At 41.6% G+C, this 144,179-nt stretch overlaps 7 protein-coding genes across 17 annotated transcripts; 6 read left to right on the top strand and 1 right to left on the bottom strand.

The window, feature by feature from the left end:
- Window positions 1-13,099: 13,099 nt before the first annotated feature.
- On the top strand, window positions 13,100-16,775 carry psma5 (proteasome 20S subunit alpha 5). Of its 2 annotated transcripts, none has more exons than XM_053435830.1 (10): window positions 13,100-13,206; window positions 13,495-13,545; window positions 13,996-14,062; window positions 14,163-14,289; window positions 15,000-15,067; window positions 15,153-15,260; window positions 15,381-15,439; window positions 15,545-15,647; window positions 15,829-15,915; window positions 16,074-16,775. In XM_053435830.1, the coding sequence occupies exons 2-10, from the start codon at window positions 13,517-13,519 to the stop codon at window positions 16,149-16,151; spliced, it is 726 nt and encodes a 241-aa protein (XP_053291805.1). In that variant the 5' UTR covers window positions 13,100-13,206; window positions 13,495-13,516; the 3' UTR covers window positions 16,152-16,775. The 2 variants fall into 2 exon arrangements, with proteins under 2 accessions (XP_053291805.1, XP_053291814.1); XM_053435839.1 differs by having other exon boundaries at window positions 13,141-13,249.
- Window positions 16,776-18,026: 1,251 nt separating this feature from the next.
- Window positions 18,027-29,754, top strand: LOC128457502 (sortilin). Of its 3 annotated transcripts, XM_053442227.1 has the most exons (20): window positions 18,027-18,334; window positions 21,219-21,281; window positions 21,370-21,443; window positions 21,531-21,633; window positions 21,721-21,882; window positions 22,054-22,127; window positions 23,411-23,460; window positions 23,535-23,662; window positions 24,226-24,370; window positions 24,491-24,646; window positions 25,094-25,206; window positions 25,847-25,949; window positions 26,047-26,215; window positions 26,612-26,796; window positions 26,886-27,075; window positions 27,686-27,802; window positions 28,015-28,123; window positions 28,826-28,938; window positions 29,079-29,205; window positions 29,292-29,754. In XM_053442227.1, exons 1-20 carry the CDS (start codon window positions 18,092-18,094, stop codon window positions 29,304-29,306), a joined length of 2,439 nt encoding a protein of 812 aa, XP_053298202.1. In that variant the 5' UTR covers window positions 18,027-18,091; the 3' UTR covers window positions 29,307-29,754. The 3 variants fall into 3 exon arrangements, with proteins under 3 accessions (XP_053298202.1, XP_053298194.1, XP_053298211.1); XM_053442219.1 differs by having other exon boundaries at window positions 29,079-29,754; XM_053442236.1 differs by lacking the exon at window positions 18,027-18,334 and adding an exon at window positions 18,382-18,401 and having other exon boundaries at window positions 29,079-29,754.
- Window positions 29,755-31,622: 1,868 nt separating this feature from the next.
- Window positions 31,623-38,404, top strand: mdm4 (MDM4 regulator of p53). 2 transcript variants are annotated; one of them, XM_053435571.1, is made up of 11 exons: window positions 31,623-31,829; window positions 32,314-32,401; window positions 32,511-32,585; window positions 32,707-32,840; window positions 32,943-32,992; window positions 33,450-33,514; window positions 34,925-35,021; window positions 35,107-35,267; window positions 35,455-35,637; window positions 35,786-35,854; window positions 35,939-38,404. In XM_053435571.1, the coding sequence occupies exons 2-11, from the start codon at window positions 32,330-32,332 to the stop codon at window positions 36,506-36,508; spliced, it is 1,476 nt and encodes a 491-aa protein (XP_053291546.1). In that variant the 5' UTR covers window positions 31,623-31,829; window positions 32,314-32,329; the 3' UTR covers window positions 36,509-38,404. The 2 variants fall into 2 exon arrangements, with proteins under 2 accessions (XP_053291546.1, XP_053291545.1); XM_053435570.1 differs by having other exon boundaries at window positions 35,440-35,637.
- A 50-nt stretch (window positions 38,405-38,454) lies between these two features.
- Window positions 38,455-57,761, top strand: LOC128460698 (uncharacterized). Of its 7 annotated transcripts, none has more exons than XM_053445968.1 (19): window positions 38,455-38,936; window positions 41,024-41,135; window positions 41,229-41,391; window positions 41,565-41,757; window positions 41,931-42,080; window positions 43,317-43,391; window positions 43,546-43,635; window positions 44,467-44,556; window positions 44,905-44,979; window positions 45,135-45,224; window positions 46,068-46,157; window positions 46,999-47,088; window positions 47,940-48,029; window positions 50,239-50,341; window positions 51,369-51,436; window positions 51,768-53,784; window positions 54,388-54,546; window positions 54,635-54,682; window positions 57,171-57,761. In XM_053445968.1, exons 2-19 carry the CDS (start codon window positions 41,030-41,032, stop codon window positions 57,419-57,421), a joined length of 3,948 nt encoding a protein of 1,315 aa, XP_053301943.1. In that variant the 5' UTR covers window positions 38,455-38,936; window positions 41,024-41,029; the 3' UTR covers window positions 57,422-57,761. The 7 variants fall into 7 exon arrangements, with proteins under 7 accessions (XP_053301943.1, XP_053301945.1, XP_053301944.1 ...); XM_053445967.1 differs by lacking the exon at window positions 38,455-38,936 and adding an exon at window positions 38,984-39,516; XM_053445970.1 differs by lacking the exon at window positions 38,455-38,936 and having other exon boundaries at window positions 38,982-41,135; window positions 41,229-41,288; window positions 41,576-41,757.
- Window positions 57,762-69,416: 11,655 nt separating this feature from the next.
- On the top strand, window positions 69,417-71,500 carry myog (myogenin). The gene is made up of 3 exons (XM_053441186.1): window positions 69,417-69,965; window positions 70,585-70,684; window positions 70,796-71,500. Exons 1-3 carry the CDS (start codon window positions 69,432-69,434, stop codon window positions 70,912-70,914), a joined length of 753 nt encoding a protein of 250 aa, XP_053297161.1. The 5' UTR covers window positions 69,417-69,431; the 3' UTR covers window positions 70,915-71,500.
- A 2,112-nt stretch (window positions 71,501-73,612) lies between these two features.
- ppfia4 (PTPRF interacting protein alpha 4) lies at window positions 73,613-124,776 on the bottom strand. Its single transcript, XM_053439786.1, has 29 exons — window positions 124,519-124,776; window positions 89,063-89,164; window positions 88,753-88,917; window positions 88,172-88,246; window positions 87,525-87,596; window positions 85,459-85,680; window positions 84,933-85,067; window positions 84,205-84,339; window positions 83,971-84,054; window positions 83,130-83,261; window positions 82,920-82,982; window positions 82,524-82,615; window positions 82,287-82,416; window positions 81,694-81,890; window positions 80,997-81,225; window positions 80,854-80,889; window positions 80,640-80,761; window positions 79,749-79,861; window positions 79,578-79,659; window positions 79,374-79,455; window positions 78,997-79,197; window positions 78,466-78,528; window positions 77,460-77,486; window positions 75,966-76,141; window positions 75,603-75,700; window positions 74,746-74,921; window positions 74,137-74,205; window positions 73,862-74,048; window positions 73,613-73,671 (listed from the first exon to the last, which is right to left on the bottom strand). The coding sequence occupies exons 1-29, from the start codon at window positions 124,774-124,776 to the stop codon at window positions 73,613-73,615; spliced, it is 3,582 nt and encodes a 1,193-aa protein (XP_053295761.1).
- Window positions 124,777-128,507: 3,731 nt separating this feature from the next.
- Window positions 128,508-133,170, top strand: tmem183a (transmembrane protein 183A). Its single transcript, XM_053434916.1, has 8 exons — window positions 128,508-128,721; window positions 128,856-128,945; window positions 129,371-129,541; window positions 129,633-129,792; window positions 130,039-130,219; window positions 130,499-130,579; window positions 130,712-130,867; window positions 131,664-133,170. Exons 1-8 carry the CDS (start codon window positions 128,658-128,660, stop codon window positions 131,847-131,849), a joined length of 1,089 nt encoding a protein of 362 aa, XP_053290891.1. The 5' UTR covers window positions 128,508-128,657; the 3' UTR covers window positions 131,850-133,170.
- Window positions 133,171-144,179: the final 11,009 nt, after the last annotated feature.

The following is a 144,179-nucleotide window of genomic DNA, read 5'->3' as shown; positions in this document are numbered from 1 at the left end:
CCAGCAGATAACCTCTATCTTCCAAATATATCAAATCGTCGCTGCATGCCAAACACACACACACACACACACACACACACACAGACACACACACACACACACACACACACACACACACACACACAGACCTCAATTGACACAAAATAGACAAAAAGGAACTCAAGGTTTAATATTTAGTGTTTTACCTTCTCTGCGTCTTGTCCTTTTTACATTCTGGCTTCACAGTGTTAATTTATTTATTTATACCCAGAGACAGATCATCTGTTCAAGATGCAGATTCAAGCTCCATGTGTTCACAGCCAGATGAAGTGTTACTCTCCGAATATATGGAGAGCACAGGAGAGTGGTTGTATTGGCGGTATAAATGGTGACATACAGTATAGGTATGAGTATGGAGTAGTGTTTGAGCGCTCTTACATTTGTGTTTGTGGGCTGAGTGGTTATCTTTGTTTGGTTTGTTCGCACAGAAAACCGCGGCCACTCCAGTTTGATATCCTCTCTGTCACGTTGAAATGAGTCCTTATGTGGCAACACAAAGTCCTTCTCTCTGTTTCTTCCAAATTCTCTGGAGACCTCAAACCTTACTTTTACTCCTTCAGTTGCCATGGATACCTCCAGCAGGGCAGCTGATTGGAGGCAACAATAAACTCAACTCTTCTTCCAGATTTTGACAAACTTGTCTCCAAATTGACGACCTGTACCTTCTCTCAAATAATGACACACGTCTGGTGATGCGAGCACGCACATACACCCACACACGCACACAAACACACACACACACACACACACACACACACACACGCACACACACACACACACACACAGCGGCAGTGAACGTTGACAGCAGAACGGAGATCAATGTAATCTCCTTCAGCACAATCCAAAGCCACTGTCATCATCTATCTATCTATCCCAGTGGAACAGTCGAAATGTGTGAAATCAATTCTGCATTCAATTAAGGAGCAGCCAGCCACAGCAGTCTAGCTCCAGAGGTGACCCCGAGTGCTCCTGCTTGCTCCGTGATGAAGGCCTGCTCCGGTTAATAGCCTGGTCTCCACCGCAGCACCATGGAGGGCTTGTTGCACCACTGCACCTACAGGGGCCGACACAGGAGGGAACACGTGACTGAAAACCTTGGTCCGATCAACTGTTTCAGATGAAGAATGTTTGTGCTGCACTGTTAAAGACATAGGTTGTCATTCTGGGCAATGAAACTCTTCATAATGTAGATGGGAGCATTGATGCCACTCTCATGTGTGAAGAGTTAAAGCCCATATGGTGTCTTAAGTTAAGAAAATCTACCAACCAGCATCTCTACAATTCTCTTATAAACATGATGTGTCTCATTAGTTTTATCCTCACAGTAGCCAGAGTGTGAGAACCACAAGCGGTGGTCTTAAACAGGGTTTTCTGTGGGTGATTTCTTGGCCATGGACCAGTGATTCAAATGAAGAAATAGGACATACTCATTATACACCCACAGATTGTCGTTTTAGAAAGACTCTTTAAATGTCTAATCTCAGCATTTCAAAGTCCTCTGAAAGATTTTTAGAAACAATCCGGTTTATATGGTTCAGGGAGACCCGGTTTAGTGACTTTTATTAACTTGTATGTAGTTGAAGTAATGTAGTAATGTAGTAATGTGCAAATTTTTCGGGTCAAAGATATACATGCGGCTCGAAAAACTGCAATAATTTAAAGTGTCAAATGCATTTTTTTAAACGTGGGATCAAACTTATCTCACTCTGTACTTTTTAAAAACTTTATTAACTAACAATGTTAGGAACAAACCAGCCGTGATAACAACAACGGAAATCTGAATATGAAAAAATAAATACATAAAGCATACAAATAATGACATGTACCAAGAAAAATGAATATACAAAATATGTTGAAAAAATTAAAGGAAATAAATAACATAACCTAAAATCCAAACAATTTGACTCTCACTCATTACTGGTTGTAACTGTTTAAACACGAGTATCATCACATAAGGTCATTCATGATTCTGCGTTTCAGTCGTTTTCATTCAAGGCTATACAAAAGATTTCACTTCATGTTTACAACAAATTAAGCATGGTCTAACAGAGAAAAAGTTGGATATGACTCTGTTTGATGCAATGAGGTGAAATAATGAGACATTTCTTAAACCAGGTCTTTTCTACTCGCAGAGGTCTGGTGCTATTTCTTTTTTCTACTCTGATGTTTGACTAAATCATGTGTTTTTTTTAACACAAGGCCATATTGTCGTTACTGAGTGTTGCTCAATACAGCACTGTATCTGCAAAAAAAAATGAAGAAGATTTTGAATCTTCTGTCATGTTTCAACCTGCCTGTGTTGTGCTGTGGTGGCATTCATACAGGTGACTCTGAAGCAGTGACTGTGTAAGTCCATGTTACTGGTAAGTTTCTGACAATCTACTTTACAGGACTTTTATCTACACAATCAAATATCTTCAAGTAACCATCTGTAACATTTCTTACAGGCGAGCAATATGAAAAGCAACAATGGTAGAAGACACTGGACACTGGGCCGAACCTGGGCCGACGGTACCGAGCACTGAAGAAATGAAGACGATTTTAAGTTGAAGAAGAAAAAATTGCTTTGTCCAACCACAGACTAAATTTATGTGAAGATATATACATTTTTAACCAACAACATATTTAAAGTAATACTGTGAGCTGATGTAAAGGGATTAATTACTAAGCTGTCTATGATACCACAGGGGCCATAAAAAGAAACTCATGACTTTCTTCTTCTTCATTTTGATCCTTTTTACATGAGTTGTGTCGCCTGTGTACGACAACAGTATTCATACACGGCGGCAAAAATTCTAATTCTCATGTTTCTGAGTTTGACACGAAACAAAACAGGATTAAAGGTTTTGTTCGTCAGCTGCTTTGTGCTTGAAACTTGAGATTACGTTGGAGATGAGGTTATTGACGACACAATTTGCAATCTTTTGTAAATCTATAATTCTGGCCTGGTTTCACTGAAGATATTTTATCACTATTCCATAGATTTCATACTGTTGCTGTCAAATTTCTTTTTTGTACTTTTTTTGTTTGTGTTTTGAGGCAGGCCGACTGCTATTGATCAGATAGGCTTGTTTTATTTGACACATCTGTGATAATAATGCAAACTGCCTTAGCTGATTGGATGATCTCACTGAGGAGTTCGTTCAAACGGTCGATGTAGCATGTAGCTAACAACACGACCTGTTTTGCAGCGATACGACGTGTGTCCACTGGGAAAAATTAGGTTAAAGTCATTTAATCTGACACTTGGAAAGGGTTTTTGGTAGCCTGGATGCCAGATGAATTTAGCCCCGCCCACAACATTTTAGGTTGGGCGGTTCGGTCTGGAGTCGCTCCGTTGGGAAAAAATTATGCCCGACCGGGCCAATCAGATTGTTAGGGCGGGCTTTATACGATGATTGACAGATGATCAACGGTAACGTAATCAACCACGTCATCAAAGTGCCCTTGGGTAGAATTCGTTTTCAACAAACATGCCTGCCGCTGGCGAGCTGAGATGTGTAGATGCTGCCATTGAGTCTGTTTTAGAAGACATCGACAGCGCATTCATTTTGAAAGAGGAACACAGAACGGGGAGGCGACACCAAAGCACCGCGCTAATCCCTATCGCCCCGGCGCTTAGCTGTTCACAACGGACACTGAAGCGACGCTGAACCGCCGGGCAGCGCTAATAATATCACCCGTTGATCCAGTAGATCGCTGCACGGCTTTGTGCCAGTCACACCGGAGGCTGAAGCACCACGCTGCGCCAAGGCTGCCTCGCGCTGCTTCAGCCTCCGGTGTGACCGGCACAAAGTTTTAACATGGGAGTGGATGGGAGCCAGCTGTTATTTAAGGCTTGGCGCTGCGCTGAAGCGTCCGGTGTGAACCCGGCGTTAGTAAATAACTCACAATGCGTTGCTTAGCATACGTCACATACTACGTTGCTCTGATTGGTTGTAGGTCTATCCAATTGAGCGAAGAGGAATTTTACTTCCTGGTCAGTTGAAACACGCCCCATAATCACAGCCCAATGGAGCGGTCTCAGACTCACATTCTGACTAGAATTGTGAGTCTGACAACGTCAGGCTAGGTTTTTGGTTGAAAAAGATTTTAACTGAATATATGTACAATGTCTACATTTAAATGGCTGATTACATATAAGTTTTAGATAGATGAAAGTGTGTTAAAAGACAGGTACTTGGACGCTTCCAAATAGCTAAAATACAAAGGTTTACACTGGTAAGGGCATTGAACAAACTGTGTTTACTATCAATGGTTAATGAATTTAGGGTTCGATCATAGATCATTCGCCAGTCATGCTTCCTTTGTTAGTGTCAGTGCTCTCACGCAGACCTGGGCATGACTTGCACAGCAACCTACACACTCTTGATGTACTTTCTGAGTGTGTGAAAACTTTACTCAGTCACTTTGGAGGGCGAAAAAAAGTGGCAAGCCAATCGAAAATCATAAATGTGTGTAATATATCTAGTTAGAATTTTGAGCAAGTTCATAGTGGTGATTTTGCATGGTGGTGATGCATAATAAAGTGTTGATACAATATCACAATTTTTGCCTATGAATCACACAGAGCCACCATCTGAGGTAACATAAAAGCAGCCATCCAGCTCTGAATCTCACTTTCATGTGGGTATTAATTAGGAAGGAACATTTCACTCTCAGGCTCAAGGCTCAAGCATTATCAGCATATGATTTAACTGAGAAGAGATTTTATAATAATTATCATCAGTGCCTTTTAAAAACGTCAACACACATCCATCAATTTAAACATTCAAAGACAATATTTATAACATTGACCAACAACTTCCATCACCAGAGCTTTACATATGATCACAATCTAGCCTCCAACAATCTTCCTACAATATGTTCTTTATCGGCTTCTGTCTCCTCTCAGGACAGTTAGCAAGCGGCTCTCATGGTCCTGCATTTCATACAAAGCCTCATCGAGATGCCCTCTGTCTTTTATCAAGTGCATGACTGCTCCCTGGTGTTAACACAGGAGGAGTGCAGTTGTGTGAGCAGCTGAACGTAGAACTAAAAGTAAAAGCATTCTTTCGCAATAAATATTGCTTTTGCTGTTCGTTCAGGGATTTAAGAATCGGTAGCAGAACCTAAGAAGGGGACATCCAAAAGACACAGATATTCAATTTGAAATAATATGGAATAACCATTGATTTTATTTTTTGCCATTTTCCCCCAATTTAGACACCAATGAAAAAAAACATTGTAATTGTCGAGGTTTTATTTTGGATCAGTCAAGCTTTATTTTTTTTCAGCATCACTTTAACATTGAGGTGTTCTCTTATCATTTTGGTTTTCATTTACTAATAAGCATGACAGTGAGATTCCTTTTAAGTTTTATTAATCTTATTTTAAATAGATATTTATATTTATTTTTAAATCATTTGCATCGGGTTAGGGTTAGGGTTAGGTGATGTGAAACACCCCCTGTATCTAGGAAACGGAACACATTTGTGGTCATGTGACTATTATGTTTAAAAGCCCCTCCCATTCCCCCCTTGCCATGAAGGAGAAGTTGGTGCAGGTGCTGTGGAAAGTATGTTTTTTCACAAAAATGTGTTATTTGCATGTAAAAGTTAATTTTCTTGCTCTGAACTTAATCAACTGTTGTGTCAAAACAAATTGAATCAGGTAGAAAAACTTATATCATACATGTTGGTGAACTTCCAACATATAAAACCATGTGATTGATGCTAGCTGAAGATTAGCCTGAATTGATAAGAGATGTTGTTTTTCAAAAATTGTGGCTTCGGGGTAAAGGGGGACAAATGCTGTGGGGTAAAGTGGGACAGTGTCTCACTTTACCCCACCATGAAGCACAAGTTAAGTTTAGTCTTAAACATATTTTAGTGTTATATTACATTATATATGTTTTATTTTTAATGTCATAAACATTGTAGAAAAGCCATCATGCCAAGAAACTACACACCAGGAAGACAACCTGGGGCCAAACACCCCTCGCAGAGATGAAGAGTGCAGCCGCTGAGGTCATGCAAGGAAAGAAGTCCTTAAGAAAAGCTGGAAGGGATAGAAATATTGACAAGACAACCCTCAAAAGATTCATAAAGAAAAAAGAGAAAGAGAAAGTAAAATCAGTAGCCTGGGGTGCAGTAGCTGAGGTAAAGAGAATATTCACAGATGAGATGGAGGAGGAGCTTGCCAAACACTTGAAACAACTAGCTGACCATGGCCTTGCTCCAGTTAAGTGCCGTGAACTGGCATTTGAATACGCAGAGAAAAACAATATCCCTGTCCCTACCAATTGGACAGAGAAACAATGTGCAGGTAAGCTAGGGTGTGCAAGAGATCACATGAATCATAATAATCATAAATGTGCTTAATTGACCAATCCCCATGATTCTGTTACTAGTCCGATATTAGTGGTTGTCAATCTAGCTGTCGGGATTTTAACTATTACAACATGTGTTGCTATGGTAGTTTTAAAGGGGAAAAAGTAAGTGTCCCACTTTTTTAAAAACAATCATATTTTCACTGCCCTTTGTCCTGAAGACAGTATGATCATTTCAATTTCTAGAAAACATCCTGAATTAATGGGAAATGTGTAAATTTTACTGATATATCATTTTAGCTCGCCTAGAGGGGAGCAAATGTAAAAATTTCCCACATTACCCCGCTCTCCCCTACATTTGTATTATTCTAATATAAATCTTGATTGGTCTGTATTGAAAATTAACCAAGTACGCACCCTCAAATATTGTGCTCAACAATTCTGAGGTGTACTTTTTTTGAGTATTTCCATTTTCTGCTTCAGTTATTTATTCATTATGCTGTATTATATTACTTTTATTTATTCAAAAGGGGCAATGTACATTACAAACAAGGAGACAGAGAACAAACAACTGACAAATGGACAAGAAACTTACATAAATATTCTATTATAAATGTATTTCATAGCTTCAGTTAGGCCACTGCTAACTTTGCCAATTCAGCATTTGAAAACACATACAATACTAAATATGATGCATTGTTATAAAGTCAATAAAATCAGTAGTATAAGATTACAACATTAAGTAAAAGCTAATTTTCCCCTGCTAGTCTATAGGGTTTTTATATATATATTGTTTTATTTACATTGTATATATTGGTTTAGTTTTGTCGTTCACTGATTGCTGGTTGTTCATCAAATTGCCCTTGAAGGATAATAAAGATTTTCTTTTAGGGACAACTTTAGTTAATCACAAGCTGCAAAACCAAGCAAGAGCAGCAGAGGAACACAGCAGCCAGCAGGGGGCAGCCTCAGGACATCACATTGAAACAAGCAGCAGCAGACTGCTTGGAAATTAAGCAGCAAAGATCCAGGGATTTGTTGTTGTTGTAGATTCGTGAAGTAGTGAGGCCTCACCTGGTCTGTGCATGAAGTGGAAGTCAACCTGAGAAGCTAAACTTGAACGAGGACATCCAGAGGGGGACAGAGAGACAGCTCACCTTCAAAGTAAAAGTTCAGGAGGCCGGAGGTTTGATTTGATTAATGAGTAATGAGTGACCCATCATTAATATTGATGGGAACAATATGCCATTTATTGGATCACCGAATATAAACTAGAAGGTTTTGCATTAATTTTCTGAATCATATTAAATTAAATGTGTCCCACACTGTGTTTCTTGTAAGGCGTCAGAAGCCAAGGTTGGAAACTACTGGGTTACTCTCTAACAATAGGTTAAGCATGTTGAATCATCCAGTATCTAAAATCCCAAAATTTAAAAGTAACTTTTAAGTAAGGCTTTCAAATATATGTAGTAAAGTATTATTATTATTATTATTATTATTATTATTATTATTATTATTATTATTATTATTATTATTATTATTATTATATATATAAGGGCAGCATAGCCTAGTGGGAGGAGTCGTCGTTCTTCAACCGGTTGCCCGTTAAATCTCCATTCTTCCCCATCTGCATGCCGAAATGTCCTTGGCAAGATAATTAACCTCTAAAATTGGCAGGATTACAACCACCTCATAATTGCACAATATCTTACACTGTGTAAATGTAAAAACAAAAACAAATGAATAAACAAAAACATAACAAAAAATAAATGAAAAGTAAATTTTCTGCAAATTTTTGTAAGATTTTTAGCATGGTAAACTCCTCAAAAAGCCAATTCATTTGCATGAAAAAAAATGCTTATCATTTCAATAAATGTGTCTGTCAGTGGCTGTCAGTGCTTGGGCCCTAAAAAACATCTTTACAAACATGCACTGAGATGAGTCATTTGTGCATTAATGCTGCGTTTACTGCACAAGCATGAGGGCTGCTATGAAAACGCCTACTACTCCTACTTCAAGATGTTAGCCACCTCATTTGAATGCATCTAATCCAGTGCAGTAATGTTTCATTTCACCTGCACAAGTGATTTTTCTTATTAGAAAGAATATTCTTAATGCTGATTCAAGAGCTTCCTTCCTGAGACTTGAAGGGCTAGAGCGGGATCATAAGAGGAGAATGGGTCATCACCAGCAGACAGACCTTCATGACTCCTTGTCCAATAACATGTTGACACCCAACACTGGTTCGATCTTAGAGCTCCACTGTGTTCATTTCAGAACATCTGGCACCACCTGACAGCTAAGGCGGTCTCCCATTGCCTACCTTTGATTTTCAAGAACTGCACTGCATCGTGTTATTTGAAATGCCAAAGGTGTAACGATCAGATTTCGGCCTCTGGGAAAAATATAGAAGCCACATTCAATTACATATCGTCACCTAAGTAATTTTTTCAGGTTTTTCAGAAAATGCAACAAATTTACCAAATATTAAATATATGATATTTATTAATAGTCAAAAAGGTTACAACAATAGATGACTATTGACATACTAACAACAATGTTTGTCAATTGTGTAACATAATAGTGAGGAATAAATTAATGCATTTTTGAAAATGTCTTTGTAACTTAAGCAATTTTAAACCTTCAAATCTGTCAACAATAAGGCATAACTAACAAATTATCTAGACATAATGCTGAGGGGGCATGGGCATCTCCTCAGTTCTCCTTCCAGCTCTTCTTGGCTGGGTTCTTGACTGATACCTATTTATGTGGCAAATTGTCAAAGAAGTGATGACAATCAACGGGCATGACGTGTTTCATTGACTGGAGGTCCTGGAACCTTCTCTCTTTGATTGGCAGAGCACACGGAAACACTCTCATCCATGCTGTAGGCTCATTTTGCACCTGTGCTCTTTGTGGCGGTGCTTCCCATGCAGAGTCCTCCGAGAATGACAGCTTGAAATGGACCTTGCCTTCACTGCTAAACTAAAGAGCCCGCACATCGGATCTCCAGCTTTTTTGCCTGGTCTGATGCCAATGAAGTAAGATCCCTTCATTTTCAGGTACTCATCATGCTTGAGCACCTTCACGTGGTAAGGTGATGGCCTGATTCTTGCTGTCTGGAATATGATGACGTAGTCTCTCGGGGTGAAGATATCCGTAAATATTTTGCATTTCAATAGTACTATGCTGTCACACTCCATTTGTGTGTACCATGCAACAAGGTATTTCTGTATAGTACCCCATATTTCCTTGCAAGCTCAGAGCGGCTCTTATAAACGCAATGATATCTGATATATGATGGTGTTTGATATCACCTTCAGAGGACTCATCACAGGATGGGGTCGTAGTCTGGATCGCTTATGACTTAAACAACCTCAACGAGAGTTTTTAAGGTAAGGTCTGCTCCATCTGAAACAGAGTCTTGGCCTGAGACATGCTGCTTCATCTCTTCAACGACGGTCTCATTGTCATTTTCAGTGGATGAGAACTCATCAGTGTGTGTCAAGGGCATGTCCCACCAAAAGGGAAAGACATTTCATCCTCTTGAGGTGTACAGTCACAAATGTGTGATAATTCACAAAGAGGTCCAGCCGAGTATTGTTTCTTAATATTTAACCACCAATCTGCCGGATTGTAGTAAAATAATTGGAATCAAATTTATGTCTTTATATTAATTATTAAATGTAACTGATTCCAGTGTTGTGCATGAACGAACGCAAAAGAACGCGCTCATTGAAAACGTTAACTTTTATGAGAACGATTTTGAACGGTGAACACGTTCATATTGTAGCGTCCTCGCGTATAGACGACAGGAAACTTCTCTCTTTATGTGTAGCTTTATTAAAGTCCAGCGAACACGACACACTTCTTGTTCGTAACTCCGACACTCCTATCATCATCCACCACTGTTTTCTTCACTCCCCTTCCTCATTCACCCTTGATACGCCAACTCATCAGCCAATGAGAGCCTGGCATCCCACAAAACCCTACAGCCATTGGCCTAGACTGTCACCTGCCCCACCCCTACCTGTTCACTGACCCTCGGGACATTTCAATACTTTCTCCTCAGGAGAGACGCTGTCTATCGAATGCTTTCATCATGTCGTTGCTCAGTGCCCGTAAAATGTCCGCGATTTAGCCTAACCGAAACCAACTAACTAGACTTCGCACTACGATACCCATCACCCATGGCACACATATGCAGACCAAACAAGCAACGTATTCCAAGTGTTTTCTTCTCTGGCCAGTGTCTCGGCTCCGTACCACACAACTTGGTAGAAGGAAGCTTCATGGATCAGAGACTATACGGCTCTATTGTATGGAAGACCATACATGACTTCAGTAAAAATAAATAAATAAATGTATAAATAAATACAGAAATAAAGAAAGAAAGAAAAAAGGAAATTAATTAATTAATACAGAAATACATAACTAAATATGTTAATACCAAAATAAATGTCAAAATAAATGTCTTAAATATATTTGCACATTTATTTATTCCCCGATACATTTCCTTTTCATTTGCAGTGTACTTATGCTAATGAGAAAGGCGGGCCTAACCGCAGTCTCATGCAGGATTGGTCACAAGAGTGTAATGATCCATCCCTACTACTTATGCCTCTCAATGCTGGTGTCCAGTAGCTGTTTGCAGCGTTGAGCCAGTTCACACTAGTGATGGGAAGTTCGGATATTTTTACCGTGTCGGTTCTTTGAATCTCGTTCAGTAAAATGAACGAATCTCTTTTTGAGTCATTCGTTCGTTTCAAGGGGGGGGTGGGGGGGGGGGGGGGTGCAAACGATCCAAAGACTCGTACCCGGCAGATGAACGAATCGTTCACCTCCCGACCGTGTCTTCAGATCAGTGTTTCGTTCTTCTGCCAACAGAGTCTTCGGATCAGTGATTCGTTCATCTGCCGGATACGAGTCTTTGGATCCTTTTCACGTGACCTGCATCAGCCTATGCAACAGTCCCGATGCGCGGCCACGAGAAAATTAACGAATCTCTCTTTGAGAGGACTCGTTACTCCCGAGTCCTTGTAAGGATTCGTTCAAAACGAACGAATCGTTCACGACCGACACATCACTAGTGTCGACCCCCTTTTCTAAAATTTACGGCAAAGCTCCGCAAGCTCACTCAGCCCGCAATCATTCAAGAATGAATATGGACCAAATAGAAGAGCGTTTGGCAGAAGAGATCCGAAAGTATGTCCACTTGTATAACCCGTCACTGACTGGCGTATTTGTCCGCCTGAAAAAGGCTACAAGGAGCCGCAGTAGCTATGTAAATAAACAATCGATGAAGAAGAAAGAAGGGGTCTCTCAGGTCGTCTTCGACAAAAAGCATTACTCCGCCTAGTGTTCTGGCGCGGAATTGCTTTGTAAGACGCGCAACGGTTGGGGAAGCATGAATGACAACGAGTCTTGCGCCACAGCGGCGTGAAAAGACACAGACGCAGTCGCAGAAGCATGCGTCTTTTCCCACAATACCCAGGTGCACTACGTCACACACTACAAATTTCCCTTAAAGGGGCAGGCCATACCTGCAACACAACAGCTCTCGGTCTCATATACAGATGGCAAGAGAAAGCAGAGACGCAGACTCAGCAACTACATCCGTGATCCGATGCACCTTATTGTTATCTGAGGGATTTTTACACACTGTCTGATAAAGATTCCGACAGTAAAGGCAAGGGGTAGTGATGGATAAAGCCTGAAACATGCTTCTGCGTTTTCACGGGCCCGTAAGCGCAAGAGCCCTTCCGGGTCCCTTACGTGCTTATGTATCCCTCCTTACGTGCTGACGGGTGTCGACCCCCTTTTCTAAAATTTACGGCAAAGCTCCGCAAGCTCACTCAGCCCGCAAGGCTGTGATTGGTCTGCTCTACATCCCGTCCGGTGTCTAGTTTCCGGTTTCATGCCCCACAATACGCGGAAATCACGGAAGATTTAGAAGAACGAATATGGACCAAATAGAAGAGCACTTGGCAGAAGAGATCCGAAAGTATGACCACTTGTATAACCCGTCACTGACTGGCCGATTTGTCCGCCAGAAATAGGCTATGAGGAGCCGGAGTGGCGATGTAAATAAACAGTCTAATTATAAGAAGTTGCTCTTCAATGTCCAGCAGCTCCATCTCAATCAATTGTTGTTCGGTTGGAATCGTGAATACACTCTCTGCCATGGTTCACCGTGTGTTTGTAATGGAGAACACGACTGGTAGAAGGTAAATAAACAGTCAACAACGATTGCCACACCCACAAAGAAGGCGTCTCTCAGGTCGCCTTCGACAAAAAGCATTACTCCGCCTAGTGTTCTGGCGCGGAATTGCTTTGTAAGACGCGCAACGGTTGGGGAAGCATGAATGAAAACGAGTCTTGCGCCACAGCGGCGTGAAAAGACGCAGACGCAGTCGCAGAAGCCTACAAGTTAATTCTCACTTTCCACCTTAAAACTATGAAATGAACTGAACTATAAACTAGTTCAGAATTTAAATGGTGAACTATTAACGTGAACTATTCATGTTTACTTGTATGAACTGAACTTTGAACTAGTTCATGGGAGCTGTGAACTTGCACAACACTGTAAACTGTTAATTAGAAAAGAGGATGCAGGAGATTGTTGCTAATATAAAGTAAAAAAGAAGTCCTGAATAATTCATGCTATTAGTATTGTTATTATCACTAGTAGCTTTCTAACTCAACTGCTACTAATGATAACACTTTACAGGAGACTGTGGACGGAGCTGTCCCCCGGAACCTTTCTCCAGCTCTGTTGACAACCGGCGCGTTTAGACGTTACACCGTGTACATTTCCCCTCAAACAAGCGAACTCATTCAAGGGTCTGTAGCCGAAGGTAAACGAATCTAACTTGTGAAACTACTCAGGAGGACTTTGTGGTATTGACACTTTTCGTTCCTAAAAAGTATCTATAATGTCTGACTGCTGATGGTGGGCTTGTATAAGTCGTCTCTGTGCCGGAGGGTTTTTGTGTTAGCTTCAGTTAGCTCGCACGCTTCTTCTGCACTGCAGCTAACCCGAGCTAGCTTATCACCCGGTGTCACGGCGCACTTAAAACCAAACGCCCGTTCCTGCGCGTCTGAAACTGATTTGATCTCATGTGCTTCTTCTTCTCCGTCCGAAGGTCCTGTGTCTAACCGTCAAACATGTTTCTGACGAGATCGGAATATGACAGGTTGGTGCAACTCAAACTGCTTTGTCATTAGTTGAGCGCCTCTCGGTGGGAAGCAGCGAGCTGTGGAGAAGCCACTTGTGATATGCTGTTTGCTGTTGTGACTCTGAAATGATGAAGTGCTCTGGTATCAACCCTTTGTTTGATCTTGTAGTTGTGTGTTGCTAATAGTTGGCTAGAAGCAAATCGCTCCTCAGCGAGTTGGTTTGCTTTCACTTTCGGTACAACAGTTTTTTTTTAATTCTACATGGAAAGCTAACTGAGATTTAGCCTTTGTGGTGCTCCGGCCAATATAAACCATAAAAAGTGCTTAAATTGGGCGGGTTTAATGTTTCATTTAGCGGTGACTTAGCTTTAAAAGAGAACAAAGTGCCATCTGCATTGATTTTGTTTGTCTGGTTACATTATTGTGCAGTGTTGAAATAATAAATATAATCTGTTCCTGTTTTGCAGAGGTGTGAACACATTCTCTCCTGAAGGAAGATTGTTCCAGGTTGAATATGCCATCGAGGCCATTAAAGTAAGTATCATACCATGAGCGTCCACCTCTGTGTGGTGTTGTATACTGGCTCTTGTAAACAAATGGCCCGTCTGAAACTCATACGCCGCTGCTCCTCCAGTTGGGCTCCACAGCCATTGGTATCCAGACAACAGAGGGGGTGTGTCTGGCTGTGGAGAAGAGGATCACCTCTCCCCTGATGGAGCCCAACAGCATTGAGAAGATCGTGGAGATTGACACCCACATTGGTAAGTGGAACATAGAAGGAAATCCGGATGCACATAAAACATTAGTAATTGTATTCACACTGTGTACTAACTGATAAAGTATTTTGGCTGGTCGTAATCACAGATAAGTTTAATCAATAATCAATTCTACTCTAGTTGTATTATTTCATAAAACAGGAAATCTGAGCTGTATTAGAAACTTATTTAGCAGCCATTCCATGTTAATGTTTATTTCTAAGAATGAAATCATGAGGGCTATCCCTCATTTTTGGGAATTTGCCTTTAAGTGCTAATATAAGAGCAAACACAACCATCTAATTGATATATTTTTTTATTAAGAAATTTGCCGACCTTTGTCTTTGCTCCTATCAAACGTCATGAGCAGAATTCTGCTGCAGTTAAAAGTAGTTTTTAATAAAGTTTGAGAGCTCACTCATATCCAATACATGCAGAGCTTTCACTTCAGTGGCATTATAAAGAGAAGGCCTGACAATCATTACTAAAATTACATTGTTTAATTGAAAATATACTGTGACCTTCATATAACATTACACATGTATACAAACAGATCAGTGGCAAAGGTTGAATCCACATTCTTACTTGTTAATATTCCCTGACTAAATGAAGTATGATATTATACATGTCTCTGTATGGCAGTGCTCATTCATGTGCTAGACAGCAGCGTCTCAAGGTCATGCTGTATCTTAATTTTCTCTTTTTCCGACTCAAAGGTTGTGCCATGAGTGGCTTGATAGCTGATGCTAAGACTCTAATCGACAAAGCGAGAGTGGAAACACAGGTATGAAGTATGAGTCCACTGAAACATAACCAGTTCAATGACTTTGTGGTTAACCTAAAATTAACCAGCATCTATTCGTCCTCAGAACCACTGGTTCACTTATAATGAGACGATGACAGTGGAGAGTGTGACTCAGGCTGTGTCCAACCTGGCCCTGCAGTTTGGAGAGGAGGATGCTGACCCTGGTGCTATGGTCAGTCGCTCAGCTTGTCTCACTGACTCGTACTTCAAATTGAATGATGTTGGAGTCAGGTAACCTAACTTGTATATTTCTCTCTCCCCGCTGCGCTCCTTTGTGCTGGCACCTCTACAGAGTCGACCATTCGGTGTGGCACTTCTGTTTGGGGGAGTTGATGAAAAAGGGCCTCAGCTGTATGTAAAGATTTGTCCTCTTAAATATTCAAAACCAAAAAGAGTTGCACATTTAAAGTAAAGTCAGACCACTGAGAGTCTCTGATCTTATGTTTGTAAATGCAGGTACCACATGGACCCGTCAGGAACCTTTGTGCAGTGCGATGCACGGGCCATCGGCTCAGCGTCTGAGGGAGCACAGAGTTCTCTGCAAGAAGTCTACCACAAGGTATCAGCTCCAAGTTGTCACATTTCTAAGCTGCTGTCTTGCATGTCAATTTTGTATTTATTGACAGAGATCATGTAAAACTGAAATGTTAAGAATTTCCTCAAACTTTTAAAGAAGTAAATCACCAAAATTGACAAGTTTCATATTTTTCTGTGTCCCCCTCTCTCTTGCTAACTGACAGTCCATGACATTGAAAGATGCCATCAAGTCATCCCTTACCATTCTGAAGCAAGTGATGGAGGAGAAGCTCAATTCAACCAACATCGAGGTTTGCTCCTCTTTTCTCTCCCAGTCCCTGAACACTTTGTAGACATTAGAGCAGTGGAATTTGTGTATGTAAATGTCTTGTGCAGTTTGCAAAGGACGTAAGGACGTAAGAGTAATCATCTTTCATGAAGGATTTCTGTGTCTCTGTCTCTTCTGTAGCTGGCAACAGTTGAGCCCGGGAAGACTTTCCACATGTATTCCAAAGAGGAGCTGGAAGATGTAATCAAGGACATCTAGAGCAGAGAAGACTCTACAAGTCTCTGTTTGAGATCTAGACAGAGGAGGAGAGGATGTAAATTTACACCTGGGCTGAATGTCTCAACACAACCACAACTTCTCATCAGGACATTCTCCTCATCTTTTTCGATTGCATACGAGGGTTATCTTTGTAACGTGATAATTGAATTCTTTTTTCTCACTATCTGAACAGTCCTGTACAGAAGTCTGACCAACATAGAAAATGGGGGGGTGGGGCTGGGGCTATTTTTTTGTTATAAATCAGAACTACAATTAAACTGTTGTATTCAGAAAGTGATGTGATTGCTTTTTCTGTGTGTATTTCTTGTGTTTCAAGGATGCTAGTCCCCTGACGCCATTTTCATAGTTTTCACGTGACAGAAATCTATGAATATCCAGAGTTAGTCAATACAGTTCAAGTATTATACTTGTTAGATCACTATTTGTATCACTACACACAAGATTAAAAAGTCATGTGCAAGACGGTGCATACACGCTGTAAGATCTTTTGCCACAATTACAAGTTGCTCTCCACCTTTATTTTCCAGGTTATTAATGGCTTATTATTAACCTGTAAAGCATCAGTCGATTGTTTATAGATAATAAATATATGGCTTCACAGAAGGTAGAACCAGTTTTGTTTTAATCACCTTAACCTAAAAGGCTATACTTCTTTTAACCTTCAACATTTATTACCCTCAATAAATAATGAATTTCTCTTTGAGGTAATGAGTTATACTAAGAAGTAATGTGTGTACTTTTTTTTTTTACCTTTTTTACCTTAATTTAAAATATGAGCTCCACTTCAGTACAATTCAACAGCACCACAAGTTACAGCCTCCCAAATCACTGTAAAAATAGATGGAGCATGATAGTTGTTATTATGGGAGGTATGCGGCATTATACTGCTAGTTTTATCTAATAAATTGGCAAGTAATTAGAGTAATTTGATGACTGTTCAACCCTTTCCCTGAAGTACACAGTCAATATATTTACTGAAGACTACCAGTGGTATTTTTCCAAATAAACAGACAGTAAACAACTCTAACATCAGATTAGGTCTTCTTACTCATACATGGCAGCGAAACCATAACAACCAAAGCATTCTGGGATGTTTTTAAGTGGCCAAGCACAGCTGTTGTACTCCTGTGATAAGTCATTTCCCATTTATTAAGATGTGGTCTGTCTCTAAAATCCTCCTACACAACACATTACATTCAGAGTCAAGTAGATAAGCCAATGTCCAGTAAAGACAAAGTATTCTCATTCTTTTCTCGTAAGATTATGTTTTATGTATTCAGTTACATTTTAGATAATGTTTTCAATATTGGGGCTCCATACACAATAATTGTTTAAATAACTAACTTAATCTCAAATATTACAGAACTAGTAGTTTTGAAAACATTTATCAACACTTGACCCCTCATTAATCAGTCGGAGCTGGTATGTAAACTTTCTATCGATCTATCCATCAATCTATCTGTCTATCTATCTATCTATCTATCTATCTATATATATATATATATATATATATATATATATCTGTCTATCTATCTATATAGATATCTATCTATCTATCTAATCCTCTATCTATCTATCTAGCTATTACCAGTAAATAAATAATATCTTGCACAATGTTTGTTCTGTTTCTTGGAATAATAAACTCAAGAAATTCAAAGTTTCCTATAGTAAAACTTCTCGCTGTGCATCGCGCGGTCTTTCCACCAGGGGGCAGTAGAACACGGGACATATGACAAGTTAGCGTGAGGGCGATTCCTGCCGACCAATGAGCTCGCTGGCTTTTCTGGCGCTGACCAATCCGGCGTCGCGGTGGATGGGCCGTGATTGTATAGGCGTTTGGTGACGGGGGGGGCATGTGGAGCCAACTCCGGCCGCAGAGTCTGTCGCTTAGAGCGAAGTTGGTCGGCCTCGTTGTAAACATGAGCCCCGCGTGTTATGTCCTGAGGCTCGGGCTGTTGTTGTCGTGTGCAGCGGCTGCCAGAGGTTTCTCTCAGGCCGGAGGAGGAGCAGGAGGAGCAGGGCTGCACCGGGAGTTCGTCCGCAGGGATGTGGAGCCACAGAGTTTCCAGAGGTCCGAGCTTTCCAAACGCAGCGCGGGGCTGAATGAACAGACCTGCACAGCGCTGCCTGGAGACCCAACCCTGAGCAACAACACCCACACTGTAAGTCTCAACCAGGCGTCCGCCCATTACTAAACTGCCCGAGGACGTGAAGTTTGAGAGTCATCAGGTCTGGACCAAATAACAACATCAGTACATATCAATAATGATCACTCATTATGAGCCAACACTTTCTGAACAGCAAAGCAGAAGCAATATATTCATTTAATTATAACTTTTGTTATTGATGAACATTTTATATTGATGTATTGCCTCTCCAGATAATCCTCTCCAGGACAACACTGTCAGTTTCTGCCCTCGACAGCAGTCTGTGGTGTGACTCCTTACTGTCATTAAGAGTTAAAGGGAATAATCCAATTTAGAAACTATTTCCATCATCAACTAATTGAAAAAGTTAATGTTCATGCATTGGAAGATTTGATATTCTTAAATGTTATATATTATCAAAGGTTTATTTATTAATTAATATTTTCAGCATTTCCATGTCATTTTGATTAATTCACTCACTAGATGAGAACATGACGTTTTTTTCACAATTTCATAGAGAAAAAAATTACTGGATTAAACAAATGTTTTTAAAAGACAACTAAAATGACAAATTGGTTTTAGCCTTAATAAATACTCTGTTGAGCTACTAGTTATATGGGCTCCAAACAATGGCGTAGTTTCAATTATTGTCACAGCTGTTTTCTCTATTAATTGTCCGTCCATCCATTTGGAAGAACAATTCTATTAATTATTATTAAATTGCCGATACATTTGTCAGTTAAAACATATACATGTTGTTTATATCCGTCGTTAATGACTTCAGTTTGTTTGTTTTGTGTAAACAACAGTACAAAACCTAAAGAAGGTAAATTTATGGTCACAAGTGACCAGTCACAAAAACTGCAGATCCACAATCTGACACCACACAATGTCTCACAATTTACTGTGACAATAGTTGCTGATTTTCTATTGATTGACTTATTGTTTCAGCTCTGGCTGTTACACTCATTGAATTAAAGTGAGTGGTCAGTCCAGGTCAGATCCATGGAGCTGGGTGTGATTCTGCTCTGATGCACCAATGATACTGATAATGTTCCTCCAAAGTAGAAGCTCGTCCAAAATGACCCAAAAATCTTTGATGATTTAAACACAGGCCGAAGCAGAAAGGTTAAAACCCCCGAGTGGAGGGAATAAGGAGCTCATTGTGTTGGAGCCTGAGCTCAGAGAGAGGACTTCACTGAGCTCCCACCCCCTGTTAGCCTGTGCTATTCAGTCTGCATGCATGCATGTGTGTATCTGTGCATGTGCGACACTCTGCCGTGCAGCTTCGTTACTCAACTATTGAAAGTTGACTGCACCTTAAATTCCACAGCGGCATGCGTTGAGCTGCGGACAGAGATTACAGAGGCCTCGTCACAGCAGATGTGGACCCTTAAATTCAGCATGTGATATGAGGTCATGTCTGGTTTGTGAGGCTGCGTCTCTAACCCTGTCAGACATTTCTCTTTTATGATTTTCTGACTAACCTATCTTCTCTTTACAATCTCCTTGTATTCATCAGTCCTCTAGTTAGATAGAGGTTTCACTCCCTCACACGACTGTCTCAGCTTTGACTCAGTCAGCTGAGCTGCTTTATCAGGCAGATTGTTTGGGTTCCAGTGCCCCTGTAGCCAGTCCAGTCAGCATTTGTCCAGTGGGGGATGTGGGGGAGTACTTTTTATTTGTATGCCAATTGCCACTTTATCCATTTATTAGAATTTTTAATAAATTAGATTTACAGTATCACAAATTATTATTCAGAAAATAACCACTGACAACTAAATAAAACCAAACATTTAAAAGTAAGACACTTTTAATGAACATGAAAATACTTTATATTGGTGTATTGGAGTTTACATTGACTAACGTAAACACCAATACCTATTGAATTATTGGCCATCAATATATCAGTCTGGCTCCACCAAGAACACTGGTTTAACTGTGGGAGAGTGTTGCGCAGACAGGACTCTGTTTCGTGCTTATTAAAAAAAGAGTAAGAAGCTGTCAAACAGTGTGATTAAGATTCAAAACAACAGATGGATGCAGCACGGCTGTGATGAAATTATTCCTGTAGAGCAGGGATGGAAAGTTGTGTTCACTCTCTTTGGACATAAAGGAGTCAGCCACTTTTCCACTGGACCGTCTCTGCCTTCCAGAAGCCAGATCCGGGGCCTCTCCTGTGGCTTTATAGAGCGGTGCACAGACTCTCCAGGACCGGGCTCACCTTGTAAATATCTCTGCCCCGCCAGCTGAAGAAACGCGGGGGAGGAAATCTTCTTTTGACTCCAAAAAATGTTGGCTGTGGATGAATATGTTGCTCAAATGGCCAAACACTTGGACGTCACTCTTGATCAATAGACTGGAATGTTGTTTGCAGCCGGTGAAGTTGTGAAATCATTCAACTTTACCTCAAATACTGGTGGCACATTTAGTTTTGAAACTTTTTTGTGTTGTGTTTGTAGTCAGAATAGAAGAAGTGTGTGTGTGTGTGTGCGTGTGCGTGTGCGTGCGTGCGTTCTGGCTGTGCTCGGGACGTCATTAATTGTTCTCTGGCCCCAGCTTTGTCATTTAGGCAGGAATGTAGGTCACGGATTCAGAGTGCATCCAAATGGCCGAGTTACTTTGAACACTAAGGAAAATTCATTCTGTCTGCTCGGCTGCTGTCTCTCCTGCCCAATGAACGACAGAAACACACACAAGCTCTCTCGTGTTTCTTGGATGGCAGACTAAGCTCTGCACTCTTTAGTGTATTTTTGTTCCTCAGGCTACTGGGCGAGAGATACTGCAGCAAAACCCCAAATAATCCTCAGTCAGGCCACATGGGTGGTACTCAAATGTTTTGCTTGATTTTCTTTCTCTAAAAACCTCCACCTCTATTTGTTTTTTTGTCCCGTTTCAGTTCACCTTCAAAGTGAGAGCCATGGGCTCACTGTCGCTGGCCTGGGTGGGAGATGGATCAGGGGTGAGCTTGTTTCGATGTCTGATATTATGGAAACTAAACATTTCTCCGTGAATGTGAACAAATGATGTAACGCCTCCTCTGCCTTCAGGTGCTGCTGGTCCTGACAACCTTTCAGGTGCCGTTGTTCATGATGCGCTTCGGTCAGTCCAACCTCTACAGGAGGTGAGAAATGCCTGATGACACACTCAATGGCAATGGAGCTGTTCATTGATTTACTATGTACTCACTGTTACTTTGTGTCTGCGTCAGTGAAGACTATGGGAAAACCTTTGAAGATGTGACTCACCTGATCAACCACACCTTCATCCAGACTGAGTTTGGCATCGCCATCAGTCCCGACCACTCTGGGAAGGTGAGTTTTTCCCCATGTGAACACAATAAATCATAAAACTTGTTGGCAGAGCTCCTCCCTGATGGGTTCCTGTGTGCTTGGTTTCAGGTGATCCTGACTGGAGTCGTGTCAGAGATCGGCGGTTTTCGACTGTTCCGCTCGCAGGACTTTGGCCTCACCTTTGTCTCGACAGATCTGCCATTTGAGCCCCTCATCCAGATGCTGTACAACCCCGGAGACTGCAACGCACTTCTGACTCTCAGTATCACGGTAGCAGCCTTAATGACCATAACGTGTTTGCAGAGTTTTATTAGAGAAACGTTGATTCTTCCTCCGTGCAATAAGGACTTTTATTTCACTCTATAATATGATTAATGATAAATGAAAACTAAAAAGTTGCTAATATCGTGTTTTTTTACTGACTAAGCTGTTTCCCTCCAGCTGGACATGTGGCTGTCTGAGGACTTTGGCGCCACCTGGAGGAAAATCCATGACAGTGCTTGCTTGGTCAGATGGTGAGAATCATCAGTTTTGTATTGAAATTAAAAATGTCCTGAACTTGTGGGTTCTAGTTGTAATAAATATAAAATAAGATATTTGTAATGAAGAGTTAAGACAAATACTTGGAACAATAAGTTTATTAAAGGAACTGTAAGAATATTTAAAAAATCTTGCTAGAGCTCCAGAGTGTGAGGAAGGAGAAGTGTAACTATGATTACATTTTTTTTCATTATTTAAAAACACAAATATATCCTCTTATGGATTTCAAAACCTCACATAAAACAGTGGAAAATTGTTGAACCTTGATGAGAGGGGGGTGAACTTTATATTCTACCATTAAAATAATAGGAGTGGACCTCTTCTTTAGTATTGGGTCTCCACCCTCTAGTAGAAACTCGACATAATACAAAACATCCCTATCCCTATATTAACTCTGACCACCGACTTGTTGGCCCTGATACAGAGACATGCTTGTTGTTCTCTGCAGATGGAAAAAAACATCTTTATGATCCATGCAGAAAATCAGTAAATAATAAATCTCAATGGAAAACAATGAAATTAAATACACTTTATATCAGGGGAGCGGAACATTTTCAAAACCTGCTCCTCCTCTTTCCAAACAGATAAATCAGACTACGCTCCCTTTCACAAAAATAACAAACACATAACCTTCTACCCTCTCTGGTCCCATCGTCTGTTATGGTTTCATATTGAATATGAACATGTTGTACTAAATGTGTTTGTGATTGTTTGAAAGTGAGAAGAACATGAAACCTGTCCGTGCTTCCCACGTGCGCATCTTTGTTCCTGTCGTTTGTCGGTTGGTGTTATTCCAGCTGTCTCTCTCATCCCACTTCACGTCACTCTCCTGACTCTGGTCGCATTCGAGCATCGATGTTCACACAAGGTGGTGGTGTCAGCCTGAGGTTGTTAGCGCTGCATTGTTGGAACATTGTGATAGCTCCGCCTGACCACAGCTGTCATTAAGGCCCGGGCCTAAATTGACTGCAGAGCGAGGGAGCCGAGGCTGCCTTCAGCCCGGATCATGAGTCAGCAGCGACATTCTTGTTCAGCCCACAGCCGTTGAAGTAGCAGAATCTTTTGCAGTGTGAAAACCTTCGTCCCCTTTGGCAGCGAACAGAGCCAGAGGGAGGACTTGGAGCGCAGCCTGGGGGTCGACGTGAGCCCTGCTCGCACAGCACTCTGAAGAAACCGCAACTCTAATCTGTGATCGCAATAAAATCCACAAGCACATTTGAACTCAGCAAACTTCACGTTGTCCTTTTTTCACGTACAGGGGTCCAAAGAACAGCGTCTTTTTTACAACTAACTACAACGGATCATGCAGTAAGTGAGGATAAGTTTCCCCCACATGTACATGTAAGTTAACAAATCTAGTAACCCTGCCTTCTTTCTGTCAGATGAGAAAGGAATGCTGGAGTTAAGGAAGACATCAGACTACGGCCGAAGTTTCCAGACAATCGCAACAAGAGTTTACTCTTTTGTTCTGGGTGGAAAATTTGTTTTTGCTTCCATCATGACAGGCAAAGTATGTCTGCTTTCCACTCCTTTAATATTTTCTAAGAGAAGAATGTGCTTGTCTCTGTAAATCGGCCCCACGCTTCACACATCCTTGTATTTCTTTATTGACATTTATGGTAACCATACACATGTAGAGGAACATTCTTGCAGTATTCCTGCACTTCCACTTTAGTGTCAGCTCACCTAAATTAGAAAAACATGTATTTCCTCGCACGAAACCGCCATTCAAATAGTTAATGACCTGGTTTCCACCTGGCGTGAACATGATGCAAGGTGTTAATGCATTTAGTATGAAAATGCTTTGTGGTCAGTTTAGCCCGACCACATCTGGAGATGACTCAACTTGACATATCTGCACTTCCTGGCTGTATTAGCACAGTTAATGTATCCAATCTTTAACTTTAATGAGTTCCACTTGTTTCCCATTTTGGTGTGTTCCTCAAACCACATATATTTAACTAAATATAAACATTTTCTGCAATATTTCCATCCAAATTCTACAAAATTATAAAGGATCAGTGATTCAAATGTTGTCCCCTCTAAAATATGTCTGCGATGTGTGTGTGTCAGGGTACAGAGCGTATGATCCACGTGTCAGTGGACGGAGGGGAGGTGTGGAACATGGCTCAGCTTCCCACAGTCAACCACGAGCAGTTCTACTCCATCCTCTCAGCCAATCAGGACATGATCTTCATGCACGTGGACGACCCTGGAGGTCAGAAAAAGCAGATTGATGATGACAATAAAGATTCTGATAGTTACATCTGTTATTGATGATAACATAGTGTCACAAACTTATAATCCAAATATGTGTGTGTGTGTGTCTGTGTATCAGACTCCGGTGTTGGAACCATCTACGTGTCAGACGACAGAGGAACCGTGTTCTCGAAGTCTCTGGAGCGTCACCTCTACACAACCACAGGGAGTGACACTGACTTCACCGTGGTTACTTCACTCAGGGGCGTCTACATGACCAGTGCACTCACAGAGGGTGGGCAGACACACTCTACACTTCAATTTACATATTTAAGTGTTGACGCATTTCAAATTTTTAAGTTTTTTATTCAATGGCAACTAATTTCAAATGAAAAACTACTTGCAGAGTTGAAACACTTGGTTATTATTATTTTTAAGGTAACAGTGGAAAACTAGTTTACAAGTATGAAAATGTTTCAATTCAAGTCACATTATTATGTTATTATTCTTCCCTGTGTTTCATTGACTTGCACTATGTTGTTCCTATTTATCTTTTACATATCTTTTTCAGTAAATGGTAAAATCTCAAATAGAATCACCCTGCATCATCATGCATATAATATATGCAATGCTCTGGAAAATTCCTGTAATAAGTCTAAACTAGTGTTAGATTGCTAAGCAGCTAAACAATGTGAAAACCTAAACTCTTTTGGTTGTCATAGTAAGTGAAGCTGTTTTGCAGATGGTGCAGTGGAGACAGTGATCACCTTCGACCAAGGAGCAAGGTGGCAGGCGCTGCACAGACCTCAGAACAGCCACTGTGACTCAGAGACCAGCACTAACAGGCCAAACAGGGTAAGAAAAGTGGCTTATTGTTCAGATTGACATATTTGTCCACCAGTCTACACTTAGTAACACATAATGACAAATAGAGCAGATGTTTTTGGAAAGTTTTTAGTTTTTGAAATCTCCTGTCTAAATAAGTATTAAAGTGTAATACTTACACAACCATCTCAGCAGCACTCATATCAATCTGTCCGTTATCGTAGAGGAGACCTCATATATAAAGCTCATAGAACTTCTGTACCTGAAAACGGTAGAAACACTTTCCAGCCAATCTAACAGAGCTTGAGAGGATGTGTCAGGAGGGAAAGGATAAAAGATTCTCTAAATCCAGGTGTGCAAAGCTTTTAGAGACTTAAATGAAGACTAAAACATGTAACTGCTGCCAAATGGTCTTTCAAGAGTTATTTTTGTAAGGGAGATGTCTGCTTTTGATTTGTTTTTAATTAAAATCTCCAGCACAATAAAATTTGCAAAATGTGGACACCTCCCAATTCTTTCTGAGGCCACAGTATGTAGTTAAGTTGTGATGTGTAACACACACTAAGTCCCTGCATGGTAGGTTCCCAGGCCAGAGGCAGCTTTAATGCATCAACATGTCAACAGCCTCAGTCTCACAGTGATGTTCACTCTCATCGCTTTGACTTCACAGTGCAGACTTCACATCCATGCATCCTACAGCACCACCATGAAGATGAACGTCCCCATGCTGCCTCTCTCCCAGCCCAACGCTGTGGGCCTCATCCTGGCCCACGGTAGAAAATGCACAAACATTAAGATCTCTTGATACAGAATCCTTTTACCTCAGGGTCAAATGTCTCACAGCACTGTGCCCCGTCCCCTTTTCTCCAGGCAGTGTTGGAGATGCAGAGTCAGCTCTTTCACCCAACGTGTACGTGTCTGATGACGGGGGCTACTCGTGGCTGTTGGCCCTTGAGGGCCCTCATCACTACGCTATCCTGGACTCTGGAGGCCTGCTGGTGGCTGTGGAACACACCAACTCACCTGTCAACCAGATCAAGTGAGGATTTATTATCCTGTAAGAGCTTGGGCGGCAGCCAGTAGCCCCGAGGCGTTATATTTGTAGTCTGATATCTCTAGAAAAGGAATTTTACAAATTTGGTGCAAATGTTCACTTGGAGTCACAGATTAACTGATTAGATCTTACTGGACAAAGTTCACAGTGGCCTCCTCATAAGTCATATTTTTGGACTCTTGAATGATATCTCATGTCTGCCTTTTGGGAATATCTTCAAATTTTGGCTGGTTGTCACTCAGACTTAAAGACTCAAAGGTCACAAAGACCTCATACAAGCAGTATGAACATATTTTTGCTTATTTAGCGGGGTTTTTTCTGTGTTATTTTTCTGTACGTGCTCTCTCGCCTGCTTCACTCCAGGTGTTTACACCCCCTCAGGTTTTCGACAGATGAAGGGCAGTGCTGGCACACATACAACTTCACCAGCGACCCTCTTCACTTCAGCGGTATGGACAGTGAGCCCGGCTCTCGCACCATCAACGTCAGCCTGTGGGGCTACAGGAATGACTTCAGTAAATGGCTGGTGATCACCATAGACTTCAGGAAGCTCTTCACCAGAGACTGTGAGTGTGGGAGAAGACGGATGACAGTCGGGTTGGGTTTAGGGCCATGTTTGATCTCTTAGGCTCAATGTGAATGTTCATGTGTGCAGGTACTGAAGGGGACTATGTACAGTGGCTGGCTCACTCTGCAGACCCCAGTGGAGCTAATGATGGCTGCGTGCTGGGTTATAAAGAAACCCTCCTACGCCTGAGGAAAGACTCTGTGTGTTGGAACGGGAGGGACTATGCTATCGCTAAGAAGCTGTCCACCTGTCCATGCACAGCGGATGATTATCACTGGTACGTGACTGTTCCCTCCATGTCCTCTTTTGAATATTGTGCAAGGCGGTGAAAACACTGTGGTTTCATCCTGTATTTAGGGTGAATGAAGCGACACAGGGCACATTATATCTTGTGTGCAAAAGAAGCTTTTTAGTTATCATAAAAACTAGCCTGTGCTGTTTATTAAATAGATATTGGACATACTTTTAATGTCATTAAAACATTATTTAAAAAAAAAAGAAACATAGAGCAAAACAAATTTAGTTTCAAAGGTTATTAGTTACTTTTACTGAACAATAATGCCCTCCGCATCCGCATGTAATGTTTACGGCTGCTGGGACCTGTGCCAGAGCAATTAGGTGGTCTCACTGAATATTGGAGATAAAAGCTGGTTTTTAATTACCTTCAAGTCTTTTTAAGTATTCTCCAGCAATACCCCTCAACTTACACACTTCTAAGAGGCGAAATGAAGGGGATGAACGCGGTACTATTCTAAGTCACTGAACCATCAACTTCATTTCAAGCTGAAGTGAAGATGAAAAAAGTTTTTTGATTGAAATGTTTAGATTAGCAGTTTTTTTCTCTGTTAAAGATTTATGCCCTCAGTTGAACTAGCGTTGTCTTACAGTGACTTTGGGTATTACCGACCGGAGAACCGCTCGGAGTGTGTGGAGCAGGAGGAGATGACAGGCCGTCCCCTGGAGTTCTGTTTAAACAGGACCACCGAGCAGCTACAGACCAGTGGGTGAGGACGTCTAGGGTTTTTGGCTCGGATATTTCTAACACTGGCTGGAAACTGGCTGAAAAACGTCTAATTCAAAGCTGCAGTTCAGGAGCCAAAAAATTCTATCTTTTGTGTGTACTATAGTACTGTAGTGCTGTGTGTTCTCCGCTGTTCTTGTGCTTCTACATTTCCTTCCTTCTTGCCTTCAGTTATTTCTCTCTTCATACATTTAGCTACCGGAAGATTCCCGGAGACCAGTGTGAGGGCGGTTTCCAGCCGGACAGGAAGGAGACGGACCTGAGGAGGCTGTGCACCAGCAACGTCCTATATTCAGATTCTCTGGTCAGTTCTGCTCATGCGTTGGCTTTGCTATCTGCTTGACTCTATGCACTGCACGTGCCTGTTATTGGGGAAAACATCTGGCTCAGATCAGGTTGAACACAAAAAGCAGACTGCCTGTCGGGGTCGGGCTCATTTGGTTTTCTCTCAGTTCAATCAGATCTGCGCTCTACTGTGCAGAACCTGATGACAGTGATACAGAGTTAGAGGTGGAGCCCAATCGATTTATTTGACCGATAAAAATCAGCTGCTATGAGTCTTTTACAGACATATCGGTGTGGGTGTTCAAGTTGGGTGAGATGCACTGATATGAACATTTTATTTCACAGGAGAAACAATGCTGAAAAGATTTGCATTATATGTTACATAAAAAAGATAAATGTTAACTTTCTATATTCTTTTAAAGTTCTATATACTCGTTATTGTGTTATGTTTAACTGCTGATTTATTGTTGGATGTGTTTTTTTTTACTTCCTAGTATTAGCATCATCCCCCAAAATACCATATCCGGCTGTAGTTTGAGGGTTGAGCAGGATTATTTCAGTTACTGTATATTTTAAATAATGACCCACTCTTGCCTTATCCGTTATGAGTATCTTTACATATGAAGGGAAATAAAATGTAAAAAATGTAAATACTTTGTCATATCAGTGATGCTGTGCGTTTCTTCTTATTGGCTAACCGTATCTCTTTAACTCTAAACAGACTGAGACCAGTTCACCAAACGCTGCGGTCATCGTGATGGTTGTCTTATTGATCCTTCTGACCAGTGGTGTTGCTGGTGTTTGGCTGGTTAAGAAATATGTGTGTGGAGGACGGTGAGTTAACTTTGTTTCATCTTTCCTCAGACACACACACACACACACACACACACACACACACACACACACATACGGATAATGACTGCACATATTTCTCCCCCGTTTGTTTGTGATGTGAGCTCTCGTGTCCTCCTCAGGTTTCTTGTGCACCGATACTCTGTGATGAGGGACAATGTGGAAGCGAATAAGATTGAGGGAGTAGACGATGTCGACACTCACTACATGGAGACAGGAAAAGCACAGTACAATGAAGATTCAGATCAGGTTTCTGGTATTATCTAAAATGCCCCATTGTAAATAATGAGACCTTGTAATTATCTATTTACTGTATTGTTTGTGTCTCCTCACAGGACCTCTTAGAATAAGGCTCCAAAAGACTACACGTCACGCAGTCTTTCACGATGCCTGGGCATTCCCGATGCTCCCACATGCTGATTAACATCTGCTTCTCACTTCTCGCTATCCCCTGGTGGCTGGAGGACTCAGCATCAGCAGCGGGGGGGGCACTTTTGCAATCGCTTCCTTGTACAAGTTGAGGCTCCCACAAAACAACCTCCAACCGGTAGTTTGGGGAGGGGGTAAAACCCAGCACAGACCGGAAGAAAGCCTCTGGGTTCCCCGGGGAGCCTTTGTTGTCTCTGTCACAAAGAGTTGTGTAAAGACCGTTGAGTCTGAATATGTGCTCTATATGTTTCCTTTCACGCTGACCTGAGAAGAGGCGGCCTTTCATATTGTGATGCACTGCAGGAAGCACAATGCAGAGGCTCCGACTTAGATAAACAGTTGCAGAACGTGTTATGAAGAGTTGGGGAACAGCCAGTCAGTATTTTAGTTCTTACGTTTTTTCTACTGTCAGTGAAGTGTTTTTTTGTAAATCTAAGTTTATAAGATTCAGTCCTTTTGTGCGTGATGGGCCATTTTAACATTCATTTTGTCAGTTTCGCCAAGAAAACAACTCTATTCTCCGCAGTTTCTTTTCATGAATTAGTTGTTTAGAAATCACAAATTACAAGATGGAATTTGCCAATTAACAAAAAGGATAGTTACAGTCTCTAACCAATGTTACTCTTTAGTTTTTAGTGAAACTTTTCAAATAAATGTTAAAAGAGCCTAACTTTAATGCAAAGATATAACAAGTTTTTATACAGTGCAGCTCAACACAGCCAATATTTTCTCTTCCCCTGTATGTGTGTTGAAAGGAAAGACTTGAATTATTGCCAAAGCACTTTTATTGTTTAACTTTAAAAACTTTTGAGGGGAAACTTATCTTTATCTCAGCGTTGTGTGAGTATGATGGAAATGCTAATGCAAACCCTTTACTTGAACTCTGATATTTTTTGCTTAACTGGATGCGTCAACATGTTGCTGTTGTTTTTTTTATTATTATGCATCTGTCTAATAATTTTAAAGCAGGTAAAGGCATAGTTATCAAGTAAAAGTTACAAAATGCCAGTTCACAATCAGTTTAGTATTAGCAGTATAAACATCTCCAGAATCATAATGACTCTGATATTTAAAGCTAATATTTGCCAGTATTTTCAGTTTTTTGTTATAATGGTCAATCCAAAATAAAAAAATGTGTTATTGTGTGAGGTGGCCACGTCAAACTTATTCTGTTCATTAAATGAGTTTATTTCCCTTTAGATGAGAAAATTACAATTTGCTACCTTTTCTATTATAAATTGCTGTTATAGTAATTGCTGTAACTTCTGACACATGCAGGGCTTATGGCCGATGCTTGTATTCTCCAGCAGAGGCAATAGTATCCCAGCAAATAAGCTATTATAATAAGCCGGCCTGATTAGAGGCATATTCTCAAGGACTGTTGGGTGGACTCGCGTATGAAAGCTAACTCATATGCTTGATGCTTCTTTATTTACACAACTGTCAGTAAGAACCAACCCAGATACTAACTGGATCCGTATATTTGCACTGTAGCTACAGATCTGTGAAAAATGTTGCACCTGTTCCTCCTTGTACATCTTTTTTGTGCAAATGCTCGGGCCATGAGTTGTGATCTTTATTCAACCTTCTTTCTTCACTGTTTTCTATGATTATCAGAGATGAGTATCCCTTTACTATTCTGTAGCACATTTGTTTCATAACAATGTTTGCATTTATTGAATTAAATAACACTATCTCTTTTACATCATTTGTGTTTGGGTGTTTCTTCATTCAACTCACTGCATGAACTAAGTTTCTCAAAGAAATCTGTCCTGGTCCAGCAGGGAACTTAGTGCTGAGGGATGGAGGAGACATCTTGTATCCAGTAGTGAAACATTGGAAATCAAATCAAATTAATCTAGCCGGGTTATCAGACTTTTTGTTAAATAAAAAGACGACAAAAAACGATTGGGAGAATATTGAGTGATCGGACGTCATTAAGATTTATTTGTCATTTGCGGTTAATACAGGATCAACAGTACAATGAGAGACGTGGGACAAGCAGAAACAGCTCAGCAGTGCAATAGTTAGATTTAAATAAAAGGTAAAAAGAGTTGACTATAAAATAAAGTCCAATACAACACAAAACCAAGACTACATGAGAGACATTAAGGCACAACTATAACTTATTAATGCTATTGATCACTATTTGATAACTATATCTGTATTAATAGACAGTGTTGTATTTTGAAAATCCACTGTACCACCTTTCAGACAGTAGGGGGCGACACACTCCTGGGCCGTGCTGTACAGTTGTTCATCCGGAACTGTTGTGACCATACTCATCTTTTTGAATCTGTAGTCCAGCTAGCAGCTAACCAGCTAGTGACACGGAGCTAGCTTTGAAACGTCAGAATGTGTATCAACATGGTGTCGGGTCGCTGTTAACGCAGCGGTGCGTGCGGGACCATGTAGCAGCAGTGAAGTTATGTCAACTCGTCGCGGTGAGCTCATCTTCAACCCACGCATTGTTCAGGAATTAGCGGCAGCTAGCTAGCCGAGCTAACCTTAGCTACACGTTAGCTAGTAGCCGATGTAGATTTGCCTCAGAGCTGCTAAAGTTTCTCACATGCTCCACTTCACACGTCAGCAGCTGAGAACCGGGCGTGTGCACGGGGCTGTGTTTGTGTTTCCCCGTCTCTCTCTCACGCTAGCTCGGCTGCACCGGCCTTGTTTTGTTAGCACATTCATGCGGTGGGTAAAGGCAGAAGTTGTGGTGGTGTGTTGTAATGAGATGGTGCAGCTGTGCACCAGCTTGCTCTGTCGCAGCCTCGAACAACGTGGGCCCACCTCACTTAACACCGGGAGGGTTCGCTCCTGTTGATCGGTGTTGATTAACACAGGCCAACGTAACGCTGAACCCGTAGCGAGATCATGATAGACAGTTAGTTGGCGCATTGATCTAATTTCATCCTTTTCTCTGTGCAGACTTAGTTCGGTTACTATGAGCTCCCTATCAGCCCAGCTTCCGGCTTCAAGCTCATCATGCAGGACTCTACCAGGAGATGGAAATCAGGTACAAGAGATCCATAACTACATCAGCTACGTCTCAATAGCCTGAAATTACACCTATAATGTTGATTTGATACACATTTAACAGTGATGATGTTTAATATTCTCCTCAGGTGCAACCAAAGGCTCCTCTCCTGCAGATTCTGCGTGTGGCCGGAGCCCAGGAGGAAGTCTTCACTCTCAAAGAGGTGAGCTGCCGGCTGAAATGTCCCCTGCCCTTTGCATGCAGGTCACCTCAGGAGTTAGGGAACCTCCACACTGGGGTTGTGTTAGTGTCTTGTGATGCCTGATACCCAGTGTTTCATGTAGGTGATGCACTATCTGGGTCAATACATCATGGGGAGGCAACTGTACGACAAACAGAGGCAGCACATAGTCCACTGCCAGGATGACCCGCTGGGAGAGCTGCTGGAAGTGGACAGCTTCTCTGTGAAAAACCCGAGGTACACGCACACACCCCAATAAATGCATTTGCTCATTTTCAGTATTTCTTTATCCGTCTAAAATAATACAGTCCATTCTAAACTCATATCGTCTTTTTACAGCCCGGTGTATGAAATGCTCAAGAAATACTTGGTAGTGCTTGGTTCTTCTGGTAAGTGATGGTGACATTCAATTTTTTATTTATTCTTTATCTGGAATTGTTTTGTTCTTTGCATGGGGAATCATCCAAGATTACTCAGTATGTTAATTTTTTTTACTGTACATTGCATATTTCTGGTGACTTGAAATTCAACTGACATTCTCCTCTTTCCCACCGATAAATTCAGCAATTTCATTTCCAACGTTACCATGGTATGTTTTTAAAGGAAGAGTCCTGGGAATATAGTGATTAATGTACTGCTGTTTTCCGTTTGTATTGTCAAACGTCATCCTTTATTCTTTTGCATACATTGAGAATGTTTGTGACAGTCACCATCTGAATAGGGGATTCTGCTCTAGGCCAGAATCACACCATTTTCCAGCCACAAGGCCTGAGTGAGAGAGTGTCATGCTATTATTAAAGGGTGGGGTTGTCCTTTTTCTGTTACTGTGTCTTATCTGAAATGCAGACGCTGCAGAGAATCTTTCTGTGGGCCGTGAGTGTGTAGAGGGCGGAGTGGAAGATCGCGGTCAGGTAAAACCGAAGCATGGTGTCAGAAGAAACAGAGACCCCAGCTGCCTCTCTCACCTCACTACACACAACAGTTTGTTTATACCAAAGGACAGGTTCAGCAGCATCAGTGAGAAGCAAACCTGTGCAAATCTCATTGTTTTTCTGACATTAAAGACAACATGTACTGACCCTATAGTGCTTTGGTGTAACACCAGTTCACTAAGAGTTTGTCTTGAGAGAATAAAGTCAGCTCCTGTCTGCTTGTGTGTACTGAGGAGTGGGGGGTGCAAGGGGCTGCTGTCTTCGTTGGTGTCCATTTGTACAGAGTGGCACCGTCTCTGTACAACCCCATCCTTGGCCTGGTCTGGTGGGGTTTTTCCTGCAGTCACTTGCAACCCACCAGCTCCACCCAGTGGATGGGGGACAGAGTCAATGTCTCTGTTTGTCTCAGAGTTCTCTTCTCTGCACCGAACTGGAGGATCACAGCTTCCGATCAGCAACAAGGCCCTGTGGCAAACCTAAACCTCTCCACCCCTCCATGTGTTCCCACACCCTTCTTTCCGATTCCCTCCAAAATCCACCACGTAGCACTTAACTGTCAGGGAGCTGTACATTTTCAGCTGTGATTACACTTAAAATATTTCTCAAAAGTACCTATTTAATTTGATGGATTTGATTATCCATTAGGTAGATATCAGATGTAGAGATGTTCCAATACAATTTTCTCTTTCTGATACCTATTCTGATACCCGGACTTAGTGTATCTGCCGATAGAGTACCGAAAAACAACAATAAAACAAATTTAACAGCTGTATGCTACTAACACTGTATGGAAGTGATGATTGCAAACCGTACTTGCCAGTGGTAGAAGTAAATTTCAGTTTTTTTCGGGTGAAACTCAGATGAAACCTTGAAGACTCAGATTGGTACTAAGATTTACATGCAGGTCGATGCCTGGCCTGTTTTTTTTAGCAGGCATTTCGGATTCTTGTATTGCTATTGAAACATCTCTAATCAGATTTTCTCTTAATTTCTTTTTGCATCATTTTCCTTTCTTGTGTGAAAACCTCCCACATAAGACCATTTGTAAGATAATTTAATAGTTCTTGATGTTTTCTTATCATATCCTAGAAGAAGTCCTTAGTTGCTCCTAGCTTTTACATGCTACATCATTTTTTTAAAAGTTAGATCAATTATTTGACAGGCTTTCCTATCTATGCTTTCTCTGCCTTTTTAAGCCTTAATACTGGTGGCCTTAGCTAGTTGCTAACTCCCTCCCCACTGCCCTGTACCCTAATTGCCCAGCCCCTTACTCCTTCAACCACCACCCCATTCCCTGAGGGCATCTTGAGAAGGAGCTGTGAGTCCTCCCAAGTACCCAATCATGGCTCTGTGTTGTAATTGTTTGTCCTTCATCTCCTTCCTCTGCAGATTTGTGGAGGTGTGGTTAAGGCAGGACTGGAGGCTTGCCGTGATCTTCCTCTCTTGCCGACCCCCTCCCAGAGACGACCGCGCGAGCCAGACGATGGTAAAGAAAGGCGTTAAGGCTAAAAAATATCATCAGGACTGAACCTATTCAAAAGCTGAATTTAACTGTTTGCAAACCTCCTCAGACTCCCTTGAAGGCTTGCCACGGTCAGCCTGCAAACGCCCCAAACTGGATGTTACTCTGGACGACTGGGATCTCTCTGGCCTGCCCTGGTGGTTTCTTGGTAATCTTCGTAGTAACTACAGCCGTAGGAGCAATGGCTCCACTGACATCCACACAAACCAAGTAAGAACATTCATGTATTGTTAGAAAACTTAAAACATTTCAATATTTTCACATGAACAGAATCTGAGTCGGGGTTCATTTGGGAGTGTTTAACCTAAAAAACACAGATGATAACTTGTGGGAAAATGGTTTAAGCCAGAAAATAACGGTTGTGGTCTGACTGATGTGTCAGCTGTCTCCTGCACAGGGGGAAGACACAGCCATCGTGTCGGACACCACAGACGACCTCTGGTTCCTGACCGAGGGAGGAAGTGAACAGGTGAGCGTGGAGATGAAAGAGGCTGTGCTGGAGGAAGGGAGCGGAGGAGAAGGGGAGGCCCCACCCGAGGATGATGATGGAGGAGGGAAAGAGGAGAAGGAAGATGGAGAGGTTGGTTTCATGCATACTTGTAACAATAAGTAAAGATAAACAGACTTTTCAGCAGGATATTCTTCAATGCTTTTCTGTTTTGAGAAGTAAATGTTTACAACATTCGGACTGAGGATCATAGAGTCAGATATCCTGTGTATTTGTTTAGATGCAGGAGGAGCCAGATGAAGACTCCCAGTGTTTGAGTGATGACACAGACACAGAGATTTCCACCCAGGTTTGTGTTCCCTCACTTCACAGCTCTAATTTAAGATTAAAGCGATGCCAATGTGTGACTTTGTATCTACATGTTTTCATTCAGGATGCTTGGCAGTGCTCGGAGTGCAGGAAGTACAACACACCTCTACAGAGGTACTGTGTTCGCTGCTGGGCCCTGCGTAAGAACTGGTACAAAGATGTCCCTCGACTTGCCCATTCCCTCTCTGTCCCCGACATCCCAGCATGCAGCTCCCTCACCACCCACGATGATGATGATGACAGCGACACAGGCATTGATGTCCCAGACTGCAGCAGGACAGTGTCTGACCCCGTCATTCTGCCCTCTCACTCCACGGTGGATCGGCCACTGCCCACTATGGCTATGGGGAAAGGCAAGGGGCCTCTGCCTTCTGGCTTCCACAAGGATGAGATGCTGTCAGGAGGGGAGAGTCAGGAAAACCTGGGCATGGAGGTGGAGGAGGTCAGGCCTGAAGCACTGTTGGAGCCATGCAAGCTCTGTCGAGTGCGACCACGCAATGGAAATATTATTCACGGACGTACGGCTCACCTGCTAACCTGCTTCCCGTGTGCAAGGAGGCTGCATAAGTTCCAGGCTCCTTGTCCCGGGTGTGGGCAGAACATTCAAAAAGTTATTAAGATATTCATCCTCTAAAACACACACACACACACACACACACACACACACACACACACACACACACACACACACACACACACACACACACACACACACACACACAAGTTAAACAGAAAAATTCCATCACACATTTTCATACACATCTGGCCGTACAGGTGCATGCACTCACAAACTTCTTTTAGACACACAAGGAATGTGCACCTTAGGCCTACACAGATATACACAGAGATAGCACTTGGTGGAGCTTGTTCTTGGCTGCATGGTTTATTTCGCGCCATGCTGCCTCTGAAGTATTGTTAAATGATATCTTTGACGTCAGAGTTTGTCACACCAAATCCTTGTTTTGGTGCCATATTTAAATAAGGGACATGCAAAGGCAGAAATATTTATTTATTTATTAGATCACAGAAATGCACAGGTTGTGTAAATCATTCGTTTACGTCATGAAGGCTTGACTATGTGAAATGTTCTCATTGCATTCCTTGAATGGTGCCATTTAAAAAACTAGTACTGCTTGCCTTCCTTCTGTTAGTTTCTCCATAGATTCACTTCAATAGTCACCTGGACAAAGCTCAACAGGTATGTAACAATGAGATTTTTTTACTTAAAAAATTCTCATGGCTTTTCTTTGTAGATATTCTCATGCTGAGATTTGAGTTATGAAGATCAATCTGGCAAATCGAAATACAAAACATGATTTAGTTTTCAACAGTTGCATCTCCTTGGAAATATTCTGAAACTGCTTATTTTTAAATACATTCTAAAGAAAAAATGAATGTAATGTAAAATAAAAATGTGATTGTTAAAGTCCTGTTTCTCAACATACTATTTTAAATTGCATAATTGAATTTAACCTGGTTGAGAATGCACAGCTGAAGTATTAACAGTGGTTTTCTCAACGGGTATTAATTTGATGGTAAATATGTATTCAATGTGTAAAATTGCCAAGCCTCTAATGACAGTTATACCTGCAGTAATTAATGTCATAATTGTCGGTAAATGTCTAAATGGTATCAGTCAGAAAAGTGTCACGTAACTGCCCTTTTCCTGAGCTTAAAATTAATTAGATCTCTATATTTTGTATTTAATTTATTTATGATCCTGTTTTGTTTAGATTGTTACAAATAATGAAGCAGAAAAGTGCTGCACTCGTTACACAGATCTGATGTGAGTCCATAAGGAAAGTGACCAAATGTACCCTGTGTGGAATTAACTGTGCAGCACTTATTAGAGGAGCATGAGGGTTTGATTTAAGCGTTACACTGCCAATAACTTTTAACTATAATTTGTATATAATAGATTTTATTTTAATGGATTTGTATTATTTGAAGATGGTAGATGCCATTTACTTTGGGTGCACGTGTGAGCTTATATGCTCTTCAGCTTTCACAAATAAGATGTCAAGAGACATTCAACACTCTGCACCGCCTGACAGAGGAAATACCATCAATCTTTGTTCTGCTCTTTAATTGTAGTTAATCTTTCTGCCAGCAGGGGGGGAGAAGACTCAATATTGTAAAGGGTGCACACCGAAGCTTTATATTACCAGCAGAAACATGTAATGCATATATAGAGCATGCCTCCTGTCGTTACCAGCACCGGCATTGAGCTGGTGTGACAGCTATATCGGCTATATAAAAGCTATACAAAATTGAAGTAGCCTTGTTGTTATTTCTCATCATCATTGTGCGCCCTGAGAACCAGGCTTATTAGATAAAGAACTAATAATAATGATTTAGTGTGAATTATACCAGTAGTTCTGAACCAGAATGATAATGACAATGTTATTGCAAAATATTGACATTGAGACTAAAATGTGCTTAGTCATGGGACAGCTAATATAGTTGTTATTTTTTTTTTTTTTTTTTTTTTTACTGGTCATTGAATAAAATCGCTTGTTTTATAAAGCAATTAATTGTTTCATTTTGGCCACTTTCTCTACAGAGGGACAGTTGGTGTGTGTGTGTGTGTGTGTGTGTGTGTGTGTGTGTGTGTGTGTGTGTGTGTGTGTGTGTTGGTATAACCGGAATTCAGGGACAATTTGTCCGTCTACACACCGGCAATCCGCGAACCTTAGGGTAATTTGAGGACTATGCCAAGGTCCCCGGATTTCAAACAATTTATTTGCATTTGTGACTGTCAGAGGAACATCCTCTCTCATTTTCGTTCAAAGTCCTTTTTTACCACAAACCTGTTTTTAGGTGTATCCCAGTGTATAGAGTAGCGCATCCTATCGGTTGTGCTTATATTGCACTTTCATACACATTTCCTACACACACGGTTCGATTTTGCCGCCCTTTTCACTGATTGGTTGGTTCGAACAAGTGGGTGGCGTCTACAGGAAGTTCGCTCCAAGGACCGCCCCGACTGGGCTTTTAAACATTAAATCCCATTTGAAGCTGCTGGCGACCAATGGATGCACTATAGGATTTAAAACATACAGGTAAGCATTAAAACTTGTAAACAAAGTATATATTTGCATGTGGAAGTATTTTACACCATAACAATAACTTATTAAGTTTAATTTTTTTTTTTTTATTATTGATGCATATTTTAATGGAAATAAAGTTAGTTTAACTTCAATGCATATTGGCATTAGGTTGTTTTTACAGCATTGCTAATGCATGCTGTTGAGGCCGGTGTTACCTTCACAAGGCTGCACTAGTAGTAGAGCTAACAGCTACCAGCTCTCAGCTGCAGCAGCTTCAGAGCAGGCAGGAGAGGATCAGTCTTGTATTTTGGAGGAATGTGCTTCGTGCAGTGTCGTGTAACCAGCTGTTTTGTGGACTAGAGAAGGTGAGGATGTTTGATTCGTGTTCATTTTAAGCCACACAAGCCTATTTTCATGCACGTGGAAGCTCCGTGTCGGCAGCGGCCACGCCCCCTCGTTGAGCCGTGCGTGCATGCCTTCACACAGGTGATAGTACTGAGCACAGGTGGTGGGGATGAGGACAGCAGCTTTGAGCAGTTACAGAGTGGTCCGGTCAGTGTTTGGGAGCTGAAAACAGCTAAAAACAACTAAGGTAATGTGGAGTTGTTTGTTTAAACAAGCTAGTGGCTACACTGTTCTTGTTAACTTGTATTGTTAGGTCTGCTTGTTAAATCGTATGTGCTTAGCTGCAGCAGCTTCAGAGCAGGCAGGAGAGGATCAGTCTTGTATTTTGGAGGAATGTGCTTCGTGCAGTGTGGTGTAACCAGCTGTTTTGTGGACTAGAGAAGGTGAGGATGTTTGATTCGTGTTCATTTTAAGCCACACAAGCCGCAGTTTATTTTCATGCACGTGGAAGCTCCGTGTCGGCAGCGGCCACGCCCCCTCGTTGAGCCGTGCGTGCGTGCGTGCCTTGACACAGGTGATAGTAATGAGCACAGGTGGTGGGGGTGAGGACAGCAGCTTTGAGCAGTTACAGAGACAGCTAAAAACAACTAAGGTAATGTGGAGTTGTTTGTTTAAACAAGCTAGTGGCTACACAGTTCTTGTTAACTTGTATTGTTAGGTCTGCTTGTTAAATCTTATGTGCTTAAAACTGTAAGCTATCAGTGTTTCCACAGAGGTTTTTGGCTGTTATCGTTATTATGAAAGTGTAAAGTACAATAGTGAGGAGCAACAAAGCTGTGGTACAGTATCTGGTGCAGTGTGTGCCATTTAAAAATGCTGTTTAATATTCATGTTGATTATTGACTATTCCATAACTGAAAGCAAGGATGAAATGTCAACAGGCTTTATTTCTATTTCATTTTTTCCCCTGAGATAGAGACTCACAGCACTCATGTTGTCTTATATAGTATTTTTAAGTGAACATCTTGCATCTGGTAGATAACAGGTTGAGCTGTTTATTGTTTTGGGTTGTTATTTGAATTAAAACAAAATTATGACAAACTAATCACATGTCAGAAGCACTGATGTGAAAACCTCACAAACCATGGTCCGTGTAAATGTCATAAAGGACCTTGGATCGGAAATGTGAACCCAGCAGTGTGCTATCGCACAATAGTCAAGTCATCTGGATACTGCTGTAAATATAATTGAATGTTAATGTAAAATTGTATATGTAGGTTAAGTTCTTGTTTGAAGAAGCAGGACAAGGACAGTGAGTGAGGAAGAGATACAGAGACTGAGGATGATCATTCAAGCAGATGAAAGACTGCATTTATTTGCGTGTCTGTTCCTACTGGATGCTAATGATGGGACATCAATCCCACAAGAGGTTCAATGCAGCTGATGTAGTTATAGAATCTCTGTACACTGAGATTATGTTACATTAAATTGTAGAGAGTTGAGTTTGTGGTCCAACACAGCTCTACACTAGAACAGACATCATCCTACTGTTAATATTTAGTTAATGTGCAGCCTATTTCTGTTGTAGAAGCATTAAGTCCTTTGTATTAAATTTAAACTTGAATGTTGATTTATGAGCTCAGAATATAGCTTCTGCTCAGATGCCACATGTAAATTACTAGACTTCTAGTACATAATAATCCTAACAACAATCTTCTTTTAATTATGTTACTCTGGCTTTTGTCACTGGCCAGTGAATCATGCAGAGGCGAAGGCGCATAAATCCAATGGATGATGCAAAATTTTTTGCTCACACTGGAAGGGATAAACTTGGACTGGACATCAATTACATTAATGCTTTCAAAGGTAAGTTGAATCTTAAACTTAAATTGGTGTCCTAACTTTTTATCACTTATTTGGTAAAGATTTATTTATTGTTTGGTTTTGTGTATTAACTAGGTCGTGGTATCTTCACCTCTGCTCCTTTTGAAAAAGGCGACTTTCTCTGCGAATATCGAGGTGACCTAATAACAAACGAAGAATGTGAAAGGAGACAGAAAATATACCATGACGCCCTTAAGGTGTTCATGTTCGAGTTCCGTTTTAGTGGTAAACTGTGGTGGTAAGTATATTATTTCAGTGCTAACTGGTCTAAATCCAAATTCCATGACTCATTGCTTTTGGTGCTGAACATATACAAATTATTGATAGAAGGCTCTTGAGTCAGGTTAATAAATACTACTCTTGTTTGTGTATAAATTGAAAGATTTGTAATTAAGTGTTGTCTTTTTGTAGTGTTGATGCAGCAAAGGAAGATGGATCACTCGGAAGACTAGTAAATGACGACCATATCAGCCCTAATGCAAAGATGAAGTACCTGAATGTGCAGGGGAAACCCCATCTGTGTTTATTTGCCATACGGGACATAGTTGCAGGAGAGGAGATAACCTATAACTATGGTGACTCAGACTGGCCGTGGAGAAGCAAGGTAGTTTTTTACTTGATGACGTGACGTGATGTTGATCCCCTGAAACAAATGGTTTAGAAAACTTCAGTTCACAAACACTTTATATTTTCCGTATAGTTTTGGTTTGAACTAATATATTGCCACATACAGACACACAAGACACTGACAGAATTGTTTGTTATTAAAATCTCCAGAAATCTGGAGGGATGTCATCGGATGTCAAACATGGTGAGGCACCATGCACAGCAAAGCTTTCTACGAGAACTCAAAAGAGGTCAACACATGAAGCCCCAAAAATGATGCCTACAAGGACATCAGCTGGTCGTCCTGAATGCTTTAATAAGGTATATAACAATTTCAAGTTCATGATTTGTGTAAACAGTTTGAAGCTACTTTTGGATGGTATGTTTCTGCATATTAATTGATTGTGTGCGTAAACTTAAGGAGGCACACCAACAGACTGTCCTCTTCTTGCTCTCATCACACTCTTCATTAGTGTTATTTTCCTGACCATCTCTTACTGCTTCAGCTACACTTAAGCCACTTTCACACATGAAGTGCACTCTGGATTTTGTCCGGACATCAATTGGAGGAACTGTAAGTGTGACCGCAAATGTCCGATTCAGTCACACCGGAATTAACTGGTCTTTAACGTGCCAGCACCCTAATACAAAATCTGGGTAATGTCTGATATGCAACAGATAATAGTCTGCAGGATTCACAGAGTGCTAGTGGGTGTGTTCATGATGTTGATGCATAATATGTACTTTAACTGCTTCTTACTTTTTTCTGATGGCCTGTATGTTGTTTTGCACTCTTTTGTTGATATTTGATGAGTTCAAATACACGCAGTTTCGTTATTATTAACATTAGTGATGAGTCCTTCTGCTGCATGCGTTGATGGTGCTCCTCCTCTCACCTGATGCAATTTGACATTTGCAGTACTGAGATCGCGTCTGACAGTCTCTTTTGTGAGCTGCATATGTAAAAGGGCAACACCGGAAAATGATCATACTAGAGTTTCAAGATTTTTGTCCTAATCAATACAAATCTAGGAAGGTTAGAGGCAAGCAGTCAGACAGCAAAAAACTCACATCCACCGCTCACAGTTAGTGTGACCGTTGTATAAGATGGGTTGTCAGTGTATATAAAGAAGGAATCAAAAGTCATCAATTCATCCGTCACAACTAACTGAGATTATTATAGTTCTATTAGCTTGCATTCTGTATTCATCTGACACCTTAGGTGACTACAATCAATTCCAAAGTGCATTTTTCTCCCCACAAAGTTGTGTGTGTGTGCGCGCTGTCACCTGAGTGTATTGTGTATAACAACAATGGTATTTAAGGACAACCTCAGAGGATGTCTTTCAGAATGTAAGGCAGAATAACATTTGAGTGTGTGTGTATAAAGCTCTGACACCAATATGACTTGGGTGGACCATACGTTATTTGGGGTCCCTCCCGTAGGTGGGGTTGTTATTGGCATCACTTTGGTACTTCATAAAGACTTTCACATGATGTCACAGACAACATGCTGTCTTCAACATATTTATAATGTTGTTCTGTTTTCTTCGGCAGGGTATTGATGAGGATATGCCTCAGGGAAGTCCTAATACCACAAATTCCCAGACCCTAGATGAAGGTCATGTACAGGTATGCAGATGTAAAACTAGAGAGGTTCCTCTTGTGCTTTTTGTAAGCAGTATGTGTTCTTTTTTCATCCAGACCTCACATATCCCTTTTGATTAGTGCATTCACATTACATGACGTTTTATTCAACTTTTCTTCCATTCATTATCTGCTACAGATGACTATCGAAAGAAGCCAGATTGAGATGACTGCAAGCAACCTGAACCAGACAAGTCCAGTGCTTGATCCACTCACCAGGACTGGACAGGTAGGTGAAGTGGGCATGATGACATGAATTGTAGAAAAGGTTAGGGTTAGTGTGTGTGTGTGCTGTCACCTGAGTGTATTATGGTGTATAAGGACAATGGTATTTAAGGACAACCTCAGAGGATGTCTTTCAGAATGTAAGGCAGAATAACATTTGAGTGTGTGTGTATTAAGCTCTGACACCAATATGACTTGGGTGGACCATACGTTATTTGGGGTCCCTCCCGTAGGTGGGGTTGTTAGTGGCATTTCTTTGGTATTTAAGAGTACTTGTACAACCTGCATTTGATCTTATGTTAGTTTAATGGGAGTGGTAATTTTTTGTATTCATGTTGTATGTCACAGATGTGGACTCGGTCACCAGTAATGCATGAAATGCAAGACAAGATCATATATAAAATCAATCAAAACAAATCTAGGCATGTTAGAGGCCTAGAGTCAGACATTAAAAAGCTCATAGCCACCAATCACAGGTAGCGTGAGACCAAAATGGGTTGTCAGAAAATAAAGAAGGAATCAAAAATCAAATTCATCCGTTACAATTAACTGTGATTAGTATAGTTCTAACAGCTTGCAGGCTGCCGTAATCAGACATTTCAGGTGACTAGAAATACTTCCAAAGTGCATTATTCTCCCCACAAAACACTTGGGACCACAGTCATGATGACTGTCACATAATGTTACAGGTATGAAGATGTTGAACCATCTAGAGAGGCTCCTTTTTTTTTTAAGCAATACTTGTTTTTATCCAGACCTCAAATATCTCTTGACTGCTGCATTCTCACTATATTACTTTTTATTCAACTTTTCTTCCATTCATTATCTGCTACAGATGATGACCGAAAGAGGCCAGATTGAGATGAGTGCAAGCAACCTGAACCAGACAAGTCCAGTGCTTGATCCACTCACCGGGATTGGACAGGTAGGTGAAGTGTGCTTGGTGACATGAATTGTGGAAAAATGTAGGGTTAGGGTTAGTGTGTGTGTGTGTGCTGTTACCTGAGTGTATTATGGTGTGTAAGGACAATGGTATTTAAGGACAATCTCAGAGGATGTCTTTCAGAATTTAAGGCAGAATAACATTTGAGTGTGTGTGTATTAAGCTCTGACACCAATATGACTTGGGTGGACCATACGTTATTTGGGGTCCCTCACGTAGGTGGGGTTGTTATTGGCATCACTTTGGTACTGCATAATTACTTTCACATGATGTCACAGACAACATCCTATCTTCAACATATTTATAATGTTGTTTTGTTCTCTTCGGCAGGGTATTAATGAGGATATGCCTCAGGGAAGTCCTGAGACCACAAATTCCCAGACCCCAGATGAAGGTCATGTGCAGGTATGAAGATGTAAAACTCTAGAGAGGTTCCTCTTGTGCTTTTTGTAAGCAGTATGTGTTCTTTTTCATCCAGACCTCAAATATCCCTTTTGATTAGTGCATTCACATTATATGACTTTTTATTCAACTTTTCTTCCATTCATTATCCGCTACAGATGACGACCGAAAGAGGCCAGATTGAGATGAGTGCAAGCAACCTGAACCAGAGAAGTCCAGTTCTTGATCCGCTCACCAGAATTGGACAGGTAGGTGAAGTGAGCATGATGACATGAATTGTAGAAAAAGTTAGGGTTAGTGTGTGTGTGTGCTGTCACCTGAGTGTATTATGGTGTATAAGGACAATGGTATTTAAGGACAACCTCAGAGGATGTCTTTCAGAATGTAAGGCAGAATAACATTTGAGTGTGTGTGTATTAAGCTCTGACACCAATATGACTTGGGTGGACCATACGTTATTTGGGGTCCCTCCCGTAGGTGGGGTTGTTAGTGGCATTTCTTTGGTATTTAAGAGTACTTGTACAACCTGCATTTGATCTTATGTTAGTTTAATGGGAGTGGTAATTTTTTGTATTCATGTTGTATGTCACAGATGTGGACTCGGTCACCAGTAATGCATGAAATGCAAGACAAGATCATATATAAAATCAATCAAAACAAATCTAGGCATGTTAGAGGCCTAGAGTCAGACATTAAAAAGCTCACAGCCACCAATCACAGGTAGCGTGAGACCAAAATGGGTTGTCAGAAAATAAAGAAGGAATCAAAAATCCAATTCATCCGTTACAATTAACTGTGATTAGTATAGTTCTAACAGCTTGCAGGCTGCCGTAATCAGACATTTCAGGTGACTAGAAATACTTCCAAAGTGCATTATTCTCCCCACAAAACACTTGGGACCACAGTCATGATGACTGTCACATAATGTTACAGGTATGAAGATGTTGAACCATCTAGAGAGGCTCCTTTTTTATTTTGTATTTTTAAGCAATACTTGTTGTTTTTATCCAGACCTCAAATATCTCTTGACTGGTGCATTCTCACTCTATTACTTTTTATTCAACTTTTCTTCCATTCATTATCTGCTACAGATGACGACCGAAAGAGGCCAGATTGAGATGAGTGCAAGCAACCTGAACCAGAGAAGTCCAGTGCTTGATCCACTCACCAGGATTGCACAGGTAGGTGAAGTGTGCTTGGTGACATGAATTGTGGAAAAATGTAGGGTTAGGTTTTGTGTGTGTGTTAGCTGTCACCTGAGTGTATTATGGTGTGTAAGGACAATGGTATTTAAGGACAATCTCAGAAGATGTCTTTCAGAATGTAAGGCAGAATAACATTTGAGTGTGTGTGTATTAAGCTCTGACACCAATATGACTTGGGTGGACCATACGTTATTTGGGGTCCCTCCCGTAGGTGGGGTTGTTAGTGTTATTTCTTTGGTATTTAAGAGTACTTGTACAACCTGCATTTGATCTTATGTTAGTTTAATGGGAGTGGTAATTTTTTGTATTCATGTTGTATGTCACAGATGTGGACTCGGTCACCAGTAATGCATGAAATGCAAGACAAGATCATATATAAAATCAATCAAAACAAATCTAGGCATGTTAGAGGCCTAGAGTCAGACATTAAAAAGCTCACAGCCACCAATCACAGGTAGCGTGAGACCAAAATGGGTTGTCAGAAAATAAAGAAGGAATCAAAAATCAAATTCATCCGTCACAATTAACTGTGATTAGTATAATTCTAACAGCTTGCAGGCTGCCGTAATCAGACATTTCAGGTGACTAGAAATACTTCCAAAGTGCATTATTCTCCCCACAAAACACTTGGAACCACAGTCATGATGACTGTCACACAATGTTACAGGTATGAAGATGTTGAACAATCTAGAGAGGCTCCTTTTTTTCTTTTTTTAGCAATACTTGTTTTTATCCAGACCTCAAATATCTCTTGACTGGTGCATTCTCACTATATTACTTTTTATTCAACTTTTCTTCCATTCATTATCTGCTACAGATGACGACCGAAAGAGGCCAGATTGAGATGAGTGCAAGCAACCTGAACCAGAGAAGTCCAGTGCTTGATCCACTCACCGGGATTGCACAGGTAGGTGAAGTGTGCTTGGTGACATGAATTGTGGAAAAATGTAGGGTTAGGTTTTGTGTGTGTGTGTGTGCTGTCACCTGAGTGTATTATGGTGTGTAAGGACAATGGTATTTAAGGACAATCTCAGAAGATGTCTTTCAGAATGTAAGGCAGAATAACATTTGAGTGTGTGTGTATTAAGCTCTGACACCAATATGACTTGGGTGGACCATACGTTATTTGGGGTCCCTCCCGTAGGTGGGGTTGTTAGTGGCATTTCTTTGGTATTTAAGAGTACTTGTACAACCTGCATTTGATCTTATGTTAGTTTAATGGGAGTGGTAATTTTTTGTATTCATGTTGTATGTCACAGATGTGGACTCGGTCACCAGTAATGCATGAAATGCAAGACAAGATCATATATAAAATCAATCAAAACAAATCTAGGCATGTTAGAGGCCTAGAGTCAGACATTAAAAAGCTCACAGCCACCAATCACAGGTAGCGTGAGACCAAAATGGGTTGTCAGAAAATAAAGAAGGAATCAAAAATCAAATTCATCCGTCACAATTAACTGTGATTAGTATAGTTCTAACAGCTTGCAGGCTGCCGTAATCAGACATTTCAGGTGACTAGAAATACTTCCAAAGTGCATTATTCTCCCCACAAAACACTTGGAACCACAGTCATGATGACTGTCACACAATGTTACAGGTATGAAGATGTTGAACCATCTAGAGAGGCTCCTTTTTTTTCTTTTTTTTTAGCAATACTTGTTCTTTTTATCCAGACCTTAAATATCCCTTTTGATTGGTGCATTCTCACTATATTACTTTTTATTTAACTTTTCTTCCATTCAATATCTGCTACAGATGATGACCGAAAGAGGCTTGATTGAGATGAGTGCAAGCAACCTGAACCAGAGAAGTCCAGTGCTTGATCCACTCACCAGGATTGCACAGGTAGGTGAAGTGTGCTTGGTGACATGAATTGTGGAAAAATGTAGGGTTAGGTTTTGTGTGTGTGTGTGTGCTGTCACCTGAGTGTATTATGGTGTGTAAGGACAATGGTATTTAAGGACAATCTCAGAAGATGTCTTTCAGAATGTAAGGCAGAATAACATTTGAGTGTGTGTGTATTAAGCTCTGACACCAATATGACTTGGGTGGACCATACGTTATTTGGGGTCCCTCCCGTAGGTGGGGTTGTTAGTGGCATTTCTTTGGTATTTAAGAGTTCTTGTACAACCTGCATTTGATCTTATGTTAGTTTAATGGGAGTGGTAATTTTTTGTATTCATGTTGTATGTCACAGATGTGGACTCGGTCACCAGTAATGCATGAAATGCAAGACAAGATCATATATAAAATCAATCAAAACAAATCTAGGCATGTTAGAGGCCTAGAGTCAGACAGCAAAAAGCTCACAGCCACCAATCACAGGTAGCGTGAGACCAAAATGGGTTGTCAGAAAATAAAGAAGGAATCAAGAATCAAATTCATCCGTCACAATTAACTGTGATTAGTATAGTTCTAACAGCTTGCAGGCTGCCGTAATCAGACATTTCAGGTGACTAGAAATACTTCCAAAGTGCATTATTCTCCCCACAAAACACTTGGAACCACAGTCATGATGACTGTCACACAATGTTACAGGTATGAAGATGTTGAACCATCTAGAGAGGCTCCTTTTTTTTCTTTTTTTTTAGCAATACTTGTTCTTTTTATCCAGACCTTAAATATCCCTTTTGATTGGTGCATTCTCACTATATTACTTTTTATTTAACTTTTCTTCCATTCAATATCTGCTACAGATGATGACCGAAAGAGGCTTGATTGAGATGACAATCTTATCAATCAAGGGTGGGGTTGATAGTGGCCTTTCTTTAACATTCTGCGAGTCTGCCAACATCTTATCATGAGGGAAACGTTAAATACAAATTTACCTTTTTGGCAACGGTAGTAAGATGAGCTATTCAGACAGCTGAACAAATATTGGTGTCTCAAATGGGCTGTCTACAAAGTAACACTGTAAAGAGATACTGTACTACAAATATAATCAAAAATATTCCATTCACTTTACATTAGAAGTATTTAAACATATACTAATAAATATTATGAGTAAAAAAATGTGTTTCTGGTCAGGCAGAACACCAGAAACACCAGAAGAATCCAATCCACTTCAGTTGTGGTTTATTCCAGTCTTTGTGCAGAGCAGCGGCAGGTTATATGGCTGATACAGACAGGTGGTAGCTGGTCAAGGCAGCTGAGGCTGGTTTTATTTAAACAGAAAATATGTCATGCGTTATCACTACACATTAAACTTAATACATAGGAAGCTAATGTCTATGGCTACCATCTAACTATTAAGAGCTAATTCAGTGTAATCATTCTAACCAACAATTCAAGTATTAGAATACTGCAACATTTACTATGAACAGAGGAACTTACATTTCCAGTCAGACAGTTGTTGTATGTAGAGCACAGGGTTATTCTGCAGGTCAGGGCTTATACCTGAACGATGGTTCCTGTGCACTCTTTGCTTTAATTGAAATTAGGTGGTAGCTCATTGTCTACCTTTTCTACATTTGGGAAGGACTGTTTGTGTTTTGAGAACATTTCTCCAAGCTATTGATTCGACAGTTGAGGATATTTCCAACTGTACTGAAGAAGCATGTACAGTGCTCTGTTCTGTCGCTCTGCACATACATTAACTTATCCCGTGCTCAAAAAAGTAATGGATTAATCAAAACTTTTATCTCATGCAATAGCATATTGCGTCCTTAATCTAATAAAACATTGTCTCAATGCCCATCTCTAAGGTATCTAAACCTATTCAGAGCAATACAAATCCTGCAAACTAGTGTTTTTAATTGCTAATTGTAAATGGATTGCACCTTTTTAGTGGGATTTTTGTTGACCTGCTGCCCAACTTATATGCATGTGCATTGTCTATTTTAAAGGGTATGTCATTCATGATTACAGCACCTTATAAATATATAGTGTATTCAATCTGCTTTTTATTAATTCTGTTAATTGTTACTCATAAGTATCTTGAAAGATTTACCAATACATTTCTTTTTTTAAAGGAAACCAACTAAAACAAACAGATTGTGAAGTATCTTGCTTTTCAAATGTTAGACACAAACAAATGTTTCACTTTTGTTTTTAGTGTCCGAAACATCACCTAGTGTGCGCAACAATAGGCTCCTTGGACAAGTGTGTTCAGTGTGTGGGACCTGTATCCTCCAAGTGGCTTGGCTATCAATGCAAAGGTGAATTTTTAATGGAGTATGTGGTAAATGGTAGTAGGTGGATGAATGTGCATTGTTCTAATGTATGACTTACTACAATGTAAAGAAAAATGGGTAAAAGAGATTTCATGGTGAAATGAAACACTGCAACATCAATTTGGCAGCAAGTGAATAATTGTATTGTCTAAATATTATGATTACTTGAGGAGGTTAATTTTGTCCCTTTGTCACTGACAAGGACTGAGTTAAATGGATCTAAGTGATATTTTTAGATGTGTAGTCAAGCTTCCAGAGTGCAAGTGATTCCTTAAGATTTGCAAATCATTTAACTCTATCTAAAAACATGTAAAGAAAACGCATCAAATATTGAAACTGAGAAATGTTGTTTGGACAAGGCAGAAAAATAAAAACAGACTTGCTGCAATCTTCAGGTCCTCAGGCCGCACTGTATTAAAAACAGACATGATTCTGTAGTGGAAATCACTGCATGGGATGAGGAGCACTGCTGAAAACCATTGTCAGACAAGACCGTTCATCACTGCATCCCCAAATTAAGTTAAAACATACATAAACAAGATTCAGATACAGTGCCGCCTTCTCAGGGCCCAGCAGGCTCATTTAAGATGGACTGAGGTGAAGTACAAAACTGACCTATGGTCTGACCAATCAAAATAGGAAAATTCCTTCTTGACACTGCATCGTCCGGACAAAATAGGAGAGGGACGTATCAGTTATAAAGACACCATCTGTAATGGTATGGGGGGCATTAGTGCACATCTTTAAAGTTACAACTTTTATTGAAAAGTAATATTGACTTAAAAATGAGCAACTCAAAAGAAAATCTCAGGTTCAACAGTAAATATGTATGTCTTTGTATAATTTTCAATCAAGTAATGGGTTTAAATGATTTGCTAATTATGACATTTTACGCAGCATCCCAAGTTTCATTGAAACATTGTTGTATTCCAAACTACTGCAGTGTTATGATAGGATAACAACTTAAATAGACTGTCATAGTTTAAATTAATATATTCAAAATGTGTTGCAGTCTGTTCAGGAGTCTGGCATAAATCCTGCCTCAGACGAATAAATGATAACCTCCAACACCACTCAAAGGTGAGTACCCAATTAACTCCTACACTGTTGCACATAACCATCTGGTAAGTTCACCCTAGAAACTGTATAGAAAGGGCAGGCACATTAAAAAAAAATACTACCAATAAGTTTGCACCTCACTTTCTTCATCATGGACAGTCGTTACACCTTCAAACGCACCACACTGATTGGTCTTAACCACTGGGTTTCAGCCACTAACACATAGCTTGAAGACTGGCAAGATGGATTGTAGTGTGATCTCACTAATTTCCTGTGAATCAAGGTGCGATCTAAGGTAAACACTGTCTATAAAATGTAAATCACCACTCAAACTGTTTTCTCACCATTTCAGGGGCAGCAGTTTTCTGAATGTCCTGAGGGTGAGCTGTCGTCAGATCAGGAGAACATGTCTGATATGGAATACGTACCAGACTCTGAGTCACAAGAAGATGAAGAAGATGAAGATAATGAAGACTCAGATGCAAGAGTGCCCTTTATGTCTAATCATTCAAAACGAGAACAGATTCAAGTAAATCCAGCGATGCCCGATGTCAGAACATCTAAAGTGTCAGACACAAGCTTTCCAGTTGTACCCAGCACGTCAAAGTCTTGGCAACCTCTTGAAGATGACATGGGTGCCAATGCTGCTAAAATGTCGAATGATAAGCCAGAGGGTGAAGCTGAGATTCACAAACCAGAATCAACACATCTGACATTGAGCAAAAAAAATTTCTGTTATGTTTGTGGTAAACCACAAAGCAAAATTTCACGCCACTTGAAAACGCATAAGACACATGCTGAAATTGTACATGCATTTTCTCTCCCTGAGCACTCCAAAGAGCGCAAAAAACTGATAGAAAAAATGAGGAATAAAGGAAATTTTAGACATAACGCTACAGTTTTACAAGAAGGAACCGGACAACTGAAGGTGAAGAAAAAAACAAAAGCTAAAGTTGTAGCAGGAAACTTTATTCACTGTATGTACTGTCAAGGAATGTACATTCGTAAGGAGCTTTGGAGACATGTCCGCAGATGCCCCTGCAAGCCAGAAGATTTGGATGAAGAACCTGGAAGAACAAAAGTGCTGGGTTTGGCTGGAGCTCAACAGTCTATGTCCTGTCAGCAGATTCCAAGTGGAGTGTGGAAGCTGATTAGTGTAATGAGGCAGGATGAGGTTACCTCTGTTGTGCGGAATGACTTTTCAATTATTCAGTTTGCCCAGTCACTTTACAACAGGCACGGACACGACCCTACAAAATATGAATACATAAGACAGAAGCTTCGTGAAATCGGACGTCTGTTGTTATGTTTGCGCACGGACTTCTCAGTACATAACCTAGAGGACGCTGTTAAACCTGCAAACTTTAAGACAGTTGTGCAAGCAGTGAAAAAAGTTTCAGGTTTCGATGATGAAAAGCTGTCATACCGAACACCCAGCCTTGCACTTAAATTAGGACATGCTCTGAACAAAATCAATGACATCATTCATTGTCGGGCCCTCATGGCTGAAGATGATGAACTGGTCAAGTCCACTGGCTTTTTCAAAAAATTGTACACATCCAAGTGGGCTGAGTTGGTGTCTCACAGTGCACTGAACACGCTGAGTGATGCAAAGTACAACAAACCATCAACTCTACCCTTCACAGAAGATGTTCAGATGCTTCATCAGTTCCTCCAGAAATCTGCAGAAAGTGCCTTTAGCAAATTGAAGGAGGAGGCCACGGCTCAAAATTATGGTCGTCTTGCAAATGCTACACTTTCACAAATAATTGTTTTTAATCGTAGACGTGCTGGGGAGGTTTCGAAGATGCGCCTCAAAAGCTTTGAGCAGAGGGACTGCTCAAAGCTCCATGACGATGTTGCTATCGGACTATCACATGTTGAACAGAAGCTCTGCAACTTTTTTAGCAGAATAGAAATTATGGGAAAAAGAGGGAGAAAAGTTGCAGTTCTGCTCACCCCAAGTGTTTTAGATGCTCTGTCACTTTTGATTAGTAAACGGTCTGAGTGTGGTATTTGTGCCACAAATGTCTTCTTGTTTGCGAGACCCAAGTCAATGAGCCACTATAGAGGACAGGACTCTTTGCGTGTCCATGCAAGCCAGTGTGGAGCAAAGCACCCTGAGCACCTCAGGTCTACACAGCTCAGGAAGCATGTTGCCACACTTTCCCAAGTACTAAATTTAAAAAACAATGAACTTGATCAGGTTGCAGATTTTCTTGGTCATGACATTCGTGTTCACAGAGATTTTTATAGATTACCAGTTCCCACCACACAACTGGCCAAGATTTCAAAACTGCTTTTGACCATGGAAAAGGGACATCTCTCCAGCCTGCAAGGGAAATCTCTGGATGAGATTGAACTAGAAGGTGTGTATAGAAATTAGCACGTAAGGATGTCATTTTAGGGTTGTATGCTTTTTATTCTGAACATCAAATCAAAGACATCTGGACTAGCCTTAGTTCCCTGGTCACTAACTTTTTCTTTGCACAGATCACATTTCATGTCCAAATATATGGCATGTCTTCTGTTAAGAATCAAATACTCTACTGCTGACTACTGCAAAGCTAGGAAATAAATCAACATTGTGGTTTATCAACTTGCACTGCAATTGTATTAAGATAATGCTTTATGATCATATTGTGTGAACGTTTTACAAAACTTGGTTGTTCAAATCAGTATTATTAAATAGCCTCAGAAGTCCTTACATATATTTTTTGTGCACACAATTTATAATTAAATCCATTTTGAATGCACAATAGGAAGGCTTTCACGGCAATTGACCGTCTGCTTCAGATTTTGTAATTTTCGCATCTCAATCCAAAGGCTTTTTACTGTTTAACCTCACCTTTACCTTTGTGGATTTACCTAACGTTACTACTATAGTGAGCTAATATATAATTTCCAATTGTTAATTGATTATTTATAAGCTTTTCATGTAATGATGAGCTATTCATGTTACCTTTTCCCAGAGGAACTTGCACTGACTGACACTGAGGCCAAGGACAGTGAGGGTGAGTCGGATGAGAGTGACACAGCTGTCACAGCATCAGAAGGTGGAAATGCCGAGCCTGTTGGTGCTGCATTAGCTTCTACACTCACAGAACAGGTCCAGGAAACTGCAGATTTAGGCAAGTTACCACACCCTAAAGTTATGTTTCTATTGCTAAAATTGACCTTATCCTGTGTAAAAAACTACTTTTGTTGTATTGTGTGTAGCAGGAACTGTGTCGTCCACAGTAGATGAGACTGCTTCTCCGTCTGAAGGTAAGGCAAGTTTGAAGGCATTTAAGAATGGTATTAAAGAAAAAAAATGCAATTAATAAAGACATCATATAAATAGAATGATTGAATTTAATAGAAAAAATTATACAGTTGCTGGTTAAGAAGCATACTAGATAACTGCAAAGTTGGATTCTTGGTGAGGACCTCTGTTGCATGTCATACTCCTCTCTACCCCTGCATCTGTGCATCTCAATTTCTCTCTATTGCAAGTTCCGTTGCTTTTGTACAAAACTACTTAGTACCATCAGGCACGCCTCTGTCCCAAATTCATTCTGCACTAAAATAACTATCCTCTGCCATAAGACGTCTGCAACACATGGCCACACAGTCCCAGGGTCTCATTTATAACCGTTGCATATGCACAAAATGTCTCGCTTCTCGCACAAACGATGGGATTTATAAAAACTATATTGACGAGAGAATGCGCACTTCCAGGCTAACTCAGACCATGCGTACACACATTTTGGAGATGGTAAATGGTGATGCTGACGTGAGGAGGTGAACTACAGCCAGACTATTAAACCGCTTCATCGTTAACATTAAAACCAACAGCTTATTTGTGTTTGCGCGACATAACTGCTCCATAGGAGCCTTTTAATTGAAAAATATATAAAACAATTTACAGCAAATTACGTTCAGATTCCATTAAACAGATGAGAGAGAGCCGAGTAATTCATAGTTTTTAATTATATCTTCCAACATTGCATGTATCATTAAGGACGTGTGTGTAAAATCGCTGCAGTGAATGAGATCACTTACAAAAAATAAAGAAACTATTCACTTTCCAACTTCTTTTTACAAATAACACCTCAGAGGGGGAGGTTAGGATCCAATGATGTGTGAAGTAATAAGTCCGATTGCTCTAAATAAAATAAATACATCGATGACACTCGTGCGTGATGGATGCAGGAAATTAAGTTTCATTGATCAGAGTTTTTGTCCCATGATGATGACTCATCAGTTAATACAGATCCTACAGATCTGTAATCTTGGATTTTTGTGCTGAAGTATTAGATGGACCAATGGAACCGAACCATCCCAGTACACAAACAGTCATATCAAAATAATTCTGACATTTTTTTATAGCTTTGGGGCATCACAGCTGCTATGAATTTAATAATCCTGGAACTTTGGATGATTCAAATAATAACAGGCGATCCAACAAGTTCCCACAGTGTGAAGCGATACTTTTCTTTTTTTATTTCAGGCACTGTTCTTTCTACTATTCTCACTCTTACTCACTATATTATCTGCAGCAGCAGTGTATCTGTGTATTTTTTTCTATTAGGGACATCAATGCTGTCCCATAAAATCGCTCTTCAACTCCACCTCAGTAACAAACACCTTGATGTCAGTGTCAGAAAGTTTTGCTTCCTCTTGTCATTGCTTGACGCTGTGACTCATCGTGGAAACCCATTGGTCAGCAGGATAATTTGAAATTCATTATTTGCTTTGCATTGACCATTTATGGTTGAATGTCGGCTTGCAGAGGGCAAGATATGAGGCAGAGCCACGTACAAACGTTTCCAGGTGCACATATACACTTTTAGAGTGAATCCTATGCACTGGGTTATAAATGTGGCCCCTGATCGTGATTGCAGCGGGACTGCTTGGCATGTCATGTTGGGGTTGTCCTTCGGGATGTCTACCCTCATCAAATGCTGCTAGAGACTTTAATCTTGAAGACTTTAATCTTGATGATGTTTTCCTGCACGTGGCATCTATTGCACTTCTGTCCGTCCTGGGAGAGGGATCCCTCACATGTGGCTCTCTCTGAGGTTTCTATGTATTTTTACCCTGTTAAAAGGGTTTTTAGTAGTTTTTCCTTACTCTTGCTGAGGGTTAAGGACAGAGGATGTCACACCCTGTTAAAGCCCTATGAGATATGAGGTAATTTGTGAATACAAGCTATACAAATAAAATTTGATTGATTGATTGATCTTAACATCATGATGTCAATGTGGGATTATATGCAGAGCCAGAAGAGACATTGAGACAGTTCAAATGCACAGCAGAACAATGGGGACTTCCCCAGGATGCTGAACAACCTACCTGCCAAGTATACAGGAGAACGGGTGCTCATACCAAATATTGATTTGACTTCGTTTTTTTCTATTAACAGTTAATATATAAATCTCAAACTATTAATGGTATTACTCTTATAAGCATCCCAGATTTATCTGCCTAAAACTTGTGCAGAGTATTGTATATACAATATACACAAATCATCCACTACATAAAAACCTCTGAATGGTGAATTAATAACATTGATTGAATATTAACAACTGAGTTAGACCGATGTAGATGGGGAAAATCATATCAAGTGAACCGTCAACAGGTAACAAGTTATCAAGAATTTTCATCAAAGAGACAATTAGTTGGAAGTTTTGATGGATCCAAGTAGCCAACACAGTTTGTTTTCTGTTTGTGTGACAAATGTTTTCTACATATTTTCCTGTATATCTTCCAGGCAAAACTCATCAAGAACATCATTCCAGAAAAGTGAAAAAGAAGATCTGGTCCAAGGCTGAGGAGGCTGCAGTAATGCGGCACTTCAAAGCTTACATACTCAAAGGAAGACTAGCCACCAAACATGAATGCAGTCACTGCAAGATGGTCGAAGGCTCCGTGTTAGCACAACGAACAGTGCAAAATATAAGGGACTTTGTGAGAAACCGGGGAACAACTGCAAAGAGAAAGGCAGAGCAGCAAAAGCTGTAAATCCACTGACTTGTGTTCATTTGTTTTTGTTTGCATTGTGGTTTGGCTGATGCCTTAACGTTTTAAAAGGCAAAATGTTTCAAAAAATGTTATTTTAAAGTGGATAAAAGTAATACTTCAGCAGACAAGCTAATGGAAGTTCATAATGCCCATTTTTTTTTTGTTTTTAGCGTGTGTGGCTGCTAAGAAATTAGGTTTTGCTGTATGCAAATCCTGTTTACAATTGTAATAGGTATTTGAAGTTCGCTCCAAACAAATGCTAAAAAAAATCCAGTTCTGTTTTTCTTCATCTTGTGGTTAAGCTCAGAATTGGGATCACTTAAAAATAAGTGATCCCAATTCTGAGCTTAACCACAAGATGAAGAATAACAGAACTGGATTTTTTTTATATATATATATATATATATTTCTTATTTAAAAAAATATATAAGTTTGACCTAATTTTAGGGTAATAAAATAATGGTCCCCATTATGCTGTGTTCTGTCAGGTGTGTGTGTTTGTTAATGAGGAGCTATTTAAAAGGTGACGTCATTGTCCCTTTAAAGTCCCAACATTGTTTGTTGTGTCCTCAAATGCCACAAAAGATAGATGTCTGCGAAAACCACAACCCAGTCAGGGCCTTGTGTATAGAGTTCTGTAGCTTGTTTCTACATTCTAAAGTGAGCTGAATTTTTTTCAGATTTTTTAGAGTGTGTTGACCTTACTCCCATTGCTCTAGGACATCGGGAAAGGGTAGTCCCTGTTTACCACCACCGGGCCTGTTTGAGGAAAAAGTCTTTCTATACCCTCTTTACCTGTGTGTGTGTGTGTGTGTGTGTGTGTGTGTGTGTGTGTGTGTGTGTGTGTGTGTGTGTGTGTGTGTGTGTGTGTGTGTGTGTGTGTGTGTGTGTGTGTGTGTGTGTGTGTGTGTGTGTGTGTGTGTGTGTGTGTGTGTGTGTGTGTGTGTGTGTGTGTGTGTGTGTGTGTGTGTGTGTGTGTGTGTGTGTGTGTGTGTGTGTGTGTGTGTGTGTGTTCTGGTTAAAGAATAAGTCATTGTATGACAGGCCAGCTGTCATGTGTCCTCTCTGTCTTGACAGGGCCTCAGCACCTGTGACTCCTCTGCTTCTTCACTGTTCTAGTGCTGCTTGTTTGTATCTGCTAGCTTTTTGTCCACTTATTGAGAGGTGAAGAGACATATTGAAGAGACATATTGACCTTTAGGAAAAAGTTTTACCCCAACGTGATACTCAGATACCGACCATATAACTCCTCCATTTCAATTGTCATTTCTTCCCCCCCTTAATCTCTATCAGACATTTCCTTATCTATAAATATTTAAAACATTGACACATATTTACATTGTTAAAAACTCTCTTCTTATCAGTGTTAGAAATATTGTAATTTTGTTGAAGTGTTCAGCTTCACGCTGCATCTTTTTTCACTTCTGTCTGTCCTGAGAGACAGATCCCTCACATGTGGCTCTCTCTGAGGTCTCTATGCTTTTCCTTGCTCCTGTTGAGGGCTAAGGACACAGGATGTCACACCTTGTTAAGATTTCTGAATATGGGCTATACAAAATATATTTGATTGATTATTAGAGGATGTTACCTGAAGTCCCCTCCACCATCTGACACCTCAATAAGAGTTTCCAAAACACCCAATGTGCGTAAAATTCATTTTCATAAATACAAGTACTTTATTCAAATTGGAAAAAAAACTTTATTTGAGGCAGCAGCTTTACTCCAAGTTAATTCATGTTGAAAACCACAGGTGACAGAAGAATCATTCAGATCTAAACTCTTATGTAAAAGTTTCATTACCACATAAAAAAATATTCACATTCTGGTTAAAGCTCTGCATTGAAAATGTTTAATAAAAGTACTTAAAGAACTTTAAGCATTACATAAAAAGGTTCTAAACCAGACTGGTATATTATTATATGTAAATAGTTTCCTTCATAGCCTTTGATTTCATGTAGGGCTGCATCTCATGTCTTTTTTCAAAAGTAAACGTCACAACTGAAAACTGCTTGTTTTGTCCAAGCTGTCGTCCTAAATACTCACTTTGATGACAAAGAAAGAAAAGCAGCAAACTCTCACATTTGAGAAGCTCCAACTGTGAAAGAGTTTTCTCGTATTCTCAAAATATTTGAGTAAATCACATCAGCTGTTGAAATTGATAGACATTTAAATACTCGCAGCGAAGATTTTTTTAAATTTGTACTCTTGGGTTAGGAATGTAGTTAAATGTATTGTAGTTTCCACCTAATACCAGGGAGGAAGGTCGGTCATGTCCTCCCAGTGACACCACAGCTCTAAACGTTCCTAACGGTCATATCAAAACGTTTCCTCCTGTTGCGTCTAATTCGAGAATGGCACACTAGCTTTGTCAGTGGCGTCTGGCATATCACCGGGTGTAGAGAGGAAGAATGGCACAACACCCCTGGCAACATGGCAGCCCGAGCTTGGCAACTGTCGAATGGCACCACTCAGGGAGTGGTTCGGGGGGGATCTCCATGTTTCCATGGCGACCGTTCCTCCATCCCAACATCCCAGAATAACTTAACACATTCTCTCTTCATCCCTCATGGTGTATTCAATACTTCCTGGAGGGAAAATAGTTAGGACGGAGGCCCTTTACTGAGCATTGCTCCCATATTTGTCACCACTTTATTGTGCCCACTGCCTTCGATCAGTTCTGTGAAGCATCTTTATTCACGTTATATTTCTGTGTCCCTCTCATCCTTTGTCCTTCGTCTAGATTCCTCCAGGACGGCGAGCCTCGGCCTGTTTCCCCTCTCTTGCTTTCTTCAGCTTATGTGTCTGGGTATCTGTAACTGTATCCTCCTGACCTGGACCTGTCTTTTCTCACCTCCATGCAGACGCACATACACATCATTGCTGCTGTTGTGTCCAACTATTCGGTCGTTCAAGAAACCAGTCTGCTAAATTTGTCCCACTGCTGACATGGGAGAAGGTCAGTGGAGCCAGAGAAAAACAAAGATAGTATATGGAAAGAGTCATAAAGATGGGGGAGGATTTCAAAGTAAGAGTAGGACTAGCCGAGAGGGATCGAGATGTGACACTTAAGCTTGTCGTTCCTTGTAAGCACAGCAGGAAGCCAGATATGACATTGAAAAGCTGGACAGACTGGGATCAGGGTGTAGTTTTCACATGGTGATCCAATTAGACCTCACATATTCACTCGGCCTGCGTTCACACATTAATGGCCCCAGACAGAATTCAGCCAAGTCCCTCAAGAGGCGATTGTGGTTTACACATGGGCAACGTCAAGGTGTAAATTGACCACAAATTGAAATTTGATGATTTTATGAGGGTCTGGCTTTCCCCTGTCGGATACCTTTCTGATGAACGGAGGATAGACTGGCAGAGTCACATAGATGGATGTTTTCATTTGCATTTGTTTCTTCGTTATCTGGATTAGGTAAAACCTGCTGGTCAGATTATCACAAAACCTGGTGGTAGGATGGGTCAGGGAAGAACTCTTTAGATTTTGGTACAAATCCAGGAAAAACATTTTTGTGTCCTCCAAAAAATTGCGAGAGTGGGTGTTTTTCAACATTTTCATTGCTTGTTTGAGAACCATAATGACACTCAGTCGAGCGCTTACCTCTGCCAAGGCCCAAGAGCCCCTAATGAAATCATTAAAATTCAGTAAATCCGGATTTTCTACTTCAACCAAATTGTTCCAGAGGGGATTTTTTTGCATTATTTTGCAGCCAGACAGATACAATTCAGAGGAAACACTGGCACAGAATCGTGCAGAAGAATGAAAAACATTGAAATACATAAATACCTTAATACATCGAATAATAGAAAATCCGGAGCTAGTAAAACCGTCAATAACATTGGCATCGCATTAATTTATAACTAACTGTCATTGAAACCTAAAATAAGACCCTCATCAGTCATCAGGGCTGAACAAGAAATGTCTAATCATCTAGGTCATCATTAGAAAAATAGTTTGATGGCCAGAGTTATGAAATGATTTTCCACCTCTTGGACTTAGACTTTGGTCATTTGTATCTCCTGCCTGAGGTGAGAAGCTCAAATCAAACAAAGAGAGGATCTCAAGGACGCTGTAAGATGTCTCGAGCCTGAGCTCTCTTTCAAAAAGTGAGAGACCGATCAAGTAACTTAACGCCAATGATGTAACAGGGAACTTGAATGACGTGTTGCAACTTTCATTCAGATCTACACCGAGTTGCAGACACTCATAGAAATCTGTTCTGCTAACCTGCTGTTTTTTTTTTTCAATTAAAATCCTTGAATTATTGTCTGAAAGATAATATGATCCTAATTATATTGAAAAACACTTTATTTCGCTATGTTAATTATAATAATAATTCCTTAATCTTCCCTGATTCAAATCTCTACTGACATTTAAAGATGGTTCACCGAAAGATGAAAATTCACTCATCTACTAACCACTATGCCGATGACCAGTGTTGTGCATGAATGGTTCAATGAACGGCATTCATATTTTTGTAACCATTAAACTGAACTTATCAGTTTACATATGATGAACGTGAACGTAATCAACGTTCAATCTCGCTGGAGTCACCATTTTTTTAAAATCATCACCGTATTAGGCCATCATGTGAAATACCAGGAGCGGGTACACACCCAGGCCCCGGGGCCACGCCCCCACTCAGTCGCTCAGAGCGACACACGTAGTGAGATCAGAGCTCGTTCACGTGAAGCAGCCGCTCAGTGACCCTGTTGAAGAACAATGGAAACAGTGAAAACAGAGTTTATCTGTTCACAGCCGCTCAGTGATCAGAGCAGAAGCTGCGGTTGGTTTGTACCGAGCTGGAGTTTCTGTGTCCTCCTCCACTCAGACCTGCTCTCACTGGGACTACTAAACACTCATCACTAGTTATCAGGACCTGATCAGCACTTGAAGTAACTTAGTGTTTGTTTGATTCGCTCCAGAGTTTATGAGGCTGCATTTAAACATAATGAACAATGACTTGTCAATATTTTGTGTTCACTACAACATGAGATACAGTCAGAACTCAGTGTTAGAATGACCTGAGCGATCCGGATTCATGATCCGACACCATCGATTAATAACTAAATACATGATCGTAACAAAAAAAACGTAACAAACGTGAGCTAGTTCCTTTTCATCTGCATGAACTGAACTTTGAACTGGTTCATTTGAAGTGTGAACTGGCACAACACTGCCGATGGACGGGTGGGTGAAGTGTTTGAGTCCACAAAACACTATAGGATTCACAGGGTAAAAAGTGTTGCAGCCAAATCCAATCCAATTGTAGTAAATATGGACCAATTCTTCGAGTCCGTAAGCCACGACATTTATATTCGACCCGGAACAAGGTCATTTACATCATGTTTTTAGCCTAAGTGTCCTCTGTGATCCACGAACACGGTTTCAGGTGAGTAGATCATGAGTGAATTTTTGGGTGAACTATCCCTTTAATGGGTTCTTACTTGGGTCATGCCCCAACCTCCCACTAGATTGAATGTAAATCAGTTAACCATTTTTTATGTAATCCAGCTGACAAACAAACAAACGCAGATGAAAACATAACCTCCTGTGTGGCTGTAATCATTAAATCAGATCCAATTAAGAGTCTGGACCTAGTGAATGTAAAACATGTATCATAAGGGGACGGCTGGGCCTTGATGAAGGTATATCTGCTCTCCTGAGATTTCTGTCTCTGATGCCTCTTTTGAGTTATGATACAACTGTGGCATCACTGGAACATACAGTGGGTCATGTAAATAATCGGACTGTTTGTGTGGGACACAAATTACAGTGGACACTTTAGCGCTGCCATGTGCTGCAGAGTATGTTAGTGGGAAGTGGGTTGTGTACGTAAGTGTAAGTGTGTATGTGTGTTTGTCTGCGTGTGCTGGAGCCTCACAGTGAGTGGGATGCCAGCGAAGGGAAGGGCGGCGGATGGCTCAGGGGCTCAGTCCATTCCTGCGATTTAACATGACACCACTTGCACTAAGACTGCGACAGCTGCATATGCACATGCCGGCCATTCTGTTTGTTGTAGGGGATTACGCTGTGATAAAAGCCCCAGTGAGCAGCAGCATGGCTGGGCTACAGAACTACTGTTGCCCCCCTGACTTTGAAAGCTTTCTCCAGGCCTCCAGAGCCCCGTGGAAACACAGGTGGGGCGCTTCGCTCTGAACTGGAATGAATGAGCGTATTCTCCCAATGTTTAGCCAGGACAGTAATAGTGTCACATCACCTTTAGACATCAGTCAAACGGTACAGTACTGCAGCTTATGCAAGCTTCATTACTCAACAGAAATAGTTGGGGAGGGGCTCACAGTTGTGTAGTATTCAGCTCGGACTGCTCCCATTCATTTGATCCACAGCAGTAAGGTCATTTATTTGATGATCATCTGGGAGGAGTTCACTGCTTAGTCATCTTACACCATTAATATTATAGTCGTTATAAATCACCATAATCTCAGAGAGAGACTTTCTGCTGTTTGACAATCATGGTGACAGAAGGAAAAGGCTCTGAAGCGTCACACTCTGGCATCTGTTGCTGTCACTATGGCGACTGTGTCCTCTGCCAGAGGTACTTCATCTTGTACATGATGTCGTGGCACGAGTCCAGAGTTAACACGGTTAACTAATGCAGACACGTGTTTTTCATTTACTATGTTTCTTTTACTGTTTATTATCTAAAATCTCATCTTCATATCTACTACAAACACCCATAGTACCCTACATGTTGTATTAAATAAGTAATTTGGTGGTAAACAACTTAAGTTTTGTTTAACAGCTGTAATGAGTGATGCAATAAAGCTTTACCAAGTTTTGTCAAATTGACACAAACGTAAATGTAGAAATGAACATTCATTATTAGTGAACTAAACTGGGATTGGGTCCAACCCCACCCGTGACCCATAAAGGATAAGCGTTGAATGGGAATGTATACTCTAAACAAGGTTCTGGGTTTGAATCCTGGTTCAGTGTGGAGTGTTTGTGTGTTCTCCCTGTGTCGGTGTGGGCGACCAGTCAAGAGTGCAACCCGCCTCTCGCCCATCGTCAGCTACATTATCACGATGGTTTGGTAGTGATTGTTTGGAAAATGTAGCCAATGTATGTCTGTAAATGATTCCAAACAATCACCAGATAATCTGGAGTTAATCCTTCTATTCAAACAAGGAAAAACAAAGAATACATTTTCCAAGGATACCATTTTATATTATTCGGATTCCTCAAAAAAATGTCAACATGATTTAACAAACTAAAATAATTGTCCCAAAGCACGGTCTGTATTTTCCCCATAAGTTTTCCCAAATGAAGTAGTAGAAAATAGACGACCTGTACATCACAGCATCACAAAACATGAATGATTCTGACTTTGTGGTTACTGTATCCTACAATGTAACTGACTGGACTGAGGTCCTGGTTTATCCACATTTAATCTTCTCCCTGACTGCTGTTGTGTTATTCTCCTGTTACATCTCTGAGATCTCCAGTGTGTGCTCGGATGTCAGTTCTCCAGGTCAGTGATGATTTTGAGGCTAACCTGGGGTGAAGAGGCCTGATCCCTCTCTCCCTCCTCCTCCTCCCTCCCGCTCAGCTGTCCCACAATGTGCTGCTGCTTGTCAATGACAAGAAGTGCAACAGTGTTGCAGTGACAGGGCAAACCCCGCTACGCACAGCCCACACACACAGACACACACATACACACACACAGGCGTGCATAGTCATGAACACGCACAAATGGGGCCCATAAACCCTTGTGCACACATACACAATGTATGTTATGTACAGACATGTTCTTCAGTGTAACCAACTTGGCTTTTACATTTTCAAACATGACAAAAATGATTTCTCATAGAGAAGGTTTATTACTGTTTATTTCTGTGAGCTATTTACATGGGCTTTATAATAAAATCAAGTAAGATTATAGTTGAAGAAAAAAATTGTGGGTGATCAGGTACAAACAGTGAAAACATAGACGTACCAGTTTTAAAAAGACAAATGAAATCCAGGTGTAATCTCAGTGGCCACTTGTTATGGTGAATGTTTGTTCTGATATGTATTTTGTTATCATGACTCCTTCACTGGGTAGAGATCTGTAGAGTATTTGCACACAGTGAGTAAACACCCACACTCCTCCCTGGTTTACTGCATCTCAAGTGTTCACTTCAGAAATGCTGAGAGGGGACTTGCTCCTCAAACGAGACACAAGTGTGCGGCCGACATTGCGACAAGACACACACAGAAACACACACACATGCGATCTCCAGTTCTGCTGACAATGGGTTAAGATGACAGAGGGTTATGAGTGACTCTGACACACTGCAGACCCCACCCCTCCTCCCTGCTTCACCCCTGAGTCCAACACAGGCGTCTTTGTACTCGCTCCACCATCAGTGACTATCCATCACGGACTAACCTGTCAGCCCTGCGCCAAGCTACCACTCCGCCTCAACCCCAAACCCGACCACGACCAGCAGGCCACACCACCGCCTGTCACCCAGTCCCAGAGCTGGAAGTATGCTGCCTGCAGTCATTACATAATTTACATTTTAAATCACAACTTAGATTTTTATGTTTAAAATTATACAGAGAAATAAAACAGATAACAAAGGCTACTGTTATTAAAGAATTGCAAATTATAAAAAGTGATCTGATGTAATATGGGAGGCTGTGGCTCAGGAGTTAAACTTACCAGTTGGGTGGTTCAATTCCCAGTCTTCTTCAGTCTGCATTCGGAAGTGGCAAGATACTGAAATCCTAATGGTGCCTGGTGGTTTTGCTGGTAGTGTATGTATGTGTGATCTGAAAATCTAAGTTTATTTCGCAGTGAATTTTTATTGTAAATAATAAACAAAGCTCCTTTTGAGGTTGCATAATTTCCTAGTGTTTGTGTCGGTTTTCTCTCGGTAGTCCGGCTTGCATGTCCAGCCCATAGTCCAAATATGCATATTGGAAACTCTAAATAAACCATAGGTGTGAATGTGAGAGTGAGTGGTTGTTTGTCTCTGTACTGTATGGTGGCCCCGTGATACCCTGGGTTTAAAAAGTGAAAAGTTGTAATCACAGGCGGATTCAACTTGTATGAATTTCATCATTGCAACTCATAATGTGACTCAGTGGTTTGTATGCCCTCTGTGTTCCTGTATAAACACTCCTGATAAAATCTGGTCGTGCTCCTGATTAGTTACTGGATGGTGTCCTGGTGGATCTCCTCCCAGACCTGGATCAGGGCATCAGTGAGCTCCTGGACTGTCTGTGACATGTCTATCAGTACATGGCAGTGTCGGATGCATCAACACAAAATGTCCTAAAGGTGCTCAATTTGGATTAAGGTCAGGGGAACGAGGGGCCAGTCAATGGCATCAATGTCTTGCCACATGAGGCCGGGCATTGTCCTGCACCAGGAGGAACCCGGGGACCACTGCAGTATCTAACAGCAGTCAAGGTACTGCTCATAGGTACTGCTGGCTATGACATGGAGGACTGTGCCACCCTCCAAGGATACATCACTGACCCACTGCCAAACCAGTCACGTTGTGTGATGTTGTGGGCAGCATAACGTCACCACAGCTTCTCCAGACTCAGGCCTGTCACATGTGCTCAGTATGAACCCGCTTTCATCTGTAAAGAAAACAGGGCGCCAGTTGCAGCCCTGCCAATTCTGGTGTTCTCTGGCCAATGCCAATCTCATGGAGACTGTTTCTGACGGTTTGGTCAGAAACATGCACACGTGTAGCCTGCTGAAGGTCATTTGTAGGGCTCTGGCAGTGCACCTCCTGTTCCTCCTCGCACAAAGGAGCAGACACTGGTCCTGCTGCAGCTTTGACTTCTACTACCCGGTCCAGCTCTCCTTGTGTAATGGCCAGTCTCCTGGTATCTTCTCCATGCTCTTGACACTTTGCTGGAGACACAGCAAACCTTCTTGTGACTGCACGTATGGATGAGCCATCCTGTAGGAGCTGGACAACCAGTGCAACCTGAATGGGCTGCAGGTACAGCCTCATGCTACCAGTAAGGACAAGGACACTAGCAGATCACTTAACTATAGAATAATCAGTGAGGAAGGATAAAGAGAGAGCAGCTGTCTGTGGCCATCACATGGAACACCATTCCCTTTTGAGGGGTTGTCTTGAGTTTGCTTCTCCATTGCACCTGTTGTCACTTTAATTTGCACCAAATCAGGTTAATCACTGTGACTTGTGCCTAAACGGACAGATGATAACCCTGAAGTTAAACTGACTTGGTGTTATACTGTGATGACTAAGTGTTCCATTGATTTTTTGGAGCAGTTTATGTAGATGTACTGTGCACTTACATTCATTAAAGCACTAATATGATAGTTTTTTGGCATTTATTAATTATAAATATATATATTTTTTTAAAGTATAACAATGATGACAGCTCTGCTCTGTTTAGGTTTACCAGTGAACATCCCTCTCAGCGAGCATGCACCATGTAACGACCAAGAAAATCACAAACTTAAATCGAATGCATGCCTCCTTTAAAGTTTATTCACTTATTCCAGTTCACAGACAGTCCTTTGTTCATCTCTGGAATTTCATATTCATAACCCTATTTCTAGTTGAACATTCAAAGTGTGTTTATAAACTTATGGTGGAAGACGGTTTTTAGCACATGTAGATGAAAGTAAAAGCATTCAGAGGAAGAGACAGGACGACGTGAGACAAAGCTCTGGCTCGTCTTTTGTCACCAGTACGTCTCTGTAGGTTTTATGGCCACAATACAGAGCAGTCCCTTCTGTCTCCAGCAAACGTTTCCTGACAGATATGTGTGTTGCTGTGATTAACCTGTGGTAGTGACATGGGATACACAGGGATGTGACACATCTCACACTATGCCTGTCATTCCAGTCTCCTTCTCTGCTGACAGAAGTGTGTGTCTTGGCTGCTCGTCCGCGCTACAGCGGAAGCCAGTCTGATTTTGCTGGTGAGCTATGAGGTGGGACATGTCCTGGTAGGATTAACACCTGGTGGCTAACGCTAATGCTACGGCTGACTGGAAGAGGACAGGACATACGAAGGCCGTTCCTCGACTCGTTATTTTCTCTTGAATTCTGAAAGTAACGGGAGCCGGTGTCAAGTGAGCGTTTGACTGACTGAACAATTCTCTGTTTGGTCCTGCACAGGCTTGTCTGGTTCAGAGTCCAGTGATGCTGAGGTCACTGTGCAATCCTCTTAGAGGGAGTGTCAGCAGATATGAATGTGATTACATCAAAATGATACGCGCCCACAACGGCCGGACCCTTTCACTTTGTGGCATCGGAGCTTTTACATATTTGACATCGACCTCATTCATGATTCTGAACCTTCACAACAGAGAACAAGTGTTTATCTGTGACCCAGTTTTGAGTAAACAACAATCTCGGGCCTCACTCCCTCCCCATCAACAACTATGATTTGTTGACTATGAACTATGAACACCTTCTTGTCATTGCATATCATTGGCTCCCAGTGGAAGTGACAGCTGCCTCTGGACCCCCCGACCTACCCACCGAAGCCAGGGGACATGTATGGTGTCACGGAGGGAGACGTTAGTCTGGGATTAGCTCATTAAAACAGGCATATTTGATCCGAGATTATCTCTCCCATTTCCACTGGAACTTGATCATATCCTGGCCTCTTAAGAAACACACACACGCGCACGCATAAACACAAACGGGCCCCAAAGCCCCAGAGAGCAGGGCCCAACAGAGATGTGAAGTGTAGATGTGCAGCAACAGCTAAACGTCGGGTCAGGTTTCTGGGGGCTCGTGCTAAATTTAACCCTGTGATCCTACAGCAGGCAGAGGGGTTTAAATGCCAGCCTACAGTTGCTCCACACCAGTTGTTCTCCAAACGTCTTCCACTCATCACAAACTAAAGGCAAGGGGGCGAGGACAGGCACGCACACATACGTACACTCCCAACACACGCTCCAGCCGAAGACCATATCACAGAAGAGAGGTTCCAGGGGAAGCAGGGATCTTCGTTCCCTCAAATCCAGACCACAGTGTTGTCCAGTATGGAGCTTTTCGAGACCAACCCTTATTTTTTCCCTGACCAGCGCTTCTATGAAGGAGGGGACAGCTATTTCCCCTCTCGCTTGCCCGGGGGGTACGACCAAGGCGGCTACCAGGACAGGAACTCCATGATGGGTTTGTGCACGAGTCTGTCTGGGGGTGTTGGAGTTGGCGTCACTGGAACAGAGGAAAAAGCCTCTCCGTCCAGCATGTCACCTCACTCCGAGGCCCACTGCCCAGGCCAGTGCCTCCCTTGGGCCTGTAAGCTTTGCAAAAGGAAGACAGTGACCATGGACCGTCGGAGAGCAGCCACGATGAGGGAGAAGAGGCGCCTGAAGAAGGTGAACGAGGCCTTTGAAGCTCTGAAGAGGAGCACCCTGATGAACCCCAACCAGAGGCTGCCCAAGGTGGAGATCTTGCGGAGCGCCATCCAGTATATCGAAAGGCTGCAGGCCCTGGTGTCTTCCCTCAACCAGCAGGACACTGAGACAGGACAGCAGGGACTGCACTACCGACCCAGCACGGCACAGGCCAGAGTGAGTAGGACAGAGGAGGGATGACTAGAAGGTCACATATTAAAAACTGAGAACAGAGCCAAAAGACAAACAGAAAGTGGCAGGAAAGGTGAAGCTGGGACGATAAACAAATGTGGAGTAGAGACACACATCATTAGATAATGAATTATTGGAAAAAAATGATGAAAACAAAAATGTTCTTTGTTGAACGAGTCCGCTCGAACACTGGCTTTGGAAGTGATCGTTCAGTTGTGGCGACAAATTGATGGATCTATATTTTTGTGTTTTACCTCATGTTCAGTGGTGTTTTAAGTCATCATCTGGTTTTAAGCCCAGTAATGTTTCAGATTGTTTTTTCTTTTCTCATGGTTAAAAGCTGAGGAGACAACTCTCGTTGTCAAATGTTCATGATCTTCAAGATCTTTTTTATTATTTCCATCTATGTTTTTTTAATTGGATGGTGTAATTTCTCTTACTGAGGTAATCCTTCTGAGATTGTCTCTGAGGGGTCACATGCATTTTTAGTAGTGGTGTTGTGTGTGTGTATTTGTGTGTGTGTGTGTGTCTATGTGGGGCAGGGTGTGCCGTGTCATAACACAGTGACTGACGGCAACTTCTGTGTGCATTTCCATGACAACAGGTGTCGTCGTCAAGCGAGCCCAGTTCAGGCAGCACCTGCTGCAGTAGCCCCGAGTGGAGCAGCACTCCAGAGCAGTGCACGCAGAGCTACGGCAGCGAGGGTGAGTAGAGTTCACACACACACACACACACACACACACTCATTATGACACCATGGGCAGATAAGTGTGCCGTCACTCTGATACTGACTGTGTGACTGTGTCTCTCTGCAGATCTCCTGAGTGCCTCCGACTCTCCGGAGCAGGGGAACATGCGTGCGCTGACCTCCATCGTGGAAAGCATCTCTGCAGCGGATGCAGCCGTGGCATTTCCTGTGGACATTCCCAAATAGACCTTCCACTCGTTGGACCCATAAATGCACAGAGATCCACAAAAATAAAAGAAAAATTGATACAGAGGATTAAAACTAATTTCAAAGTCCAATTAAATATATTTTTCAGCTGTACCGTTTTATCCTTTGATAAATTAAAAAAATTCGTAATATATTAGGATTGCAACTGTGCGGATCTATGGTTGTGCCAGCAAAACTGAATCCTGTTCACGACGAGGCCTTATTGCCATTATTCCCTGCCTTATTCTGTGGTCTAGACCTGCCTGTCAGACCCAAAGGAGCCTTTTATAACTAGAGATTCAACCATTTGGCTGCATGAACAACACCAAGTAACTAGAGTGGATCTCTGACATGTCTCCTGTCTGAGAGAGCTCAAGAGGAATAAGAAAAGTTATTTTCATCCTCACTTAATTTAAGTTTTTTCATCTTTTCGAAACCTTTCCCAGATCTTTCCTTCTTTGTGTGTGTGTTTTTATGCTTAGAACAACATGAGTTTTATTTGTGGGGCCAATATGTACCATGGCAGTTTTGACCAAGATCTGCTTAATTTAAACTGAATGCTAGTGATGTAAATACGTTCCCTTTTTCTACAGAGTGGTTTTGCCATTTTATTTTCTATTTTTTGCTAACTTATTTTTGACTTTTATAACTAAGATTGTTGTGTATTTGTAGATGTTCCAAAAGGTGATATTTTCTGTCCAATTCTTGCAATAAAGACCATTTTCAATACGTGTGTCTGTTGTTGACTGATTTGACGAATTGAAAAAGAACACAACAAACACAATTTATGTTAAAAAAAACAGCTTTACTTATGTCTATATAGTGTCATAAATACAGTACACTTTTTTTGAATAGCCAAATAATAAAATCTTGATTTGTCAGCATTGTTTCACACCTGGAATAAAGACACAGTACTCATAGCTGCCACATAGCACATTACACCTTTTAGACACCTTGGAAAAACTGTTAAAAAAAGAAAAAGATTGTACACCCATCCAGCACTTCACTGGTTCCATATGCTGTGTTCTCATTGGATGAGGAGTTGGTCAGCCAAGAGTCAAAACTGCTCACTGTCACGTCTCTATGGCAACAGAACGGGAGGCGACGGGACGGGATCAGAACGAGTCCGTCACGTTGAGCAGTATTATGTGGATATCATTGGCTGATGTTGAGCAGCAGTTTACAGTTTGATTTGAGAGAAGAGTTAAGGAATCGACAGATAGGAGCTACAGTGTTCACACTACCCATTCACAGAAAATAGTCATGGTCAAATGGCTGGGGTCGGCCAATCACACGTACGACCTTTCTGCAAGTCTCGAGCAGAGAGACTCATTCAGACACACACACACTCACACACACACACACAGCCGCACGCAGACACACACACACACACACACACACACACACACACATACCTTCATATTAAAGGATTCTCTCTATTCTAGGCTACATAGTGTCATACAGAAGGCGAGAGAGGTGGAGAGAGGGGATCTAACAGCTACATGGTGTTAAAAGAAGAAAAGGAGTGAAAAGAAAAGAACTGGAGAGGAAGAAGCCAAGAGTGAAGTCTGAATTTGGACCCATGAACCTGTGAAGAGGCCTTGTAGAAACACACCCCGTCTTTTGTGAGTCCCTCTCACTAAAGATTCACACACTTACAGCATACAGCAAAAGACGCACAAAGGTCCGACACAGAGAGAAAGAGAAAGAGAAAGAGAGAGAGAGAACAGTCACTATCGAATACAGGGCATTGGGTTTCATACAGCACTATTATATTATTTTCCATATATATTTCCAATATATATATATATTTATATATATATATAATATTTCTATAAAAAACATAATTCATCCATTTTATGTACAGAGACGATAAATGATTAATACCTTGCATAACCGGTAGAGGGGCAATGTGCAGTGGGATCTTCCATTTATACAAGTAATCATCATTCCCAAGACCAAATCAACAACTGCTCACCGTCGCTTTAAATCTCTTTTTCTTTCTACACTAATCAACTAGTGTAACTCGGATGTGACGACACAGGAAAGTTGGTTTGAACTTGGCCATGTTGAGACTAATAGAACCAGCACGAGAACCCACAGCTGAGACCAGGGGGAGCAGGAGCACAACACCACAACAACAAGGCTACTGGGAGCACTGGGGTAAACTGGGAGAGACTGGGACGAGTCTCGTTTACAGCAGCGAGCGCAGCCAATGAGCACTCTCGAGAGTTCAAAGATCAGAGTTGGCCTCTGTATTGCACGTGTCCGAAGGAGAGGTGAGAGATGAAAGGTGGGAGGTGAGGCTGGGCAGTGGCACCCAGGGACTTCCTCTCCAGATTTGGCATATCACTCTCAAAAGGCCGCAAGCATGTGTCCATATAGGTAATGAGAATGCACTGTAGGAGGAGAAGGGGGAAGAGAGAGGAAAGTGAGACAATGTCCTCAATCTTTATAAACTGTCTGTGGTTGAGCAACATTTTTCTGATCTATTACTAAAATCAGATTGTTTACTTTAATGTTTCTGTAAATCAGCCATTTACACGTACAGTAAAGGTCAAGCCATATTCCCTCCACATGCCCCACTGATTGCAAATGCTGTTTAAAAGCACACCAAGCTGGAAGTAACCCAGTGTCAGGTAGAGTTTCATTAGCTTACCTGGTAGCATTAGCGCCCCTGTTAGTAAGCAGAGAGTAGTTAGCATGAGTAGGTCCGCACGGCCGAAGGGTCGAGTCTCGGGGGCGCCGGGGGAGGAGCTTGAGAAGATGTGGCAAAGAGGGGCGTGGGCACAGAAGGACAGAAAGGACACAGCATGCAGTTAGTCAGTCAGGACAAGCAGAGACAATGGCAAGCAAAGATACAGACACACACACACACACACACACACACACACACACACACACACACAAAATATACGAGGTAGAATTGGTTAGTACTGAAACTAACCTTCAGGCTGCAGCTGTTTCCTGGACACCAAATTCACAGAGGGCGGCATGGACATGGAGGGCATACGGAATCCAGCAGGCAGTGTTTCCATGGAGCCTGCCATCATTCCAAGCCCCGCCCCTCCCTCACGTGCCCGAAACCTCTTGCGCCATGACGGAGAGCGTCGAAAAGTCTTGTCGTCCCCACTCTACAGGGACAGGGGGAAAACAAGGTCAGACATTTGGCCCTTTTTCAACAATATCGTATTGGATCAAAGCAGCAGCTTGAAAGGTCACCTCCTCTAGTCGACGGTCCGTTCCCAGAGCTAATAGGTTGTTGAACTCTCTGTCCAAAACCTGCCGTGCCTGAAAAACAGAGCAGACACAGAGACGATGTGAGCTCCCCAACCAGGATCCAAAAAAACAAGCACGAGCTGAGGCCGTAATGTCAACAGAAGCTTTTGAAATACCCAAGGAATTAAAAAGTGCTTCCTCTACTTATTAGAAACCATCATGTTTGCAGTTAAACTGCCAAAAAAAGGCCCCTATGAATGTGAGACTGGGCAAGTCATCTGTACTGACGCCTGTGATCAGTGAACTGTTTTAAGTGAATTCTAAGTGAGAACAACTCTTTATATTAGAACAACCAAATCTGAAGCCGTACTAAATGTTGGCAGCATGTTGTCAGGTGGAGGAGAAACATGCTGGCTGAACACAAACCACACTGCCAACAAAAATGAAGTATTTTATATAAAATAGAATCTTATTGCTAGAAATGTAGATGTTGTGAACAATATCCTATACAGATGTTTTGATTTCATAAATCATTGCGTCTGCCCACAAAATGGACCAAACTATCCTTAAGAACTGCTCACAAAACACTTGAAATCGTTCCTCTATAACCACCTGTGTGTTCTGCATAGGGATCTGCAGGATGAGCGCTAGGCTGCTGTAGTCAAAGGTCTCGTCCAGAGCGATGAGCGACCCGTGAACGCCGCTCTCCAACAGGCTGCCACTGTACTCCCTCAGACCAATGGAGTGGATCCAGTGGATCACCTGCTCATTGGTCCACACCAACACATCTAAACGTAAAGAGGGAGGGGCTCAGATTTATGGTTCAACGTGATGTGCAGTGACAGCAATTCAAATTTAAAACAGATAGAAACAAATAGATTTAGAGAAAAGAGAAGTGGAGAGAAAGAGAGAGAGAGAGAGAGCGAGAGAGAGAGAGAGAGAGAGAGAGAGAGAGAGGGGGATAAAGAGGTAATGTGCCTGATAACACAGTGTCAACTCACTGGCACACTCCCTTTGTTCATTTAAAGCACAGCTGTCAACCAGCTTTCCAAGTTGGAACAGGCGGTGAGTGTGTGTGCGTCTTTGTGTGTGTGTGTGTGTGTAAACAGGGCAGGAGTCTGATTTGACACGACAGCTGACTCAAGTTCATGTGCAGAACTCAAGGTCAAAAGGGCGAGAGGACTGGTTAGATCTAAGAGTGTGTGTGTGTGCAGACTACTCTTGGTATGCAGCGCTTTGGTTCATAAGGTTGAAGGCCTGCCTCAGTTGGTTTTATGACAGTGCATGGTGCAGCTGTTTCAGTGCGCGTGCCAAATTAACAATATCAGGCAAAACCACAAGGTGGTGCTCTTGCCTGACGAGACTTTGGATGGGTTGAGCTCATGTTCAGGGCATTTAAATCCGGGTGCTTCCTGTTTTGCTTTGTTTTGGTCACTGTATGTGTGTTTCAGGGTGTGAGTAAAGTGTACCTTTCATGTCGTGTTGGCTGTCCTCTCTCCGGTGCTCCAGGTCTTTCCTGTCATAATTGAGTCTCTTCAAGCTCATAATCCCATACTGCAGACTAGCCCTGGTACAACACACACACACACACACACACACACACACACACACACACACACACACACACACACACACACACACACACACACACACACACACACACACACACACACACACACACACACACACACACACACACACACACACACACAGAAAGGGATAAGCACATGTGCATCATTAGTCTCCTCATCTCCATTGCTAATATATCCAGTTAGCACATGAAAGCAGAAGCTGATCAAACAGAAGCTAAATTAATCGTCCCGGTTACAGACCTATGAAAGCTGTCCACCATCTTGAGGTGGCTCCTCAGGTCCTTCTTGGTCAGGTGGTCCAGCATGCGTGCGTCCACCAGACACTCCATGAAGTAGGAGCGGTACTGAGGCAGACCGAGGCTGGGCAGCCACTCGTTCCCGATCCACTCATGGTTCATGTCTCCATATGCCAGAGTCTACATGGAGACATGAAGATAATGCTACAGATTTTGAACAAAAGAGGCTGCTCTATGTTTCAGAAATATATACAGTAAATGTCTTCATGGATGTGACATTGATTAATGTGAAAACCTGAATAACCGCATTGCAGTTGTATGCCTCCGCCAACCAGTGCAGGTTCTGTGTACATATGTCTACATACTTCTTTCCCCCAGAGTCATATGAGGTCACTGTGAGCTTTCAACCAAAGACCACAAAAAAGTGATCACTTCATCTAAAATCGTAGTCCAACTGAAAACTGATCAAAAGTTGAAGAAATTCCCTCAAACTGTCTTGAGATGTCACCTTTTTCTGAGGCCAGCGTGACGTTGACCTTTGACCAGCGAAATCTATCAGTTAATCGTTGAGTCCAGGTGAATTTTACCAGATGTGATGAAATTCCCTACAGGAAGTCCTAATATTTCACATTCACAGGGATGTGAAGTCACTTTGACCTCCAGGTACCCAAATGGAATCAGTTCATCCTAGAGCCCAAGAGAACTTTTGTACCCAATATGAAGAAATACCCTTTAAGGCATTCTTGAGATATCGGTTCATAGGAATGAAACTGAAAGACCACCCAAAACATGATGCTGCTGGCAACTGGATGTCGCCGGTGGGGAGACATTAACATGTTTTGGAGCAAAAAGCTGCTTATGTGGTAAACCAATCACATTTCTGACATATTGTGAATCTAAATTAAAAAATATGTGCACGGTCTTACCAGGATTTAAAACATACATGGCTATACATAGTCACATTTTGAAGGCTGCTCTAAATGCGGACTGAAGTCTTATCAGGTAGTTAGCGGCGCAGTATTAAATACACAGCAATTATTATTTTATTTGCATTTTAACAGCTACAGCTCATCAAGGCTTTGAAAATTGGCAAATGGATTAAAGGTTAATAGAAAGAAATATTCATCATTTATTTGGGTTAAAGGGTAATTTCACTTAAATCATTTGTTTCTACTCACTCTTACTGGTTCCTTGCCAAACGGATACTTTTATTTTGAAGCATCAAAGTTATGAAAAATTGGTGTCTGAGTCTTCTGAGGGCAGCCTCACAAAATTAATTTAGTGGGATTTAGTTGTTTACAGTGCTCAAGGTACTGAAAGTGACACCTGAATAACTCAACAGCAGGACAACAACAACGTCACATTTGGACAAACGCCACATTTCATGCAATGTTACATCTGAGTACAATACTGAAGATTATTAAGATTCCCTTTAAATACGTGTGTTAGTGAAGAGTGTGGCTGCAAATACAGATGTTAGCAGATGTTATGCCCCCACCTGTGCCCAGCTGCCCTCCTCATTGTCCTGAGTGGCAGCATGGTAGAGACAATATGCAAGGTTAGAGACAGGGGCTGACAAAATACACATATAGTATAAATTTAACATAATATAATAGATCACACGCACATGTACACAAATGCAAACCAGAGGACATTACATTGACTTACATTGATTTCCTGGAGACCGAAAATGCAAATCCACTCATTATCTACTCACCACTATGCCGACGGAGGGGTGCTTGAAGTGTTTGAGTCCACAAAACACTTTTGGAGTTTCAGGGGTAGACAGCTTTACAGCCAAATCCAACACAATTGAAGTGAATGGCGTCAAACGTAAACGTGCCTCCATTCTGCTCCTGTGGTGTCATCCAAGTGTCCGTAAGCCCCGAAATGTTTGACTAAATGCTTTCTGATATCCTCAGCCCGGAGTCGTGTTCAAGCGCACACACTGCACAAGCTCTCGCCTCTACGCTATCGCCCAAGGAGCATCTGACGACATCAGCGAGAACTCGCAATAGCTGCAGTGTTTTGTGGACTTAAACACTTCAACCACCCATCCATTGGAATAGTGCTGAGTAGATAATGAGTGAATTTAAATGTTTGGGTGAACTATCCCTTTAACCTGAACTTAAACTTAAACTAAACTTTGTCTTCCCCAATTCACAAAATTGAATGGGGTACGTTACACAGACACACACACACACACACACACACACACACACACACACACACACACACACACACACACACACACATACACAGCCTTTTCACTCTGCAGTTAACCTCAAACTATATCAGTTAATTGTATCATCATGTTTAGTTGGATTTTTCATGTCAGCACAGGTCACCTGACCATAGGTTGCACCGGTAACATTCAGACACCCATAACAGAAATACCAGCGCGATAAACAAAATGCATGTGCATGTGATATAGTGGGGGAGAGTGGTGGTGGTGGTGGTGGTGGTGGGGGTAAAGGGAAGGGGAGCACCCAGATGGTACTGACCGCTTTAGTGGAGGAAGCCAGGTTCTCCATCTCTTCATGAGTCACCCACACATTTCCGGAGGACTGCTCAGAGGACAAAAACACACACGAACACACACACACACCGACCCCCACACGCCCACACACAAAGACAAACATTGTGTTGAGTGATGCCAGGGGAGGGAGTGTATTTCGGGCAGGTAGCTTGTAGCTATATCTGGCACCATATTTGTGTTATTTTCCCACAGAACCCCATGCAATTTATGGCAGCAGAGAAGGACAAGTCAACACAGTAAAAGGCAGAGACCAGCCTCTACTGTGTTTTGAGATGACGAACAAAAAAAGGTGAAAAAAGCAGTGATGGGTTACTCCAGGGTGCAGAGTGAAGGTTTATCCAATTCGTGGAAGAGGTTTTAAGGGTTGTCTTTGTGTAGGGGATCATTGTGTTCATTTATTAATTTGCTATTGGTGTATGTGCATCTATGTGGATGACAAAAAGCGCAGTGTGTGAGTCCACAGTGTTGTATTTTGGTTGTAGGTCTTTTGTTTTACCGTTCTGGAGGTGAGCGGTGCAGAGGGGCTGGTGAGGGACACCATCTCCTGAATGGCCAAGCGGAGTTTGAGTCGGTGCAGAGGGTTGCTGATGCCAATCTCCCTCTGAATCTCCGTGTCGGACAGAGCTGACATGATGGCTCCGCTCTTCACGTTGGCACGACAGGCCGCCACATACCAGGCCGGCATACCCACCCACAGCTGGTGAGAGTCATCAACACAACCAACGTCAACGCCATTGTCACCATAAAAGGCCACATAGAAGAGGAGGGGAGAGCAGATTACTGCTCCTATGGTCAGTCTGGTATTTAATATCAGCGTATATTAACGTAAAGACATATTTGGCTGGTAGAGATGAAATCAGATACGTGGAATACCTCAAGCCAGGAGACGACAGTGGGGCCGTCCCACTGGGCGAACGGCAGACCTCTTTTCCTGGCATCTTCAAGAAGCTCGTGCCTAAAGAAGAAATCATGAACAAAGGCAGAGGGAAAGGATAAAACAGCAGAGATGGCTCAGTGAATACTGTAACTAAAATAGTAATAAACAGAATAGAAATAGGGAGAAGAAACAGGATTTACTTTTTCTTCATCCTGCGGTCCCTCTCCGCCTGAGTGCCAAGTTTTCCCAGAGTCATGGTGTCGCCGATGCCCATCTCAAAGTCTGAAATACAGCAAGACAGTGTTCATTTCTATCTCCATAAATCCCATGCAATCTACACAGTGTAGTATGATATATGGTCAGCAGTGTACCTGTTAAGGCTGGTAGGGGCTGTCCTTCCCTGCCCATTGTCTGGTCCAGTCGACCCTTCTCCTTCTTCCCAAACAATCGGCCGATAGACGACTTGATGCCTTTCTTCTGCTTGCTGCAAACATACGAAACGAGCGAGCAGTAACAAATGATGTTAGACTAAAAGCTACAGTCGGACACATTATTGTCAACTGTTGATTACAAAGTAATGGACTCTGTGTGTGTTGAGCAAACAAGGTTTCAGAGTTGAATTGAAGTTGACAATTTATTTCTTAATCTTCCCGATTGCCTATCTTCAAATTTGCTCAAATGCCAGAAATGAGTTGAAATATTTTATAAATTAAAGATCTTTTGATTATTGGTGATATCTTAATGGTCGTTGTAAAATATTTATTTACTTAAATTACCTGCGAAAAAGGTTATGTTTTTATTTCTACGTTCGTTTGTTAGTTGGCAGGATTACACAAAATTTGAGAATTTCCCCCCCACTTTTTTTAACATTGAGTGAGGGCGTTTTATCTTTTATCTTGATGAAAAAAATCTGATATGTTTTGGGTATGCGCATAGGGGATATTTTTGAGTGTGTGTAATTTAGTGTAGATCCAAATACATTTTTTATCCAGTGATTAAATCCAGTCATTTTAAATGTAGTTTCATTGGGGGACTGTTGGGCCTTAGGGGAGTATGTAATCTACTGAGTGTCAGTCTAGGTAATGTACTTCATTTGAGTTGTTTTGTAGCCATGCTGTATATCGATTCATCAGCCATCAATCAGGACAATCCTCATTGTTTTGTGTTTACTCAGGTAAATCAGTGTAACTCAACCATGGCGACTGCTGTCTCCTGTTGCTCAGCTATGCGTATCTGTCTGTGTGGATGTGTATTTTTTTTACCCTCGACCATCCTCCAGGCTGCCTGTAAATTGGGCAAAATTGGTTTCCAGCCGCAAACTCCGGGGGGAAGAGGGAGGCGACGTCTCACACTTGATGGTAGCTTTGTCCACTTCAACTGGAGACTGGAAAAATCACAAAAGCAACTGGTTAAAAAAGCCGCAGACAGACAAAAACCACCACAATAAAACTGGACAATTTGACTTTGAAAACTTACTGCTACTTTTCTGCGATGTTTCCTCAGGTCGCTTGGCTATTGAAGGAAACAACACACATGCTATCAAAGAGACAATTTATCAACACCATCAAGTAATTGCAGTTACTGTGTGTTTATCAGATAGAAGGCCTGTGCTCTCTGACCAGAGTCATGATGCCTAGATGGTGGCTGGGGTTGCGTCCGTGGTGTTTCGGCGTTGAGTGGCCACTGTTGGGCGGTGACGAGGAGGATGCCAGGGACTGGGCGGTGGCAGAGGTGGGCAGGGCCCGCGGTCGAAGCGTCACGTTTAGTCCGTCCATGCTGCCGCTGTTCACGCGGGACTCGATCTCATCAGAGCGCAAGTCTGCGGACTCTCTCTCCACCTGGATCATCCTGCACAGACACGTACAAACATGCACGTACACACATGTTGTCTTACCTATGCAGTAGTAGTTGAAATAATATATTAGCTGAATAATCTGCCTATTATTTTCTTTGAAGGATTCAAAAGTTTTATCCAACAGAGACCTTTTATTTATGGATGTAATAATTAGCATCCTCTTCCAGTACGAGACATTAAGAGTGTTATCTGCATGGTAGCAGCTCTATATCTAATGCCACTATCTGTTCTGGTGCATCCTGTCTGGCCAGAGGGCTCCATGCATCGCTTGAACAAGCAGAAGCACCTTTAATTTATCTCCAAGACTTTCCTGTTCTTGTAAACATTTCTTGCCTCATCTTTAATATGTTGTTCCCGTCTTATCTGTATCCTGTTTCTTGTTGCTGCAACGACCCAGCTCCCCCCCTCAGGGATCATGAAACTGTCATGTGCTATAATCTAATATGCCTGTGATTTGTCACCTTATCTCTTCATTGATAGCATCAAGCTGCTCCTGCAGCATGAGAGCGAGAGTCTGAGCGTCTGATTGGCCGCTGGGGGAAAGCAGGGTGGAGCTGACATCGTCGTCCAGGTCCGACTCTGCCTCGATGTCACTGCCGAGGAGGCGGCTGACGCTGCCACGCAGTGACGGGTAGTCCTGTTCAAACACGCCGAATACCTGAAAGGACAGACATGAGCTCTATTACAAACATATCTATAGAGGTAGTCTACATGCACACATGTAAAAATACAAGGTGACAGTTGTGGAGGTAAGTGGTCAGATAAGAAATGGATGAACAAGAAACTTACATCAGACAGCATGTCGATGGCGGCAGGTGAGAGAGAGACAGAAAGACATGGAGGTTAGTAAAGAATGGTGAGCTAGGTATGAAGATCCTCAAACACTGGCCGGGCACTGACACGCATTAGCAAAGCAGACATGAACTTGGATGCAGCACTGGCAAGGAGCAAATGTGGTTAAACGAATAACCGACATATGATCTGTAGGTTGGCCATTCTACTTAGTGTTAGGGACTACAGGGCTGTTGTGTTCTGGTCAGGACTTTATCAGCACCTTGTTTGGGTCGTCTCGCATCGCTGACATTCTGCCCTTCTGTGAGCGCCTGATCACAGTCGTGCTGTAGTGGCCGTCCTGGCCCTCCACCACAGAGAAGCGAAGGTCACTGGCGCTACCCAGATGAGACCTGGGATGATAAACATGAAGGAGATCACAATCACATTCATCATAATGAAGCAGCATGTTAGAGGGAGAGTGTGAGGGAACATGGAGGAAGTGTTCGTCTGTGTGTACCGGGGGTGAGTTCCATCTCCAAAAACCCCACTGCGACGTTTCAAATGGTCGATCTCATTTCTCAACTTCTCAATCTCTCCGATCAGCCGTTCCTGGGAGACAGATGGTATTAAGGGGAATGTGCTTAGTTAGTTTAAATCAAGAAAAAGTAGGAATAACTTTACTATAGTACCACTACATTACAAGTTGGAGTAAAAAGTCCATATAAACAGCAAGTGTCTGGTTTTCAATATGTTACTTAAATAGAAGATTTTTTGTAAAATGCTTAAAGTTTTAAAGGTAAAAAACAGTCTCAGCTGGCTGAAAACAAGTGACTATCATTCTAGGGCTTATGAATTTTGATCATGAGGTGATGAGAGCAACAGTTGTTTGATGATTGGCTGAGTTCTTACTGACCCTGGTGTGGTAAAATTCTTCAAGCTGTTTCTGGCAGTTCTCCAGGTCCTGAATTAGAGAGTTCTGGACCAAAAAAAGTTATGAAACCTCGTGAAAACAAGTAAAATATAAAGTAATAGTCATTTGTTATGTGAACAACAGTAATATGAGCTGCTGCTACGTAGATGAATGTGTGCCAATTGTGTGTGTGAGCGTGTGCGCAGGTCTTGCCTTGTCCTCCAGGGCAGCCATGCGTTCCTTGAGATGGAGCTGCAGTCTCTCATTGGACTCAGTGAGCAGACGATCCACAGTGTCAGATAAACGCTTGTTGTGCTCCTCATTCATTTTCTCCCTCTGACGAGCCTGGAGGTGATCAGAGCGAGAGAGAACAAGACAGGGTAGAAAGTCATCACCACATTTTCTCTTTCACATGACTCCATTTAGGTGTATTTATGCAGCTAATCAAACGTCTCTGCATGGATTAAAGGATGTAGTGTGCATTTAGCCCGAGATCACAAGCTGCCAGAGAGGTTGTCTTGGCCAACAATGTATCTCACAGCCAGAGCGATTTAATTAAGTCATTTACATGATGATGAAAAAAGGGTTCAATGCCTTTTTGTAAATGGCTTTGCTCAATATGTATTCTACATAATTCCATTAAAATGAATTAACACAGACACAAACAAACACACGTCTGCAACTACCACGACTAAATATAGTCGTGAGATTGCACAGAGAGAAAGAGAAATTTGCGTAGCGTGAATTATTCAGAGTCTAAAGATAGCAGCCAATCAGTCTTATGGCGGGGGGGGTCTGTGTGTGTGTGTGTGAAAGATTTGTGGAGTTGGTTTAAATTCATGCAACAATGCACCATGTCTGTCCTGTGTGCATGAAGTGTATGCATGAGGGAACACAGATCCAAGATTCAAGGCATCCAGCTAATGTGAAGCATCAGCACACACACACACACACGCACACACACACGCACACACATGTTATAGTGAGAGGTCAAAGAGACCCTGCAGGGCTGGCTCAGACACATACACACACACACTCACACACACACACACACCCTTCCAAGCTCTTGGTTCTTCTCCTCCAGTTGAGATTCCAGCTGTCTGAGCCGCTCCTCCACGTTGCCATGACGTTCCTCGGCCTGCAGAGGGAGATGATTACACGTTAGTTCAACCGCCACCTCTGTAACTTTGTGTCTGACTCTTTCTGTAGCTTTTGTGACTAAATTATCATTTGCTGTAGTCTCTGCACTTTGTGTGTGGGTGTGTGTGGGTGTGATTTTTTGTGTTACCTTGGAGAGCGCTGCCACTCTCTGGGCCAATTCGGCTTCCACCTCTGGCAGAGTCTCAGCCTTCCTCATGGTCTGAGCCAGCCTCTGCTCTGCCATCTCCAGCATCTCCTGCAGCTGGCGCACCTTCTCTTCACTCTGACACACACGCACAAAACATGCACACACAGGCACACAGGCACACACACACACACACACACACACACAAACACAGAAGACGCCCATTAGTGCGAGGCAGTTGTAACCAGTGCATTGCAGTCATGGAGCAGCGAGGACACGTCACACAGGCCCTGACTGGAGGATGTTGTGGACCCATGTGGTGTTGAACCCTGAACAGCGGATGAACCACTGAGTGTGATATTTCTTTTACCCGCTCAAGTGACTGAAATATTCTTTAGCAGTCGACCTTGAACGCATCACACTCAACACTTTCGGACAAAATAACTCATGTCACCTTCATATATAACTCCTGTCATCAAGTTGGATGTGCCACTTTTGGCCGATTAATACTGATTGAGTTCTTGTGTCAGGGTTTATCAGCTAAATTCTGACAGGATCATTTTCACAGGTGCTTTTGTCGAACCTGTATTTAAATGCCGATGGCATTTCGGAGCTTTACTCGACATAGCGATCACCCTTTTCAATCTGAATGACCGTTGATTGATAAATATAAACCAGGAAGAGGGTTTTTCTTGTAGCACATGGCTGTATATGGCTGCTGTGTTTGTTACCTGTCGGTGCAGGGAGTCCTTGGTGGCCAGTTCATTCTCCAGTTTGTCGTTGAGGTCATGAATGTGTGTGGTTTCCCGCTGGGCGGCCAGGTAGCGTTTCTCTAATGTTGTGATTCTCTCCTCCATGTCCTCTCTCTGTGGGTGCGGGGACACAACAACATGTATGTGTATGTATGGACACATACCTTATCTTGAATATTATCATTTAAGATACATTATCAGTATAAATATTTGTGGTATCATGTACAGTTGTTGGGATTGAGTGCAGCCTGATATCTGAATCCTAACAAGAGTAATTTGCAGTTATAATAAATGTAAATGTATGCACAGTTTCTCTTTAGCAGTGAGAAATCAATGACATGGAAATCTAAGGTGTGTTTGGGAGTAATGATATAGTAATGTATTATTAAAGATACACATTTTTCCCTCAGAAAAGTCGAAAGTTAAACTTTTTATCTTTTTACAAAAAAGTAAAAATGTAACTTTTTTGTCTCCAAGAACAGAATCACATCTCCTTTGACCTCACCTCTCTCTGCTCCCTCTGTTGTTTGATTGACAGCTCCTCGCTGCGGCTCAGTTCTCGGCGTGCGTTCGCGAGCTCTGCCTCCAGCTCGGCCAAGCGGGCGTTCAGAGTGACAGAGTGCTCGCGGCTCTGGGACAGCTCCTTGTTGGTGCGATCCAGCAGCTCCTGAAGTTCAGACAAACGGCTGCTGTCATCGTGAGCGTCTATGGAGCCGTTGGGAAGTCTCTGTAAGGTGGAAACATACATTTATATATATATACACAAACACACACACATACACATTGTCACATTAAAGGTGGTTTAGGACTTAGTTAAACAAATAATGTGAGAGTTGACATAGAAAACACAGGGTTGTTGGAGATTAGAAAAAGTTGGATGACCCAGATAAAAAAGTGTTTTTATGCATTTATGGGTGGTGCAGTGTGGTGTGGTGCTGCCATGTTGTTGTTTTGATGCTGTTTCTCATCTCCTCACAGCTCAAAGTGCAGCTCATTCCAGGGCCTTAATTAAACAAACCTTTGGGGACACATATTCATACAGGCAACACAGTGGGCAGTCAGAGTTATTAGGACCCCCTCCGCTGCCTCATGTTCCCATTTTGCCTGCTTATGAATACCTTACAGAATCAAAAACTTGCACGCCAGCACAGCGGGAAGTGGAGCTAAATAGCATGAAGATGTGTAGTAAAACACGCCTGGTGGATTGTGCAATTGTGCGTTTAGCCTCACAAAGTCAATAGTTTTACACCCAGGGACTTTGGAAATGCCAATGTACGGCCCCACCAGAACGGCAATCTGTGACAAACATTGGATATGACGTGGAGCCAATATTAAGTCGGAACAGGGTTCCAAAGCAGCTCGCCAGGAAAGAAATACATGAGGTGATGATTTCATGGGGATTTGAATTAAATATCCCCTGAAGGATGCTGAGGGAAACTGCAGTAATTGTCAACAGGACAGTGTGTGTCATGAATAGAAGTCCTGGCAGCTTGTGTGTTTGCACAGTTCACACACAGAGAGACATGTACCTCTCATGTTAACCTCCGCCAAGGAGGTTATGATTTTGCCCTTGTCAATTTGTTTGTCATCAGCATTATGAAAAAACGATGAAACAGATTCAAGGAAACGGGCCTAGAGAGAAGCCAGGCGGATCCAGGATGTGTTTTACTGGGATATCTGACATATTACAATTTGGTGCAGCTTGATTACATTTAAGACTGTTGGGACTTGGTGGAGCTATGCACTCTACTGAGTTCCTTATGAAGCTTAGTGTGAGTTCAATTAGGAAGACTTCGTTCACAGTTCACTCTCCCTCTTCTATTTAGCTGATTGTTGGGTGCTCTGATCTCAATCAGCCAATCATGTTGCTTCAATCTGTTCTCCTCTCTCTTTTCAGTCGTTTCAGTGATTCGCTGTGACCCTCCTCCTCCCCAGTCACCTGCAGTCTCCATATCCAGTATCTCATCAGACCCTCCACTGTCTCTACATCCTATCAACCACCACCATTGTCTAGACCTCAGGGGATTTCCTATACTCCAGACAGCCTCACCCCATTTTAACATTGATGACATCACTTTGGGTCTAAGCACCAAATAGACTAATTTATACCACATTACTTTCTTCCCTAATTATGCTTGGCAATACATTTTGTCCATGTCTCATGGATGGCCATCCTTTGTCACACCCACCTCACTGCTGCCATCCTCTCTTAACGGGAACATCTTGATTTATCTAATTTAACAAATCGTTCATAAAACACATTTTATTTTTGCTTTCTCTGTCTCTAAGCCAAAGCAACAGGAGCCAAACAAAGTGGAAGTAAGTGTGTGGATGTGTGTTTGTGTGTGTGTGTGTGTGTGTGTGTGTGCGTCTGTGTGTCTGTGCGTGTGTGTGTGTGTGTGTGTGTGTGTGTGTGTGTGTGTGTGTGTGTGTGTGTGTGTGTGTGTGCGCGTGTGTGTGTGTGTGTGTGTGTGTGTGTGTATGTGTGTGTGTGTGAGCCACCAGACAACAACCACAGACAGACATAAAATAGAGCACAGAGCAGAAAAACAATCACACAGCCAGGAAGACCTTCCATGTAGGTTTGGATCCATCTGTTCGCTCCAGTGAGTCACCATCCTTCCTTTGTCTCACCATGTTCAACTGCAATGTAAATTAAAAAGAAGAAAAAACAGAACAAGCATTTACAAATTTTTCTCTTCCTTCACTGAACCAAAAAAAAAAAAAAAAACTCGGACTCCGGATGGGAAGTCTGGCTCTCGGGCTGTCAGCCTGCTTCAGACAACATGCTCCAGCATATTTGGGAGAACTATTAAAATGAATTCTTCAGATTACTCAAAATAGAGAAGGGAGGTTTTAGGGGAAGGGGATTTTATTTTATCTTTAGAACAATTCCTCTGATGGCATTTACAATATATATTTAAGTGCAGAAGGAAAGTTGCTGTGTGTGTCTGTGTGTGTCTGTGTGCGTGCATGCGCATTGGCAAATGTGTATGAACAGAGGGCCAAGTAGACTGAGCCTCTCGCTGAGCCTGACACTTGGAGTATATATCGGATCAGACAGTAGGCTGCAAAAGATGTCTGCTAGGAACTGAACAGATGTTTCACTAACCAATACACACATACTCTCACACAAATACACACACAAACACACACACACACACACACACATATATATACACACATACACAGACACGTAAACATTAATGCATGCACACCTCTTGTGTGGTCACCACTAGCTGTCCCTCCAGGGTGGCCACCCTCTCCAGAGCCACCCGAAGCCTCTCACGCACCTGACAGAAACACAGAGAGAACACACTTCATCAACAGGGGCCAGAAACACTGTGTTGAACTTACAACAGTATGTGTTTATGTAATTTGTAGGTATGTAATTTTAAGTTATACTGAGAAATGTAATTTGGATTTTTTTTGGGGTATCACCGTTCATTAATTGGTTTTACGAAATGATCATGTTTGTCATCTGCTTCCTTTTACAGTTTCACTCTGGTCTTACTGTAGTTTTCTGGAGAAGCAGCTTGCTCCACACTTCCTCAATCTGTTTCACATTAAAAGCATTTCATCTCTTCCCTTTCATGGGGGACTTTTACTATGAAAATCAGGAAGTGCTGAGGTTTATTAACAGCTTAATATAAAGAAAAACAGCAAAAGGGAACTGATCAAAAAGTGAGGGAGGATAGCAACTGTTGCTAGTAGTATGACATGACTAATGAGGTCGCCAAGCGCGACTGCCGTTTACACCTGCATTCATGTGTGTGTTTGTGTGTGTGTGTGAATCCACCTTCTCATCCAGGGCCTTGTGGTGTTCAAACAGCGACTTCAGAGCTTTCAGGACCTCCACCTCGCTGGAAACTCCAGATGGTGGGGGTGCTTGTCTCTTCACCACTGTCATCCTCAGACTGCGCTCGTGACGAGACACCAGGCACTCCAGGTGCTCCAACAGCAGCTACAACACACACACACACACACATATAAAACAAAGGCATGCATGCAGAACCAAAGAGAATACTAATTTCAAGCTTAGAAACATTATTTGTTTTTATCAGCACCACTGCACACTTGCACTCACATATAGAAATGCACACACATACCCTTGTGTTGTTCCTTTCAGCTTTCAGCTCCGATATCTCCTCCTCTTTCTCCAGCAGCTGCTCCTGGCATATGTTCAGCTCCTTGGTCAGGGTGGCAAACTCCTACAGACACACACACCCACAACACATACAGGTTCATATTGTATCGGTGATCAGTGGAATGGGCTTTCTTAGCTGTAATCTTAAAATGCAAACCCAACTGGGTGTTATTGACCACTTTTTTTTTGTTGCAGTTTTGGTGACCGAGTAGCACAGGGAAATTCTAAGTACCTGTGGGAGGAATTCTTTATCAGCAGGTGAAGTTGGGACAGACATAAATAATGGGCAGTCCAGGCTCAATAAGAGGAGGTCTGAGCCAGTGGAAGCCTCATGACAAAATACCACCGAAATGACACCGTGTTATCTGCTCTGCACAAATACAACCTCAGCTGTGCCGCTCTGACCACCTCAGTGACCACCTCTGGGTTGCAAGCACAAAAAACAAGTGGATTTGTGACTGATGACATTTTGTTTGTTGTGATGTTTTTTACATAATTAAAATATCCAGTTTGTTGTTGCTTGAATACCTTACTACTAGCAATAAAGGCCAACATTTGTTTCAGGATATTTGGGTCACATTTGCTATTTTACAAGTATAAGCAACATTAGGCTCACATCCATTTAGTGCGGGAAACAAGAATTAAGGCCATGATTGCCTGAAGTGGTTCACCTCCGTATGCTACTGCATATAATGATGTTGAAATGATTTCCTAAACATATCAGTTTTACCTACTATTCTGATCAAAATTTTATGAAATTGTATGATTTCATTATGTTGTACATAAAGTAAATATACTATAAATACAATTGAGAGAACTGAGAACACCAAGAACAATATCACCCCTTTCTTTCTGACACAAACACAGGAGCAAATACAACTGGTGATGATGAGGTATATTTTTAATTAAACAGTGAACAGATCTATAATAAATTCTTAGTTGTAAGATTAAATGTATTTCACTTGAGAGCAATTATAATTATTGATGTTCATTCTTCATGCTCATTAGTCCTGCTGGAGGTCTGACTCTGAAGAGTCAGTGCTGCTGCTGATGTTCTTTTACAGCCACATCCGCCCAACTTTACTGATGATTGATGAATGAGCATGGACCACATTGGTTTATGGCTGATATGGATCCACTCAGTGTGCCATCAGTGAACATGTCGGAAAATATTTTCAGCCCCTTTGTGCAAACTGTGCACAGACTGTGCAGAGGCAGCTCTGAGATGTATGTCTATAGGATTCAGGGGCAATCTAAGAGTTAAACCCACCCCAAAATAAGAATTCAGTCATTATCTAAATACAATTAAAGGTCCCATAATCTTTTATTTGAGATTTCTGTGTTTTGTTACATTAGAATTCGGTCAATGTGTCAAGACTCTAGACTTTAACTCTGAAACTCTTAAATAAAGAGTTGGTTTTTTTTGTTGCTTTTGGTTGTTTTTGGTTGAAAACATCACCCGTGTTTTCCTTGTGTTTGGATTTCTGTTCACTCTGTGTTTCCTGTTTTATTATGAAGTTTTACTCCTCATGTGTCTTCAAATTAACTTCCTGTCGTTGTCCTGTTTCCTGTCCCTGGGATTGTCTGAACCAGATCCTCATGTGTTTCACCTGTGCTCAATCATCACTGCCTCCCCTGTGTATAAAAGTCTCTGTGCTTCCATATGTTCTGTTCAGTTGGTCGTAGTCATCTGCTTTTCCCACGTTGATGTCTAACCTCTTTATTGCTCTCCTGTGTTTAGCTAAAATCTGCTTAATATTCAATCTCTATTTCGAACTATGACTAATATGTATACATATATATTTCCCCTTTTTCTATTGTGTTACTCATACTAAAAAACAGCTATTATCTGTGGACTCCAAACTTTAAGCTCAGAGATTAAATCCAGCGTCCTGAAGTCAGTATTCTGGTAAAAAAGATTAAAGTTCTCCATTATTCTGTCTCTGTAACTGCCGACCAGGCAAAGCATATTTTTCGCCCATGACTTTTCCATTTACACCAGTCACACCGTTAGATCTTCTTTCCACTCCATTCTCTCATCTGCAATCAATCCTATCTGAGATGGAAAACTACAGTACATTGAGAGATATAGTACATATATCTTTTTGTGGAAGTTAAAACTTATAATGAAACACAGCAGAAGTGTGAAATATTAGACATAATTTAGAAGAGTTCAACATTTTGGAAAGTGTTAGAAGATTAGAAGATCTTAGAAGAAGATTGATACCATTCTCATGTCTACTCTGTATGGTAAGGGCTGTCCTTTCACCAGAAGGTCGTCCTCTAACTGGCTGTTTTACCTTAGCCTTTATTATTGGTTATGAGTGAAAAATCACTTAAGTACAAACACATATTTCACCTGTACAGTATCTCTACTGTGAAGTTGATTAATTCATATATACACAGCTTATCCCACATTATTCGAGCTAGTAGCGCCACCTTTTCACAGCTACACAAACAACCACATATTACAGATTTGATGGGCATTTTATGTTCTTTTGGGGCTGTAAAGTGACGGCTCCATTAACTTTAATAGTTTGGGAGACGACGTGACGGAAGTGCAGCAGTATTCTGCTGTGTGTTTGGTTTTTACAGTTTATAAACTTTAACGGCATTTCGTCCTGCAATTTTTCATTATGGGGTGAACAAGTCCTTTAACATCACATCGGCCAAAGGTGTTTGAAGATATTATGACCCAGTCGGTGCAGAGGATATAAAAACAACGAATTAAAATAACAAAGGGTGTTCTTAAAATGGTCTCACGCCCCAAATGTGTGTAAAACTGAAAAAACTCATCAGGAAGGCAGAGTCTGTGGTTGGCTCTAAGCTTGTCACCCTGGAGGAGGTGGTGGAGGACAGGATGCTGGCAAAACTGCTGGCAATCATGGACAATCCCTCTCACCCCCTCCACAAAACACTGGACAAGCTAAGGAGCAGCTTCAGCCACAGACTCATTCAACCCCGCTGCTCTAAGGAACGATACAGGAAATCGTTCCTCCCAACCGCAATAAGACTGTACAACTCATCTACCTCTGTCAGAGCCACCATCACAGAACTGCACTAAACATACCTGTCTCAATTCATCATTTCATACAATAATATTGTCTTTTGCACACTCTGTCTACATATTCTTACACTCACAGTATATTATATTATCTATTGTATCGCCAAATACTTATATTGATACCCGTACTATATATCATATATTATATCATACTCTTTGTATATTCTTTGTAAATATAAGTCTATATACACATATTTTATTTATACATGTGTACATGTTATTATTATTATATTTTACTATTATTATTATTATATATACTGTTGCTGCTATTATTACTATATACTGCTATTATATTGGTATAATTACTATCATATATAAATATATATTATATACTATATATACTGTACTATCTTTTATATACTGTCTAACAATAACATTACCATCATATCATCATCAGTACTATTACCATCATCTGCCACTGCACCTTATCTACCTATTTTATCTTGTGTTTCTGTTTATTTTTATTCTTTCTACCGCAATATTTTATATTTTATATTTTATTCTATTGTATTGTATTTTATTGTATTCAAATGTACTGGCTGCTATGACAACTTAATTTCCCCTCGGGATGAATAAAGTAATCTATCTATCTATCTATCTATCTAAACCTCAAATGTGGGCTGACTGAATAGCTATCATCCATCAACCTGATTCAATATGACAAGCCTATTTATCACTGCAAGACAACATTTATGACAGAATAAGTTTTAACAGTGACAGACGTCTTTCACTTCACCGCACTTTGCACATCTTGTCCACAACCCCTGTGAAATGATGGCACCTGGGCAGTCCACTTCTGTTTGACAGATCTGGGCCACAAGTAAGCAAGTAAGTCAACAAAGGTGGCCTGAATTCGTTTTTTGCTGTTTGGGCCATATTCACCATTCATTCCACGGGTCACTTTACACTGTAACAAACTGATCGAAAAAAATACAGTGAATTTTGTAAAGTAATGGGCTGTTATTCTTAGATACAGTTGAATACTTTAAATGTTGATGCCTTTTTGTAGGAGAAATTTTAGAGCAAAACCATAATTCGTTTGGGCAACTCATGCTAAATCAATTCCCATTACCTCATTAAGCATTATCAACATATAGAACCCAAATAGGCATTTAATACTCTAGATAGATTTTTATTCAAGATTATAAGGAACACTAAGAGGAGGAAGAATTGGATCCTAGGTCTCCCTACTGCTGCTCATCCATCCTGCTCCTGGTTAAGTCAACCTGCTAAGTCCAATCTTATTAACATCAAACACTATATTACAGACAGCATTTCCCTGTTTTGTCGTATTTGTTGAATTTTCATTGTATTGACTGTTTTTGCTGAAATGATGAGTCAAAATGCGTATAAAATGAGACTTGCTTGTTATGTACATAGCCAAAGAGTTGTATGTTTAATGTAAGATTGTCCATCGTTTACAGATATCTCCCACTCCGGCAATGTTGATGGTACCTGACCAAGCCAGTTCACAACTGACTGGGTAAGTGTCACATCTGGCAGAAACACCTTTGTTGTGTGCATCATGACAAAGTCACAAATGGACGTGAGATGATCATTTAAGTCATGTCCTCTATGGGCATCCAAATCACTTTGTACTGCCAAATTGTGTTCAACTTGTAATCTCAAGAGGATTTCACAAGCTCTGCAAATGATCCCAAACTTCATGCTTTTTATCTTATTACATGTTTAGGCAATTCATTGTTGTCAGCACTAAGAGGGGAACAAAATCCAGCCGCAGGTGCTGTTTAAGAACACAGGAGAAGCTGGTCCAGAAAAAGGTAAAAGAATGAATGTCCTTTAAGTGAGGCTTAATGGAGTCTAAACGCGTCTTCATATAAGATTTGTGCTTTCACAAAGGAATAGCCCACACTGCAACCTGATGCTCATTTCATGAGGTAACATTTGGTTTCACATTGCAATGCTTTCATTTGACATACTTACATCCTGTTGTCTTCACCTATGTGCGCTGTGTCTACTTACACAACTTATATTACTTATAGATGGACGTGCGTCTGATTTCAGTGTCAATTCAACTATTGTATTTGGTAACTTTTGACATAAGTGCAAAAGACCAAACTATCAAAAAGAGATGTTTTCACACTGGGAATGATATGAACCATGGTCCAGTTTGATCCAGACAGAGAGCAGATCAGACTTAACTTTGGTCCCTTGTTCCAACCTGTGGTGTGAGCAACCTTTCACACCTGTTATTGAACTTCCTGTCCAAACAAGGTAGGTGTGAAAGCACCCAGACTGTAGCAAAGCCGATGGAACATAGCATTACTGACCTGGTTATTGCCAGTACAGAAATACACCTGCCATCTGATCCTGAGGTGTCAACAAGTCCGGTGTAACCACAACAACGGAGGTCCAAAAAGCTTTTCCAGCCTAGAGTAGATTAGAGCAAGATACAACTGTGCTCTATAACACATTCTGTCCTCCAGAATATCACAAGTGATTGTACAAATATTAAATAATTGTGATGCTGCATACATTGCATTGACAAGTATCTAAAGTATATATTACACCAATATAAATTGTCACTTGTTTTCAAATATTTTGCAGCTATCATGTCACAGAAATCATTATCACATTCACATTTCCCCCCCCCTCCCCCCCCTCCCCCCCCGCCCCCCCTCCCACCAAAACAAAACAACGACTGGATTTACGAATTTGACAAATTAGATTTAGTTTTCCCTGTTTAAGATGACGAGCTGAGCACTTCAGGGGCTCACAGAGGATATTTCTTTGTCTGGCAGTGAGTGGATCTTAGTGGTGATTTTGAGGGAGGGGGCTGAAGAGCTCGCTGTCTCTTTCAATCATGGCAAAAAGGCTCAACAGAACACCTCCTCCACTTCTCCTCTAGTTTATCTCTACATCCCATCATCTCTTTGGCTTTTAAGAGCTCAGTATCCCCCTTTTAAACTGTTTCAATATTCCCCCCCAAAAAAATTGGAGAAACGGGTAACAAAGAACACATGAGGGTATGAACACGTCACTTCCGTTAGGATTATATATGAAATTTAAAACATCGCTGTCTAGACAAATCAATTTCTCATGAAGGTCTGTCAAATACCCTCCCTCTAGCTAGCTTCTACTGCTTTTACACACACACACACACACACACACACACACACACACACACACACACACACACACACACACACACACACACACACACACACACACACCACGAGATCCTAACCTCCAAAAACCATGTGAGCTTTGAAATCCTAGGATGCTTATCCAGCTTCACACACTATAGAAGCGGCTCTCTGACAACACAACCTGGACATCTGTCAGAGAATATATCATATAGAGCGGAAAAAGAAGGTTCTGGATGTCTGGAGGAAGAACGCTGCTGCTCTTCTGCCTCCAACCACAATGTCAGATAGCAAGTGGTTACCAAACACTGCTGAGCCCAGACATTGTAAAGGGATTTCTCCCCTTCTCTTCCTTAAGCAGTTTTGGATTAAAGGATGAAAAAAATGCGGTGTGTGTGCACAGAGAGAGAGAGAGAGAGAGAGAGAGAGAGAGAGAGAGAGAGAGGGGAAGAGATTGGAGTGTAGTCGAATATAAGAAAAGGGCTGAAAAAATGTACATTCAATCTCTCTCTTTCTGTCAGACACACACACACACACACACAAATGCACACACATGCACGCACATGCACAAAACCCCAAAAAGTACAAGGTTTATTATCAGTCTGCTTATCCATACACTCTCCCTTGGTCTGTGTGTGTGTGCTTGGCTCTAAATGTGTGATCTGCACTCTGAGTGGTTAACACACACACATCACACCTAAACTTTGTCTAAAATCACCCCTCATCCACTCATTTCCTCTTCCCTACACAATAAGGACTATGTAGAGTTTACATGATAGCAAGTATTAAACTGAGGTTAGACACCAGGTCTATTGTCTCAGGAGGGACGGTGAAGCGAACATATGTAGAAGTAGTTCACGTGGTTTCATTCTTTTTATTCTCTTGTCGGAATTAATGAATATTCTCTCATGGTGCCACAGCACTGCTCACAAATGATGTGAGGATATTTTGTTTTGCCAGTCGTTTTCGGTTTGTTATTCAGCAGTGACGTTGTGGTTGAGGAAACCTCAGTGTAAATGAATCCTACTGAAGCTGCCGCTGTAATACTTTTCTCCTGTCATCATTCACAGAATTGACAGCTCTCACAGAACACCTCAAGTGAATCCTGAAATTGGTAAATCTAGTACTGTGCAGCACACAGTCCGGATTCGTAAATTTGTTATTGTTTTAGAGATGAATGCGTGTGTCTGTATTTTGTTGCGCTCTTTATCTAAATAAAGATCAAAAATAATGCAAGACTACACAAGTACTGAGGAGAACTGTTGTATTTACTATTCTGAGGAACATGATCAATCTGAAAGCCCCAAAGTGGCATCCTTTTTACAACCATGTACAGTATATCAAGGCATCCCTAACAATCCCTCGCCAGTCCTAGCACTACTAAAAGATTGACCATCATGTGACTTATACAGATCTCTCAGATATGCATTGACAAGAAAATACAGATTAAGCATCCTCTTAGTTTCTGCGTAAAGAAGACGATCAGAGATTTACAGAATAAAGGTCATAATTTTGCACGAAAAAAGTCATAATTTTACAAGATGAAGATTTTTTTTTTTAAAGAAGACGCAAGTAGAACGTGTACCTGCCGGAGTTTTTTTTACCATAAGCACTCTTTTTTAAATCCTGATACTTGATGATAATGCGTGGCTGATGAGGCGTAACAAAACTTCATCCAGAATCTAAGAAATCAAGTGTACTCCCACAAACGCAGTGCTTCTGATCATGTAACCTGCACCATCCAACCTATGGTTTATTCATGCAGAGCACACACAAACACACACACACACACACACACACACACACACACACACACACACACACACACACAGAATAAGAGGGCAAGTTCACAACTGTTCTCTGGAGGTTGTTGAAGGTTATTTGTGAGAAACAGGAAATAACGAGCAAAAATACCATATTTCTACCCTTCATTGTCGAACAGCTCCTGTAGATGGTTGACTTAAAAATCATTCATACATGAGCCTCTAACTTTATACCAACTGCACTGCAATGTGTGGGCATATGACAAGACAGTAACACGTAGACAAAACTGATTTCATCCAGAGTCTGAGGACGACGACTTGGATCATCTTCTCTGTGAGCGTCAGTGAGTGGGAGGAGAGGAGAAGAGGAAAATATGTGAAAAAACAAATACATGAAAGAGACTTAAACTTAGATTATTAACTCTCTCATAACTTGTATGATTCATAGTTGAGGGTTGTGATATCATTTAGGTCAATCGGATGATGGTTACAGCTCCAGTACACATCACAAGTCGTCAGATTGCTCCTTGCATGTTTAGTTTCATTAAGAAAATCTAATTCCACTGCATTTAAAGATGTTCATTGTGGTTTGTTCGCTGTGTTATCTTCTGGTGGAGTGATTAAGATGCCAAACACTAAACCTGTTCTACTGCTGCAATAAATGTTTGAACATGAGTTGTCAGACTTAAATCAATTCATCAGATTTGCTTTTCTTGTTATTCCCCATGCTGTCATAGAAGTCTGGTTTTGGCCTTCACAGCCAGATCTGACTTATACTATACTCTAAATAGATTCAGAAACGAGACAGGAAGTGTTCATTTGAGTGATTCTGTAGAAATAAGTTTTATAGTAAATGCAAGATAAGAGTCATGATTAAACCTATAATGATCGTTTTCTGTGGAGAGGCAGAGAAGAGCAGCGTTACCTTGTCAGAGATTGTGTGTGATGATGAGCTCCTGCACACACCAGAAGAGCTAACTGTGATGTTAATCGTGGTAAATCACTAAGGAACGCCGCAATGAAGATGAATGAAGGGGTCGGGGGACAAGAGAATCTGTGAGTCCCCTGGGAGACTCAGATATCACAGATCTGTAACTCTTCACCTTTGCAGAGAGAGAGAGAGAGAGAGAGAGAGAGAGAGAGAGAGAGAGAGAGAGAGAGAGCGCAAACAGCAGAGGGGAACTCGACCTTCCTCTGACAAATCTTAGCCAGCACACACACAAACAAGAAGTCTGACACACTCTACCACTACAACACCTTGCCTGGGTGTTGGCCCTAGGTAGGCAGTGAGTTATCTGTTGCCATGGCACCACCCCACACACGGCTGCCGCTGCGATGGCAACGGTATCATTAGGAAAGTGATGTTTTTGAGCAGCATACACAAACTTTGCATGAGCGTTTAACCCACACACAAACAGACACACGCACAGAAACACACGCACAAATCCACTGTGAGTGTGATGCAAAGATGGAGATGGAGCTGACTGCAGGAGAAACCTCTCCACCCTGACTGGAGTTACAGAGGAAGAACAACTCTGCGTTGAAACTCAGGATGAAAACATGGAACATAAATGACAAACGCAAGTTTTTTTGGATAATTCCATATGGCTGAGACAGATGTAAAAAAATTGGTCTCTGCATAATCACTGTGAGTCATGAGCAAATCAGCCTGAATGAAGCACATTAGGGATAATGCCAAGGCTGACTGAAGCTGTGCCAGCTCTGGAGTCACTTCTCAAACGCTGAAAACACCACAGAAAATACGCTTGGTGTAAATACAACTGAGTAAATCGCACTCAGAACACCTTTTACCCGGTGAACGAGATGATTCCTGTTTGAAATCCAAAGCTAACGTGAAGCCAAAAGAACCACTTTAAATGAGGCCTCGCAGAATCATGACTACCAATCAAAACATGCACATCAACACTCATTTAATATCCTGATTATTGGCTATAAAGTTGACTGATGCAGCAAGAGCATTTCTATGGCGGACGCATCAGCTCTGTCTCTCTTTGCCCAAAATATCCCTCTCCCATGCTTCAGTCAACAAAGTGGTGTCAAATCCCTGCAAGTTCTCCAACTCTGTCTCCTGCTCCTCTGTGCCCAGAAAAGCATCAGTTCACGTATCCCACTATCCTTCAAAGAGGCAAAGCACAAACCTGCACCGGAAGAGAGGGACAAAGAAAGGGAGGCAGGATGAGAGGGTAGTACTTCCTCTGCTTGGATGAAAGGAGAAACAGAGTTTTTTGTTCCAGCATCAGTAGAGTTTATCTCTCTTATACATGTTGTAATAAACACATGGCGTGTCGAGGTTGCACAGCAGACACAGAAAAGGAGAGGATTTCCCAACAGTGCATGACACATATTCATATTCTTTATTGCCCCTGGACCATTGGGACATTTCATTTGGCTGAAAACTTGCAGCTACAGCCGCAGCAACCAGTGAAGAGCTTCTGTGGAGAGGGGGGGTGTGCCCACATTTTCTAAACCAATATACAATTTGCATGACGGCAAAGCATTAATCATTTGTTGCAGCCTGATTGAGGCATGGTGGTGAGAAGGAGGGAGGAGGCGGAGGGGAGGAAAAGGTGGAGAAGAGGCCATTTCTCAGCCCCTGAAAAGAGTCATCAGCGCTGAAATCAATACTCGGCTCAGGATATGTGGAGAATGTAGAGAAAGCTATTTGAGCTGGAAGACATCCATCACCAATAATGTCCCAAAACTGTACCGCTGCCGAGTCCCTACCTGGTACATGTAGCTGTTAAAGTGGGTCCCATTCTGAAGGTGGATCTTCACTCTTGGGTTCATGGTGGAGGATGAACATATCAGATCCCTTAGGCAGACCCCCCATAAAAAAAGAGAGGCAAAGGAAGAGGAAGAGGAGGAGGAGGGAACGGAGGTTAGGGTGAGGAAGGTGGGGAAGAGTGTAGCAGGGCTGAAAGAGACTCCCTCTGTCCTCCGCCGGGACAACAGCACTCAGCCTGTCAGCCTGCTCAGTCTGCAGCCCAGAGACAAAAACAGAATGAAACACAAATGATGAGGATGGAGGGAGGAGGAGGAGACAGAGAAGGAGGAAGGACGGGGCAGGGTTTAGACGAGGACTGCTCGGGGCTCTGGCCACCTGTTCTCTCTCTATCACACACACACACACACACACACACACACACACACACACACACACACACACACACACACACACACACACACACACACAGGGACACATACATTGAAGTTTAGGCACTCTGTGGGAGTTTTTAAGTCACATTTGGAACTAATGCCAAGAATTACCATGAAATTAAACGCTCTATTTCCTCTTAATAAAAACTCCAGTCACTGCTTACTCAACACAAATTCAAGAGACCTATTTTCCTCCAGCGTGACATTGGGCCTGCTGATTCCTTCTATTTATAAATGGCAGCCTGTTTCGTTTCTCTGCTCTCAGTAGGATTTCACAGAGCATACACTTGACTGAAGCGCCTTCCGGTGATTTTACACAATATCAAGTATATTTATTCATCATATTGTTATAATGTCACCTGCAATATTAACGATCCTATATCTTCTTTGGGCACCATGAGATATCATTATTACATTACAAAGCAGTGTGTAAATGTGGAAACTGTGGCTCAAAATCCTGTTTGATTTAAAATATTTGGGGTCAAATATTATGTTATCACATGATCTGAATGACTTAGTCTTTAAGGCCATTTCAGGGAAACATATCTGACATTTTGAGAACTAAGTCATAATAGTACACCTTTATTCTTGTATAATAATATAATAATATTATGATTTCTTCTCAATGAAGAGTTTATTTTCATAATATTTCTACTTTATTCATGTCATAATATAACTCTATCCACAATTGCAACTTTATTCTTAAAATAATATAACTTGATTACAGTAATGTTATGACTTTCACCTCATTTACAACATTATTCTCAAAACACTACAACTTTATTCTCATAATATGACTTTCTGTCAACCTGCACATTTATTCTGATAATATTATGACCTTACTCTCATGATATGTGATAACATTTTATTAATTCTCGAAATCTCATATTTTCTTCTCCAATATGGCCCTAATTCTAGTTATGGCGCTTACTTTGTGTGATATAGATTTTTTTAAACATTAGGTGTAAACAGCTGGAGCATACTGAACAGATTGTGTATTTACATCTTCAAATTGGAAAAGGTTGCAGTCAGTGGGTCTACTTTCGTGCACCTGGTTGTCAGGGAAACAGGGTTCACAGGAGAGAGGAGATGAATCGATGAGGCAGACTGCACACATCAAAACAGCCTTTTGTGACTGTGGTGACTTCCACCATTACCTGACAGCAGCTTACTGCAGGCTGGAGACACAGCCTCACATCCACTCAGTGGCCAAACACACCGGCCCCCTGCTGCTCCATGGGTTAGTGGTGACGTGGAGACCCCTACTGGCAGCATGGGGTTGCAAGTCATGTATACACATTAGCTAAATATGTGTGAGGAGGCCAGCTAACCAGCTTTGCTGTAGCAAAGTAGCTGTGACTTCATTATTCAAATAATGTGCACTTATCGCGCATGAAGTCATCTCGATGCAGGGAAACAAACGACGAGCGAAGCCAGTAATAATTCATGAAATGTGATAACTTCTCATCCATGTGGAGGCGGAGACAGAAACACAAAATATTCAAACTCACACTTAACGCAAACACACACCACAAGGCAACACAAGCACATCAGCAGTACTGACAAAAACACAAGAAAGTGAATTTTCTGCAGAAGAATTCACAGACCCCTCTTTTTTTTTACACTGTCAGCCTCTCACAGTTTTCTCTCTCTTTCGCCTCCTCTCTCTACCGAACTCTCTCTCACTCTCGCTGCTGCCTAACTACACTTGATTACTTCTTTCACACTCTATCCACTCCAGCTCCTCCTTCTCCCTCTCTTATCCCCCCTATTTTTTTTGTCTTACTTGACTCACCCTCTCTATTTTTCTCAAGCGTCTCTTATCTCGGCTGAACCACCCTCAACAGACAGCAGCCATTTTACATCATGACATAATGTGGAGCAGAGAGCATGCACCCCCATCCCATCTTCACTGAGTGTGGTCTCAGAAAAAGAGTGAGACCTCAATGCTAGTTGAGGTCTCACTAGAGACCTGAACCTGAACTAGAGATCTGAATCCCAGAGATAATGTGTTATCGCAACATAAGTCTGACAAAGAGTTTGAGATGCTGAATACCTTTTAATTATAATTACTGTAATGCACTAATCCCACTGGAAATTACATGCAGTGTCACTGATGGGATTGAGATAAAGCTATAAAGCAGTTTTAACAATAAACCACTAAGAATAATGTATTGATGCCAAGACTTACTATGTAATCTTGTTAGGACACTGCAATTGCAATTTGACTTGTGTGTTGATTTACTTTCAAAGCTAGACATGCAGAGGCAGTGTTCAGTTTGTATGCTCTACATGTGAAGAACAAGCTCCCAGAGAACTGCTGCAGCTCGTAGTTCTTTTAATTCAACGCTCAAGACTTTAATTTCCTTTCCTTTCATTAAATCAAATAAATATCAATTTCTTTTCACTCTTTTATTTGTTGTATTGTTTATTTTGTATTCTTCATGTAACCCTTATTTAATTTTCTTTCTAAATGCTTCTTTTGTGTATTGTCTTATGTTGCTTTTCTCCTTAGAGAATAAACCTTTCTTGCCTTCATAATGCTGTTTAATACTATTGTGGTTGTAATGGAGTATTAAAAGAGAAGTTGAGGTAAATGAGAAGAAGGATACCATACTCATATCTCTAAAATAAACACATGGCTATTATCTGTACAATAAATATAAATAAACAACCAGCTGCCAGTAGACAAAAAACGAATAATAAATTTAAAAGACACATTTTGTAAATTTTGTAAAATAAACAGAGCTTCAGAAGTGTGGGTATAAGCAGATTTGTTATCTTTGGACAGAGCCAGGCTAGCTGTTTCCCCCTGTTTCTAAGCTACATTAATCAGCTGCTAACTGTAGCTCCATGCTTAATGGTCAGACACGAGAGAGATACTGATCTTAACAATTACATTTCACAAATGGATCAACTAGTCATTCAAAATAGCATCTATAAAGAGCAGACATAGTGGGTGGTGTGCTTTTAAGCCTGAGTTGTATCTGCTGAGCTTCAGGCTGCTTCCCAACAAGCTCCACTAATCAGATGGGTAGGCCAGACTGTCGCCTGAAGGATGAAACCCAGGGTGGAAAACGTCCATGAGTCTGTTTCTGATTCAAACAAAGCTGTGAGCACACTGTAAAAACTGAAATGCCCTATATGACAATGTCAGCACTTACACTGAGGCAGCAATCATCTTGAATCGTAATTGTAAAAATGTAGGGTTTAATTCCATCCACGTTTCGGAAACAATCGTCATTCTGGGAAGAGTCATACCTTCCTCAGCTCCTCACCCCTCCCACTCTCCCCATTCGTTTTTTTTCTAAGAAGAGTCATACCTCCTCCCTCTCCTCTGTCACCTCCTCTCTCGTGCCCCTGCAGCCTAAAGCACCTGTGTCAGCTCCGTCTTTCTGTCTCTGCCGCTGTCCTCATCAGTCAGTCGCAGAACACGGGTTCCCTCCCACCATCGCCCCTCCACCGTGTCCTTGTCAAGCCCCTGCTCCGTCCAGAGGGAAGCCTCTTACTGCCACTGTACGCACAATCATTGCAAACAGCAGATGCACTCACAGGTTCTGAACTCTGAATGCAGCCCCATCTATACGCTGATCCCGAGATGCGAAAATGTTCTGCTCTGTTTCGGCATGTAACGATATTATATCCTCGCAGCCATAAAACACAATTTACATTCAGAGTATAAATAAAAACTATATAAAAATCTAAATAAAAACATTTCAAGTGGATGTATTTTACTAGGTGGCATCTGTGTGTCTGTCTGTCCCAGTAAAACACCAGACAGTTTCAGTCTCATTTGGATTAAACCTGGCCCATTGATCGTGGTTAGTGTCAGGACCTGCAGTACTGATTCTTCCTCAAAGTCGCCAAAGGTCAAGGTCAAAGCATGGGGTCAAAGCCTCATGCAAACAGTCAAATGATTTAAGCCATTTAGATATTGCCCTAAACTTGGTATGTACCCTGAGATTCACATGACTATTGTCAATAAACAAGCCTTCCATCAACTAATGTATTTTCACAAATGGTGGGGCTGATGGAATTTTGAGAATTTGCCAAATCAAAATAGATCTTTGTAGATATCTTTAAGCTTTGGTTGAAACATTTCAGGCTGACCCACAGGGGGAGCCAGATATATGTAATATATTGTACATAGACTGTATATAAAGAAGCATCCACTTCCTCCCACTATCCAGAACCATAGCTAGAATTTCCCAGATACAAACGCTGCTATCGATCGGGAGACGGAGGTGCAGCAGCAAGATCCTGCCAATGCACGCACTGAACCAATCTTGACGTTTCAACCCGTTCTTGTAATACGTATTATGTCATAACTAAATGAGAGAAAACCTTTAAGGAAAATGCATTTGATGTATACTGCTTTAGTTTGGTCCATATACCTTTTATTAATTAACATGGATGAGGTGCGCTGCAGCCAGCCACCAGGGGGTGATATTCTTTGGCTCAACTTTTTGGGAGCAGCCATGTCCATCTTTATATATACAGCCAATGTTAATATACAATATTGTAGAAAATGAGTACTTCAAACTCCAGTGGTCAGAATTTCATAAAAGTTGCTGTGGAGGCAAATATTAGCCAAAATCTCAAGTGTCATATTGATTGATGATTGGTGTAAACGTGGCATGTCACATCTTGTTTGCTAATAACTCAAGAAACCTATGATCCTAAATGAAAGCAAATTAAACTTACTAGTCCAAACTTATGCCCACAAAGTAAACATATTATCCTCATAAGGTTTTACAATCTCATTTCAAAATATGGATGCATTATTATTTTCTTGTCTTTTCGCATCTCTCTTATAGTTGTCAAGTTATAATGAGGTGACATTCATTCTTATGTGTAAAAGTTAAAACCTTCAAACCGAAACATTCTAACAATGTAACACATATTGAATATTTAAGTTTCTCTCTGAGTTCTTTTCAAGTTTTAATATATAAACCCCCGCTATACACAAACATACTGACTCATTCTCTGAAAATACACAAAGTAACACACGTTTACTCCAGGGACCCCACCAACACACACACACACACACTCAGTCCATCCCAGCTGCTCTGTTTTGCAGATGAAAGTGTACCATGGTTCTAGAGGAAAGCAGGAGATGCATCAAAGCTGCACAGCTGTATAAATATTAATCTACATATTCAGAGTAAATAAACTGCTCCAAGGGTACGCCCAGCATAATTTGCAATAATATCCTCTTTTCCCCAATCTTTCATGTAGCTAAAAATGGCTGTGAGTAACGGGCAGCCTAGGTGCTGTGTGTATTTGTGTGCAGGTCAGGGAACGCTGCTCTTGCCCTTCAAAGGACACAAACAGCAGTGACAGGATGCAACTCTACACCACTGTGAGTGTGTGCGTGTGTGTGTGTGTTCGCCCGCATGTGCGTGTGCGTCTACAGTAAGTCCAATAACTGTAACTATAATGACAGAGGCACGACCAGCACCTCTCGTCGTGCCAGAACGTGAGGTGTCACATTACTGTCCTGTCCTTCTCTCATCGCTTCTGTCCTTCTCTCAGACCACAAAACACACGGATGGATGCACGGACCGTGGGACTGAATGCAAAAACATTGTTTTCTCAAACATCTTCTCCACAATAAAATGATTTAAGTGGACAAATAAAGGTTTGTGTGTTTTCCAGACAGGTCAAAAAATAACATGATGTACTCTCAGAATACTTAAAGCTGAAAACATCCCAACCAAAGGGCATTAAATATATACAAGTAATGCTGTGGCCCAGAACTAATATCATCACATCACATTTTGAAGAAAAAAAAGTTTTTATTAAAAGGATGCCGCTTCATAGCTTCATAGCTGCATAGTTATATATATCCATGTCACAAAGGACAAACATTTCACAGACATGCTTTACTTTTTTATGATATTAAAACACACACATTTACACTGGCAGAATAAACAGACCCAATATATAGTTACTGTCCACAGTCCCATTTACATTCAATGACAATAAAAAACAACATGTGACAAATGTCAAATGCATGCACACACACACACACACACACACACACACACACACACACACACACACACACACACACACACACACACACACACACACACACACACACACACACACACACAAACACACAACACACACACACACACACACACACACACACACACACACACACACACACACACACACAACTACATGATTCAAAAGAGTGAGCAACAACAACATATTTGAAACGGGTACTAACAAAGAAATAAAAACAAGCATAGGCAGATACACACACACACACACACACACACACACACTAATACATAGGAGTGACAGCTCTATAAAAACGATCGCCTCTAATCTGGTCCATACTAAGATGACCATGGTTATAAATCGTGTGTGTGTGTGTGTGTGTGTGTGTGTGTGTGTGTGTGCGTGTGTGTGTGCGTGTGTGTGTGCGTGTGTGTGTGCGTGTGTGTGCGTGTGTGTGTGTGTGTGTGTGTGTGTGTGTGTGTGTGTTTGTGTGTGTACATCCATCACAAGAGCCTGGATGATTTATTTATGAAATGTGATTTTTCTGGAACTCACACAAACACACACACACACACACACACACACACACACACCGAACTAACAGTTGACTGAGACAGACACACAGTGGTCACTCTCAATCATACTTTACTGTTATACTGATGTACAGTATTTGCTCTGCAAAGAAATGATCTCGTTTATTTTGGGATATGAGGATTTAAATCTCCTATGTGTACTATGAACATGTTCAGGAGGAATGGGGTCATTTACTTTGTGTGTGTTTGAGCCTGTATTTTGTGTGTGTGTGTGTGTGTGTGTGTGTGTGTTTGTGTGTGTGTTGTGTGTGTGTGTGTGTGTGTGTGTGTGTGAGTGTGTGTTGTGTGTCTGTGTATGGTTAATGTAGCAGTCCGTTATTTTCCCACCGGTGTAATCTCTAACAAAGTACCAATCCGTCTCTTTATGACTCATACAGTGGGAGCTCATTTTAACCAAAAATACAGACGACTCTTTATGTCCCAGTGTGTGTGCGCGTGTTGTCTGAAACGTTCACCCTAACACAAATCCTCAACAGAATAAGGGTCTTGCTGTATTTATGTTTAATAAAGGCATATGTCTGTATGTCCGAATGCAATATTCTCTTCAAGGCCAGTGGGTAAAGAAGATGGAGGAGAGACGAGGAAATATTTATGTGGATGGGTGTGGCAGGGATTGCGTGAGTAACTTCTCTGCCACTTCTTTGCACTTTGTGTGTATCTGTGTTTGTGTGTGTGTGTGTGTGTGTGTGTGTGTGTGTGTGTGAGGTGAAGCTAGTCGCACTGAGTGACTGAGTGAGCTCATCTGTTCTCGGGGTCTATAAATATTGTAGATGCCATGTGCCTGCAGTAGACCTTCACAGCCAGCTACTGTATGATATCATCCTGGCACACCTCTCAACACACAGCTGTGCTACCGGGGCCTAATATCCATGGCAACACTAGGGTGTGGTAGATGGGGATGCAAAAACCCACAGAGGTTTCAAGATAAAGGAGCTCAAACTGTTTCAGACTTCTATATTTCTTTCCCATTATCCACCACCATTCTTTTTCTTGATTTTAAACATATTGTTATATTTTTTAGGTTATTAATTAAATTGAAATATATACATATTTTGTCAGCTTAAATACCCCAAAGTCCTCAATGGTGTCATGCATTCATCTTCCTCCCCATGGTCTGTGTTCCCTTTTGTTTTCCATCGGTCCCATTTTTAGTGTCAGTCCTTTCCTCTGTGTGTGTGTGTGTGTGTGTGTGTGTGTGTAACCTGCTGCAGTATTTAAACAGTGGCTCGTTCCTCCAGACTCTGTCAGATTGTACAGTCGCACAGTGCGGTGACGCTGAGCCAGTTTTTCTGTTTGTCTGTGCCTCAGATTCAAGATCCAGTCAGTGTCAGTTTCCAGCCACGTCCATCGTTGTCCTCTTCAGTTTGGTTCGGATTCCTCGCCTGATTTTATTAATGACTATAACTGTAGTAATTCTGAATATTTAACGTGATTTCACACCTGAAAGTCCAAAACAAGGTTTACGTCTTAATTAAATTGTCTTACTATAATTTAGTACCCTAATGTACTGTACTACCTCTGCAATAATTCACAAGATTAAATTATAATATATATTTTTAAATAGACAAGTACCTAAGAATCTCTGTCTTTACAGTGAATCTTTAAGATGTGTAACTGTGCATTTTACCATTACCTTTTGGGGCATTATTTACTAAGGTAGGAAGTTAGAGAAAGAAAACACTTGAGATTGCTTGACAAGCATGATGGATGTTATATGTTGTTATATGCCACTCCCCACTCCCTCGCCATGTATCTTCTGGAGCTAGACTACCGTCAATAATGAAAAAAATATCTGCCAGAAATAGCCATATACTCCTCATATCATATGACACTTGCGTTTCAGCCAATGGATCCTCTGGTTTCCTATAAGCTGTTACTATTTTAAGCAGTGCTTACATTTACCTTTATTAAGAGCACTGCCAATTTATTGTTTTGCCAATATGGAGTGATATGAAAATGTTATAAATGTTTGGTTTTTACTTATATATCTCTGCCCTCAAACTACTATGTTCACACCAACTATAAAGCAACACAGCTCTGCCTCATGATCATCTGCATCCATACCCTCAACTGTATTTAATATTTTTCCTGTTGGTTAATCTGCAGCTTTAAACATTAGCCTTAATTGTTTCAGAAAAAAGAGAGGAAAAGCCGTCATTTGATCTAGAAATTTGAAGTTGACTGTCCAACCTCAGGTGATGGACCAAAGTAAAAAATGGATAAAACACATGTCGGACAGCAGTGACACAACCTCTTATTTTGATTTCTCTCGGTCTATCGCTGCTTTCATCCTCCTGTTCCAATGAACAGGGGATTCCTGCACACAGTCCTTCAACCAGACCCACAAACAGACTGAGCCGCTTAGTTCTGGCAGCCGATCAGAAGCAGCTATCAAGGTTGAGGCTTCATGTGCCAATGACTGAACACACACACAAATTTGAAAGTGTAAAATTCAGCCAAAGTGTGTTTTGATCCGAGGAAGCTTTCAAATACAGCTACTTGCACCGTGTGAATATATATTAAGGCTCATGCACAACAGATCATACTAATCACACAAGAGAGAAAAAACGCACACATGCTCACAGTATACACACAAACAGAGTTGCTGACAGTTGGCGTCCCACAGGACAGAAGGTGTCAGGAAGTCAACATCACCCCTCCCTAACCAGCCCCTCAGTTTCCATGGAGACTGAAACTGCAGGTGTTTAGGAGGTGAGGAGTCTGCACAGAACACACACACATGAACAACCGCACACTCACTAAAACAAAGCATATACTGAGTCTAACTAGGGGACAGAGTAGAGGGACAGCAGGATCTTGATGAATATGCAGTATACATTGTGTGTGTGAATGAACGTAGAGTTGACTGCAGAGCTGGTTGGCGTCGTGCCCTCAGGGTGAGGGGGAACACTGGAGGGACGGACACATATTCCGTTGGGTCAGCATTAAACAAGCGCCAACTGCTTCTGTGATGTATTCCCAGCGGGGTGTTGCGTGGAGTCTGCATGTATGTGTGTGTGCCTCTGTGTGTCAGTGTGTTTCTGTGTGAACCTTTGGGCGTGTACGTGTGATAATTGTGTGTATACCAGAGGGATGAAATGTCACTTGTATCAGGCAGAGAAGGAGAGGTAATTTTTGCCCAAATGACAGGAATAAAAATAACCTGATGAGGATGACTAGGATGGAACACTGCAGATGTGCTGACCTAGCACACACACACACACACACACACACACACACACACACACACACTCACACACACACACACATTGAAATGATGTTGCAGCAATAATAAATGCCAATTATTTGACATTGAAAGCAATGACATCCGCTTTTAAAAGAGGATTTCATTGGATTTTATCCGATCTTTGGATATGCTTAGTTATTTTCATGAATGAGAAAATAGGGATAAACTCTGGCTCGTGGCACAGTGGAGGAATTCCCCAGGGTGTGTCAGATCAAATGCTCTAAATCAGCCAGATTGGAAGGATTTAAGCAGCTGTTTATGGAGGTCTGCCAATCACGAGCGAGCGCAGTCCTGCTGCATTAACTCTTAGCCTGAAAGTGGCTGTAAAGATGGATGACGTGTTGAAAGAGCAGGAGTATTAAACTTAACTGATGGATCAAGATAGTGCCGTGCCACCATTAAATATATGCTTGATCATAAAAGCGTAAAAGGGGATATAAAAAGTTTCCAATACATATCGTATCATTGTTATAACTTTCTCACTGTATCCTTGCTCCTCAATATGTTGAGTTCTTCATGAGCAGAGATATCTTCATGTAAGTTGGCAACCATGGAAACACAATAGAGCCGAACAACAACAGATGATCATTTTTTTTTAAAGAAAGAGACAAGGAAAGAGCTGTGTTCTAATTCAGGGGCCTTCGTGGGCAACAGAGACTCTGAAGACCAAACCCAGATGAGATGGTCTGGTCTTCGGAGGATTTCAGTCATTTTGGTCACCAGCTAGTCCTGCCCCTACTGCTATTGCCCAGCATTGGCGCTATTGGACATGACGAGAAAGTTTTACAATGCCCTAGTTTTTTTTATCGTGTACTGATAGCTGTTTCGCTCAGTTGAAGCCTGACAAGCATCAGACGTTTTGGTCTCATTGGTCACTGCCGCTATTTGAAAAACTGTACGTGTAAGGGCAATGAATCCTGGGATAGGTGTGCCCGGGACGGATCCACCCATGTTGGAGCCTTCGTTGATCGGGATGAAAGGACACTTTTTGGACGCATTTGAAAGAGCCCTCGAAATTGAACAGTGTAGTTGCACCGCTGTGATGGAATCAGTCAGGATGTAGACCCTGAATTGAGAGACAGCTATAAGAAGTGTGTTTGTGTGTGTGTGTGTGTGTGTGTCTGTCTCTGGTGTCTGTGAAACAATGTTCAATTGCACCCACCACCCAAGCAGCCCACAGCCAATCTAGAGCAATTACAGCACAGATCTGTGGGTGCCATGACGAAGAGATAAAAAGAGAAGAGAAGAGAATGAGGCCCCCATTCATTTGCTGACACAGGATGCTGACATGCCAGCACTGGCGGAGGGACGAGAGGAAACATCGGATCAAATAGGAGGAGGCAAAAATGAACAGATCCCAATGACAAAAGGATGTGACTGAAACTTGAGAGGCAAAGGATGGAGAAGACTGCTGGAGGATGGCAGCGGAAGTGGGGGGAGGGGTGACACTGTCTGATGCAAGCTGCAATGCTTCATATGACCTTAATGTAACTCAGCTACGGGCACTTCCTCGCTGTCTAAGTCTTTTTCTCTGTCTCTCATTCACAACTGTCTTCACTACCTCGTTGTTGCACTGAACATCTCATTTTCAAGAGCTTATATAATGGTGAGGACATTTTTAACAGCTTATAGGGGGGGGGGCTTTTAGTCACCTTCAATGAACTTGTGCAGAAGGGACGCCCACTCCTCGTCCTCCTCTTCCTACCCATAATTTATCAAAACATTGAATGCATTTTAATATTGCGACTGTTGTGTTTTAAATGTACAATATGGAGCTTAAGAGTCTCTCAATCAAAACAATAACCTAAGACCTAGTTTGATGATGTTGTGAAGCAGCATGGGATCATGGGAGTTTTTGTCTTCCCCACCATTGCAAAAGATAATCTACCAGACGCGAATGCAAATCATCTTCATGGATGAGGTAATGTATTAAAGTTGTATTTACGTTAAAGGGCAATGATAAATCCTGATCAATTATGAGTGAATAATACAAACAGAGGAAGGAAAGAGCAGCTAACTGGCTAGCTGAGGGTTTTTCCTTTGCCATACCTCGTTTTCCCCAGACGTTATAGCAGAGATCTACAAATCCATGGTAAAGCAGATATGATTTGGTTAAAAGGCGACAAAAATGAAATGTCCCATTACCATGAATGGGAATTTGTCTGGCTTTGATCATTTGAGTTTGCATGCTCCTCCTGTGTGTGCGTGGATTTTCTCTTCCTCCCATAGACCATGCAGACTGATCAATGGAGGTTACGTTAATCGAGACATAAATTGGCTGTAGGTATGAGTGTATATGGTTGTTTGTCTGTAGCCCCCCCCCCCCGTCTCAACCAACATAACCTGTAGCTTCAGCTTCCCTGCCTTACAGGACAAGCCGTATAGATAATAGATGGATCAGCAATGGGCTTTTTCCAATAGCACTCTGCTGTTAGTGTGTTTACAATGCTTTCATGAAGATTAAACAAAGCTGTTAAACTGCAAGGTGTCCAAAGGCATCAATGACAAGAGTCATCTTGTGTCTTTCCCTTCGAGTCCGTGTTTTTTGTCGGCTAGTTTAAGTCTGCTTGTGTGTGTGTGTGTGGGCCAGACTGAGCGAGAATTAGCGTGAGCGAACGAGAGGGTTGGAGCGTGGAGCTGAGGATTAGAAGAGACGGTGCAGGGCAGCGGAGGAGAGAGAGGGCAAAGCATCTAAGTGTGAATGATGTTCTTCTTGCACTGGGGCAGGCCACATCACAGCCCCCATTATTCTAATGGGGCACCACGATGCTTACTGACCTTCATCATTGACAGACAGAGCCGGCTGTGGTCATGATAGTGTGTGTGTGTATGTGTGTGCGCATGAGCTGTTTATACAATTATAATATGTGGGAGCAGTTCAGGCTATTAGCGTTGTAATTAGATGTACTACATGGAGTGCACAATGCATTCGAAATGTGTTCTTGGTACCAATTAGACAGAATATTGCATTGCATCATGAAGAAGTATGGATGCACATACTCACACACGCACACACACACATGCACATATGAGCATACAATCATAAAACATAATGTAATGTTCTCAGGCTACTATGGAGATATAACAACTCACTGGGCTTGCTCGTTCAATGAGCTGATTTAGGTCAATTCAGTGCACACATGCAATCGCTGAAGGACATATACCCACATTCAATTCTATTTGATATGAATATGAAACTACATTAATAAAACAACATTTTAAGATTTACCCAGCTTCATTTCATCAAGTTAATACAAAGGCAATTGAATCTAATAGCTGCACCTTCAATTTTAGTTTTTCGTAAAGAATATGGACAGACTTTTTGCCCCAGTATAACATCCGAGCAGCTGTGCTCCCACCTCAAGCAGTGAGAGCAAAGCTGTAAGTACAGTGAGCTCACCGAGAGATATGAAGCATTATCTGACAGAACGATAGCTAACTAATAGAGCTCTCAGCACACAAGCATAAAGTCATCACCACTGATAAGACGGAGAGCGAGGGAGCGTGAGAGATAGAGGGACTGAGAAAGAGGATAAAAGGTAAAGAAAGAGACCGACTATGAAGAGAAAGAAAAGATTAGTGCGTTGGGAATGCTTGAACACTGGATCTTGACCAGTTCATTTACACACAGTTTTTATAGCACAGGTTCTTGAACTTTACTGAAATCAAGGAGGCACAAAAAGTAATTGAACAAAAAAAAAGGAGAGCAACTTCTCCACAAATCTCTAAGTTGCAAGGATATACTTTGTATAACTCTGTGTGTGTGTGTGTGTGTGTGTGTGTGTATGTGCACCATCCCACGTGTCTGTGAATGGAGCTGAAAGTAATTGAATAACAGACCGCATCTGAGAACTGATGGATGTTGTAGGTGGTGCTGAACAAACGGACCTCGAATTAATACAAGAGACGATCCTAAAAGCTTTCTGCAGATATATACATGCACCAAATATATCTTATTAGTTTCTCCAGTATATAGTTTGTCAACTCATGCTGTTTAAATCATCTTTCAGTCATGGATGTGTGAAGTCAGCATATACCATCATGTATTTAGACACAGAACACAGTGCGTCTGGTCAGCCATGATGGTGCTCTGAGCCGGCTCATGCACACTTGCACATGCACCTTTTTCCTGTGAGAAACATTCAGCACCATACGGTATGGGCGTATGCACATGTGAATGTGTGGCTGTGCATGTGTGTGATGTATTTTCCCAGTTTGACACTTAACGGTGTACCGGGAAGTGCTGACTAGGGGTGGGCAATTCATCACTTGAACCGTTTTCTTACTTAAGATTTCAGTAGCAAGAGCATCTGCTCACCAAGAGGATTGAATAATATAGGAGAGAACAGTGCATTCCATGTTTTACAACCTGAGCCTTACTTTAAAAGTCCAACATCTTTCCCATCAGAGGCAACAACATATTTAGACAGGTATCCACTCTTTATCTCTGCTTTTAAAGCACAGGTGATTTGACAGAATAAGACGACAACTGCAGGAGCTCGAACACACCCAGAAAATCTCAATAAGTAATGGCAGAGGAGGCCTCCGAACAAGAAGCTTCAACCTCTTCACCTGGCTCTCCACCAATCTTCCTCCTGATGTCCGAGCTTCTCACCCAAAGGCCAAAGCCAGCCACCCAGCTCAGGCTGCCAACCAATTTATTAAATTGGTTGGCAGTGAGTGAGAGCTGTAGGAATCAGAAATTAAAACGCTTGTGCAGCATTTTAAACACCAAAATACATCGTTTCAAGACAAAATTAGCCAGTGGTGAATACGTTCTCAGTGGTGTGTCACAAAGTGTTAGCTCGCAGCAAGCTAGGCATTTTGTCAGTGAGGTCAATTAACAGACACTGCAAACAACTCAAACATCAAAACAGGAGCACATGGAGGGCATACAGTAACCCATTTGATGTGAGTGAGTGTGTGTAGTACGTGTTTAACAAGGGGTGATAGGTCGGGTCACGAGACATATGTTATCGGATCTGAGCGGGTCGGCATTTCAGAAGGAGATAATAGCGGGTAACATGTTGAGTTCAGTATGGAGCTTTGCGGATGGAAGTTTGAAAAAATGGCCTAATGTAGGACTCAAGGCCAAAAGCAATCTCAAGGCCTATTTTAAGAGTGATGGGAAAAAATCAATTATAACAAAAAATTATTTTTACGAGTATCCTTCACATACTTATGATTCCCATCCTGAGCCCGATAAAACACAAATGATTAAAGAAGTACAAATAAAAACACATAAAGGTATGATAAGTTCCACAGCCTATACACAGAGAGAAATACATGTTCCACTGGAGCCATTAGCTACAGTATATACAGCAATATCTGTCCTACCACTGTGTCCTTCTCCTAAATCCTACATTTCACTTTCACCGCCACGCTCTCTCAGATCTGTGTAAGTGTGTGTTTCTGTGTGGGTGTGTGTGGGTGTGCATGCGAGTGTGTTATTGACAGACAGCAGCGGGAGAGGGGGCTATGTTGTGAGACACTGACAAGCTGTATTTCATGGAGCAGATGAAGCATTTTGAAGTCCTTTAAATCCCTTTAAGGGTCCAGCTGGGGACTTAGCTTCTGATGCCGCCGCCTGTGCTGCTGCTGCTTAAGTCTCTCGCTGAGAAAAACTGGGGTCTAGAAGATGTCGCCCCGACTACTGTGCATGTGTGTTTGTGAGGGTGGGAGTCTTTGAGAGAGGGCCTATTTGCGTGTGTGGTCTTGTTTTCTCTCTGGTGTCTATGCACATGCGGGTGTGTAACCTTTACATTTGTAAGTTTGGGTTTCAAGACCCATCCATCTATCCATCCATCATCTATAATGCTTATCCAATAAGGGTCATGGGGGCTCTGGAGCCAATTCCAGTTGACATTGGGCGACAGACACTGGGAGAGCATGCAAACTCCTCTACTGCCGCCCATGTCTTCTCTGTCACACTTATAGCCCCTCCTTGCCCACCAATGTCTCATTTTCTATTCTGGGGGATTTTCACAAGGGAAAGCGAACTGACAGAGTTTCGATAGTGTAGATGTCAGACATGGTAGGGCCAAGGGCTAAACTGCTGGCTGGAAAACTTAATCTCATGTCCCCCTGTTTCAATTCCTCCTCCTCCTCTTTCTCACTCTGTCCTTCCGTGCCTCCCTCCTTCATTATACTCGCCCTCCCCTCTGGTTGAGCAAATGCATCTCCAATCAGCACACAAACACACACACACACACACACACACCCACACACACACACGCACCCACAGACATACACACATGCATTCTCCATTATGAGAGCATGTCCCTCACTGTTGGGGACAGTCAGGTCTGCTTTTTTTTTCTCCTTCCTTTCCTTACCTATTCTTGGCTAACACATACAGTATATACACACAAACACATTAGAAGTCAAATATGTCTCTCTGTCCTTCTCTTACTTCCCTCGCTCTCCTCCTCTCCCAGCAGCCAGGGGGACAAATTGGCGCCCGGCTGAGCTAAATGTGCCTGGTGCTGAGAGCCAGATGGTACTGGCAGAGGGAAGGGGGGAGCCAAAGATGGATGCTACTGAGAGACAGAGTGCTGAAGCCGTGGTGTGGCAGGGCAGCGTGGGGGAGCTAGCTTTGCACACTGATAGTCTATTAGTGTTCAGGGGCCCGAAAGCTGTGCACATGGCGCTTGCCAGGGGCCAGTTTGACCTGATTAAAGCTTTTGGGTGTGCTTGAATCAAGACTGGTGGACACGAGGAGGACATGAACGTGAACTCGTGAAGCAGAAGGAGGCCTGTGGAGTGAACTGCTGCTGACAGATGATGTAAAGTTGTTACATCAGGAGAGGAACAGAGGATGAGACAGAGAGAGAGGGAGAGAGAGATAGAAAGAGAGAGAGAGTAAGAGAGATGTGATGTCAGTCCTCGGCTGAGGGGTATATGCTGTTGATTAGACTCACTTCACTTATTCTGGGGTCAGTTAAGTTTGTCTCCTTCTCTGCCATAAAATATTAGTTAAAGATCTGAGGTCAAATACATTTTTTATAGAATGCGGCTTATATTTTTGTGGTTTATGCCCTAATTATAAAGTTGTTGTTTTTTTCAACTAAGGCTTGATGCACATTAGAGTATTTTCAAAATTGATTTTTTTATTATTTTTACAAATGTGGGAAACCAATTGAATTTTCTTATTCCAATCACACACACCAGACAATTCCGTGTAAGACCTCACACTAAACGTTTTTGATTTGTGCTGATTCAGGGTTAGGGTTCCCCCAGAAACCCACATAATCAAACTTCTTTCTGAAGGGGTTTTGGTCCAGATGACATTTTAGGTAACCTCTATTAACAGCTTTCTGCCATATGAAGGCAGATAAATGAGAAAGCCGGTCGCCAAGCTATTTTAGTCATTGCGTTCCATCTCTCTTGCTCTCCACTCGGAGTGTTTACCTGTGGGCAACCAAAGCCTGCTCCAACGTGACTAGTCAAACTAAAATTAAAACATGAAGGCTTGAAGCCCCTAAATCTTGTCCCTCTCCTACGGTCTCTGCATATTCACATGCAGAATGTGTTTGTGGTGATTAGTCATCCGCTGGTTGCACTTGTGCATTGGGATTTTTTGTGAAAAACCACATACAAGGGAAAATGAGGTCATGGCTGAGAAGACATTTGGCAGCATAAGCAGGAGGTGAGTTGGAAATAAAATGTTTTTGTCTCATATGAGGCTAGTGCAAGCTGCTGCAACATGCTAACATTATTGTGTTTCTTTATAGGTGCAGGGGAGAGAGAAACCTGTGATAATTTGAAATGCAGTTATCATTCTCTGACCTTCCACTGCCATGGGGATGCCCTTCTATATTACAGTAATATTACTGTGCTCTGTGCTTGTATGAAGATTGCTGTCAATTGTGTACATAACATCCAATTAGTGACGCTTCCCTGTCAGCTCGTTCTCATTCGATATTGCATGTTTCTGCTTAAGTCCAAAGTGCTGAAATAATTATATTGGCTTCGCTTATAAGATGGATGAGTTGTGGATGGATATGTTTAGTGGAAATCATTATGTTTAAGTCAAGGTCGGGGTGCCTCTTTGGTGTTAGGGTCAAGGTGCCAACCATGATGCATCTTTTTACCCCTCTCTTTGCCCAGGTTGTTTCCCATCGTCTTCACATTCTTAAATAAAAACTTTACCTGCCCCAAAATATACTAATAAACGATAGGAGGTGCTTGAGAAAAAAGAAAATGTCAACGTCGTTAATGTACGGGTAAGATCATAAACATTACATCAATTTTGGGTTATCAAGTCCATAACATCGCCCCAGACTCCTGCCCTCTCACCCTCTCTATTCTCTCTCTCACAGGGTTTCTTGGTGACATTCAGCTGCTCCACTTTCCTCAACATCAACCCAAATTCCTGTGTTTGGTGCTTACGTAACAAATACCATAAGATTTAGGCCTCAGTAGCAGCAGACCAATGAGATGTGGAAATCCTCCTCCTGACTTTGCTCGCCCTCCTCAATATTATCCTATCATGGTGCACAAAGCTGCCCCAGCCATCCATGCATAAGCAACACTGGCTGTGGGCATGCTCGCACATACCGACACACAGGCTGAGGACGACACGAAGACAGCGCATGACATTTAAGAACACACAGGCAGTGTGCATGTGTGCGTGTTATTTGTTTGTAGATGTGTGCATATGCGAGTAAGTCTGTTGGTGCCTTGGTGAATGTGTGTGTCATGATTTCCTCAGGCCACCTCTGAGCACTGCACAGGGGAACCTTGGAGCTCCTCTTCATTCCTCTGCTGAGTAAAGTACATTTACTTTGACACTCATTCCCCCTCACATAATACCTGCAGGCCTAACACACCTCTGGTACAGTTACTATAATGGCTGAGTACCAAGCCTGCAAGACTCCCTTCTGTTGGCCTTGGTATATTGTGAACATCCCACTCTCTGTTAGCCCACGCAGCCATTACTATAGGACGGGGTTATGAAGTCCATTTATTCATTACAAAACTGGTGTTGATTAAGTCTGAAGGTCAGATTATTTGTCCTACATTGGGCTTAAAATAAGATTTTTTATTCTAACTCCAAATCTTTTACATCTCTATCTTCATGATGCAAATAAACTGCAGAGAACATCCATCCATCATCCATCATCCAGCCATCATCCATCCATCCATCCATTATCTATACCACAGGGAGGCTGAAACCTATTCCATCTGACATTGTGCAAGGGGCGATATATGATACATATTAAGTTGTAAAAATATCATTTGAAAAGTTTTCGTACTAGTACCAATATGATATAGAATATAAAGCTGAGGGTAAGCAGTTCTCTGACAACACCCAGCACCCTGTGGTACACGTATGCATCACTGCAGTAAGCTGAGAAGGTAAACCCCTGTATGTCAGCAAGAAGAAGATGTACGCTGGTGTGCAGTTGCTCTGTATTGTTGCAGAAACACAAGCAGCCATTAAACCTGGACTTAAATAAAATATAGCGTAAAACTAAGATAAGTAAAGATGATTCTTGCCAGCTTTGTTACACTACTTGAGGAGGAGGAGAACATAACTATCAGAAGGACAACCGGGAGGGGACAATTGAGTAATTGATAAGTCTGATAAAGAGAAGGAGTGTCAAGACAGACAGAGAACAAGAAATCTAGTGATAGGAAAAGAAACTAAGAAGAAATAAAAAATGAACATCAAACAGGAAAGAAACAAATAGAAAAACAAATGTGTTATTTGTGAAGTGCAAACACAGACCTGGAAATAGTAATGTCCGAGAGAGAGAGAGAGAGAGAGAGAGAGAGAGAGGGGCTCATACACATAAACACAGAGGCACGTGCTTTTTCATTTACTCAGTGCCTGAAGTTGTGTCTGTACAAGGGTAATCAACAATCACAGCTAGGAGAAGTTAAAGTGTACATGTGTGTGTGATAAAATAAACAACACAAATACAAAAGGTTGTGTGCACGTAGTTGTGAAGCAGTGAGGACAGAGGGGTTAGAATTTAGAGCAAGAGGCAGTTGTTGTTTTGAAAGGGCAGGGATGTGTGTGTGTGTGTGTGTGTGTGTGTGTGTGTGTGTGTGTGTGTTGTGTGTGTGTCTGTGTATGTGTGTGTTTCTCTCTGTGTATTTAAATCCTGGCAAAAATAGTCAGTGGTGTGTCAGCCAGGAACAGGTGTCCAAGCATCACAACACTGACTTACACGCCATCAAACTCACCATCAAACTCACATCACTCCACAAAGGCACAAACCTCTCGCAAAAAATAATATACCCCCCCCCCCCCCCCCCACCCTTCGAATGGAAATTTATTGACCTATAGTTGGGTAACTTCTCTGGTTAATATGTGAATTTAGTGTGAATCAATAGGTGTAACCCTGTAGCTTAATTTATGAAGATAAGCAGAAAACAGCTTCCCTGGCTCTGTCTAAAGTTCAGTACTTACAACTATCTATACTATCTCACTAACCCACTAGCACCTCATTAGTGCATTGCCTCTTTTTTGTTTAATCTGAACCTAACAGAAATGCAAACAGATGTTTGACAGAGCACGGATCCTGTCCTATATCTCTTGTAAGAAACTGCACATGTTTATTTCCCAAAACTATGATTCTGCATCTATGGGATGTACAAAACTTAACACCCCTTTACAAAAAGTGAATATCCAACAGTGTGCGATTCTAAATAATACAATAAAGTAGTAATATAAAATATATAGAGATGTTATAAATGGATCAGTTTCACACATTTATTCAAACTTATTAGATCCTTCCTGCAAACCAGTGTCTGTACTGGACGCGAAAAGCCATTCCCATCTTATCTAAAAGATAACCCCAACATCAAAATCAAACATTTAAAATGAATACATAGAGGCTTTATTACCCCACGTGGGAAGGATATCAAGCCCTCTCTGGATTCATTACATTATAATTGGATACATACACTTGCATGTTCTGGTAATGCTCCAGTATAAATGTCCTGTAATTGTGTACTACAGAGACAATAATAATATCCAATCATCTATATGGAATTACCTTGTGTATGTTTAACACTCTGCAGCTAAAATTAATAGGGCAAAGCCACACCATTACTTCCTGGGACATTGTATTAAAATAAATTTGTTGAGAGGAAGTATTTTGGTTTAAAGCTTCAGGAATAAGTTGCTAGCATCTGATTACACAAGCTTATCTTCTCTTGTGTACATTATTTGTAACCATGTTAACGTTTGTATTTTCTTATTGACAAACGTTTATATAGAGAGATTTAGTGAAGTGCTTGATTTGGTAACACGGTGTTCACCCACTGCCTGCTCTCTGTCTGAGTTGCACAAATGTGCACAAATGCTTGTTTTCCAACACATTCTCTTTGACACTGTCAGAACTGTTTTTCTCACACAGGAGGAACAGGCGTGTGGGTGCAAGCATTCGTATGTAGGTCTCTGTGTGTGTTTAAAACCTAATTTGTCTATGGGCAAGCCCATCTCTGAGGGCAGTATTAGATGCTTTATGCACCGTAATGGGCTGACATGTTAATCTGAAACTCTATTCTCTGTTGCTAATGAACATATCCATCGCTGTCTTTGTGTATGTGTTTCTTTGTGAGCGTGTTTGTATGTGCATACGTGTGTCTGTGTGTGTGGCAACATTTGACTTTTTTATGATGCTGAGGCAAACCCAGATTTGAACACTGATTACAAGGTACAGTCACCTCGGCATCAGTGTCATTGTGATGTTATGGCTTTTTTAACAATGAAGACACCAAAGTGTATTGAATTTTGCTCACATAGCTTGTGCATGTGTGTCTTGTGTGGGTGTGTGTGCGTGTGTGCATGTGTGTATGTATGTGAGACTATGATCTGACAGTTTTGGGTCAGACCAGTCCCATGGAGTCAGCAAACCTACAGAAGGCATTACAAAAACACAAAACACACACATGCACACACCCAATAGCTGAAGATGAAAAAATTTTGGGAGAAGAGAAAGCGAGGAATTCTTGCATTTGAGCAAAGAAGGCCCTCCTGCTGTGCCAACACTCATACATCAGTTTACACCTCAGGAGCAGAGAGAAATGAACACATCTCACATATAGCACACACATGTAGACATGACTGACTGGGGGGCATCACAGAGGAGGCAGCAGTAGCAAACAGGCAGCTGTAATACTTTATTGTAGTTAAGGGCATAAACACACCAGCCATGGTCAGGAGTGAAGCTGCGAATCCGACTAATTACCAGTGACACATATAGGATAGTGAGGTCAGCAGCATCACCGACTGCTCCAACACGGCCCTAATATATTCATCACACCCAAACTTGAGAGATCAGATACAGTATGTAAATTTTGTCCACACTCCCCCTTCATCATTACAAGATGCACTCTTCAATTTCCCTTGATGAATCAGGGTCAGACTAATCTCACTCTTCAAGTGAGCGCAGCAAAACTGAGCAGAAGTCAATCCCAACGGAGATTTTCTAATTTCTCCGTCTTGCTTCACCCACTGTCCGTTGCATCATCTCTAGGCTCTGTGGCCAGTGTGGAAATGACCACCGCTGTGTGTGAGTGTGTGTGTGTGTGGACAGTTTTCGGACCGAAAGAGAGAGCAGGAGTCAGCTTATGCACGCCAGTCATGATATCTGCATAATGCCCCCTGAGGTCTATATCTGTATAACTAATACTTTTATTATTGCAAGAATAAAACATTACGCTGAACCAAGCAGGATTAGAAAAGAGGCATGACAGCCTCTTCCCACTCTCTGTTCCTAACACACAAACACAGACACACACACACACACATACACACAGACTTGTGTGGAAGCAAGCAGCCCGGGGCCATGTACACTAGCAAGCAGCCATGTTTCTTTCACAAGAGGCTGCAGTGACGCTGTCAGAGTCAGCATGGTTCTCGCTCACACACACAACACACACACACACACCATACAGTGACATCATGCCACGAATTTAGACCGAGGGGTCAGAGGGTAACGTAGCTTTATGTGCTGAGGCTTCATTGTCGTCATGCTCGGTGACTGCATCAGCCCTTATTCAGCTACATCACACACAAACACACACACACGCACACACACACACACACACACACACACACACACACACACACACACACACACACAAACACACATAGTGTAAAAACGTATGACATCACAGCTCCTATTCTTAGCATTACCACTGACAGCAAGGCCAACACAAACAGAGGTGAGGTGGTTTCAATCCAGATAATGACAGGTGTGCTCTGCCCTCGTCTGTGGCACTGCTCTCAACATCTGGCCCAGACCTCTAGTCAGAGTAAACACTCTTCTTGTGAGTATATAAACCCTCCCTCCACATTTCCACCTACTACATTACCAATCTACCTACTAGACATTTAGATCCTCCTGGCATGCTGCCACTTACCGCGAGCTTTTGAAGTGCTACACATCTGCACATCCCCATCATCTTCACAGTTATTCTCGTGGTGATACCCTGGGACATGCAGCAGTGTGAGAGGGGTTTCCCAGCAAAGACGGATAATCAGAAAATCAGAGCTCTACCACCCCCTTCATAAATTAGACAACATTTTCACGCCTAACTCCAGTTAGTGTTTCTAGATTTGTGGCTATCGTTAACCACTGGTACTGATAGAAATTAAAGTAGAAGCACCATGGCAGGACTGGCCTGCTGGTTGGGCCAAGAGCAGAAACATTTCTGCACCCCAGTTCAATCTAAATATCACCTGCCGCTGGAGCAATCTACGAATATGCAACACATGACAAAGCAATAAAGCAATCGTATAATTACCTCAGACGAGGAGGTTATGGTCACATCCCTGTCCGTTTGTTTGTTTATTTGTTACACAAAAACAACTGATCTGAGTTTCCCAATGCTTTCCATGCGTCTCAGGGAGCAAATCCAGTATTTTCTTTTTACTTTAGTTGACATTTTTCAACATCTTTGCCATTCTCCCAGGGAAAACTGTAGGTCATCTTAATGGAAATAACAGTAACATTAAGGGAACTGATATTCATGAGTGTGTCCAATTTGGTGCAGCTTCATTGAATCTGAGATGACAGTTGGGCCTTGGCGGAGGTATGCGCTCGACTGAGGGCCATTCTAGTTTGATTATGACACAGTCCCTTTAAAGATAGAGCCTTAAGATTAAGTGTGAAAAAGCAGGACACACCATCAGGCCCTTACCATGGCATTTATTCTGCTTTTGTGGTGCATATTCCCAATACAAGCAAATCAACACAAACCAAGAGACAAAACATGTCAGGACTGGAGCTGTCAGGGCTGCTGGATCTGTGATCCTCCAGCCTGCGCTACCTGGTTCATGATCCATCCCTGAGTTATTCTTCCAGGATAACATCTTCATGTTATCTTCTCACATACTTGTCCGCTTCAATGTCATATCATACCAAACGACTAACATCACCACATCCATCTAGCCCCCACAGCCCGACCCTTCAGAGGCCCGGCTGCTACTCACCTGAGGTAGCGAGGCGTTGATCTGCCGCTGGAGCACGTCCCTCTCGTGCAGCGCCCCCTGCAGCTTGGTCTGGGACTGGATGAGGGTCTCCTGAGTCTCCCTGAGGGACTCCAGCAGCTTGTCCCTCTCGTCCAGCATGTTGACCATCAGCTGCTCGAAGTTGGCCTCCTGGTCCGAGCCGTTCGGCACGCCGCCGGTGGCCCTCGGCGGACCGCCCGAATCTCCCTCGCTGATGGTCGGCATCACCTCGCACATCATCTTCCCGGCTCTGCGGTCCGGGCAACGCTATAGGACAGTGTCGCTGTCGGGATTAAGAAGGTACATGAGCCGGGTTACACAGCGTGATAATCGGACTCACAAGAACTGATAAGAGGCCCTTTAACGCCCCGTGGCGACGCACCAGCCTGTGCAACACATACGCGCCTTATTCCCGTTGCATTAAATCCCCATCGTGCACCGAGCGCGCATCCTCCACCTTTCCATCGCCTTACCTAATCAGAGTGGTTGAAAAGACGAGATGGAGATCGACCTCTCATCCATATTAACCGGCGTGTCTTCACCCGGTGAGCAGATCCGCCCTGCCCGGCGCGCCATGCACGCACATGTAGAAATCCCGGCGTGATGGTGTGATTGACAGCTCAGAGATAGACGGGTGTGTGGTTTGGAGGGGTGGTGCCCGCGAGCGTGACGGAGATCATAGCAGGCAACATCCGAGAGGAGACGTTCAATCTGCGTCCTTTAGCGGTGGGGACGGCGAGAGAGAGCCAGTGTTATCTGCATCCGCCTTCTCCGCTCCCATCTCTCTCCACACACACACACACACACACGCTCACACACACGCACACACACACGCACGCACGCACGCACGCACACATACACAAACACAGACACACACGGCCACCGACGCTCACTCCTCCTCCCACACACGCAGTCACTCTGTCAAACACATACACACACCATGCCTGCACATCCATCTTTGTGAGGACACTCGTGGACATGACATATACCCCAACCTTATCCATCACAGATTTCGATGACTGAACCAATGTCCTGATTCCATAAGGTTTGCAATTTAAACGGGTCCTTACAAAGAGAGAAGTGCGCAAACACACACAGTTTTGCACAACTATCCCGATTAGGACTTTGCATTGACTTCCATTCGTTGTGGACACACATATGTTTGTACTTATATTTAAGTGAGGACACTCATTGACATATACATTCCCTAGCCCCCTTACCCTTACATTGACCACTCAAACGAAAAGCCTTACCCTAACCTAAACCTAATTCTAACCCTAATCCTAAAACCAAGTCTCAACCCTCTAGGGTCTAAAATGGTCCTCACAAAGATAGTAGTACAGGTCTTCACACACACACACACACACACACACACACACACACACACACACACACACACACACACACACACACATACACACACACACACACACACACACACACACACACACACACAGACACACACACACACACAAACACACACAAACACACACACACACACACACACACACACACACACACACACACACACACACACACACACACACACAAACACACAGGAATCTTCAGTTGTCACTCCAGCTCTCCAAAGGGACCAACTCCCCACCGTCAGCCTCTAAGCGTTTTTGCACCACATGCACATGTAAAAGAGAGGAATCAGCTGGATGGTCCATTGATGTCAACCGTATATTGATCATAGACTTATAGATAGCACAGATTTAACCCTCACTGGCAGTAGTAGGCTACTAATGAACCATTCTCATCAGCACCACTAGACACCTTCATCTCCTGGCAGCTCCAGAGCCATAATGGTCGTGTACTTTGAGTGTGCAGCGCACCCTGCAGGATGGACATGAACTTTAAGATTATAAATATTAGTAATAAGAAAATGTTTCCCTCCTTTTCATTCTTATTCATAATCGTAATGTTAGGGTTATGAATCATAGAGAGAATGTATAATTTGGTGAGTCACTGCAGTTTCTTTGACACATTAAAGATAGGCCTGATTTTGACAGAAAGACCCACATTCTCCTTAACTCAGGACTGATGTTTTACATAGCTGAACTGCTACTTAAAGAAAAATCCACATGGAAATGGAAACTGGATTGCAGTCGAAAAAACAGGGTTAGGGTTAGGGTTAGGGTTAGGGTTAAAAAACAGTTGACCATAATCATATTAACCTATAGATAATTTATAAATGATGTTCAGCAGATGTTTGGCTGCTAATTTTGGAAAATTAAGTAAAGTAAGATATAAATTGTCAGTAATTTTTTCATTCAGTTTCTCAATTTATATATTCAATTAAACAATCTGACTCCTTCTATCAATGTAGTTTTCATTTGTGATTTCGGGTACAAATTAATCCAGATGTGTACATAATCAGTGCACAATTATGAAATTATGAAAGTCTTTATTGAATCAAAATTCGACTGGTAGCAACAAATGGTTATTTATTGCCACCTAGTGGTTGGAATAGATTGACTGCAGCAGTGTTGTAAATAGTTTGTCGTTAAGCTTTTCTGGCAGGAAGTCTTTCCACAAGAATAATGTCAAAGGGATTTTAAAACCCATGTTTCCTAAACCTGAACAAAAGGTTTTGTCACAGCTGAAAATCTGATGCCAGAAATCCTAAAGACAAATTTGTCCCAAGAGCTATCCCCTCTGACCTCTTCTGACATGTGCATTGACATGAATTGATGTGTGTTTTTTATTGAAACACCAAACTAGCAGTTCCCAAATCTGTCCAGCATTTCTGAGTCAGAAAAGTCCAGAGGGCTGTGGGAATATCCCTTGGGTCTTCTGGCAAGTGAGATATACTCCAATTTTAATTGCAGATGCATTTGGGCAGTTGAAGGTTGAAATAGTAACAATGAGAATATATATTGTTCTTGATGCCTGATTATGGACTATCTTGTCATAAGGAGAAAAGTTTCACAAGGTTAAATCAATACTCTGTGTTACGCAAAGGACACGGCCATAGTGGTCATATGATATTTGACAACATAGATGCAGACTTCAGAGGGTTTAATGGGTTAATTTCTCCTGACATCTCCTTTGACACATCTCTTAAGTTGGAGGAAATGAGGCAATCTAAGTTTGATAATGTAATCGTCAAGGAGGTCGAAGTAGCTCCTTTGTTTTTTTTGGTCAGAGATTTCTCCCAAAAAACGTATTTCCCTTGCCCTTGGAGACGTGACTCCATCCCTCTGTGTTTCAAGGTCTTGACAACAATGTTGTCAACAGCGAGTCTGAGATGGCCTGCAGCACGGCTGGGAAATGCTGAACACCGGACCTTTTAACATTATGATTACCTGGGCTGATAACATTGTCAGAGGTAATGATTTCTGTCCGTGTCGTCCTCTTCTGACAGATGGTTATTATGGATGATGTATGGGGCAGTTTTAAACGCCTGTATTAGCACCCTTATGAGTGGCAGAGTGAAAGATTGGCCCTTCACTGAAGTCAGATGGACAGCAGGCTCTTCAGGAATACTATGATTAACTGCTTTCTACGAATCCTTCAGTGGATGCCTGATTTATCAATCTGTGTTTGCTGACAGGTTATTTACCTCTTAGTCATCTAGCATAGCTGAAGCCCCATGTGTCAGTTAATGTGACATATTTAGTAATTAAAACAATACAAACAGCTTCACATCCCCTCACACACAGGTTAGCTCTGCATACCTTACGAGTTTAGGAAGTATAATGCAAAGTAGTGGTAGAAAAGCAGGGTTGACAAATTTATCCTCCGAACCTACTAGTAAAACATAAATATACATCATCCTTCCAAGGGAATGAATAAAAGCGCAGATATTCCAACAACAATCTTATGTGGCTGATAAAAATAATGTGGTAGATCCACTTTCCTTCACCCTTGAACGAGAGATTCTTGCAATGCTCAAGTCAACCAACAGGTGGCAGTAAAGCAACGGGTGGGAGGGAAAAACAACGATACTCTCGCGATACTCGCGACATCACGTCATTCCATGATGGCTGAAGATCCTGGCGGAACACTTTTCAATTTATCTTTAATTTTTCTTTCTTTCTCTGTACGTCGGCTTGCCATAGAGGCATGGCAGGACTCACAGCCCCGCTAAGCGTTCGCAGATCATTGGTGTCGACATGCCCAAGAAAGGGAACCGAAAACGGCTGAAATTTAAGACTGGGGACGTCTGTTCGGAATCAGGCAGGTTACGTTTACGTTAGCCAGCTAGCTAGCTACCTCTATTATGGTTATTGCAGGCTTTGCTGATTTGTGCTAAAGATAAATATACTCATAAACTATATTTAATAGAAAATATGGTGCTTTTTCCCCCCCAGTGACGGTAGCTGATTATGCTGATGCCGACCCAGCTGTTGTGAAGTCGGGGAGGGTGAAGAAGGCTGTCGTGAATGCAGTTGCTAAAGAAGGTAAAGCTGTGATAGTGGTCAGTGTAGGGTTGGATCATATGGACACAAATTATATTAAGATTAAAACCTTCGAATTAGACGATATCGACAGTGATCACGGTACTGTTCATTGTAAGTTTAAAAACAGATATTTGCTCCTGAGCGAATGTTGTGGTTTTAAACACTTCCTCATGTGCAGAGAATGACAAACACTCGATAACAGCAAAACCTCCTACAGATCTGAGGTCAATTTTGTGTTACACCTCTTCACTGTGATTATACAAACATATATCGACATTTATTGAAGCTGTCTTATGTTGCTATTGACAAAAATTGTACTTTGGTTATTATTGACATTGTTTCATAGCCCAGCGCTAGTGCAGTTTGACCTTGTCTGATAGAGGTGACCCTTGTGCTTTACTTACCATTATGCTGTTTTTATCCAGTGAAATCCCTCTGTGGCCTGGAGGCGTCTCAGGGGGCTGTAGAGGAAGTCCTGTCGTCGGCTGTGAGTGTCAACACAGACGCTTCGGACGGCAGTGAAGACCTGGACCCTGAAGAAGATGGAGAACATGAAACAAAGGTGGCCCACAAGAAGAAAAACAAGAGAAGAAAGGGTATTGTTTTTGTTTTCTTTGTGAAATATAGATATATATGCATTACTTGAGATTTCTTGGTTACAGTGGTGTTTGCATGTTGTCTTCTCAGAGAGCAGTGAGAGCAGCGATGGGGGAGAATATCCAATGGATATTTGGCTAATGCTCTCCGCCTATATTCGGCCTGAGGATGTGTGCAAATTTGCGCTTATCTGTAGAAATGCCTGGACAGTCACTTGCACTGCAGCTTTTTGGACAAGGCTTTATAGAAGGTGAGGTGGTTTAACTGATTGAATGAGCAAACCTACTTTACATTTGTATTTACCAAAGAATGAATTAAAGGCAATCTTTAATTGATCTTTATTGAGCCATTCAGTGCAAAACTAATTAGCTTATTCATTCAAATGCTCATAATACTCTCAATGCTCAATAAAATATCTTGAATCTGTCCTGATAAATTAGCAAAGTGATGAAGCAAATTTATCTTTCCCTGTCATTTCAATCTCTCTTTCTCAAAGACACTATAGGATTGATGTTGATCTGCCGCTTCGTCTCCAGCCTTACTCCATTGATATATTGAATCGTCTAAGGGCCCGCGTCATTCGCTCCCTTTTCCATTTGTACGAGCCATTCAGCTTGCGTGTCTCGAAAATTCCTGCCCTGCCCGAATCCACGCCGACAACTTTGCTCAACTCCAGGGTAAATGAACAGATGTGTGACTGCAGTCGTTGTGCTTAGTAAGGAATGCAGAACTATAGTTTTGTTTTTATTTAATTTCCATTCCCTGATCTGATGTATTTTAAATAGGATTAGCCTGTGATGAAAGTCTTTGTCTTTTTCATCTGAATGTCCTCATGACTGGAAAGCAAAACTCAATTTTAATTAGGTCTATTTAAAACCAGATGTGAAACACTGAGTCAAAATACTGATTTCACTATGGAAGCAGCCGCTTTGAATGCTTGATTTTTGTTGTTGCAGTGTTTGCTCTTCTGGGTCAAAAGGATGTCAGGGACTCGACCAGATGTATTGTGGGAGTTCAACTTCAAGTTTTTAAAGCAGGTAAAGGGCTTCCTCAAAACCAATTACATTTCTACATTTATTATCTTCATAACAAGTTGGTAATGGCCTACTGTGACTCCTGTTGTCATCATGTTTATGATTTGTGTATTTCTCTGTTTGTCTCCATTGCAGCGGGCACAAAGTAAAAATGGTTGTGCCAAGTCCTTGAGCTTGCCCAGACAATACGAACATGTCCACACAAACCCGGACACTGACTGCTATGTGCTTCAGGTCACAACTCTCAACTTCATCTTCACCCCTGTGGTCATGGGCATGACCCTGACCTTGGTTAGTATTTATTGTTTGTCCATTAGCAAGTGTTGATGAGATTTATGTTGACGGTTAAGATTTTAAATTAAAAGAATACTTGTATAAGACAGTTATGAATGAAAAAACATAATGTTGTTATACACAACCAACCAGAGGGTTCATTTCGATTTATTTCATGATATAACCTCCAGCTCTGCTCTCTCCTCAGAAATATCACAGTTGTGTAAATCTAATGATTAGACAGATCTTTCCACAATGTATGATAATGTACAAACCATTTAATTAAAAATGAATGACTTCAAATATCTAAATATTCCTCAGATTGTCAGTAATGTTGAATTGTCAGATCTGTATCTGCCTTACATCAGTTTTCACTAATGAAAAGAAGGTTTGATTTGGTAAAAGTTGCTTGGGGTTCAGAGGTCTCTGACATATTTTTGAGAAGTGCTTGAAAGGTGATAAAGTATGGCCAGAGATCAGCGAGGAGTTCACTATTGAGAGCACAAGGGCATGTTGTAGATGTAAACTCTAGTTGGGGTGAGAGGAAGTTGTTTTTATATGAGCTACTGTTTAACAGTCTGTACGAGGTTATGGCAGCACCAGAAATCTGAAAACTGAACTGAAGTGTTGATTCATGTAAACAAACCTCCGGGCAGTATGTTTGTTGAAAATATGCTAATTCATGTGTATTTATTATCTTTTTGCTTCAGCTTACATTATCTTCACCGCTTGATCATAGACTAATGAGAAGATGAATTTATGTACATCATTTCCTCTTCTAATCCACACTTTTCTGTCTCTGTATCGCTCATAGTTCACAATCAACGTCAGCACAGACATGCGGCACCATCGTGTCCGTCTGATGTTCCAGGACTCGCCACTCCACCGTGGGAAGAAGAGGGTTGATCACTGCGGGACCCAGGTGGTGTTGGATCCTGTCCACAGTGTGAGGCTAATGGACTGGTGGCATCCACAGTACCCCTACATATCCTCCATATAGGATATCTGCTCTCTCAGTTCCTTCTGCAGCATTATTCCCTCCTCGGTTACTCTAAGAGTTCCACTGTTAATTTCATCCCTCTCACCAAAATGAAGAAATTCTAATGGATGATTCTGCAAAACTCAAATCTTGAAAAGGTTATTGCCCATTCACGTTTACTTGTCATCGTTAGATGTTAAGTCCAACAGGGACTGGCCTCAGTTGGGATGCAAATACTTCCTTCGAGTGTGGCCATGAGACACACATCAGCAACCCGTCTTCTCTTCCAAAGTCTTTGTGTAATCATGGAGTAATAGGGCTGGGTGTTATGGAAAATAAATCAATGTCATAACCAGGAAATCATTTATCTAAATTGTCTTAGTATCTGTTGATACATGAAAAAACAGATTTGATTGTTGAGTAAGGCACATTTCAAAGTCGCAGTGAAACTGATTCATTGGAACTCTACAGATGGTTCTGGGAGATATTAAACTTGAAATTACTTTGCATGGTTTGCATAATGTTTTACAATATTACAGCATTAGTTCATAGATGCATCACACACACATGGCAGACAGGAACAATTATTTGGTACTACTAGACCAGTCCCCCATTCTCCTAGCAGACAACATGGTTGTAAGTTGAATCTACATGTGTGACAAATTTTGTAGAAGTGTTTCTAAAGCTCATGGGTGAATAAGGTGCTATATTTGTACTTACCTCTTATAGTTTGTTTTATGCTCACTTGAAAGTTACTCTGAAATATCTAGATTATTGCGTTGATTTGAGTTTTGATAATAATACCCCAACATATTGCTGAAAACCATGTTTTCTATTCAGGGTATATTTAAATCTAGGCAGCCTCTCTTAGTTTTATGTGAATATTAAAGACACTGCTCTACACTGAAAGGGACAAAGAGATGATTTACTAGATGTAACCAACTCACCTGCTGATTTTGGCAGTGTTTCTTTTAAATGTTTCATGGCTGAAATATCTTGACTGTTTTCTCGCTGATCGTGTGGCCCACGTCCCTCACTGCCATCCACCTCTGGACACTCAGTCTCAACTCTGAATGGCTCAAAGGTTCAAAGTAGTTTGTCTTGTGCATATTGAATGTAAGTAGATTTATACCAATCACATGCTTGATACCAATCAATTGGTATGATGAGAACGAGCTACTATTGACATTGTCCACCCATCATTTAAAATTGATTTGTTTTGCACATATACAAATATTGTTAGATTACACCTCTAGGCATACAAATAGTCTTATCAGGTGAGAGTTCCCCTGATTAAAATAAACTTATTGCACTGAAATAAAGTGAAACTGCCCTTGAAGAATGCCTCTGCTCTTCTGTCATGCAATGTTGACGTACAATATACGAGTGATTTATTTTGCTTCCTACTAGTGGTCATACTGGGTACTACCTATGCCTAACACCACCAGTCATCACTGGTCACAACCACAGACGTTGGTAAACCTTGAGAACACTGAAAACATGAGCATGAACAGCTTGAAATTCAGACAGCATAAAACATATTAGTGGTTTAGTAGTAGTACAAATTAATAGACAAAATGTTAAGTTAAAGTACCACAGTAATTTTTCTACTTAAGTTGTAATGCAAAAATGTAGTGGAGAGGAAAGTACCAAGGTTTGCTGAAATATGTAGTGGGTTAAAGAGAAAAGTACCCTAAAATAAATCTATGTAAGTAAAGTACACGAATATGCATCTAAGTACAGTAACAGGGTAAACGTGCTTCATAACATTCCACTGCATATTATTGCCTCTGATCTTCAAAGCCATGGAAATCAATTCAATATAAAACAGGCAGACATGTGAATTTGGGAATGTAAGGATTAACAACAGTACATGGACTCACTGAGTAAAGAGGGAAATATAGGTGATATAAAATAAATACTTGTTGCAGGACTACTGATTGCATTGTATTACACTTAAAACAAATTATAATATTAATTTCATTTGTCAGGGACAGTACATAACAATACTATGTAATGTCCCCATAGATAACCAAGAGGGTAATTTTCCTCTATGGTCCCTGACTAGGTGTAAAGTTGACAGCCTAAAATCATTAAAAGGTTACATATTTAAAATAGTTATCATGATGACGATAGTATCAATTAAGTTATTAACCCTAATATAGAGATATATAGGCAGATGACAATCGTTGGCAGTGAATGAAGCAAAGCAAGACATTACGGTTCATTAAAGCAAACAAACAACACACACACACCAGCAAGGACAGACATGAAAACAAGGTTGATATTAAACCAGCTTTGCAAAACTAATATGAGTTAAACAGATAAGAGAAATTAAAGATATACATAAGTAGAGCAAAATCCTACTACTAAATAAACTTAATTACAACGAATCCAAATTTGAAATGAACTCATTTATAATATATTGCTAATTTGCTTATATTGTACATACTTCCAAATTATTTTCACTTCTATTTCTTTGATATATTTAATTTAATTGAAAATACATATATTTGTAACTATTGATCTTGTACTCAAGGCTTCAGGCTTTATTTGTCTCCTTATTTTTGCTTCATCATTGACCTTCTTACGAGTTTGTTATGCAACAAACACCAAAGCAAATTCTTTGAGAGTTGAAAACTTTAGCAATAACTCTGAGTTGGTGGGTAACGTACAAACAAACCAGGAGCCACAACATGTAAAATGACTAAACGGGGTAGCAGACTGGGGGAAACAGTAAAGTTAAACGTCCCCTTCGGTCACTATTCGTCTATTTTGGATGAAGTCGCGTCATCGCCCTGAAATACCCCAGCGTGACGAGCATGTGCGAAGACTACATTTCCCAGAAGCCCGCGTGCGCTCTGCCATTGGCGGCGGCACAGGTGACTGCAGACGCTCCGGGTCGTGACAACATCTCGACGGTCGAAACGAAAACAAATTAGCTCCGGAGCCTCCAGCGGGTGCTCTCGCTGTGGCAGCGGCTTGTGGACGTACAGAGAAAACTTCTAAACTCCCGAGTTTGGGTTTCCCGTTGAGGTTCTGGACAGGGTTTGATTCCCTGCGCCCGGCTGGTGCCAGGGGCTGCACACGGGAGCGGACACGCACTTTTCCTGAACCCTACTTTCGCCTTCGTACCGTCTGACCTTCAGAGCGGGTAAGTGATAGTTTACCTCCGACTCTCAAACTCCGCTTCCGCTCGGGGGAAAAGCGAAGATCCAACCGAAGTGCGTATCGTTCACTCTACAGACGACAGCTCAGGGATTTCACCATTTAAAATGAGCTGGAGACCAATTATTATTCGTCCTCAAAAATAAAGTGAAGCCATCCCTGTGCTCTGCTGTTCAGTTACACGTGGTTGATTTATATATGTCATGTGTGCATTTTAAATATAGTTTATTCTGTATCCTTCAACTTCAAATAGAAGCATCCCAAATCCACACAGCACTATTTCTCTATTACAACTTTTTCTCGTGATAACTTTACTGTAAATCCATGTAAAAACATTATGAAACAACAATAAGATCAAGTAATACACAGATTTGAGTTTATATTTATTTTTAATGATAATATTTCATGAATATAATTGTGTGTATACACTGTATATGTATATATTATTTATTTATACAGATATAAATAAAACGGTCTTGGGTGGAAATGTGACATGATGATATATAATTTATTATCTTAAAGTGAAAATAGTTCATTTATTTTTTTATTTGAATTTACTACTATTTGCCTTTCAATTGCAATAGCACCTAAAGAAGAACATTTAAAAATTCAATTAGTTAACGATTCAGTAACTTTTCCCATGGTTGCGTTCAGATTCCATTTGAGCTCAGTTTATATTATTTACTTCAGTATTGCAGGGTACATAAACAATGAGGATTCTGAAATGGAATAACATAAGAGTATGAAAATAACTCTCTCTGTAATTCTGCTGCTGGACTTTTTATCGAGGACACCGGTGCTACTTTAGGACCAGCTGAGTTGGACCATAATGCACCACCTTCATGTCTCTGCCTAGAGCTGCCCTCCTCTTGCCATTTATAAGCTGTAGCTGGGCCGGTATCAGTAACAACACCTCAACCCCGGGGGCAGGATGCTATGTATAAGTTGCGACAGTAAACTGTTCAGATTGTAATACTCGTCTGCTTGTTCAAATTCTTTCCTTGGCGGTGCCAACACAAAAATAATGGAGGCACTTCTCACCATTTATTCCCCCTGTGGCCCTCTTGCTGCAGAATGGGTGTATTTATAAACATATACATTATATTTAGTATGTGTTCATGTTGAGTGGAGGGTGCGGTTTGTTTTGCCGGTTGCTTTCCAGTAATTTCAGTAAGTCATTATGTCAGTCCACTAATAACCCATGAAATATATCTGGGATTAAGATGTAATTTTAGAAGCAGGCACGTGTTTGACTGAAAGATAAAGTGAGATTTTGGCCATACTAGGTTATTTTTCTTGATTGTCGTATATTTGAAGATTTACAGTTTTATTAGAGGGGGTGCTGATGAAGATGACGGCAGTTACCCTCAACACACAATCTTGTGGACTGAACTTTTTAGCTTGTGTGCTCATAAAGGTGTAATTTAACCCCCCCAACAGCCAGTCTTCTCGCAGGCCTCTTGGCTGACCTACATGTCTCCTCAGAGTATGTGTGCCACCTTACATCACAGCAAGTGTTGACATTGGACACCATCCCCTGACCCCGCTGCCTGGTCCCTGCAATCCACTACATCATTCTACGAAGAACACGATGAGGTTCAAAGGTCAGGGCAGAGAGGTCTCATTAGGTCAAGTAGAAACTTTGTGTTCCATTCATATCTTGTTTATTTTAATTTGATTCCTAATGAATTTAAAATAAATGTCCCTTTACACGTTAACATGAGCACTAATATGGTGATGACTGTGATGTGTAAGGAAACACTACGGTGAAAAACGTATGAGTTACGAGTAAAAGAAAGTCCTCTGAGATTCTAATAAACCATGAATATATTATTATTAATGACAGATCATGGGAGGTTGACTTTAAGGAACTGCAGTAATGGGGAACAACAACAAAACGATATTGAAACAAAAGTCTTATGACTGGATAGGAAGACATGTTTTTGTAGATATGTTTGAAACACATACTTGTGAATAGTATTTGGGTGCATTGGAATCATTATGTAACACAGAGAATCAGTGAATGTGTTAAGGCCTTGCTGCAAACAATTTGTCCAACTACACTAGTGTTGATGCAGAGTTTTAACATGTGACTTAGTTAATCGGCAGTTGTCGATTACCATTCAACTGTAAAGACACGTAGCGACTCGTCCATTGTCTCTGAGTCAATTTCATTTTTGTTAATCCATGAATGAAAATGTTTCTGTGGTGTGAACAGATCATACACATAGGTCTGCTCTTCAGCAGCCCTGATGCACAGTGTTTGCGCAAATGTTACAATAATGTGGTGCTACCACATCTCAATATCAAAGAAATCATAGAAGCAGACTTTAGATGTATTTGCTGTCTGTTACACTACATTTTGTCAATTAATATAATATAATATCAACCTTTACTGATAAGACTAGATGTATACATAATAACCAGGTGTGAAGTGCTGCTGGCGCCCATCATACAGAGGGTTGAGTCATGGGTTCGGTTTCCATCCCAACCCTTAGCTGCCTGTCTCCCCCATTCTCTCTCCCCATTTCTCACGTACTATCATTTCAATAAAGGCGAAATGTCCGAAAATATTTCTTTAAAAGCAATAATAATAACTAGTTGTTCGAGTGTAACTGTTTAGACTTTTACCTGCACTGCTCTCCCACCCTGTGTCATTGCCAGAACAAGTGCTGAAGTGCAATAGAGAATGGGACAGATGCACATGCATAAGTCAGTGGGGTAACAGAGTGCAAACAGTTTCAAAGATCAGGGGTCAGTAAACACACTGAGCTGTGAGGTCACTGTCAGTAAGGTCAAAGGTCACTAGCCAGTATTTGGAGCAACATTGAGGCCTGACAGAGTAATTGCGATCTCTCCCCAACAGCACAGCTGCAACCTGCTTGGATGGCTGACAAAGGAAAACAGAGTTTAGTTTCAAGCACTAAAACCTGCAGCAGAGGTGACCGCTGTGACTGTTAAGTGTTTTAATTAAGACCCTAATAAAGCTAAACATGACTGCCGAATTTTAGACAGCTCTGGTTTCGGATGTAAATGTCCCATTCATTTTCCCCGTTAACATTTCACAAACTCTCTCGACCAACTACGAGATAAATGTAAATTATAAAATATAAGATAGGTTGATGGTAAAGGAGTTATTACATAAATATTGTAAGAGTGAAGGAACTACACATTCCATAAACAATTTGCGAATGATCCCTTTCCAATAACTTCCAGTGTGCTTCTTCTTAAACGGAACCTTGTTGTAGTGACTTTCACCCTCATGAACTTCATGTTTCGTACCCGCCATGTTTTCCTCAGCTGTGTTAAACATTTCCATGGAAACAGAGAAGATTGACGGTAGTGAAGTACCTATCCTTGACATTGTGGTTAAAACAAGTTTTTCTTAAACACAGTTGATATCATACAAGCCCAACAATAATATGGCTGATAATCAAAATCTCTATTTTGAAACACGCTGTTGTATTACCTTCATACTGGCTGCATCAGAGCAGTTCTCTCCCCTGGTTTGTGTTCCATCAGTTTATGTTTGTTTTTGAATATGTGACACTTGACCTCCTGATCACCGTGTCACGTAGGTCCACACATTAGCTCAGGCATTGTGTCCTGTGTGCTGTGTATATGGAAAAGTGTGTGTGTGTGGGGGTTATATTTTCAGGCTCATTGGGCTCATGTCCGCTAGTAAGTGTTGGCAATAAGGTTCATTTTCCTCAGGTAAACACAATCAGCAACACACACAAACACACACACACACACACACACACACTGATACAGGCATACTGGCAAAGGGTCAATGGATGTACTCTAGTGTGAAAGAGCATTGGGTGTGTGTAAACACAGCTTCCTCCACTTGCCATATGGACAGATCTCCCATGACCTGGACAGGTTCGTGACTAGATCAGGAAAAGCTGTATGAGGAACTGTTTCAGTGGTGTCCCTCAAAAATAACCAAAATATGGGAAAGAAAAACCAAAACACAAGTATGTCTCTTGACAGTTGGACTTTTTCGAGAAATTCACAGAAATTACAGCAAGGCATGTGCTCTGTGACAACGTGACCCATGATCTATTAGAGGTGAGTGTGGGTGGGACATTATGGGGCATGTGCTGAATGTGTGACTCTACTTCCTCATCTCATCTCCACTCCACTGTTTCATATCCCCTTTTGACTGACAGATGGTAGTGATGGTCTAACACAGTCTGTCTTTTCCCCCGTACGAACATCTGCATCTGTGAAATACACAATGCAGCTGCCCTGTTGTGTATGTTAGGACAGTTTGCTTGTTAGTCTGAACTGCAGGTGGTCATAATCTGTATCATCTGGTTGTATCGCTCTCAAATTCTCAATAAATGTCATGGAGTTGCACTTTTGCACGTTTAGACCTTCATCATACAAGGGGTATTCTCCACCATGTCCTCTGCTCTAAAATCAAACAAGTACCATAATGACGCCCTCACTGAAACCCTCAGTTGACACATCCATTCCAACTCATGTCATCTCGGGTATATAGACTCTACAAAGGGATTGTATCACCTACTCCTAAAACGGAACTTATCTGCTAAAGATGATAATCAGCCATCTCTCTAGCTATGCCATTTATAAATATTGACACCAGCTGTTCCTGAAAACCCAAATGAAATACCTGATCAAAATCCCTGTTTCTAGTTTTAGTTTGGACACTTTTATTTTAAAACGTTGAAACATGGTTAAAAGCATACATTCCGTCTGTTTCTTGATGAGCCCACTCAAGCTATAGAGTGCGAGCATATAAATTATGGGTACTCCAAAACAAATTTCAAACGTTAACTGTAACTTTCTTCTTTGCTGTACAAATATACCCCCAATTTTTGTTTTCAATAATGTTCTTAAAAAGACCGTGGATGTTAATATGAGCATGGTCGAAGACTGGTGTGCTCTCGCCTCTGTAGCTTCAACAAACAAAACCAGCACTTAAACTATTCAGCCAATCAAAAGCCAGGACCTCAATGCAAACATGTAAGTGACTATTCTTAACAAATCAAGCATGTCAGAAAACTATTTGAACAAACGACACACATACATTACATTTTAAAGAGGAAGAAGAAATGTTGAAGGGTAATTGTAGCATCTTCTACCTGAGCCATTTGTTTATAAATGTTGATGTGTAAATGTATGGTACTAACAAAAACATTTGAAACCGCTCAGATAGATGGTCTCCGCAGGCAGCTGAGACACGGCGGCAGTGGCTACTATCAAATCTGATGGTGCAACTGCGACAGTCTATGACATATCTACCAAACGGGTTTTTTTCCCACAACAATGTAAAGCCCAAATTGTTATTCTGAGTCTTTGCTGAGGGCGTGGCAACATTACACATGTCCTTCTTAACAAAAAGTCTCACTCTCAAGTCTGCTGAGTCTTGGGTTGTTTCTGTGGATGGAGAAAGTCGTTTGGATTTTACTGTGAGAAACTATAATGGCTCAATCTCTTTATGATGTGGACAATGGCAAGTATTTGACTTGACAGGCTGTACTTACTTATTTGAACCACAGATGAAGAGCCCCTAGAAACTGAAATGGAAAAAATTTGAAAAAGAAAGGGCCGAGGATGGACATTGAGCTGTTGCACGGTTGAGAGTGAGAATGTCATTAAGTCAGACATGTGTAATGTTGCCAGTGACATAAAAAGGTACTTTTAGTGGACATTTTATGTACTGTCGCAATTGCTCCATAAGATTAAACTGCAACCACTGCTACTGTCTCACGGCTGTCGGGGGAGAGAATCTGCAGGACCAATTGAAAAAATTGCATTAATTTACCTACCTGCATGTATAAACAAGGCCCAGGCCAAAAAATACTAGAAATACCCTTTAACTTTTGCATTTTGAAAATCGGCATCAATCTGCGCACAGTGATGTACTACAGATGTGAAAGTCTCAAAACGGCCTTGAACAATAATAAACATCATTATATCAATAATAAAATCTGTGTGATATCTCTGCACAGCTGAAGAGCTAATATAATTTGAATCTGCTTTAAACCTCAGCAGTTTATTAAAAGTTCAATAGATAATGTCATCATCCCCTTGTTAGCATTAGTCAGTCGTGGCAGAATCAATTGTAGAGAAACATTTAGTGATACACTCACTGTATAAGGTTGTGTCTTTGCGTCTCTATAGAGACACAGCATTTCTTTGTCTGAAAAGTTTAATCAAAAACTGTCCCCATATTTGGTCAGAGGACAAGCAATGGATTCTGATCTGGAGCGTGCGCTCACACACACACACACACACACACAAACATGTACACACACACTCAGAGAGAAAAAGCGACAGGAAGTACTTTTTCGGCTGATTTAATTGATTATCACCGTTATGACCCCAACTTGAACTCTTTCCGGGTTTTTCATTGTTCCTTTCCTCTCTAACCTCATCCACTCTCTCTGTAGTTCTCTTATCTTCTCAAGTCTGAAGAGGTCAAAGGCTGCCGAATTCTTCATACTTAGAGCTATTTAGTTTTCAACTCGTCTACACATTGAGAATGAAAGTTGGAGACAAAGGGAGAGTGCAGGATAAGGAGAAGGGAATGGAAAGTTTTGTAAAGGATCAGGTTTTGGTGTGTGATTGCTGCAGTGAAATAAATTGTGTGTGTGTAAATGTGTGTGTACGCATGTGCCTTATCTCCCAACTCATCTCCCAAATGCCTTTCATTCCATCTCTCCGTACATGGTGACTGTCACCCATGCAAAGTGAAAATGCTGTGTGGATGGTTGGCTGAATACCTCACTCTCTCGCTCTCTCACACACACAGGCACACTTACAGCACACTGCTGTTGTTTGTTCAGTATTAATTACAGATCATTTATATGCTCTAGATCAGTGGTCTTCAACAGGGAGTCCGATACCCCTAGGGGGTACGCGGGGGTACTGCGGGGGGGCGCAAAATGTTTGGTTGATAAGACAATTTTTTACATTTCTTTTATTTTTTTTTAAACAAAATTTTTCCACAAAATTCACTTCTTCAGAACCAGTATTGTATATATTCTCTTTAGATACACATTGACATGCATCCAACATATTGTAGCTAACGGATAAATTGAGGCAGAAGACGTTATCTTTCAGTCAGCAATGCACACATTAAGCTACACACAGGAGCTCGCTCAAGCTGGGCACCGGTTCACAGCCCCTTTCATGCAAATACGACAGCACAGGCACTAGCCAATCAGATCGCGTTTATTTTCACGTCTAAAGAGTGCGAAGCTCAAAAATAAAAGATGGCGGACCAAACTCCGTAGATGGTCTTATTTGTACCTAAAAGTTGTTTGTTTGACTTTTTTTTGCACAAGGGTACCCCACAAGGGTAGTATTGAATGCACAATAACAGGGTAGCTATGTTTATACATGGCACTAGGCCCAGAATAATATAGATACTATTTTATGCAATTTATATAGTAGGGGGTCCCTGCTCCATCTCGCCATCAGTTTGGGGGACCTTGGCCTGAAAAACGTTGAAGACCCCTGCTCTAGATCAATGTGTATTTTATGGTTTGTATATCCATAATCATTTATTTGTGCAAAGTTAAAGGGAGACAATTGGAATTCTATTCTATATTTCTTTTATTTGGTTAATGTCATCAGAGATAGTAGGTGATATACAAATTTAAACCACAGTAGGATGCTTCATACTCACTTACTCACAACTTTAGGTCATGTCAGGTGGTCTTATGATGTAATGCTTAAACAAGGAAGTGAATCTTAGTAGCACTGCAGCACGCTGACAATGTGGGTCATGTTCAAATGGGAAGACTAGGTTTGGGCCTAGGTCAGAGTAGAACCCTGTGGAACAAGGCAACTCCTTCAGAGCGGCTAAAATTGTTAGTTCTTGAAATCCAATCAAAAAGAGGCAGCAAGATGTGCAAAGGCTGTCACTCAAGCAATACAGGGCCAGTGGATGAAATGGGAGAGCCTAGAGAAAGAAGATCTGCTGGATTCCTGTGGGGAATGGAAGCAAGCAGGATTTACTTCCTTCTTAGAGCAACCTATGACGTCCTCCGCTCAACCAAAATCCTACAGCATTGGCAGAACGAAGGCCCTTGCTGCCCACCATGCCCAACTCTAGCTACCTTCAGGCACATCCTCACTGGTTATAAAATAAGTCTCTCCCGAGGTAGGTATACATGGAGACACAACCAGGTAATCAAATGCCTAACAGCAACAGTTAAAACCGAGAGCCGATACCAACGCCTTGCCGTCCAAATCATAGAGCAGAGTTCAGAGGACAGCTCAAAAATTTGTCTGAGAGGGGGAACAGGGACAGAGAGGGCATCCTCCACTGACCAGGAGTGGGCTAGCGGCTTACACTCCCATCACATATTGTCACTACCACCCTAAGACCTGACCTGATACTCTGGTCCAACACCCTGCGTGTTGTCTACTTCGTAGAATTGACGGCCTACCCTGGGAAGATGCTGTTGATTCAGCGAATAAGGAGAAAAGGCTACCGTGAATCACTATTCGTAGCCCAGGATTGTTTGAATTTAAAAAGCTTAATTTCAACACATACAATTCATAACAAACATTTACGTTGATGTAGAGTATAGTGGGATGCACAGTATGTTTATAATATTGATATATAAGCATCGGATATAGGATATATATATATATATACACACGAAACTTAATGTGGAATCCATGTTGCAATGGTTGAATAAAAGGCGTTTTGCAGCACTGTTGGAGATATAGCTTAGGGATAGCATAGCATGGTCAAACTTCACACCAACATATCAACCGAGTTGTTTGACAATTTCAATGGAGTTACAATGACGGTCTATTTATGTAGTATTTGTTTGCAGCCTTCTTGCCACCATGGTGACGGAGGGAGTAAACGACCGAGAGCATCGTGTGCGTGTGTGCGTGCGTGCGTGCGTGTGCGTCCGTGTGTGCGTGTGTGTTTGGGTCCAGCCTTCTCCATAGGCCATTGTCAAAGGGGCACAAGTCTGTCTTGGTCAATAATTCCCCCTCCTACATATATGCCTTATGATTGGCCAAACTTGAAAGGAACGCAGCTTTTGCCGACCAATAAGCAGGGGGACTGGAGGGGTCCTGCCCTTGGACCAAAATAACCCAGTAAATACACTGCAGGCACTATGAGAAGTAGAGCTGGCCCACTAGTGAATGCTTTGTGTACAAACAAGGGATGCTTGTCAG

Source organism: Pleuronectes platessa, chromosome 2 (genome assembly GCF_947347685.1).
Source record: "Pleuronectes platessa chromosome 2, fPlePla1.1, whole genome shotgun sequence".
NCBI classification, from domain to species: domain Eukaryota; kingdom Metazoa; phylum Chordata; class Actinopteri; order Pleuronectiformes; family Pleuronectidae; genus Pleuronectes; species Pleuronectes platessa.
Note: the sequence above shows the minus strand (reverse complement) of the source record. Positions and strands in the feature narration are given on the sequence as shown.

Bases quoted from the DNA above. Each gene is read 5' to 3' on its own strand.
- psma5 (XM_053435830.1), top strand. From the start codon at position 13,517: ATGTTTCTGACGAGATCGGAATATGACAG. The intron at 13,546-13,995 runs GTTGGTGCAACT...CCTGTTTTGCAG, and splicing joins ACGAGATCGGAATATGACAG to AGGTGTGAACACATTCTCTC. The intron at 15,068-15,152 runs GTATGAAGTATG...ATTCGTCCTCAG, and splicing joins AAGCGAGAGTGGAAACACAG to AACCACTGGTTCACTTATAA.
- LOC128457502 (XM_053442219.1), top strand. From the start codon at position 18,092: ATGAGCCCCGCGTGTTATGTCCTGAGGCTCGGGCTGTTGTTGTCGTGT. The intron at 21,282-21,369 runs GTGAGCTTGTTT...CTCTGCCTTCAG, and splicing joins GGGTGGGAGATGGATCAGGG to GTGCTGCTGGTCCTGACAAC. The intron at 26,797-26,885 runs GTGAGTGTGGGA...TCATGTGTGCAG, and splicing joins GAAGCTCTTCACCAGAGACT to GTACTGAAGGGGACTATGTA.
- mdm4 (XM_053435570.1), top strand. From the start codon at position 32,330: ATGAGCTCCCTATCAGCCCAGCTTCCGGCTTCAAGCTCATCATGCAGG. The intron at 32,993-33,449 runs GTAAGTGATGGT...TCTGAAATGCAG, and splicing joins GGTAGTGCTTGGTTCTTCTG to ACGCTGCAGAGAATCTTTCT. The intron at 35,268-35,439 runs GTAAGAACATTC...CTGATGTGTCAG, and splicing joins CTGACATCCACACAAACCAA to CTGTCTCCTGCACAGGGGGA.
- LOC128460698 (XM_053445968.1), top strand. From the start codon at position 41,030: ATGCAGAGGCGAAGGCGCATAAATCCAATGGATGATGCAAAATTTTTT. The intron at 43,636-44,466 runs GTAGGTGAAGTG...TATCTGCTACAG, and splicing joins CACTCACCAGGACTGGACAG to ATGATGACCGAAAGAGGCCA. The intron at 51,437-51,767 runs GTGAGTACCCAA...TCACCATTTCAG, and splicing joins ACCTCCAACACCACTCAAAG to GGGCAGCAGTTTTCTGAATG.
- myog (XM_053441186.1), top strand. From the start codon at position 69,432: ATGGAGCTTTTCGAGACCAACCCTTATTTTTTCCCTGACCAGCGCTTC. The intron at 69,966-70,584 runs GTGAGTAGGACA...CCATGACAACAG, and splicing joins CCAGCACGGCACAGGCCAGA to GTGTCGTCGTCAAGCGAGCC. The intron at 70,685-70,795 runs GTGAGTAGAGTT...GTCTCTCTGCAG, and splicing joins GCAGAGCTACGGCAGCGAGG to ATCTCCTGAGTGCCTCCGAC.
- ppfia4 (XM_053439786.1), bottom strand. From the start codon at position 124,776: ATGATGTGCGAGGTGATGCCGACCATCAGCGAGGGAGATTCGGGCGGT. The intron at 82,417-82,523 runs GTACACACAGAC...TTATCATCCCAG, and splicing joins GGAGATGGAACTCACCCCCG to GTCTCATCTGGGTAGCGCCA. The intron at 80,890-80,996 runs GTCAGAGAGCAC...TTCCTTCAATAG, and splicing joins ATCTAGGCATCATGACTCTG to CCAAGCGACCTGAGGAAACA.
- tmem183a (XM_053434916.1), top strand. From the start codon at position 128,658: ATGCCCAAGAAAGGGAACCGAAAACGGCTGAAATTTAAGACTGGGGAC. The intron at 128,946-129,370 runs GTAAAGCTGTGA...GTTTTTATCCAG, and splicing joins GAATGCAGTTGCTAAAGAAG to TGAAATCCCTCTGTGGCCTG. The intron at 129,542-129,632 runs GTATTGTTTTTG...TTGTCTTCTCAG, and splicing joins GAAAAACAAGAGAAGAAAGG to AGAGCAGTGAGAGCAGCGAT.